This window comes from Sceloporus occidentalis, unplaced genomic scaffold (assembly GCF_023333645.1).
Source record: "Sceloporus occidentalis isolate IW3139 unplaced genomic scaffold, rSceOcc1.0.p SCAF_1, whole genome shotgun sequence".
NCBI lineage: Eukaryota > Metazoa > Chordata > Lepidosauria > Squamata > Phrynosomatidae > Sceloporus > Sceloporus occidentalis.
In genome coordinates, this window is record NW_028316981.1 from 19,154,118 (window position 1) to 19,292,571 (window position 138,454).

Below are 138,454 nucleotides of genomic sequence, written 5' to 3' on the forward strand. Positions count from 1 at the left end.
CGTCTATTTAATTACAGTTATGAAGTAGCAATGAAAATAATTTCATGGGTTTGGGTCACCACAGCATGAGGAACTATATTAAAGGGTTGCAGCATTAGGAAGGTTGGGAACCACTGTTTTAGAGGTATAATAGGGACTTGGAAGGATAACTCCCATAACTGGGATATAACAATTGAGGACTATAATCTGTTCAAAAAAGAATAGCCGGGAAAGAAAAGGAGAAGGAGTAGTATTATATGTCAAAGACTAATTCGGTTGTGCAGAAATCCACGTGAGTGACCAAACGGCCAGTGGAAAGCACTGGGGTAAAAATAAATAGAGAAATAAATAAAAACAACATTGAGATAGGAAACATCCAGGGGTAGCTGTGTTAGCCATTTAGCAAACCCAATCAAAAATCCACCAAACAGTTATAAATAATAAATAATTAAACTTTTATTTATATCCCTCTTTTCTGCGACAAGACAATCAAAGTGGCTTACAACACGTTAAAATCCACATTTACAAATTTATGTCCCAAATTCCCCCCCTTAAAACAGGATTAAACAAGTTACAATTAAAACATCTATTAAAAACCTTTATTGGCAAACCAAAATGTGCAATATACATGTGGCAATCTTTCAAAGCTTCACTGGCTTCTTCATCAGACAAGGTGCTACAAACCAAACAGGAGAAAAAAACTGAAGATGTTAGTCATAGGCCTGCATTTTGATGTTTTTGTTCTTAGTTAAGATGGTATGGAGAGGCATAACTTGCAGACTAGCCCTTCCTCCTTTTGGCCATGTGACAACAGGGAGATTTTCAAAGTGCAAGAAATTTAACGTCTATTTGCATTCTATTGCAATCCAATATGTTTCGACCTTTGTGAGGCCGCAAGCCCCTTTGTGGGCAGATGACATTGGGACAAGGAGTTTACTACAGGCCAGTAGTGTCATTAGGGCAGTGCAGAGAGTATAAGCTGCACCAGGTGACACCATCAGAGGCGGTGCCACAGGGCAGCAGTGAGGTGTTCCACAGCCTGTCCCTGAGAGATACATGGGGAACTCTTCCTGGCATGCTGTTTCCCTTTGGGGGATGAGCCCATGGACCTTTCTCTCCACTTCTTTCTTCTGCAGACTCCCCCTCCTGGTCTGTTTCACTCCTTTCCACCATTGTCCTCTGCAGGGGCTGTTTGCTGTGAGTTCCTCTTTCCTTGAGGATGGAGACCATTTGTAATTTGAAAAATGTTCCTTCTCAAGGGAGCATCCCAACTCTGCTGTTTCAGCTGGAGGAGGATGGTGGCAACAGGATGCTGAGTTCCCTGGAGTGAGATTCTCCTATCCATCTGCATCCGCATCCCAGTTTTTCCTTTCCTTTTCCCCTTCCTGCAAGGTGTCTATATTGCCTGGACCCTCTCAAATTTCACAGTTATAGTGCTATGATTCTACTTTCACTGCCATGAGGGTGACACTATGAGTTACCACTCTAGGTGACATCAAATCTTGTGAATTCAGTGCTATACACCACCGAACCAAGACAAGGTGGTGGATTATGCTTTTCTGAAACAAATCTCAGAAATCTCCAAGAAGCAAGTACTGGTAGTGATGTGGGGATCCAACAAATTCCTGATGTGCTTTGCAGATAATTTCATCTTTCAAAAGGTAGAGGAAAGAACCAGAGGATCAGCAATCCTGGACTTGATCCTAACCAATAGGGTGGAGCTGGTCACTGGAATCAAAGTAGTTGGCACTTTAGGGGGAAGTGACTGTGTAATACTAAAATTCATGACTGAGGGACAGGCCAAAGAAGTGTAAAGTCAAGCACAAACAGTGTGCAGCAAAGCAATTATTGTAAGGAAGTGGTTATTACATCCACAGTTGGTATGATAACCATGTAAATTAGGCAGGCTTAGCTGGAAACTACTTGAGGTCATTCTTCAGGGAAGAAAACTGGCTGAAGAACCAAGGAGGGGGCATTATGGGAAATGAGAAAATTTGTAACAAATGAGCAATTAGCCTGCCAATAATTATGTCTTGTTTATTTAGGCATTGCTAACGCTTGTTGTTTAGTTCTGACAATGAACGTCTCCGGTGTGGCCCTATCTCTCTCTGGCTTTGCTTCGCGAACGAACGAAGATTCAGGAAGGACTCGTTCCACGCTTTGTACAAGCGCATTGGTGACTGAAAAGTCCAATCCGGGACAAACAGGTCCGGTTGCAGAAAGCACAGTGGAAAGTCTCTTTGGGTGATGTTTCCAGGTTGCGGTTCTTTCTGCGTTGTCATTTCTCTTCGAGACTCGTTCGCTGTGAGCTTTCGAAAAAGGCTGCAGCATCGTGGATAGTGCGTCCCCATGCCTCCCGATGCAAGGCCAGGGCAGACCATTGTTGGTGATCAATTTGGCCAAGCCTGAGATGTTGTTTCAGGGAGTCCTTGTATCTCTTCTTTGGGGCGCCCCTCTTACGCTGACCCGTGGCGAGTTCACCATAGAATACTATTTTTGGGAGGTGATGGTCCTTCATCCTAGTTACTGAATAAATGTGCACTGAATTTTAATTACTGAAATCTGGATTTCTGAACTTGGGGCCTGAACAGACAGACCAAAATAAAGCTGCTTGGGGTCACTTCGGTGGTATGCTGTTTAAATGACACATGCATTTTAAGAGGCCAGAAGCTGCGCCAAAGCTGTGTTCCAGTCCTTAGGACTGGAGCGTGGCTTTGGCATGGCTTCCAGCCTCTTAGGACGCATGTATCATTTAAACAGCATACCTCCAAAGTGACCCGAAGCAGCTTTATTTTGGCCTGTCTGTTCAGGCCCTTGATTAACTACCGCACTTGACAGACTGTGACAAACTAATGTGCATTGATGGATGAGAAATCCTAGACTTCTCAACAATCTTTCACAAATGTATTTTTGATCGGGGGTGGGGGGGTAGCAGTCTAAAAGTATATTAAACTATGCAACTATGAGCACAGATTAAAAAAAATTTAAAACCACATTCCTGTGAAAAGGAAAGCCAGTGTGATGTCTGAGTGTTTGACTATGACTCTGGAAACCAGGGTTCGAATTCCCCCTCAGGCATGAGAACCCACTGGGTGACGTTGAACAAGTCATACTCTCTCAGTTTCAGATGGAGAAAAAGTCCCCCCCACCAAACAAATATTGCCAAGAAAACCCTGCGATAAATTTGCCTCAGAGTCACCGTAAGTCAGAAATGACTTGAAGGCACACAAGAAAAAGCCTGTGCAAAAACACACATCCCACTGACCAAAAGTGTATTTCCTCCTTATCAGCTTTTAGGAACATCTTTCTCATGTTGACAGTTGCTTTGCTTCTAATGTGGATGGCAAGTCTACTGGTTGTCATTCTCAACTGCTGTTCTTTTGCATGAATTTATTGCAATCTGTTTTGTTCTCACATTGTCGCTGTAAATCAGCCAGCCAGCCAGCCAGCCGGAGGCAGCTAATTAAAAAAAATCCCACTAATTCATATCTCTGACAACTGCTCTCTGCTGAAACATTTTGTCAGGTGTCAAAACCCAAGAGAGCTTGAAAATCTTACTTTCTTGGACTACAACTCCCAACAGTAGTTTGCAGTCTGGAATATTCCCCCCTTGTATGCTGTGAAAGGCAAGGCTAAATAGTCTCTTCTGGCAGGCTTATCCAGATAATTTTTAAATGGTGAATTTTAAATGATGAACTTTAGATGTGGATTGTTTTAATATGTGCACCACTTATTTGTCCTTTTAAATTGATGTGTGTTTTAACCAATGTGTCTTCACTAATGTTGTTGTTTGTAAATTGTTGATGTCCCCCGCCTGAAACCATGGGAGAGGCAGGTAACAAATTATTATTATTATTATTATTATTATTATTATTATTATTAATAGGTTTTATTTATATACCACCCAATCACTTGGAATCCGAGCGGTTTACAATAGAGGGGATAACAGACAGTTCCCTGCCCACAGGCTTACGATCTAAAAGACACGACACAAAAGGAGAAGGGAATGGTGAGGGAGGGAGGGAATCAGGTCCAGCATTCTTCTCTCCCTCTGAGGCCTGGACCAAGGCAGATGGACCGGAGGGAGGGCTCTTCTTCTTCAGGCTAGCCCCTGATGGTACTGGGCCAGCCTACTCTCTCCCTCAGAGGCCGAACGATGACAGTTGGGGAGGGAGGAGCCTCTTTCTTCAGGCTAGCCCCTGATGGTACTGGACCAGCCTTCTCTCTCCCTCAGAGGCCGAATGATGACATTATTATTATTATTATTATTATTATTATTATTATTATTAGCAGGAATGGTAGCCACCTCTCAGGCTGCCAGTTTTTCCCCCTTTCCTTTTCCCCTTCTATAGGTGTTTATATTGTCTGGATCCTCTCAAACTAAACAGTTATAATGCTATGATTTGCTTTCACTGCCATGGCCAAATTCTGTGGATTTTGGGATTTGTAGTTGGAAGGCATCTAGAACAGGCTAGCCTAGCCTTCCAGGGCACAGAGTTACATTGCCTGGGAGCAGACACCAAGAAGGCCCTCTCAGGGACTGAGGTGGGACTGAAGGTGTAGACTGTAGAAATAATGCAATATGACACCACTTTAAGTGCTGTAGCTTCATCTTATGGAATCCTGCGATCTGTAGTTTTACGTGGTTTTTAGCCTTCTCTGCCAAAGAGGGCTGGTATTTCACAAAACTAGAAATCCCAGGATTGTGTAGGATGGAGCCATGGCAGTTAAAGTGGTGTCAAACTACATTGTTTCAACAATGTAGATGCACCAACAGTGAAAGCCCTCCCCTAAGGATCTTAAAACTCATGCACGCTCCTATAGGGAGAAATAGTCTTTCAGACATTCTGGGCCTAAGTTGGATATTGGGATGATTAGCATGACTGGTATCCTATTGGAATTTACACACATGTCAGTTTCCTTGTGGATGAGTTGTATTTTGGGGCATGGCGTGATGTTTGCATTTAGCTCACAGTGGTGTAAGCAAAGTTCTGAAGGTACGCAAAGGGATGTTGTAGCACTTTGAGATTTACTGAGAGAAAGACATTATAGCATAAGCTTTTGTAGACTTTGTCTACTTTCCCACATGCACGGAGTGAACTGGTGCCCAAGAAGGACCTTTATTAACAGATTGTATGAATAGCAACAGACTTGCAAAACTTGTGGGTATGGAGATCTTCCCTCCTACCTTTGTCCCTTACTTACCATACTTAAAACTGAACTTGTCATCTCATCACTATACCCACAATTTTTGCATTCTTATGGCTATTCACACAGTCTGATTATAAAGGTCCTTCCTGGGCACCAGCTTACTCCATTCATCTGAGAAAGCAGACCAAGTCTACAAAGGCTTATGTATCACTAGGAGGTATGGGGCATCACTGGGAGGTGCGAGGAGTTCAGACCACACTGGGTGACGCTTCAGAGGGGGGTGTACACCCAGTGAGGTGGTACACCCAGTGGGAGTGGTGGGGCTGCTGGATGAGTGAGAAAAGTCAAGACCAGAGGCCACAGTACTGCTCACCCCAAACAGCAAGCGGGCATTGTTTTTTATTTGGGGTCTGGCATGGATGCTCCCCATAGCAAACATGCTGGACCCCAAACAGCTCCTCAGAAACTGCAACACCACTACCACCCCTCATCAGAGGTTTTGCCAGGCACCAGCAAGCTAGCTGGGGGGCGGGGGGGGGGGGCGGGGCAGGCAAGCAAGGAATCAGGAGGGAAGGAAGGTGGAAGGATAGTCTGCACCCCACTGCATCCCTGGTCTTCCTCCCACACCAGGGATGCTACTGAGCTTATGCTTCAACAGCCTTTGCTCATCAGTTAGTCTCAAAGGTGCTATAAGATCCCTTTGCATTGAATATTCCAGATCAACATGGCAAAATGTGCATGCAGTTGCTCCTTCTTGAATGGTGCATTCAAGTACGCTGGGGCTGCCGAAACATCAATCACATTCACAGCTCTGCAATTGGTTGCATATCGATATTCAGCAGAAGACCAGTGTAGCACAATGACGTCTTAACTGCGTGAGTGTAGATCTCCACTATACAAGAATTATGTAGGATTTTAACATACATTTGACACATTGTTAGTATATCGAGTGGCATATTGGTGGACCTAACAATGTGCCATTCATTGTGGGAAAATTAAAATTGTGGCTCATAGGGATTGTTCCCATTATTGCCAATGTGGCAGAGGGCCTTGCCAATGAAGGACTATACGTTTAATGTTCAGTCTTCTTTCCTCTTCTCTTTTCAGGCTGTCACAACAATCTCAATGTCTCTGCCAAGTGGAAGGGTTCATCCTCATTGCAGCTCAGCTGCCATCACTGTAATTCTCTGGGTGTAAAAGATTCTTTTCAATGGATGCTGAATTCAAAGCCACTCGGTAACCCCTTTTGGGCTAAAAAGAGCAACCATGGGTCTACCATAACAATACATACCATCCGGCAGGCAATTTGGGGACGCTGGGAGTGTCATTCCCATGTTAATCATTCTTGGATCTCTGAAATTTGCTTGAGTCCACTTACAGAAGAAGACACAGGTAAATTTAAATTGCACTGTAGATTCCTGGAGTGTGGGAGTGGGAATCAAGTGGTCCTTTGGACATTTTGGCCTGCAGCTCCCAGAAGCCATAGCCAACAAAGCCCATGGTGAGGAATGCTCGAAGCTGCAGTCCAACAACATCTGGGAAATGACTCTTAATTCCCACCCCAACTTAGCAATAGAGCTAAAACCTTTTTTTAAAAAATATATTTTCCTCATCCCCCCCTTTTTTTTTTCTAAAGCAAGTCTCTGTGACACTTTCAAGGGAAAATGTTATTTCCTTGTTTTAAAGTTTGCCTTAATTAATTTAGCTTGGGTCTAAAGTGCCTGAAAGACTATAGCACCATCTGCACTGCAGAATTAATGTAATTTAATTTGACTTTAACTGCAATGGCTCCATACTAAGGAATTCTGGGATTAGTAGTTTTGTGAGATATTTAGCCTTCTCTGTCAGAGAGCTCTGGTGACACAACAAACTATACCTCCCAGGATTACAAAGGATGGAGCCATGACAGTTAAAGTGATCTCAAACTACTTTAATTCTGCAGTGTGAATACATTCTAAAACAGTTGCTTTAGCAAAAACAAATCTTTGCAGGAGGCAAGCCTTTATACTCCCCTGACTCCTGTGCCTTTGACAGCAGCCTGCCTAATTTGCAGAAAGTAGAATTCAGAAACATAACCATGTTAGTCTGAAGGTATCACTGTGCAAATGGATCTTGTACTTCTTGGAGACTAACTGTGCAAAAGAAGTTGTCGCATAGGTTTCTGTAGATTGAGTCTACTTCCTCAGATGCAGAAGTATCTGATTACAGAAAGTAAAGACTGCTTGTGACTTACCTCTACATCCCAGGAGAAGCTCAAGCTGCCAACTTTCTAATCTGTCAAATTTCTGTTAAGGCAAGGGCAGCTGCTAGCTTCTATGGCTGTATCTGCACAGGATAATCAATTCAGTTTAACACCGCTTTAACTGCCATGGCTTAATGCTAGGGAATTCTGGGATATGTAGTTTTTGTAGATATTTACTCTTCTCTATCAGAGAGCTCTGGTGTCACAAGAAACCACAAATCCCGGGATTCTGTAGCATGAAGCCATGGAAGTTAAAGCAGTGTCACACTGCTTTATTTCTGCAGTGCAGATGCAACCTGTGTCAGTGGAGCAGTAATTCCACTCTTGATTCTAGTCCAAACTTTAAACAATCCATCCAAGGTGCTGAATCCTATCCTGAAAACAAGTTCACTACCTTGGATAGTTCCTTTAAAGTGCATTGATACCCAGAATGGATTCACTGTCTCAGTGACATGGAATCCATGTGTCACTATTGGTCAAAGACATTCAACCAACTTCAGATGGGAAAAGATGACGACAGCTCTCAAGAGAACATGTATAGCAGTAAGTGAATACCATGTGTCTTTTTTCAGAGAGAGAGAAAAACCCTGTAGACTATGGTGAGATTCATATTTATTTTTTACTACCACTATCCAGATATGGGGAACCCAAAGTCCTGTCAAGATTCACAGGTGAGAAATGAAAGGCAAGATACCCAGGGCCATGCTGGTTCTACCAACACCACCTCCACTTAGAATCATAGAATCATAGAGTTGGAAGAGACCACAAGGGCCATCCAGTCCAACCCCCCCCCCGCCATGCAGGAACTCCCAATCAAAGCATCCCAGAAAGATGGCCATCCAGCCTCTGTTTAAAGACCTCCAAGGAAGGAGACTCCACTACACTCCAAGGGAGTGTGTTGCACTGTCAAACAGCCCTTACTGTCAGGAAGTTCTTCCTAATGTTGGCCATGAAAGCCTTCAACTTCACAAACTGCTTTTTCTTTCTGATTGCAAAGGCACCGTCCGAATCACCCCTGAGAATTGTCCTTCTGCAAAACCCACCTCTTTGGCAGCATCCCACTGGTCACATCCTCCTGTCACTAAGACTACAGAAGCTACACTGATAGAGCCCACTATAAAGGGGACTCCGGTCTGGGTTTGGGCAGTGGCAGTGCTTTTGGTTGTACTGGCGATCATACCCGCTGCTCTTGGAACAACTGTATGGCTGTGGAAGAGAAAGCAGTCAGACAGGTGAGTCAAGGCCTTGCAAACTGAGGGGCAAGATGGCTGAAGTTAGAAATTCCTCATGCCAGGAAACATGAATGAAAGATGTCTCAAGGTCTGACCCAAGATATCTTGCTACCTAAGGTAGTATAGCAAACTGCACAACTGTCCCCATCACCACCACCCAAAGGCAGCCAAGGAAACAGAAAATGCTACAAACATCTCTTCCCAATCCTATAAGGTTATAAGGATGCCTAAAACCTAGAGAGGGCTCCTGCACTTTTAAAGTGTAGAAGAGGGAATCTCAGTAGCTGTTGCTTGTTGTGCATCTAGTTTAACAAGTGACACCTGTTGACATTCCCTCTTCTACACAATTGCTGAAGGTACTGGAACTCTCTCCAGTTTTCACTCTGGCAACTCAAGGCAGAATAATAAATAACTTTATTGTTAACAAAGAAAAAGAAATACATGCTCCAAAGCTCCTTTTTCTTATAATGATTTCATATCACATTGAAATAGAGCCAGTGTGGAGCAGTGGTTTGAGTGTTGTACTGTGACTCTGGAGGTCAGTGTTTGATTTACTGTTTAGTTATGGAAACCCAATAGGTGACCTTGGGCAAGCCACACACTCTTGGCCCCAGAAACCTATGTGATAGGTTTGCCTTAGGGTCACCATTAGTCTGAAATGCAACAAACCACAATGGTCAGGGCCTTGGCACTGGAGCCTGGTTTTAAAAATCGGTGAGACAGAACATATGGACTAACCTCCTTTTAATAACTTACACAAGCACAAGTCTAGCTTATGCCAGTGTAACTAAGGACCTTTCCACACAGGGCACAGAAGTAGGGTCAGTTCGCATTGGCTGATGTGTATTCGCGTTATATTGCATTGGTGTTCCACACCTGTGAGCTCAGAATACGTATTGACCAATGCGATATAACGTGAATACACTTTGGCCAATGCGTATTCACAGCTGGGTTCCAAACTGAAGGCAGCCGGCTCTTCCGTTTTGCGAGTGCGCAAAATTAGTGGATCGGCGGGATCCGTATTGATGGACAGTGCGAAACCTCTGATGCTTTGGCTGGTGTGTACATCCAATGCACTGGTTCTCCTGAAGACCACCGGTTACAAATTTCCCATGATGCTGCGCTGGAATTTCCCCCATCTCCTTCCGTTGGCCCTTTCCCCTTTCAGGACAACCGCCGGGGCTGGGGAGCGATTTTTCCACTGAACGAGATAAAGCAGAAACCTTTCATGTCAGGGGGGGGGGATGTATATGTATATGGATGTATATATGTATATGTATGTGTGTATATATATATATATATATACACACACACACACACAAAGATGTGTGTGTAAGCATATACATGCAGCATTACACTTTCGTCTGCTCCACAGTGTGTGTGTGTGTGTGTGTGTGTGTGTGTATGCGTGTGTGTGTATATGTATGTATACACACACACAGAGACAGACAGGTGTGTGTATACACATATAAATACAGCTTCACACTTTTGGCAGTACCACTACGTGTATATGTGTGTATATGTGTGTGTGTGTGTGTGTGTGTGCGCGCGCACGCACACACACACACACACATATATAAACACTCAAGCAGACAGATGTGTGTGTACACATATAAATACGGCATCACAATTTTGGCTGCGGCACAGGGTGTTTTTGTATATATATGTGTGTGTTTGTGTGTGTATATATGTATATGTGTGTGTGTATAAACACTCATACAGACAAATGTGTGTGTACACATAAAAAAGGCATCACAGTTTTGGCTGTACCACTATGTGTATATGTGTGTATATCTATATCTGTGTGTGTGTGTGTGTGTGTGTGTGTATACACACACTCATACAGACAAATGTGTGTGTACACATAAAAAAAGGCATCTCACTTTTGGCTGTACCACTATGTGTATATGTGTGTATATCTATATATATATGTATGTGTGTGTGTATTTATGTGTGTGCATATATATACACACACACACACACACACACACTTATACAGATAGGGCAGACCCCTTTCGTAAGTGGCTAAAGGCAGCAATTCTCACGATATTACGCGCTAAACAGTGACCTCATTCTTCACCCCAGAAGTTAAAAATGTTGCCCCCGTTCAGAGCCCCACAGAGCATGCGCAAAGCTGCCAGTGCGCATCGGCCAATACACATTGTATTGGGCTGGTGTGGTTATCCAATCTGCACTTGCCTCACTTTGCCTGAATACGCATAGGCCGATTCGCAAAACCACGATTCGGAAGGCTGCCCAGGTGTGAATGAACGATGCGATATGACGCGAATACGAATTGGCAAAGTGTGTTCAGAGAGCGCGAGTGTGAATGAACGATACGATATGATGTGAATACGCATCGGCCAATGCGAACTGACCCTACTTCTGTGCCCTGTGTGGTAAGGTCCACAGTCATTGTTTTGGTCATTGTGGAGGTCAGAATTCTCTACTGCCATCAGACAGTGACCAAGCTCCTTCTCAAAACCCACCTTTTAGCTTCTGCACCACCTTCTGAGCATATAACACAACCATTTACTGACAAGTGAAGGGGGGCTGTGATGGAGAAGTATCCAGCTATGGTCTATAGCTCAAGAGGGGGTAATTTTTGCCCCTAACTCACCAAAAACAAACAAACAAACAAAAAAAACACCTGCCAACCCATGTGTAAAAGCATGAATGACCTTACCTCAGAGCCACATACTACAGTATAGTGGGCTATCCATATTCACTGAAGTTAGGGGGACAAGACCCCCATGAAAGTGGAAAAACTGCAAAATTAAAAAAACACACTATATTTTTATCTAAGAGAACAGCTTTCTAGTAATCTCTAGGTCCTCCAGTGCAACTCCATGGTCAATATTTGCCAGACTTTGACCATAGAATTGTGCTGGAGTACCTCCAAATGCCTAGCGAAGTGTTCTTTCTAGGAATCTTTAGGTGCTCTTCTTTAGGTGCTCTTGTATGACTTCTGGACGACGTTGTCCATAGAATCATGCTGGAGACACTACAGATTTCTAGATTGAACACATTAATAAAATCTGTGAATAATCCAACCCTCAAAAGTCAAAACTGCAAATGTGGAGGGCTGACTGTACTTCCAAATATCTCCATTCTTCTCCAGCAGGATCCCACAGATCCTGGGATTTGCCCTCCAAGGAGGCACTAGAGCACTTTGGTTGAGAATTCTAAATACCGGTTCCTAAACTGAAAATTCCAGGATGCCATAGAACTTTGCTATGGCAGTTTAGGTGGAATTGCAGTGGGGTGGTAGATGCTGGGGGGGGGCAGTGACAGACACCCCCCCACCCCAGCTGTACCACTCAAGCCTCCCCAACGCTTTCCTTCTTTCAACCGATAGAGCTGTGGTTGCCACATGGTTTCCCCTGAACATCTTAAGCCAGTGCTTCTTAAGATATCTGATGTGCAGGACCAAAAGAGGTTTTTCCCCCCAATGTTCCAGAGATGGGTTCCATATTTGTGCCCAATGACTGCATCTTCAACTGTCTCTTTCTTTCCTGAAAATTTCAGACCACAGTCGCCAGTAGCTCAGGTCTCATCCCTAGTTCTCAAACTTTTGAGTAGCACTACCCTAAACTAAGAGAGCCAGCATGGTGTAGTGGTTTGAGTGCTGGACTACGACTCTGGAGACAAGGGTTTGACTCCTTACTTGGCCATGGAATGGATGACATACTCTCAGCCCTAGAAAACCCTATGATATAAGTTCACTTTGGGTTGCCATAAATCAGAAACACAGCACAACACATCTTAAACTAGCTTTCTGCCATCACATCTTATGGCAGTCTCTTTCCTATTGCCAATGCTGCAGGAACATTCAATAGACATCCAGTCTGTGTAAGGAACTCTGTATATAGAACAGAAGCAGAAATTGGATGGGCTGCCATATTGTTTTCTTTCTTTGCTTCAGGCAGTAAAATTTTTTATAACTTTGTAAGCCGCCCTGATCATTTTCTTGGAAGGGCGGGGTATAAATAAAATTTATTATTATTATTTATTATTATTATTAAAATATTCTGGCATAGACATGCATAATGGTATAATATAAGTTTCATAGTTTAAGGGGCATTTTTGTGGTGACATTTTCACAAACATTCTTGTGTCTTTCATAACATGTGGTACTACTCTAAGACTCTTGCAATTTCTTTCTAGGAAACACAGAGAAAACCAAGAGAGGACAGGTGAGGAATGAATGAAAAACCTCCCTTTTTCTTGCCTACTTATTTGAAGCTTCTACTAGACCTCCTTTTACCTACATGTATAGAATTATGGGATAACAAGCAGCATTACAATAAAATGCAATAAACCTCATGCTACAAAACTGAGACAGATTAAACAATGATTCCTCATTGGTTTCGCAACTACTTGCCTCACTTTAAAGTAGTTGAAAGACCAAGAAATCACATCTTCTATCAATTTTATTTTTTAAAAAAACATGCAGTGCTGAGAAGGGGGAAATGGTGGATCTGACACAAACACCCCTCTGCCATTTTTCCCTCCCCCCCAGAATGATGTGATTCTGACCTGTTGTTCCCACCTGTTGAACTCTCTTCAGAATTAATTCTTTTAAAAAGAACCACTTAAAAACTAGTGTGTGGAAAAATCGTTTTGGTTTTGGGGTGTGTGTGTGTGTGTGTGTGTGTATGTGTTTACCTCACTTGATCATGACAAGAATCAATCACATTGCAACAGGAACCGATTTCAAATGGGAACAATGGTATTTAAACTGATAAGCAATTCAATTTTTTTCATAGTGGGAATGTGCCTCAGGAGTGCTTTGATTGGGTTTTCCTGCATGTCAGAATGGGGTTGGACTGGATGGCCCTTGAGGTCTCTTCCATCTCTAGGATTCTGTAATCATCTCTTGCATTTCTTTGTTCCCCATTCACTTCACTTAATTTTCATTCAACATTTTCACCCTCATTCTCTTCTTCATGATGCCATGACTTGAAGATCATCCTTTCCTGAGATACACCACCAGAAAGAAGGAGGATATAATGAAAAGGGAGAGTCTGCATGAGGTAAATATTGGCTGAGCAATTTTTGATGAACAAGATGAGACCAGAGCATAAGAAAAATATATTTAGGGACTACAGCTTCCATAATCCCTAACTAGCATGGCTATTGGCCCTTCTGTGTGAGGAATTTTGGGAACTGTAATCTAACAAAGGACATTTGCAATGCAAGTCTGAAGCAGATTGCAGACTCAAGGTCCCTGTTTGTGTTAATCCTTTCTCTTGGTGGTTTCTCTTTCCAGAGATCCGCTTCTATTCATTACGCCCAGTTGCAACATCTCCAAAGGAAATCTACTACTGTTCAAACTCCAGACAGCACAACCGTGTATGCAGTAATTGTTTGAGACCATTTCTGTCATTTCTCACTGTCACATTAAGGCTTACCCACCATTTCTCGATCTGCAACCGAAGCTCTGCTCCGCTGGACAATTTCTTTGAGTGCATTCCTTGCAATGTGCTGGAAACAATTGCTTCTCTCTCCTGACTAACAACACAGTTTCTTTTCAGTGCCAGGTCAAAACATGACCTTTTTTCAACAGTTTTGTGGCCTAACTTACTTTTTCCAATATGTACAGGGTTTCTAAAATCCTTTAGCTTTTTTAATTGGCTAAGTTGTTTTATCCTGTTTAAAATATATGCTTGTTTTGATCTGTAGTTGTTTAAATTATTTAAATTATTTTATTTGTTTGCCCCCTCCCTGGGATCTCACAATAAAAAGGTGGGATAAAAATATCATAATAAATAAATAATAAAAATAAATAAATATACCCTTGAATAGACCTAGTCTTTCTTCACTGATGTTTCTTCCACTCTGTGTCACCTTTGTCTTCCATCTACCTCATATGAAGGGAAAGGCACTACATGGATTTTGGGTTCCTTTTCCATGACTTTTGAGTACCTCTCCTTTTCCTTGCTTGCAATTTGGCTAAAGGTAAAGCATGCTGCTACTTACAAGGAGCATAAGAGCTATCAAACACAATAGGTTTTACTTCTGAGTCAACAAGAATAGGACTACACCGGCAGTCATATCATGCATATGATTTTGTTTAGATAAATTCAAATGTGATGAATGTATGGAAGGATGCAGAAAACACTGCAACTTTACACATCATTTCTGTATCATGTTCAAGGGGTACATCAAATCAAAATATTTTGTCCACTCTGCTCTTTCTTACAATCCCACTAAAGAGAAATGATGACATGATATACATTTCTTGACACGCAAGCCAAAAGTTAGGATTGCTTTGACAGTCTTAATATCAGCTTTCTTACCACCTTAAGCAGTGAAAATGTTGAAATTAAAATTAAAATACACACATTCATTGGAGGAATTGATTTAATTTTTTTTCTTCTTGAGATGTACCATATATACCTGACTATAAGTCGACCTCATGTATAAATTGAGAGCAGATTTCGGGGCCAAAATTATGGATTTTGATATGACCTGTGTGTGGCTAGATTGAGGGTAGAACGCATGTAACAAAAGATTAAAGGGAAAGGAAAACAAATGCCAAAGAATTTGCATAATTGCCACAAGCATAACTGTTTGTGCTCACCCTAAGGCAAATAAAATGGCAATTATTTTAGCAGTTACTACAGCTTTTAACTTCAGTGTGAAAACTTTGCTTAATTTTAATCCAGAAAAGCTGAGGGAGCCTGCAGCAACCAAACCTGAAAGCAGGTTCTTTTTGAGGTGCGTGGCCACCACATGAGTTCATCATTGGTGCACTGTGGCATGTCAATGATGCAAGCGTGGTGCCACAACGTGCAGACGCTGCGCTGCGCTTGTGTCATCATGGCAGCCCCCATATGGATGGGAGGCCACTATGACAGTGCCGGCACCGCACCCTAGGGTTCAGGAGTGTGCAGACATTGCATGCTCCCGAAGCCTAATTTTGGCTCAAGATCAGTGCTTTGCACCCATCCGTCTCAGGCCAAACATACACAAATGTATTATTCAAATCCTTCAAAGTCTGATTCCTCTCATCATTCCGTTGAGGGGAAGCACCAAAAAACTGCCACCAATGACATTTTCCAACTGAGGCATTCAAAAAGGTCAGAATTGGAAATGCAGTAGAGAAAGTAGAGAGGGTTGGTGTTTCTTATTGGTGCTCTCAGGATGGACTAAGCTCTCACCTTTCGCCACTCTACTCAAAGAAGGGGATGGTTCATTTTTTTATAAGAGTTCAAGTACAGCATTGACCCATGGATAAGTAAAGCAAGTTTTTTTTGTGTCAATTTATTGACTAAAATTTCTAGAGTTATACATGAGTATTTACAATCTCTACATCACTATCCTGATCAAAACAAGGGAGCAAGCTTTCTTAGATCAACAGCTGGTGGGCATTTGGGCATATATGACAGAAGATGCCTCACTGTCTGTCTTCATTTGGTGCTGTCCAGTCTCCTTGAACTCTAGAGTTGAGTACTGGATACCTTCCCCTGCTCCCTAGATGGCATGAAAGAAAGAACAGTCATAAGCATGGAGTGGAGCAAAATGAAAGAATTTTGGGCTCTGAACTAGAACTTGGAAACATTAGCCCAGCTTCTAATGTGCTGTCCTTAAATCAGTAAAATGAGTTTGTTGATTACATCAATATAAATCTACACGATTATGTAAAGAATTAACACATGGGCCTAAAGCAAAATGTTTGTTCCAAACAGACTATACCCATAGAATATTTAGAATTTACATAAGTATTGACCTGCTACATGCCCATTGATTCAATGGGTTTACTTTAACTGGGGCTAATAATCAATTTGAACCCATCAGTTTTACACTTTCAGAAAAGTAATTAGTTATATTAACACGAACTATCATCCATTACTCCAGAAATGTAATACTCTAGGCATTTAACAACTAAAATAACACCATGTTTCAGCATATTTATATATATATATGAATCCTGTTGCAACTTTGTGACAGAAAAAGAAATTTCTACCTTATGCTACAATCCATGAAAGTTTATTCCAGAAATTTCTTTTTCACAGATAGGGGCTATGCAGACTGCCCCTAAGGGGCGGCCTGCAGATGCCTTCAGATGCTCCAGATCGGGGCAATGGCAACTGCACACTGTGGCCCTGATCTGGCCTTTCCAGGGAGCAAAAAGGAGCCACAAAAACCAGCTCTTTTTCGTGCCCCTTTCTCCCTGGCTTCATTCGCATGGCAATCTAGTTGCCACAGGAATGAAGCATGCACCCAAAAGGAGCTCCATTTCAGAGCTTCTTTCTGCACCGCAGATAGGGCACCATAAGCACCCTCAAGTGGCACAGTGATGTCACTCATGTGCCGTTCCGTGTGGAGGTGGCACATGCGTGACACCATTGTCACGCGCTGGGTATGGATGGCGTGCCTTCAAAATGGTGCTGTCCATACGAGCTAGGGCTCGGGAGTGTGCGGTTGCTGTGTGCTCCCCAGCCCTAGTTTTAGGCCTTAGGATGGCGCTTCCATGCCGTCTGTATCGGGCCATTGTTGTGTTTCCTTGGTTGAAATGTTCAGTAGAGGCAGAGTTAAGTCTGGAGCTGGTCTACATGGCATGGCAACCTGTCTACACAAGGCAGAGCCAAATCCCCAATTCAAGTGTTGACTGACTCCCTCTGACGTTACAACATGGGGCCCAGTCATTGGCAATGAGCGCCTTGTTGTGACTTCAGAGGGAATGAATTGCATCAGTAATGGCAACACCAAGCAATACAGCAGGACACATGCATAGACAACCCTGGCATTATTACGGAGTGCAGAGGTAATGGGAATCCGTGGCCAAAATATTCCGGGAGCAGCTCAGAGTATTCTGGCTAGTGTAGATGTCAGGGTAGTCAGCCCCAGGTTTATTCCAGAGTATGGAAACGTTACTTTTTTGAACTTAAACTGCAATCTCTCAAATACCATGCTGCCTGGGGGCAATTCTGGGGAATTTGGGAGATTCAAGAACTTAATTAAAAAGGGAAAGGAATGTTTCCAAGTTTTGGGTCCTCTTCATCAGAGATAGTAAAAATGTTACAATGAGAAGTTACCTCTGTGAAGGTATGGTCTTCAGTTCTGGGCTCCTCCCTATCTCTCCTCTGTGGAGATCCTTCTGAACCTAAAATAAAAAAGGCATAAGAAATCTAGTAGGACACACTACATGTAGTGATGTGTAGGGTCATTTTTAATAGCACCTGCTACAGGCCTGGTCAGCAACTACTTTTCCTGGCAGGACACTATTAGGGCATAGTAGCTAGAATCCCCCCAAAACTCCAAAGTTAACTGCAGACATAATTCTAGCCTTTTGGGTTAAAAAAACCCTTTTTAAAACAATAAGCACATTGAACAAAACAAAAAGGGTGTTCTTTTCATTTACAGGTCTCTTATTCTTCTGAGTTCACAACTAGGAAACAAAATGGTACACTTCATTGAGCTGGACGTAACTCTTGGGCTACCATTTGCTGATTCCAACCCTACAACTAACAGCCAGAACCCTGTAAATCTCAACTGGAACAGACCCATTAAACGGTTAAATGGTGAGTCAGTAAATCCCTTTGATTCAATGGGTCTACTCTATTTGAGATTAACAATAAGTCGAAAGTGGCCGTACATTCTTTCTTGAAACTGGGAGAAGCTACATTAATCTAAAATATACTTGAAACTGTCTTACTCTAAAACAGTTTGAAACAGGAATAGACAACATGTGCCCTGCATGGTGTATAAAGCCCTCCAGGCTATTCTTGTTGGCGCCAAAGCACACTAGTAATAGTGCCCCCCCAAAAAAAAATAAATGAGGAACTTATCAACACCATGTAAAATAAGCAAAATAATGGCTTTAAGTACAATTTTCCTGATTTGTCACTGAAATTTAGTGACAGGGTTTACTGCTGAATTTTGGCAGCAGTAGGCAGAATGCTTTCACTGTGGGCAAAGTGGGTTCCCTGTGTCTCCAAAGCTGTTTACCCCCGGTTTAAAAGCTGATCTCCTGTCTCTCTTCTTTCACATCAGTTTTTTACTGAGGAGATTAGTGCACAGGCTTTTATTCCCACGCTAGGCACAGGATGTAAACTCACAGGGACAGACTGTATCACACAGCTCCATTCCCGAAGCTCAGATCGGGCATGGGATGAGTACTGCCCAGGGATGGAGCTGTGCGATACAATCCGTCCCTATGAGTTTACATCCCACACCTAGTGTGGGAATAAAGACCAGTATGCTAATCTCCTTTGTCATGTATACTCAATTTCACATTAACTGTTGTTTCCTGAACAACAGTTGTTTCCAATTGCGAGTTACAACAAATATCTGTCCATAATTTGATCAAAGCAAACCCTTTGCAAGCCAGTCCCTATCACCATCCCAGTCTTGCAGAACCTGAAGTATTCAGTCAAATTGCGAAAATGGAGGGCCAACTGTATACACATATTCGCATTGTGCTGGTTTTCTATTTTGTTGTATTTATGGACAAGATACCAAACGAAAGGACTGAAAATATCACAGTGGCTGGATTTTCTGAATGCACACTATTTTTGGATGCCACAAGCATTATCATGGGGGAGTGTGGGAGATGTAAATACTTACCAGCAAGTTCCTTGCTTTCCTGTGTCTCTGGCTCTCTTGTTCCACTGGGGCTTAAAAGGTTGACAGAGAAATGTCTTCTGTAAATCTGCTTTTTGCAAGGTTCATTCAAATAAAAACATCTTGCATTTCTGCACTTAAAGACTCCAGAAAAGGATTAGCGCTTGCAAAAGCTACTTCTTTTTTAAAGCCAGATAGAATCACAGAATTTTAGAGTGGGAAGGAACCACTTTTTATTTTTTAACAACAAGCCTGGCAAACTACAGGATGAAAGAATGACCAGGCCATGGTTATTCACTGAGTGCTTCCTTCTTGAATTATTCCATGCTTTATGTCGCCTAGGCCATAAGATGGGGCATCCTTCCAAAGGCAAATTACCTGACATCATGTGAATGACGCCTTCTGCAAATGATGAAAAGGATAACACACACCAAAAGGAGGATGAGGAGTCCAGCAATACTACCACCAATCACATGGGGGTTGGTCCTCGCTGTCACATCTTGAGAATGGGAGAGAAGGGGTTTTTTAATGGGTGACTGCAGAGAACACAACCACTCTATCGGGCAAGAGACAGAGATGTGGACAGATTTGTTCTGGGGATGCAGAATTGCTCTGTACTAAGAAAAGAGAAATACCTATCTTGACCTATAACAGTTCCAATCCTTGCAAAAAGAAAGAAGGAAAGAAAAAAGCATTTCCCCCCTACCTAGTGCTGGGTCAAAAACAGTGACCACTTTGTGCTACTTAAATTCTTTAACAGGAGGCCAGACATCATTTTTGCTGTTGTTTTTATTGTTATTGTTATGTGCCTTGTAGTCATTTCTGACTCATGATGGCCCCAAGGCAAATCTATCATGGGGTTTTCTTGGCAAGATTTGTTCAGAGGAAGTCTGCCATTGCTTTCCCTTGTAACTGAGTGACTTGCCCACAGTCACCTAGAGGGTTTCATGCCCAATCAGGGAATTGAACCCTGGTCTCCAGAGTCATCCAACATTCAAACCATTATGCCAAACTGGCTCCCATCATTTATGCTATTTGTTGCCAGTTGCCTTCAAGTCATCTTCAATTTATGGTTTCCCTATGAATGAGAGACCTCCAGGTCACCCTCTCATCAACAGCCCTGCGCAACTCTTGCAAACTCAGGGCTGTGGGTTCTATTCACCCATTCTGCTGTTTCTTCTTTTCTTACTGCCTTCCACTTTGCCAAACATTATCATCTTTTCTAATGAGTTGATTCTACATATAGTTTAACACTATTAACATTGGGTACATTTTTAGCTACATATGCTTCTGCCTATAATTCTTTCTATTTTGTGAGCCACCTTAGGTCCCTGCCTTGAAAAAAAAGGTCTGAGTACAAACAGACTGACAAATTAGAATAGAATAGCATGCAACATCCAGTGGCAACCTGTGCATGTAAATGAAACCTTGCTTGTCAAATTTGCCCAACAGACAAAACTTTTTTAGTGCAGCTAGTTTGCTCGGTACCAGTCACAGAGGACTCAGTGATAAGTATTAAGATAGAGTTGACCCTTTGTATCCACTGGATATTTATCCATGGATTCAAGCATTCACGACTTGAAAATACTATAAAAAATGTAAAAATTCCAAAAAGGAAACCTTGATTTTGCCATTTTATATAAGAGTAAGCATTTTACTATTCAGTGTATTTAACAGTACTTGAACATCCAAGGATTTTGGAATCTACAGGGAGTCCTGAAACCAAACTACAGTGGATACCAAGGGCCTACTGTATTATGAGATGTGCATGACATATCATTAAAACACCAAAGTCATAATCATCCCAGGTCATATACTACCCATTTCTATGTATGGTTGTGAAAACTGGGCAGTGAAGAAAGCTGACAGGAAGAAAACTGATTCTTTTGAAATGTGGTACTGAATGAGAGTTTGTGTCAAAAGACAGCAGATCAAGCCTGAATTCTATCTAGGAGCAAAGATTGCTAGATTGAGGATTTCTAGTCTGAGGCATATCATAAAACAATGTGACCCACTGGAAAAGACGATAATGCTGGGTAAAGTGGAAGGTAGTAGGAAAAGAGGGAGAATGCACTACTGAAGGACTGATTCAATAAGGAAGCCACAGAAACTCTGAGTTTGCAGGTCCTGAGCAGGGCTGTGATGATTGGGGATCTTATCTCATTCATAGGGTTGTCATAAGTCAAAGCCATCTTGATAGCAAAATATGTGACTAGGAGCATGTCTAAATTCCTACAATGTCATTGTATACCATTGTCAACCCATCCCCACCCCACCCGTTTTCTTTTTACCAAGTTTCACAGTGACTGAGATCTTTGGGAGAAATTTGTATTTTCTATAACCACATTCTGAAAAATAGCACGTAAGTGGACAAATAAATAAACCAACAATTCAGTCAGACCTATTTTCTTGATACCCAGCCCTAACTATTTTGATCTCCACCAAGAATAGGTAAAGCTAATGTCCTTTAACCACCTGTTCCAGACCAAGCTACCACAAAACAGGGTGTACTCAAATATTGGCCAGTTACGATGCACAGAAGGCTCTGTGACACACACTCACCTGTTGTAGATACCGTAGTTGTTTCCACGTCAGCATCACTCCTTGAAGTTTCTGAATCATTTTCCAAACAGTAGCCATCAAACTGAGTAAGGCAAGAAGGACGGATGCATTTCCAGAGACCAAAATATTGCCTGTTATGTCTTTTGATTATTATGGTGTCTCTTAATTCCTTCTCAGTGAGTCCTTGAGGAACAGAATTGCCATTTAGTGTCCAGCTGATGATGGTATCATCTCTACTGATATTGGCACTGGTCTTGTTTATACACATGTTGCAGGTCATTTTTATTCTCTGAGGCCGTTTTTTCGATTTCCTTTGGTAGTCAACAAGGTAAATCCCATTTTGATACCCTGTCAGAAACATATATATGCTTGCTTATTTTTATTTATTTATTTATTTATTTAATATCTCCTTTCCAGTTGTGCTAAAATTCCCCCCACACACATTTTCTCCCCATGAATGCCAGATTACCCCACATCTTTTTGGCTAGGTTGTGCTCATGTCTGTATTGTGTGTGGATTCCCTTGGGCAGTTAAGAGGATGTGTTCTTACAATAGTGGTCCTCAAACTATGAAATGAAATCTTCACTAGGCAGGGTTAATCACCACTGTCCCAAAATTTATGAAAGGATCTCTTTTAATGCTGCTTCCTGAATTCTAGCTAGGGGATTTTGGGAGCTATAGTACAAAAAGAGTATCTTTTAGTTCTGCACTGCCCTAGCCATACAAGAAGTTCTGGACATCTTGCCACCTGCTAGTTTTGGTTGGTATTGTCCCAGTCATCACAGTAAAAGAAGACCATGTCACCTTCCTATCTTGGAGAGTATTCAAAGTTACAGAACTGCATATCTACTATTCCCATTCAACCTTGAACTATACATTTATTATACTACAATTCCACCTTAACTGACATGGCAGCATCCTATGGAATCCTAAAGTTTGAAGTTTAGAGATGGATTAGAGAGCTTCCTGGCTAAGAATTGCAAATACACCCCCTCGCTGAAACTCCAAATCCCAGTATCCCAATTAAAATGGAATCATAGTGCTGCTATAATATGAATAGACCCTGTGTCAGTCCTTATTTGAATGTCACCACCTCTTCTTCCTCGTTTTCGTGTTAAGACTCAGACCATCATCAAAAGTCAGTCTTTCTCTTTATTCTCCAATTCTCCAAACATGCATTTTATAACACGTTGTGCAATAAAATGTATTTCCTTAACCTGCATCTACATACCTAGACATGCCAGATTGATACTACTTTAACTACTGTAGCTTCATTATGAGGAATCCTGTGATCTAGTTTGGCCAGGGACTTAGAAATTTCTGCTAGAGAGCTCTAGTTCTGTCCTTCATGAGAGTGGAAGACCTCTCTAAAGGTGCATTCTGAGTACTTTTTGTGTCTATGTGCCTTCAAATCACCTGTCGACTTATGGCAACCCGATGATTTTCATAGGGTTTTCTTAGGCAAGGAATACTTGACCAACCATGAATTCCAGGACTCCATAGGGTAGAGCTAATACACTTGAAGTATTATGAAACTGATATATCTGCGCAGTGTAGATACATCTCTGGAGATCTTGAGAGTTTTCATGATTTTTTGTGACATCTGATTTGGCCTAATAAAAGTATTATTCTAATATGGATTTAGAAATATTTCTGATTGTAAACATAGCTATCTCCACTTTCTGTATGACTTTGAACTGACTCTAGGTCCCAATCACATCTTTTGGAAAAAAAATTCACTGGCGCTGAGAATTTTTATTTCAAAGAAGAGCCCCCAAATGCAACCTCAACTGTGTTAATCCATTCCAGCAAACCAAAGCTAGTTATTTTCCATACCTATCGGGAACAGGCCTTTATAAAGCTAATTGGTCTTAATCTCTTCTTCAAGGCAAACCACCCCCGAATATGTTGTATTTTAATAAATGGTTTGCTCCCAACAATTTATTGCTTCTCAACAAATTTTCCCACTCGCACACACACAAAGATTGCACTTAAACTGCGAGGGAACAGGGAAGCTTGACTGGATGGGAAGTTGTGCTAAGGTATATGATGGCATATTTAAATTAAGCAAAAGGTTCTGGCTCTCTGATCCTTTGAGCCCTGGTTTCATCACACCACTGTGGGCTTCTGCCTTTCTGCCTCCAGGAACCACATGCTGTGCTCTGCATCCTTCCTTGCAATTCTGTGCATCAAGGAGACCTACAATGAGTGTGCCTAAATCCCAGTCCCACCAATATAGGTGGGGTGTTGTTTTGATTTTATTTTACCTGGATTCACAGTGACTTGGGTCTGTGGTGATTTTTCCTTGCCCGCAGAACAGTAGAAAACACCTGAGTCGTTCATGTAGAGGAATCTGAGGGTGATGATGGAGATGTTGTCTGGGTTTTGGTTCTCCACTGTCAAACGATTTTGAAATCTCTCACTCCTTCTTTTTATGCCTGAAGAAATCACTGTGAAAATGGCCTTCTCCTCCTTATCACCCTTTAAGCCAGCACAGATGGGATAACGTGGAATCCAGAACCATGTCACTTTGGGTCCTTTTAGGCTGCAAGGAATTTGGGCATCTGATCCAGCATCTACCTTCATTTCTGAAACCAATATGATGAAATTATTATTGATTTGTTTTAACCACACAACAACACAGGATGCTAATACACACCGTTATTTTGTGAAAATCTGAGATGGCTACATTTCTTGGACAGGAATCAGTACTTGGAATTGGATGTTTTTTAAACAAATAATTCTGCAGAATTATTTAATTGAAATGTGAAATGCAAATGATTGGACTTTGGATCTTTGAGAAGGCATCACATATGAACTCCTACAAACTCATATCCATCAAATATTCTTTAATATTCTTGCACATTATTCATGATTAATCACACAAGCTAAGAGAGGCTGCAGCAGTTTGCATTTGCCTGAGCCTACTGGGAAGGACATGTTTCTGCCCCTTCTCACCTCTCCCCCTTGCTGAGTTAACTGAGTGCAAACTGCTACATTTGCATTTTAAATTCAGCTTGTAGTCAGTAAAGTAAGCTAGGGACAAAGGGGGAAGGGGGAGGGAGAATCAGGGACCCTTCAAAATCAGTGGATAAAGTGGGATGACAGAGGATTAATTAGGATTTTTAAAACAAAGGCACGTTACAAATGCGCGCATAGTACGCACTCCACGTGTATTAGGGTTAGGAAGAGCCATCTCTTCCTCACGGCCCCCAACCCTAGTACGTGCGGAGCACATAAGCGATGGTGCTTACATGTCCACATGGGGGCCGCCATCTTTACATAGCGGACACACTGCGTCCACACGTTGCGCCCCCGATATGATGCCGAGAAGCGCAATTTTTGCGCTTCTTCTTTGCTGCGTCCAGGAACCGGGCGGTTTGGCTGCTGCGGTTCCCGGACGCAGCAACCGGCGCCAGCAGCAGACCGCCGCTTTTCGGCGGTCTGTAACCCAGCATACTCACTAACTTGTTAGAGATACCACAAAATGAGTTGTTTAAGATAGCAGCTCTAAATTATGATAACATTGTCAGCACAACTGCTGGGGTCCAACAACCACTGTCAGTAACTCAAACGAGCCCTGTGGTTAAATCAGACCTTTGAGCAGAGCTAGCAATTTTCAGAAGCAGAAACGTGGTTCCAAAGGCAGTTGAGATAACAGCAGCTGGATGTCTTCCAGGAACTGAAGCAATGCAGGAACCTCCGGGGTCACACAGCAAACCGATGCCAGACTTCTTCTGATAAACTACCAGAGAAGCCAAGTCTTCCAAAGTGCTCTTTATTCACAGTGCTATATACAGATACAGATCTCCAAAACTCCAAATTATACCAAACCAACTCCAACTACAATCTACTCGCTGTCCATCATAAAAGAAGATATGCCACTTACCTTCTTCAAAGTCTATTTTTACAGCAGCCAAGGCAGCCAAGGCCCCATACAAGAAAAACAATGATTTCATTGTGGGTGGCACAGCAGTCTTTGGGAACAGGAGACAGTTACCTCTCTGCCATGCCTATTTCACTCAGAGAAAACAACTATCTTCTAAGAGGAAGTGTGATGAAGCCACACAAGAGGAAAACCACAGCATTCTGCAGCTGGTGAAAGAGGAAGGGCAAGATGGATTTCTGAAAGAAGCACACAATAGGTCACGGTCCTGGGATGACAGCACAGAGTGTCACCCTTTTTAAAAATTCACTAACATAGCAGCCAAGATTTCACACTGGGGCTGCATAGCATCCGTCTCCACAGGCTATGCAACCTTTGTGCTGAGTGGCAGTGCTGCACAACTGAATGCACAAACCAGTTTGCAGCTCGCTGTACAACCTAATGTGCATCTCCATGCACAAGGGAACCCCGTGTGCAAATCTGCTTCCACAGCCTTCGACTAAGTGTGGATGTTCCGCATCAAAGATATCCAGCTACTTCCACAGGGGAACATTTGGATCTGTAAGACACCCATAAGATTCTGGCCAAGAAATAAATAAGAACCCTTATATCTATATAATGATACAAAGTAAGACGATGGCTGAAATTCTACATATGCTACATAACTATGTAATGACCCTAGTGCTGGGTCCAGCCCTCCACTCCATTCTGCCTTACTGGACAGCAGCCACTGCAAACAACTGGGGTCCACCAAACACAGTGTCTAAACATGAATCAAGGAACATGAGAGACAGTACAGACTGGGCCAGCCAGAAAATTCAGCAGTTGCAGAACACGTTATAAACCAACCTGGGTATAAAATGGTATTTAAAAACTTCAGTTCTGGACCATGCTAATAACTATCAGGTCAGAATGCACAGGGGGGGGGGCACTGAAATCCACAACACCTGGACAACTTAAACAGGAAAGAAGAAACCCTGAAAGTAAACACTTTGGCTACCAGTTCTGAAAAACACCAAAATCAAGACCCAGCAAGTGCAAATGAACACCACCCAGGATCAGAGGGCATCTCAGCAGATAATGGATTACTGATTAAATAGACACAAATCCGCCTCACATATCTTTGCACCTTGAGGCCTTGCCATTCAATAACAGATAAACACACAGATTAACATGTAAATCACTTTCCCGCATCCAATGCAGCAGCATCCCCACCCATGCTGTCACCTGGTGAAGGGGTCTGATGTGGGGACAACAGAAGCCAAAGGGGTGATCTTGGCCCTCTCCCCTGCTGCCACACCAAAGTTGGAGGGAATGTTTTCAACCCTTCTCACCTGCTAGTGGGAGAAGTGCCCGACCAGCTGTCACCTCTCTCTTGAGGTGTCACCCAGTCCAATCCACAGCCCCTGCACCCTGCTAATGATGCCACTGCTGCTATGGTATAAACTGTATTGGTGATAAATGATGCAGCAGATGGTATATAGCAGGGAAGCATTCCAGCCCTTTCACTAATAGAGTTCAGCATCCCCTCACTGCCAATGGCAGAACTGGGTACCTAAACAAATTCTACCCAGAATGTCCCTCAGCTGACCGTTAACATCAAATCCCCATCACTAATAATAATAATAATAATAATAATAATAATAATAATAAATGTTTTATTTGTATACCGCCCTTCCGTAAGATCAGGGCGGTTTACAGCATTTAAAAATACATAAAAATTACAAAACCATATTAAAAATTACAAAACAGAAACAGAAATAAAAACAACAACAAATGCCCCCGGGTTAGCCAACCATTGCCTGTGCGGCCTTTGCGGCGGGGGGGCCTATAAGGACTTAGTCGGGGAATGCGATTTTGAACAGGTAAGTCTTCAACTCCCGTCTGAATTGGGCTAGGGAGGTAACTGAGCAGAGCTCTATGGGCAGCGTGTTCCAAAGGGCCGGGGCGGCGATGGAGAAAGACCTCCTAGAAGTGGAGGATAACCTCGCCCCAGGAACCCTAAGGAGTTGCTGCCCAGATGTTCTGAGGGTGCGAGGCGGAATGTATGGGGAGAGGCGGTCCTTCAGGTATCCTGGGCCCAAGCCATTTAGGACTTTATAGGTCATTACCAGCACCTTGTATTGCGCCCGGAAGCGAATGGGCAGCCAATGGAGGTTTTTTAAAACCGGTGTTATATGGCTGGCCCTGGACGTGCCAGTGACCAGCCTTGCAGCCATGTTCTGCACCATTTGAAGCTTCCGGGTTTGGTACAAGGGCTGTCCCATGTAGAGTCCATTGCAGAAATCCAATCTCGAGGTTACCAGGGCATGTACCACAGTTTCAAGGTCCCTCTGGGCCAGGTATGGGCGCAGCTGGCGAATAAGCCGAAGCTGATAACAGGTGCTCTTGACCGTCGCATTCACCTGAGCAGTCAGGTGAAGCGACGAGTCAAGAAGCACCCCCAGACTGCGCACGGAGTCCTTCACAGGGAGCGTGACCCCGCTCAGGACAGGTGGAACCACCGCCATTCCTGGACCAGGGGAACCTATCACAAGTACCTCCGTTTTCTCTGGATTCAGCTTGAGTCGGTTTTCCCTCATCCAGCCCATTACTGACTCCAGACAGGCCACGAGAGGAGAGACGCCATCCTCAGTCACTGCATCAGTCGGAGACATAGAGAAGATTATTTGGGTGTCATCAGCGTACTGATAACCCCGCGCCCCATGTCTCCGGATGATCTCTCCCAGCGGTTTCATGTAAATGTTAAATAGCATGGGAGACAGAATGGCTCCTTGAGGGACCCCAGTTTTAAGGGTCCTCTCATCGGAGCACACGTCTCCCAGCTGCACCATCTGAGACCTCCCGGAGAGGTAGGACCGGAACCACTGGAGCACAGTGCCCCCGATTCCCACCTCTGCCAGGCGTCCCAGAAGGATACCATGGTCTATGGTATCGAAAGCCGCTGAGATGTCCAAGAGCACCAACAGGGACACGCTTCCCCTGTCGATGCCCAGACGGAGATCATCGACCAAGGCGACCATGGCCGTCTCAACCCCGTAACCTGCCCGAAAGCCAGTTTGAAATGGGTCCAGATAATCCGTTTCATCCAAGACCCCCTGAAGCTGGATTGCAACCGCCCTCTCGATCACCTTCCCTAGAAATGGCAGCAGTGAAACAGGCCGATAATTATTATACACCAGGGGGTCGAGGGAGGGCTTTTTTAACAAAGGTTTTACCACGGCCAATTTAAGGACAGATGGAAATTGCCCTTCCCTCAGAGATGTATTAATTATCCGGCGTAACAATGCAGTTACAGCCGGTCCCCCCTGGGCTGCTAGCCACGAGGGACAGGGATCGAGAGAGCAGGTTGTCTTCCGAACACTTCCGAGGATCTTGTCCACATCCTCGGTACTAACTGACTCAAACCGATCCAGCTTAACTAAGTCCACGGAGGCCCTGGATGCCTCTACGTTAGGTTCTGCCTGAATGTCGGCGTTAAGACCATCGCTTATACGAGAAGTTTTATCCACGAAGAAGTCATTAAATAAGTCGCAGCAGGCCTTAGAAGGTTCAAGGATCTGGTTCAGGGCAGGAGGGAGCTGAGTGAGCTCCCTGACTACCCTGAACAACTCTGCTGGACGCGACTCCGCGGACGCGATACGAGCACCATAGAACGAATTCTTTGCTGCTCGTATCGCCTCTCCGTAGTCCTCTAACCGTTGGGCTAGGAGAGTCTTGTCGTGTAAGCGAAGGTGTTTCCGCCAACGGTACTCTAGCCGTCGCAGCTCCCGCTTCCTCGCCCGGAGATCTTCCGTATACCAGGGCTTACGTTTGGAAGCGGGTCTGAGAGGGCGCTTGGGAGCGATGCTGTGTATAGCCCTCGAGAGACCGGTATTCCAAATACCAGTCAGGGCGTCAACAGAGTCGCCGTCACTTCCAACCATGTATCCCTCTAGGGCTTCCTGGAACCGGCCAGGTTCCATTAGCCTTCGAGGGTGGACCATCCTAATAGGTCCACCACCCCCGGGAGGGATCTGGGTAGAGACCTTGATTTTCACCTCAACCAGGAAGTGATCCGTCCATGGCAAGGGGGAAATATCAAATATTTCCACCCACGGATTTTCCACATTCGAACAGAAGACCAAATCGAGAGTATTACCCGCACAATGCGTAGGACCCTGAATTAGCTGGGACAGGCCCATGGCAGCCATGGTGTCCATGAATTCGCGAGCCGCACTGGGTGGAACATAGCTGGCCGTGAGAGAGATGTTGAAGTCGCCCAGGACAAGTAGCCTGGGCGTCTCCAGCATCAGCTCAGCGACCAGCTGTGTCAGCTCGTTAAGGGAGTCCATTAGAGCACGGGGTGGCCGATACACCAACAGAATCCCTAGACTGTCCCTAGCTTTAAGGGTCAGGTAAATACACTCGATATAGGACGTCTGTCTTATGTGGTTCCTAGTGAGGGACACGGTGTTCCTATGTATCAAGGCCACACACACCCCCGCCCACCTAACCTGGGCTGGTCCTTCACCGAGAACCCGGCAGGCAGGGCCTGAGCCCACACAGCATCACCTTCAGGCCCAAGCCAGGTCTCGGTAATGCAAGCCAGATCACAACTTCGGTCCTCCAACAGATCGTGGAGGATGTGGGTCTTGTTGTTGATTGATCTGGCGTTGCACAGGAGCAGCGACAGGGTTTGTGGCACGGTTGGAGCGACCCTCAGGTCCCTTAGGTTGGGAGGGGGACCGGAAGGAGAGATGGATATGAGGCATCGATCTCGCCTTCCCCTGGAACGCATGTCCCTCCTCCCACCGCCATACCTCCCCCTGCCCCACACTACCTCAATAGGAGCTCCGCTCAGAGTGATGTTGTCCCCTTCCTCCCCAGCCCATGCATCCCCGCGTCCATGCCCTCCCCCCACCCACCCTACACCAACAAATAAGGGGCAGAGGTTAGCCACTGCAGGCATCCTCTGCCCAAGCTAACCGACAGCCTCCCTAGCCCCGTAAAAACTGCGCAGCTGCGCAATTGCGGAGTTCCCATGCGGTGCTCCCCAGTCCGTGGGCGGCACTCCCGGGGCGGTGCGCAGATGCGCACCTCCGACACCCCGGGAGGAGGCCGCCCGGCAGAAGCGCGGCTTGGCTGCGGAGTCCGGCGAGGAGGCAAAGGGGGCGTGGCGGGGAGGTCCGGCGTCCGGCTTATGAGCTCGCAGCTCTCACCTGGCGAGCTCCACTCCCTGCCTTCCCCCCAGAAGTCTTAAAGGGCCCTCTCCCCGGCTGCCGCCGAAGGCCAAAGCAGCCTAAAAACAAAGAGTTCCGCTGCGGTGCTCCCCAGTCCGTGGGCGGCACTCCCGGGGCGGTGCGCAGATGCGCACCTCCGACACCCCGGGAGGAGGCCGCCCGGCAGAAGCGCGGCTTGGCTGCGGAGTCCGGCGAGGAGGCAAAGGGGGCATACAAGTTTAGGGGGCACGCACCTGTCAAGGCTAAGCCAAAAGAAGGGCTACCAAGGATTATATAGTTAAGCAGCGGAAAAAATCAAAGTGTGCATGTGTGACCCATCTCCCCTCAATAGCTGTGAGAGATGTACAAGCAGGTTAGCAACAGAAGAAAATTCAGTCCCTCATCCATTCTCAGCCTTCATATCTTTTCCCAGCCCCAAACTGCAAAGGGAATCAAAACATATCCAACAAGATGACTACTACAAATTAAGTTTCTCATGCCACTGAAGAGCTGTCAATGCTTGGGGACTTTAAAGCCAATCTGCCTAGTGGCAGAGGCCCAGCTCACTTGTTGCTGTTGTGTTGTTGTTTTTTACTTTTTTATTATTGTTTACTTGTTGCTGTTGTGTGCCTGTGACCCTAAGGAGAACCTATCCTGGGGTTTTCTTGGCAAGTTTCTTCAGAGGGGGGTTTGCCACTGCTATCCTCTGAGGTTGAGAGACTGTGACTTGCCCAAGGTTGCCCAGTACAAGTCAGGATTCAAACCCAAGTCTTCATAACCATAGTCCAGCATTCAAACCACTACACCATGCTGGCTCACTACACCTTTAGTATCGTATTGTCTTTAGTATCACAGAACACATGCCTGTAAGAGTACTTTGGGAGGTAGCCATTGTGTTTATACCCTGTTTGTGCACTTCCTGTTGGGCCAATTGATGGAAACCAAAAGCTGGAACCCTTTCAACCCTACAACTATCGTGTTAGGATTCCACTTTAATTTCCATCCTGTGAACTCCTGGGATTTGTAGTTTGAGAAGGAGTGTGTAGAATTTTCTAGCAGAGAGTGCTTATGTCTCACAAAACTACAAACCCTACAGTTCCACAGGAATTAAGGTAGAATCATAGCACTCTGACTGTACAGTGTGAAAGGGCTCCTGATGATACCTGTAGATGCGCATCCTGGATCTCTCTCTTTATCATTTTCCCCCCTCTTTACCTCAGGCTTGGACTGGACAGGCCTTCAAATAATAGTCTCAAGCTGGACAGCCCTAATTTATCCTCTGCCTATCTTTAGCAGGGAGAAAAGAAAGGAGCAGGCAGAGTCTTGTCCTTCCCAGTAGGCTCAAGCAAAAGCAAAATGCTGAAACCTCTCTTAGCTTGTATGTTCTTTCTCCTTAATAACTTTAGCCATCTTGACTACACATATCCCAGTTTTACTCTGTGAAATGTTGTTGTTGTTGTTGTTGTTGTTGTTGTTGTTGTTGTTGTGTCTTCTAGTTGTTTCCAACTTATGGCAACCCTAAGGCAAACCTATCATGCAGATTTTTTAGTCAGATTGCTTTTCATCAGCAAGCCAAGACATTTTTGTTTAAGCAGGCTTTCAACATACAGTATAATCATGCCACGGTGGTTTCTCTGGATTATATGTGTTGTATTTATGCCTTTTAACTTTTGTGTATTTTAATGTAATGTTGGACTGTTTTTAGATTATTTTAATTGTTTTAAATTTTATAACAATTTTTAAATGGTTTTATCTGTGAGCTGCCTTGAATCCCTTCTGGGAGAAAGATGGCATACAAAATAAATAAATAGAGAAATAAGCTTGTTCAGAGGAGGTTTGGCAGACCAGCACTTGAATCACTATGCCATGCTGGCTCTCATATGAAATGCTGGAGGGCATGCCAACTTTCTCAGGTACCACCTACCCTAGAATGAACTCCAAGGACATTGCATTATACAACTTATACAAAGGACATCATCATTATCATTGCAGCATTGTGAGTTCCTTTTCTTTCAAAGCGCTCGAATTTCCCTGCAGCCCAAAAAGGAAAGTACTGTATGTGGTTTTTGTGTGAGCTCAGTGGCTGGAAACTTGCAGTTGGCCAGTCTGGGGAATCCCATTTCTTGATAGGAGCACATATGACACTAAAGATGGTTATGCTGGAGGATGATGCTTTTTTCAAAAGAAGTTATCACCCACAATTTCTTTTCTTGCTTCCTTTTTTGCTCTTCCTCCTACCACCTATGCTTGTTCCCCATTTCCACCTCCTTGATCTTCCATCAGTGCTTTGGCACACATATGAGATTTTTCATACTACACACTTATAGCAGTACGCTTACGCTTTAACTCGGATGGCTCCTTCTTATAGAATCCCTAATACAACAGTGTGTTATACTTAATACTGTTAAATTTGCTGCAAAGTGGCTAAATTGAGATTAGATTTCAAGGATAAGGACCTCAAATGGATTATGTACCATTGTGATGTGCTTATGAAACAGTTTTGTAATTTTCGTTTGAACATTGATTGTTTTATATGCTATAGCGCCAACTGTGATTGTAAAAAGTTTTCAACAGTTATAAGCATTTTTGTAAGATGGCAATTTGATGGCTATAACCTGTATATGGTTGTCAAGAATAAAACTATACTGTGCTGTTTCATGGAGTTCCATCCAATCCTGATTTGGCTAGGATGTTCCCAGTCAATCCTCTGCCATCCCACTTTTTCAGCCACTACAAAATGTCCTATTTTCTCTTTCCTCCATCCACTTTCCACCACATTGTCCTCTGCTTACTTCCATTGCTGCAAACTGAGTTCTTTTCCCCCCAAATAATTTTAATTGACATTGCTTCTCTCTTAAAAAAAATTGTATAACATTTTCATTTTCACTCATAACACAAAACATAACACATAGCAGAACCCAAAACAATCATTCATCTAACGTTCACCACTTCTTTGACCCCATCTTTTAGGAATTATTAACTCTACAGAGTTTTTGATAAAGGCCATCTACCATTGAAAATATTATGTATGTTCTCAGATTTACATGTAATTTTTTTTGAATAATTCTGAGTTCTAAGTGTAAAACTAATTTATACTCAGTTATCTGGGGAGGGGAGAAGCAGAATCTTGCCCTTCCCAAAAGGCTGAGGCAAAAGCAAACTGCAGCAGCCTCACCTAACATGTGCGTTCTTCCTCAGTAATAACAATCTGGTGTTGGTTGGCCACTCATGTCAATTTTCATCAGTGAAATGTTGAATGGTATGGAACCCTGGGATTTGTAGTTTGTTGAGAAATCAGAACAGAGAAATCCAAAACCTCTCCAAACTACAAATCCCAAGATTCCATATGCTGGGGTCATGGCATTTGAAGTTGTACCAAAGTGTGAAGCATCTTTAAGGTGCCATCTTTAAGATATCTTTTGCTGTTGGTGAGGGGGGACAGGACAGCACAGAACCACACTGATCCACTTCCAGGAACTTCATCTCCTGAGTGTTTTTGACATTTTCATTTCGATCCAAATTCATAGCTACCTCAGGAGATGGCCCAGAAGGGAAAATAGAGGATTCAAAAGTGAGATTGCCAAAATCATCATCATCATCATCATCATCATCATGAATTCTTTTGTGCTTTTAGAGTGTAGACATAATGCACATTTACACCTATGGAATCCTGGGACTTTGGGTTGGACTTGATGAACCTTGTGGTCTCTTCCAATTCTATGATTTTGTGATATGAAGGTCGTTAGCCATCTCTGCCAAAGAGTCCTGGTGCCTCACCAAACTACAAATCCCGGGAATCTGTAGGATGGAGCCATGGTAGTTAAAAGTGGTGTCAAACAGCATTATTTCTACAGTGTAGATGCACCATAGGTGCTCCCTCCATCTGCAGGAATCAGCTGCTGCCGGGCTCTCACAGCAAGAAGTGTTTAAAAACCACTAGTCATTGCTGCTGAAGAAAGAGCACCTGCAAGGGCTCTACTGAAAGTTGGCAACCACTAAGCAAAGGCATTTGAATGGAGGAATTCCCCTTCTACCTTCCAAATTTTGAAGTCAGAGGAACAAAGACAAAGTGGAAACTTCAGCTGGGCAGTGATAGGGGTCTGTTCTTTTTCTATCCTTATTTGATGCAAATCTGTGCTACCTCAAGTCTCTACCATATTGTATACCCAACTGTCCAAATTTGGCATGGACAGTCCTGATTAATCCTCCATTAATCCTCCATCCTCCCACTTTTTCAGATGCTTTGTCCCAGTTTCTCTCTCCTCCTCCCACTCTACCTCTTTGTCCTCAGCTTTAGTTCCATTACTACAGGCTGAGTTCAAAATACAAAAGTAGTTTACACTCCATTAGCTCAGAGGAGAGGAGAGGAGAGAAGAGAGCAGAATCATGTCCTTCTAGTAAACACTGCAACAGTTTGTTTTTGCCTGAGTTTACTGGGAAGCCCACTCCTCCTGCAGAAGTGAGTGCAAACTACGTTGTTTACTTTTAAACTCAGTTTGCACCAAGACAAACGGGGAAAGCTGGAGGAGGACAGTAAAACTGGGATATTTTAAAGCAGCTCAAAATGTGGGATGGCAGAGGTTTAACTAGGACTGTCCCTGACAAATTGGGACAGTTTCAGGACACGCAACCCCAACTACTATGTTGCCAGATCAGGATTATCCCAAATCCTGAGATTACAGGCCCAAAACCTGAGACTGAGTAAAGGCCTTTGTTGATGTGACAGATGGCAGACCCTGGTATTGTTTTAAGGAAAACTCTTGGTGATGTTTTTAAGTATGTTTTAAGCCTGATACTTTAAACATCAACCACAGTTGCATAAAGGTTACCATTCAAATAAAACAAACACATCTTAAAAAATGAGGAAAATACACACACATTTTCTTTTAAGACACCACTCTTGCCCTGAGGCTTCTTCCCTCACCCTGCTAAGCAGAGAAAAGGATCCCAGAGATCTGGGAAACCTATTTTATCCAGTTAACCTGCAGGTATTTGCCTCCATAATGCATAAATGAATCCTGCATCTGAAGCATCCTCACATGGGGATGATGCCTATATATAGCCAATATAGATCATAGCAAACCAGTCTCCGAATACTGAACCTAACAGTGACACCATACAGTCTTTGGGGAAATTATCTTTAGATAATCCAGGTTTCCCAACCTATAGCCACACTGGTGGTCAGGTTCTGGGGCTTTTAGCCTCCAATGTAAATTTTCCTGACTCTGCCAAACAGGATAGTAACCTAGAATGGAGTAGCATCCAGGATGACAAGAATCCCTAGAGACTCTGCTGCTTAATTCCAGCTAAATCATTTCCAGTTAAAAGTGTGATTTCATGGAGCAAAAGAAACTTTGCTGTCCGTATTTTGTACTTGTTGTGTGCCTTCAAGTCGTTTCTGATTTTGTTGTTGGTTTTTGTTCAAATCATTTCTGACTTATGGCAGCCCTAAGGAAAACCTATCATGTTTTTTTCTTGGCAAGTTTTGTTGGTGGAGCGTTGCCATTGCAACCTCTGAGGCTGAGAGAGTGTGACCTGTCCAGGGTCACCCACTGGGTTTACATGGCCGAGCCAGAATTCAAAACCTGGTCTCCATAGTCAAAATCCATGGCTCAAATGCTACACTTACTGCAACTCTTAAGAATTTTCTTGGCAAGAGTTGTTTAGGGGTATGCCATTACTTTCCTCTGAGGCTGAGAGAGTGTGTCTTGCCCAAGGTCACCCAGTGGGTTCCCATGGCTTAGCAGGGATTCGTACCCTGGTGTCTAGGATCCAGATGTCCAACATCTAGTCCAACATATAGATTTGAGACATGCAATTATTTCAGAATAACTCAGGTTAGAAAGTGTCACTTTGTGTATGATAGGCTATCTCAAGTGAGTGGACTCAGAGATGGCATTAATGGAAAGTTTTAAAATTATCATTATTCTTATTATTCAGTGTTGAATTTGACAACTTCATACCTTTTCATAACTTACTTCCTCCCCAGCCCTGGGATTCCCCCACCCTGAGCAACTTCTGCAGCCAGCCCACAGGCTTTCCTGCTGCCCACTTGTAAGTCAGCCTGAGTGCATCACAAGGGGAAAAAGTTACTCCTGGTTTTGAATGGAAACTCATAAAGCTTCAGAAAGAGAGACAGATGCCAAGTAGTTGGAGACTCCCAACAGACAATGAGGTACGTAGCCATTAATGGGACCAAAGGCATGTGGGGTGGGATCCTTGTTGGAAGGAGGATTGAAGAAAGGTACACAGAATGTGATCTTTTGGGAGAAAGAGATGTAAGTCTTCCTAAGCTCACTAGAGCCTTTTTAGCTTCACAACCTATTTTCAGTAAGACCCATCTGGTCTGCAGAAGGATTATGAAGTACGTGGAGGTAGCTGCACTTGGCCCTTTTCTTGATTTATTTTTCCTGACAATGGAGAGCAAGGATATTTTGAACAGAAAGCAGGTTATCAAATAGCCTAATGGAGCTTTGGCTTCGGTTCCTTCATTTTCATAGCATGGCATGGATGCAGGCAATGAATAATTTTCCTTTAAAATTGCCCATCTGAAAGGCCTTTCTCACCTTTTGATGATAGCGTTGATAGTGAGGAGAGGGGAAATGTTATTAAAGTATGAATGATTTATGTGTTTTGATTGGCTGAACAACAACGTTTATTAACTGGCCCAGCAAGACCCGCAGCAATTTTCAAACCATAAATGAAAAAATGTTTGAGATCTACTGCTGCAGATAATACCAGGCTAGACAGACTGATGACTTGATTCAGGTGCAGGGAGTTTGCTGTCTCCTGTCGTACTTCAGTACAAGGAGGGATGGACCTGACTCTGAACACAATTAAACCAGAATCCTGTCAGCACATTATGCAAATGGCAATGCTCTTTGCAGGATCATATATGGAACCAGCATGGCTTAGTGGTTTGAGTGTTGGACTGCAAATCTGAAGAGCAGGGTTTGATTCCCAGCTCAGCCATGAAACCCCCTGGGTGACCTTGGTAAGTCACACTCTCTCAGCCTCAGAGGAAGGCAATAGCAGATGCCCTCTGAACACATCTTGCCAAGAAAACCCCATGATAGGTTCGCCTTAGGGTCACCATAATTCAAAAACTAAAGGCACACAACAACAGCAGGGAGGGGGGAAATGCCAGCTGTGATGCTTCTGTTCCTCTAAGGTCTTCCTTGGTTCACACAACCACTATGCCCCCAGTCTTTTGCCTCATGCTACTTCTGGCACCACCATTACCCTCCTGTTACACCAACAGGATTCCAGCATCACAGTGAAAATACCCAAAAGCCACAATCCATCTCAGGGCCTGGGCCCAAGTCTCCAATTTTTGTGAGTCATCTCCAGGTAGGAGATGAGGGCTCAGTCAGCACCAGCCAATAGGAAAGGGCTATGTGCAAATCTCCAGCTTAGCCAGGAGACCAGCAGCTTCCAACAACTGGTAAGCTTTAATGATTTGTTGATGCAACTTGAAAAGATTCTCTAGGGGTTATATGTATGTACAGTAATTTTTTGGTAACTGCTGCAGTTTGGTTCCAGGACTCCTTGTGGATACCAAATCCATGGATGCTCAAATCCCATTAGAAACAATGGCATAATAGTAAAAAGGTGCCCCTTACATAAAGTGGCAAAATCAAGGTTTGCTTTTTAGAATTTATATTTTGGGGGAAATATTTTCAAACCGTGGAAGCCATTAAAACTCCATGGATATAGAGGGCAAACTGTATTTAGTTAACTTCTTCAGTCCCAGTCATTGTAGCATCACAGGGCTCATCGTACAGGCTCCTCTGCATCCAACGTCTGGCTGGAGGCAAATAAACTACAGTCGTCCCTCCATATTTGCGGCTTTGATATTTGCGGATTTGATTATTCATGGATTTCATTAATATGTTCTCTCTAGGACTGTCTAGGTCCTCCAGTGCAACTCTGTGGTCAACTTTAACTAAAAGTTGCACTGAAAGACCATTTGTAGCTACTCCAGTGCCATTCTATGGTCAGTGTATGTTGGACATTGATCACAGAGTTGCACTGGAGGACCTAGAGATTCCTAGAGAGGTGTCCTCTCAGGTAAAAACAGTGTTTTTGTTATTTGCGGTTTTTCCATATTCACGCGGGTCTTATTCCCCTAACCCTAGCAAATATGGAGGGACAACTGTAGTTTAAATGTTCCTTATCTCATCTTCCTTAGAAGAAAGAATCCCCTTATTAGAGAACCAGTGTGGTGTAGTGGTTTGAGCATTGAACTATGATTCTGGAGATCAGGGTTCAGTTTCTGATCTCCTTTTTTGATAAAATTACCAGCTTGGTAGACAAAGGGAATGCTGCAGATATAGCCTCAGGGGAAGGCAATGGCTAACCTCTGAACAAATCTTGCAAGGAAAAACCCATGATAGATTCATCTTAGGGTCACCATAAGTTGTAAACAACTTTAAGGCATAAACAACACAAAGAACAACACAAAGAAAGAGGGCCCCATAGACCATATGTGGGCCCCCAAGATACTAATGGCCCAAAAAATAATTTTGAAAACATTTTTTAATGTTTTTGAATGTATTTTGACCCCCACAGTTCCTCAAATGGACAATGGGAAAGCAGGGGGGGTTTCATCATGTATTTGGGCCTGCCAGCCCATATTAGGAACAGGAGAATCTTTTTTAAAACCCAGGAAATGAATGGGAATTGAACTTCCTCCCCTCCAGCATCTGCTGACTGGGGAATATACTACAGTTTCGTTAATGAAATGCAAGGAGACAAACATCTGTATGGATTGTCTGCAACTTTTTATTGGGGATTGCCCACACATTTTCATTCATTCTGAAAAATGGAAACACAAAAATGATTTCCCCTCTCTCATGGCACCCTAAAAAAACACCTGTCTAAGAACCTTTTCTAAACCTGGGATCACATTCTGCTCACCCGGTCATATCGTCATCCAATAACCAACTGTTTCCACCCTATTGAACTTCTCAGAAGTGAGGTTCCCCTGGGGATCTTTCTCTTACTACAGAAAAATTTCCCCAATTTTTTGGTGTTTTATGGTGATTTGGAATAAATTATCTGCTATGTCTGAGGAGAGGAAAAAAGTGATTTCTACTAATTACTGTTGGAAACACCAGTGGGAAACCCCATCAAAACTGGACTCTGAGTTCTCTAAAAGAAAGGGAGATCAAAGGGTGGGAATCCCATACACAACACTGGGGCATTGTGCTAGGAGCAGAGGGTGAGGAGGAGGAGGAATCACTGTGCAATTGTTTGGTAGTGGTCATTTATGGATCCTAGGCTGCATCAAGAAGAGCATAGTGTCCATACTGAGGGAAGTAATAGTATCCTTTATTCTGCTTTGGTCAGACCTCACCTATAATCATAGAATCATAGAGTTTGAAGAGACCTCAAGCACCATCCAGTCCAACCCCCTGAAATGCAGGAACTCACAGTTAAAGCACCCCTGACAGATGGCCTCTGTTTAGAGATCTCCAAAGGAGGAGACTCCACAAACATTATCGCACATCCTTTTTTGCCCGATGTGGGTGAATCTTGAATTTGTGAGAACAGCTGTTATCATACAGGAAAATGCTGCCAATGCCACCATGTTCCTCATGGGACATAGTTTCCAGACCCTTTAACATTTTGGTTGCCCTCCTCTGGACACGCTCCAACTTCTCAACATCCTTTTTCAATTGTGGTTCCCAGAACTGGGCACATTATTCCAGGTGAGGCCTGACCCAAGACGAATAGAGTGGTACTATTCCTTCCTTCTAGACACTATACTTCTATTGATGCAGCCTAGAATTACATTGGCCATTTTAGCTGCCACATCCAACTTGCGATCTACTAGGACTTCTAGATCCCTTTCACATGTATTGTTGTTAAGCCTGGTGTCCCCCATCCTGTATCTGTAAATTTTATTTAATTTTTCTCCCTAAGTACCTTACATTTCTAAGTGTTGAAATTCCTTTTGTTACTTTTTTGCCAGCTTTCTAATCTCCTTCTTTGGAAGCCTTTAAACAGAGGCTGGATGGCCATCTGTCAGGGATGCTTTGATTGTGAGTTCCTGCATGGCAGGGAGCTGGACTGGATGGCTCTTGTGGTCACTTCCAACTGTATGATTCTATAATTCTAATCTATTACGATCATAGAATTATTCTCTACTTTTGATCCTCTACTTGGGGTATTAGCTACTCCTCTTAATTTGGTGCCATGTGCAAATGTGAAAAGCATGCCCTTTCATCCCTTTCATCCAAGTCATTGATAAAGATGTCACATTGCACTTGGCCCAGGACAGAACTCTGTGGCACCCCAATGGCCACTTCTCTTCAGGATGAAGACGAATACTGTGTCCAGTTCTGGGCACCAAAGTTCAAGTGGGATGTTGAGAAGCTGGATCATATCTAGAGGAGGGTGAATAAAATGGTAAAAGGTCTGGAAACCATGCCCTAAGAGGAGAGAATATTGACTTTATCACATGGGGAAAATAGGGGGTTTAAGCAGTGAAAATTACAGGTGAAAACTGGATGAAAATTGCACAGTCACGATTAACATTTTCACACATATCGCTATTAAAGAACTATTATCTGGGAATAAACAGGTAATAAACAGCAGCAAATCATTCACAGGATTTCCCTGTGAATGACATGTTGCTGTCTATTGCCTGTTTATCCCCAGGATAGTGGCACTTTAATTGTGATGTTGTGTGAAAATGTTAATCATGATTGCATGATTTTCAAATGATTTTCACTGTTTAAACCCCTGATTTTCCCTGTGTGGTAAAGTCCTCTGGCAGCTGAGTATGCTTAGCCTGGAGAAGAGAAGATTAAGAGATGACATGCTAGCCCTCTTTAAATATTTGAAGGGGTGTCATACTGAGAACAGAACAAGCTTGTTTTCTGCTGCTCCAGAGACTGGGATTTGGGGAATGGATTCAAATTACAGGAAAGGAAATTCCACCTAAACATTAGGAAAACATTAGGAAAAAAAGATCTGTTTGACCATGGAATATGCTGCCTCAGAGAGTGGTGCAGTCTCCTTCTTTGGAGGTTTTTAAATACAGGCTGTGTGGCCATCTGTCAGGGGTGCTTTGGTTTTGTGTTCCTGCACAGCATTGGGTTGGACTGGATGGCCCTTGGGGTCTATTCCAACTCTAGGATTCTGTGAGAAAATGGCGTACATAAGCAAACTGAACAGTCTGCTGTATCTTATTTCAACACTGCCAATGGGGCAGTGTCCGGTGCAGTCCTAGAGAGCAGCCAGTGAATTTAGGGATATGGGAGAGGAAGGTGTTTATCACACAGAGGTTTTTGGAGCTTTTTGCAGCTCAGATCCGATGTGACTGTGGGGCCAATGATGCGAATTAATGTCATAACATGACACACACAGCTTCCTCTTCCATCAGGGAGCAATAACTAGAAAATCAAAGTTGGGGGAAGCTGCTACCTCCCAGCTGAACAATTCCTCTTCTCTGTTAATGGAAGGGCTGGGCTTGTCTAGTTGATGCTGTGAGAAACAACTTATTGGATTAAATGATGTGAGAGCTTCCAGCATTCACCTTAATAGTTATGTCTCCTCTGTCTTGCAACTGCAGCGAAATATCTTCCTCTGAATTCCTGATGGAGAAGGCAATTGAGCCACTCAGCCATTTTGACAAGGTGGGTTTTAAGAGAAGTTTGGATTTCCATAACCTCCCCATCATGTGTCACAGATGAAAAACAGGTCACATGTGGCCATATAAGGCCAAAATGTGGTCAAGATGGCAAAATCATTAACTGGAAGGAACACATAAGTTAGGAGGGGCTGTAGCTGTTTGGTTTTGCTTGTGAGATGAAAGATCCCAACCCCTCCTCTCCTCTCATTTGGTGAGTAAATTGAGTGAGAACTACTTCTGCACTTTGGACTTAGTTTGCAGCAGTTGAAGTAAGCTGACAACAAAGGGGGAAGGTGGGGAAAGAAGTGCAAAACTGGGACATTTTAAAAGCTGCTGAAAAAGTGAGATGACAGAGGATTAATGAGGACCGTCCCTGCCAAATTGCGACAATCGGAGGGTATGGCTTTCGCTACCTCCGTTCCTCTCTGCATGAGCACTAGAGTTTATCACACTGGGACTAATTTCAGCATTAAAGACAGATTAAAGTACATTTAAAGCATCCTGCAAATAAAGTGAAAATGGTGAGTAATTCCATTAATGATTGTCACAGGCAATTGCGCAAATAAAGTGATATCAGAAATGCATTGTCTCTGAAATCCCGAAAGTAAAAAGATGCACGTAAATGCTTCTTTGTGACCACTTTAATGGCAGACTTTGTGTGACATCATGTGAAATCATTTCGCGTTATTATTATTATTATTATTATTATTATTATATTTATTTGTATCCCGCTCTTTTCCCAGGACTGGGACTCAGAGCGGTTTCACAGCATTAAAAACAGTACAATTAAAAACATAAAAAATTAAATAATAATAATAAGTACATTAAAAAGGAATTAAATTATTACAATATTAAAACAGATAGTTATTAAAAGAATAAAACATATTTTAAAAAGATAAAACTATAAATAAGAGGGGGGAAACTGTAACAAATTTTTAAACTGGCCCAACATCCCAGCTTGTCCTTATAGCAATTCCTTAAACGCCTGTGTGAACAGGTAGGTCTTAACCTGCTGGCAGAAGGCCATCAAGGAGGGAGCTGTTCTGATCTTCCTAGGTAAAGAGTTCCAGTGTCTAGGGGCAGCCACTGAGGAGGCCCTCTCTTGCGTCCCCACCAACCGTGTTTGTGAAGGTGTTGTGATGGAGAGAAGGGCTTCTCCAGAGGATCTCAGAGTCTGGGCCAGTTCATACCAGGAGAAACGGTCTGCCAAATAGTGTGGACCTGAGCCATGTAGGGCTTTGTAGGTAATAACCAGCACCTTGAATTGTGCCCAGAAAGAAACTGGCAGCCAATGAAGCTGTTTCAACAGGGACGTTGTATGATCTCTATAATCTGCCCCTGTTAACAGCCTGGCAGCAGCTCTTTGAACCAGCTGAATTTTCCAAACACTTTTCAAAGGCAGTCCCATGTAGAGCCCATTACAGTAGTCCAAACAGGATGTAACCAAGGCATGTACCACCGTGGCCAGATCTGATTTTTCAAGGAACAAGCGCAGCTGGCGCACAAGTTTTAAATGTGCGAAAGTACTCCCGGTCACAGCAGAGACATGGGCCTCCAGGTTCAAAGATGAGTCCAAGAGTACCCCCAAACTGCAAACCTGTGTCTTCATGTGATAAAATCCATAGTGCTTGGAAAGTTACCTTTTAAAATAATTAGTTGGAATTATTGTTCAGTGCTTCACTAGTTGAAGTGATGTTTTTAAGTCACTACCCTTTCTGAAAAGTAACTATAGTTGTCCCCCTGTATCCACAGTTCCTTGGCATTGGGGCGATGGGGACATGTCTTTTCTTCTTGTATGTTTACCTCCTAAACCAGTGCTTCTCAGTCTTTGGACCTGAGGATGTTCCGCAAAGTCCCAGCCAACATGGCCAATGCTCAAAATTCTGGAAGATGAAGTCACAAACATCCGGGTGGCCAAGAATGGTCCCCAAACTTTGTTCCTCTGTTTTGGACTTCAGCTCCCAGAATTCCTGGTTGTTGACCAAACTAGCTAGGGCTTCTGGGAACTTAAGTCCAAAACACCTGGAGGACTAAAGTTTGGGAAACATCCCACTGGGCAGTCCTAGCACTTGCCTTCAGTGCAGCACTAATGCTGTTTTCATTCAAAAATGAATTCAAAACTGACACTAGATGATGCCATGCCACAGGTGAGTCTTCACTATCAGCAGATGCTGGCTGGTGAACAAGCAGAAGAAACTGGGATATCTCAGCAGCACTCCTATCTTCTTGAAGCTTTGCATCAATTAGCCAACCTGGGCTTCCCCCTTGACAAGCTGTGGGAGAGGCTCAAGACAGATCTCCCATTCAACCACAAAGTAGCAGAGTTGGAAAACCGGCAGAAAACCTTGGAGAACATTGTCTCGGTCCTGAGCCGGGAGCTGGGAAGAAGAGAGGAAGTCCCTGGAGTCGCCTTGGGAGAAGCCATGGCCCGGATCCTCTATCTAGAGGAGAAGGTAAGAGATGAGTCTCACAGCTACATAGGTCTCAGGAGAGCTGGCTGTCTTTGGATATGTCTCTCTCTCTCTCTCTCTCTCTCTCTCTCTCTCTCTGTGTGTGTGTGTGTGTGTGTGTGTGTATGTGCGCCTTCAAGTCATTTCTCGACTCATGGATCATAGGATTTTCTTAGAAAAGGAATGTTGAGAGGTGGTTTTGCAAGTTCCTTCCTCTGAAACATAGCCTATAGCCCCTGGGATTCCTTGGTGGTCTCCCGAGTGCTAACCAGGGCTGACCCTGCTTAGATTCCAAGATCAGATGCTTATGCATACTTCCAGTTGTACTCAAGCCCTGATGTCCTGGACTACAACCCCCATAGGTCCTGAGCAGGATGGTCAAGCATTATGAAAGTTGTAGCCCTAGACATTTGGAGGATGCCACATTGTGCAACATTGTACTACATGATCCAGCAGGGTAGCTTAAAAATATTTAGTAAATACTCTCTTTGGCATTTGTATGTTCTAATTTTGAACTTGATCCATTTGTATGTTTCCACATGCAGAAGGAGTGAGTCAGAACTATTTACCTTGTTTTGTTGTTTTTGCAAATAACAAAAGGCACCTTCCATTGAAAGCACAGTCCTTAAAATTTGTTTCAGATCAAGTTCCAAGCACAGCAGTTTCCGGGCCGGGGGGGGGGGGGGGAGATTGGTATCAAGCTTGCAGGGATGTCAAGAGTTCATGTTTAGTCAAAATTGATTCATAAAACTGCATTCCAAAGCAAAACAGACAGAAACCTGAAATGTTGGCTTGGGAGGTAATTTAGTTATTTGTTGTCCAGTTGACTTTGACTTAAGTTGACCCTATGAGTGATAGACTTCCCAAAGGCCTGGTCATCAACAGCTTTACTCAGATCTTTCAGACTCAGGGGCATGACTTCCTTGATTGAGTCAATATATCTGCAATGCCTTCTTCCTCTTTTTCTACTGCCCTCAACTTTCTCAAGTATCACCATCTTTTCTAATGAGCAATGTCATCTCATGATATGCCCAAACGTACAAAAAGTTGCAGATTAGTCATTTGGGCTTCTAGGGAATATTCAGGCTTCCTTTGCTCTAAGACGCATTCATTAATCTTCTTAGTAGTCCATGGTACCCTTAGAACTCTCTTCCAGCATCACATTTCAAATAAGTTATTCTTTTCCTGTCAGCTTTCTTCACTGTCCAGCTTTCACAATACGCAAATCTGAGGAAAAAATGCAAAATTTCAAACACTTCTGGTCCCCAGCATTTCAGATATAGGAGACTCAACCTGTAGTACTATTCTCCCTCTTCAAAAGCTCTCCTTCCTCTTTGCCTTTTTTTATCAATAACGTTGCAAAACCATGTATCACAGGTGCTTGTAAACAAAACCCACATGGGTCCCCAAAGCCAGATGGACTGGCAGTATGAACAAAAGCAGCCAAGTACTGTGAGGACAAGGTAGTAAAAGAGAAATGATTCAGAGAACTAAAAGCAACCACTACCAAGGGAACAAAAGGCCACAGAATAGAAAGTGTTTGGCAAGAACTCATCACTCCCACATCAAATCTGTTTGGCTGTGTCATATGTGCTGCTTTCAAAATGGATAATGGTTTCAGAGAATGCTTGGCTCAGAAATCTTCTCAATCTGTTAAGAAATCTTATTCCAGGAGACAGCAGGGAAGCAAGAGAGAAAAGACAGCATTCCAACTCTTTTTCTCCCAAGACAACTACAAAACACTGCAGTTTCTTTCCTTCCTATTTATCGTGTATTTACAAATATTTATAAATTGCTTCTCTTTGAAAATCAGTGCACAACAACACTAAAATATGCCATGTAAAGCAATAAATAAATCAGGATAAATTTAGTATTGCAACTGATTTGGCTGACTCCAGAACCATATCAGGCTCATTCCTGAACCAAACTGGGCCAATGTGGACTGATCCAAAGTCCATAGAATATACTTAGGGAAGTGTGAGATTGCCTTCACTATCAATGTATTAGTGTTTCTCATTCTATCTGATGTGGGAGCTGGCAAATTATTTTCTAAATGCACCAGATACTTGTACCTGAATTGTTACTTTCTTTCCTGGAAACTCTTCACAGACTAAAAGCCAATGGCTTGTGAATCCACAGATTCTTTGTCCTATAATATCCTGATTGACCTACATATGCTAAAGGCACCAGATGTCATCTGATCTTGGAAGCTAAGTAGGATCAGTCTTGGTTAGTACTTGGGTGGAGGAGTGTCAACGAATCCCAGGTTGTGTAGTCTATTTCAGAGGAAGGAACTGGCAAAAGCACCTCTGAGCATTCCTTGCCCAAGAAAACCCTGTGAAAATTCATAGGTTCACCATAAGTCGACAGGTAACTTGAAGGCACATATGCCCAGATTGATCACCTCTGATTCAAACCCATGCTACTCCGCACAAACCACTTCCATCTGTTTCTTTGGAGGTGGAGCAGCAAGACTCACTCCTGGCCCTGAAGGATGTGATGATCAGTAACTTGGTGTCCCGGATCCACACCCTGGAACAAACCACGTATAATGGCTGTTTCCTCTGGAAAGTCTCTGAGGTGAGACTTAGAACTCGGGAAGCACAAGATGGAAACCGCCCGGCCCTTTATTCACCCGGTGAGTGACCATAAATGTGGGTAGAAGAAAGAGATGTAGCGATGTTTTCATTTTTGTCAAAACTGCAGCTGTTGGAAACTCAGTGGTCTGCACACCAGAGGTAAATTGTCATGGTCTGCCATCATCAACAGATCTTAAACAAATCCTGTGACCAACAAAATAGAAATTTAAAGCAAACTCTCCACCAAAGGGAAATTTTTATGCCTTAAGCACATGGCATTTTAGATTGGGAGTATTTGGGTGTGGTGTGTTTTAAATAAATGAATATATAAATAAAGTAAGGGAATTACCTGGAAAAAGAGTAACTGCATAGGGTAGGCAAACAAGAATTCAGAGACTGGTCAGATTTTTTTTAATTACTACTTCCAGCATTTTCCATCCAGCATGGGTTATGGTGGCTGGGGTATTGTGGCAAGAGTACTCCCAAAACAACAGCTTTTCCAAGCTCTGCAATAATACCTCACAGAGTTCTGTTCTACAGAAGGCAAAGGGGCCTACTTCCATTTCATGTAGTATGTTCCTGAACTTACAAGAGAAGTGGTTAAGTTTAGACCAGTGCTTCTTGGGGTTTCCAATGTGGAAGACTGGTGTTTTGTTCCTAATCTACCAGGGCAGGGACTAAGATGCACAAATCTGTCATTTTCAGTTTTTTATTTTTCATGGTTTTAAATTCAGTTCCTGCCACTATAGTATCAGTTTTCAATTTAAAACAAACACGTACACACAGAGAGATGCACCAGTGTGCATGAATTTGTGGTTGTATTTGCCCATTTTAAGTGTTTTTGCAAGGATGTTGCCTCACATATTTGCAGTCAGTGTTTGACAATATAATAGGCATCTGTTCATCCGTTATACTCTGCTCTACTGGAAACTGCTTGCAAGCAATGATAAATATATGCCATGGGATCATTGTTCTTGGAACCTTCTTCTGTTTAACTATTACTAGTTAACTATTACTAGTGGACTGCCAGGAGAAGAATGGAGGACTGAGTGAGGGAGGGCTCTTTAACATCTTGCCCCCTCCTCCAGCCCCGGACTAACTCTGCTTGGGCGTTGGCCTATAAAGCCTCGGGCAATACTAAGAAGAACATTATCTTGTTGCTAATTTTTAGTCTCCCCCTTTTTCAGGTTGTTAGATTGTAATTCTTTTATTGTAATTTCCTTGACGGTAATGTTGTAACTTGTGCTGTATTTCCTTTATTATTTCATTGTTTATTGGCATCTGCTTGTTATTTTTTCCAATGAGGGGTTGGAAATAGGGAATTCTTTTTGATAATTATTGATTTGAATGTAATAATCAGTGTTAGGCTATTGTCATTATTGAATTGCTACAATATTATTGTTGTTGTTTATGTTTTTTGCTATGTATTGCTATGTTATATTTCTTTATTATCTTATGTGTATTGTTATTGTTTATTGCTATTGCTCTGTATTTCCCTACTGTTGTAAGCCGCCCAGATTCCTAGTGATTGGGCGGGGTATAAATAAATTATATTATTATTATTATTATTATTATTATTATTATTACTAGAGAAATGTAGCAAGATGTGGAGTAAGCAGCAGCCATGCATCCATCCCATCATGTCCAATTTGGGTCTTATTCTGCAAATTCCCTGGTTCACTTGGGACAGTTTTGCCCCCCTTTAGCAGGAACTTGACGACAGATGCTGGCCTGGTAAATGGGAGAAACCATAACAAAGTGCACTCAGTGAAAGATTTTCCAGCATTCTTACCCTACTTATTCTTCTCCTCTTCCTCTCCAAAGCATTTTACACCAGCCGGTATGGTTACAAAGTCTGCCTCAAGCTGTTCCTGAATGGAGATGGGACAGGAACCGGAACCCACATCTCTCTCTTCCTGGTTCTAATGAAAGGGGAATATGATTTCCTGCTGAAATGGCCTTTCCGGCACAAGGTAGGAGCTTTTGCACTTATAGAACAGTACTGGGCTTATATGAGAACCTTTCCCCCATCTCTCCGAGGCATGTTGGTTTTTATTCCAAGACCAATCATGCAGGAGAAATAAGGGTGGTTCTCAAATGACGAGTGGGACCCCCATGGGGTACAAGACTTGCTCAAGAAGGGCACGAGACTTAGAGGCCCTGGTCACTCCTCCTCTTCCTCTTTCCATATTTTTAATGTGTAAAAAACTGAGTTAAATATTGAATCTATTGAAACATGTTCTAATTTGGCCAATATTATTTTCTTATAAAATGTTAGAATATGAATGGGTGAATGAAAATATGCAGACTAAAGAAAATAATTTATTCATAAACTACGGCAAGTGGGGTGGCACAATGTCCTCATGTAGATTTAAAGAGGGGTTTCAAGGGTAAAAATGTTTGAGTACCACATTGCTCTAAAGCCTGATCTTGGAAGTTAAGCAGGGTCAGCCATGGTTAGTATTTGGACAAGAGACCAACAACAAATCTCAGGTGCTGTAGGCTATATTTCAGAGGAAAAAGATACTGGCAAACCGCCTCTGAATATTCCTTGCCTAAGAAAACCCTATGAAATTCATGGGGTCACCCTAAGGCAAGAGGCAACTTGAAAGAACATATACACACACAGTTCTTAACTACACTTGGAAGGGAAGAACTTGGAAGGAAAGAATGAACAGTGATCTACAGGTTTGCTGGTGGACTGCTCTATCTCCAGACATCCACCTTGGATGAGCTCCTCGCAAAGAATGCCACATTAGAAGGACTTTAGTCTGTTCCAGCCGTACATAGTCATACATAGCCATACATACTCAGGGTGACGTAACACAGATCAGAGATGCCTTAATGCAGGCCTGGAGGACATGTGGCCCTCCAGTTTTGCTTGTATTTCAACTCCCATAATCCTTCACCATCAGCTGTTAGTTTTAGTGGGGGTTAAAATCCAGCCACATCTGGAGGGCTACATAGTCTCCATTTGGCTTGACCATTAATATTTTCTGGATATGCAGTCTCTCTGTGTAAATTTAACATTCACCTACATATAAGTGGGGCACATGGAGTCTTGTAAAAAAGAGACCATGAAGGACTGAAGTTCATTCACTCCTGATTTAGAGTGGGCCAAAGAGAGTTACAGTGGGCTCTTGGTATCTGCTGGGGTTTGGTTCTAGGACTCCCTGTGGATACTAAAATCCATGGAGATCCAAATACCATTAAATACAATGGATTGTAAAACGGTGTACCTTATATAAAATGGCAAAATCAGTGTGTGTGTGTGTGTGTGTGTGTGTGTGTGTGTGTGTGTGTATATATAGAGAGAGAATATATTTTCAAGTCATGGTGGAATCTGTGGAGAAAGAATCTGTGGATATGAAGGGATAAGACTGTTCTGATGGTGAACCTGTGACCATTCAGAAGTTGTTGGACTCCAACTACAGCTTGGATGCCCAGGGGTCAGCGGTATTGGGAGCTGTAGTCTAACAAGATATGGAGCACATATGGTTTTCCATCCCTGCTCTAGTTAAAGGCTTTCTGAAAGTAAGGCTAGGAAAGACCTGCCAAGATCCTAAAGAACCTTTGATCTTCCAGATGTTGTTGGTCATCAACTCCCATGCTCCCCACACAGGATGGCCAGCACTGAGGATTATATCTGGTGGGCTACAGATTCTCCACCCCTGCATAAGAGAGCTGTGTTGGTCAGTGTATATGCAGCTTGATCAGGGATGGAGAACCTTCAGCTCTTCAGATGTGGATGAATTTCAGCTCCCATCATTCCACATTTGCCATGCTAACTACTGCTGATGGGTACTGGAGTTCAACAACATCTTGAAGACCACAGGTTCCCTAGACTGGAGTTGCATGGACCAATGGTAAGTAGGCATCCTATTATATCTATTTTAAACAGGGCGACTGAAGCTATGCAATAAATGATTCATCTAACACCATGAAATGATTCCCATGACAACAGTTGGTAGTGAAGCCAGGTCTCCCATAATCTAAACCAAAAGTCCAATTCACACACCATGCCAACACTCCCACTCATATACTGGAGAAATAAGCACCCAGCACTCCTCTGCTCATATAACATGGGAGGCAGGCCTGAGCACTGCAAGATCCAAGTCCCATCAGCATCTTTTGGAGATGAAAGAATTATACAGAGCAGACTTCCATGATCACAGGTTTGGGAACTGTGCCTCAGGCAGCATGTTTTGCCCTCTTCTCCAGCACATTATTACAGCGATTGATCCTGTAGATGGGTGATCCAACCCAAACACTCCTCCCACTGGAACACATGGCTTCACCTCCCAGGATTCCTTAGCGTTTCTACTATATTAAGATATTTGTAGCATAGACACACCCTTATGGCTGTTCTCTTTTTATCAGGTCACACTCACTCTCCTGGATCAAGAAAACAAGCACCACATTTCCACATCATTTCGACCCCTGGAGTCCTCATCCTCGTTCCAGCGCCCCATGAGTGAAACCAATGTGGCCAGTGGTCTCCCCGAATTCTGCCCCCTGAACTTACTCCGTTGCTCCAGGACTTCATATATCCATAATGACACTTTAGCCATTCAAGCTGTGATTGACACAGAAACATAGACTGAATTTAAGCCCACTGGACTGGAGACCAGCTAGTGATAACTGTTGCTCATGGACACAGAGAGAGCTTGGTATGGTGGTTTCAGAACGGTTACCTAAAGAGACACAGCTGCATTGTTCACAATCTCTTCCCTTGATGGGCCTATCAGAAAAACAGAAACTTGGAAACTGTCCTACCTTTCCAGAGATAGGTAGGCACATCAGGGTGATTGGAGGTGGGGTGGGAATTGAATCTGGACTTTGTAAAGTCTGTTCTTACCATGTTTATTGTGACTACAATGTATCCAGTTTAGGACAGATCCAGGCTTTATAGGGTCTGTTACACCCATCACTATCATGTATATAGTGGCTCCAGTCTTAAACGGGATCCCGATTTTGTGAATTCTGTTCATGACTATCATGACTACAGTGATAATGGATAGATCCCACTGACAGTGAGGCAGTGAACAGTCCTTTTAGACCAGGGGTAGGCAACCTGCGGCCCGCGGGCCGGATGCGGCCCGGCAAGGCCTTGGGACCGGCCCCAGCCCGGTCCTGCCACCGGAGCCTTTGGCCTGTTGCGTGAGGGCGTGGGACCTTTGGCCTATCAGGAGGAGGCGGGCAAGGGGGAGCAAGCGGCAGGCAAGGGGGGCAAGCGGCGGGCAAGGTGGGGAATTGTCTATAGAAGCCTCCGAAACATGCATTTATATTAACATTTTTTTAAAAATCAGCAAATTTTTAGCGTGCCCTCCATTTTTTATAAAGTGCCCTCCATTTGAAATTTTTGTCCTACATTTGTCCCGGTTTATTTATTTATTTTAAAAAAAAATATTTAATTATTTATTTTTTGGCTTCGGCCCCCCAGTTGTCTGAGGGACAGCAACCCGGCCCCCGGCTCAAAAAGGTTGCCTATCCCTGTTTTAGACCAAACTTTAAAGGAATTAGGGGATAGCTCCTTTAAGGGTATGAAAAACACGGGACAGGTTCACTACCCCACTAACATGACAACTACCAGCCCTAACAACCTGACTGATGTTGGGGGCTCAACACTGGCAGGCAGGCTGTTAATTTTTAGTACTTGCAGGTGTGCTTTTACAAATCAATGAAACCATCATCATCTTTATCTTCATCCAACTAAAGTTGATAACAGTCTGATTACCATGAAAGCAACAGCAAAATATTGATCATTTATTGTATTTCTGGATTGATAAGTCCAGAGCAGGCTCAACTACATAGGAGTCTCAGTGGTCCAATATTACTGATAATTTCAAGGGGGTTCAACCCTCCTCCAACTGGGCTTCGTCAGCCAAATCCATGCTTTGAATTCACTGGGCTTGTTATAAGTGTGGAATAGATGGGAAAAATAAAGTGGCTTTCAGATGCTTGAAAGGTGGAGCATTCAAAAGCAGGTGGAAACCAAAATGAAGATGTATTCCAGGGCTGAAAACCAGCAAAAAGAAGCCGGGATACTCCAGCTTAGCTCAGAAAATGCACATCTTTGTGCCTGCATATTAACAGCCCATTGCCCATGTGAGGCTGCACCAAAGCAAAAAAGTGAGAGTGACAACTCCAATGGATGTAATTACAACATACACAAACCAAACAGGACAACAGGAGGTGAAGGGGGCATGTATGGGGGGGGGGGGCTCCATGATTATGCTTTGCACCAGTGCATTGATGCACTGTACCGATGGAACGTAGCACATGTGACTGTGTGGATGATCAAAGGGGTGGCCATCCAGTGGAATGGCATCTGGGTGGGACATGGCTGGGAGGCACTTGGACATCACAGGCAGTGCATTCGTGCAACGGTGCACATGCATGGTGGGGAGGCAACAACAAAAAACCCAGCAGTGCGGCTGGATGCCACACCATTCAGTCTGACAGTTTGGCCCACCTTGGGAGGTTCTGTGCAGACAGTGGGAGTTTGACCCTCTTTCAGAAAAAGCAGGATAAAGCCACTTTTTCCTACCCATCTGCTTTGGTCCCAAGTCTCAGTCCAACTGCTCAAATATGACATGTTTGTATTAAGCTTACTCCTCTATTTGAGTGGCTGCATACAGGCATAGTGTTTGGGAATGTAGTTCAGAATATTTTGTTATTTCCTTGGCACTTGAAGAGGCGCACCTGTTGATTTTCTGCCTGTCATTCAGGGGTGAGGTTGGGAGTCTTAACAAGAAAAGTTGGCAAGCCTGATAAACTGGCAACAGGATGTTGAGGGAAGAGGAATGTGGAAGGCATGTTCCTGATCTGATGCCAAGGGCACAAATGGCTATTAGGTGTTTTTTTAAGTCAGACCAATCAACCTTGTAGCCATAGGTGACCCAGCCGTCTTCAGCCTTGGCTAGGGATGGTGGGAAATGTAGTTCCAAGACATCTGAAAGGCACCAGGTCAAGGAAAGCTGGTCTGCAGAAACTGATCTGGCTCTCATTTTGAAAACTTCAGAACTACCTGAATAGTCTCCATCTGTCATGAAGATTGACATGAATCAATGTGGGCTGAACCACTCTACCCACCTGGACTTCATGGAACAGTAGCCCCCAAACAGTACTTTCAATCCTAAAGTTGTAAGAGATCCCATATAAAACCTTCGATTTCTAAATCTGAGAAGGTTCTATTAAACTAAAAGTGCTTTCACCTTGTTCTTACCCTTTTTATGGTGCAGAGAATAACATTGCAGAAAATCAGGTTCCAAATTACATTTTGACCACACATACCATTACTACAGCACTTGCCCAAACAGCATAACTCTGCCTACAGCCTTTTTATATCACTAATCCCCTCTGTCATTCTCTATCATGCTCACACTCCCCTCCCAACTTTATTTTTTCCCCCCAAACAGAAGCTATTGGGATGAAGTCTCAGAAACCATCCTACAAACAGGCCTAAATCCAATTGCTTTTCCCAACAAGAGTAAGCCTACAAAATCAATTGGGTAAAGTTGATTCCCACTGCTTCAGTGGGCCTCTTCTAGTTTGGAATTAGCAGCAGGCCCAAGTCTTTTGAAATGACCTCTAGGTTCCTTACTTTCTTTTCAAAGAAAAAAAAATTACAACTTTTGCACTGGACAAATCTGTATAACCAGTGATTACTAAACCAAATGAAGCTTCCTCATCATACACTGTGGTCTGCTAAGAGTTGAAGAGACCTAATGGGTTGTTCTTCATCTGCATGGACCTACAAGAACAGAGAAGCCATAAAAAACCAGGTAGACCATGTTCGGTTTGGCAAATCACAAGCACTGTAATCCTAATATACGGCTGGTCCAAAACATTTTGCTGCCCAAGGCAAAGAATAAAATGAGGAACCTCCTCTTCCATTCTGCATATAAAATATGACAGCACTAGCAAAGTCATCTTTAATAATGATGGCCTGACAGCATTTTCCACTGAAAAGAACAGCTGCAGAGCAGGCTGCATGACACACAACTCTCTGTGCTTACAGCTCTGCGACTGCCTCACTGTGCCTAATGGTAGGGCTGACTGAAGAGGGCCGCTACATTTCTGTGGCAACACAATTTCTTGGTCATTTTTCTAAGCCTCACCCATGATAGTTACCCTGGATGTCACCTCTTTGACAGACATCTTTGAACTGAGTATGCAAAGGGATCTTCTAGCACCTTTGAGACTAACTGATCTATTCACTCCATGCATCTAAGGAAGTAGACCAAGTTTACAAAAGTTTATACTACAACTTCTTTTGCTCCATTAGTCTCAAAGGTGCTACAAGATCTCTTTGCATACTGATATGCCAGGCTAACATGGATGTATCTCTGAATTTTACATCTTTGAAATGAGTATTTGAGATGGCTTCCAACAAAAATCTCTTGTCATTTTCACTAGCATACACTTCAGGTGGACGGGCTTCCAGTCCACTCAATATAGGCATGTATTTTAAAGATCATCACTTCCTTCTATTTGTTGTTATGTATGTGCCTTCAAGTTGGCTGCTGACATATGGCAACCCCTTGAACTTCATAGATAGGGTCCATAATTCAACACTTTGGTTTTACAATTTCACCTAGAATTAGACAAATTATTGTTGACTCCCAAAGCAATAGTAATCACAAAATAATTTTGTCCCCCAATAATAATAATAATAATAATGGCCTTGGAACCCACACATTTAGAATCCCAGAAACCAAACACATACACAAAAGAAAGATTAGTCAAAGTCATGAGTTTGGTTCAGTCTTTTTATTTTATTTTATTTTTAATTTTTGTCAGATTTCACAAAGAGGTTAATTAAAGAGGCAGTGAGTCAATCTACAGTCCTACACCTGTCATTATGCCTACTCCCCAACAGAGGGCGCTCCCTCTACACCTTTCAAGAACACTCCTACAAACGCCCTCAAACTACAGTTACACAAACACATACACACTATAGTGCCTTGGAGGGGAAGCAGCATCCTTCACAGATACATTATTTTTTCCAAAGCTGCTCCTCCATGGCTGCTTCGACCCTGAAGATATGCAGAGAGGTCACCTGTTGAGGTGGCAGTGGGGAAGCCATTGTTTGAGTTTGGGTTGAGGAGAGAGGGGTCAATCTACCTGAACTCCCCCCTCTTTCCAAACTGCAGCACCACAGAGACGAATGTAGCAGTCCAAAGGGTCAAACAAGATAGGCTGTTGAAGCTGGGAGAGAAGGGAAATACGTGGGTCACAGGACTGTTTTGGACTGTAGTTCCTATCATCCCTCACCACTAGCCACACTGGCTAAAGCTGATGGGAGCTGCAACCCAACAATCACTGGAGAGCCACACATTCTCCTACTATGCTTTAAGCGTTTCTGCTAGACCCAAGTTACCGAGGGAGCAGAAAGGTCTCAGGGTAAGGGATACACAATGCACTAGTGAAGTCTTGGTCTATCTGGCAAGAATCATCAGACCTTAGGGCCTGTAACTGCAAAAATTAAGGAGTCTCCAGGTAATCCCACATCCATAGTACTGGGATTGTCCCATTGGGGAATATCACAGTGTCGGCCTGCCCACCAAAACAGTTGGAAACCATTTGCAATAGCGGTGGTCTCCAATAGAACCTTGTCTGCTCTCCTGTTTAAATGTGGGCTTTGAAAGAGGGAGGAACAGACCTATTTTGGTCAGTATTTTGGATACAGAATTGCATGGTGGATATCCCTTCTGGATCTTCCAAAACGATCCCCCAAAATATAATCAGAAAGAAAGGGGGGAAAGCAATGCTACTCTTAAAGGTCCAAAACAAGTTAAACACTTGAGCAAACATTGCCAAGAGCAGAGATGGCTGAATGACAAGCGATGACCTCTGGTTTCACACTATGATTTTTCTTCCAACGTAAGAGCAACCTGTCTACTATGGGGCAAAGTCTTTCTAAAGGATACACAGTAGCAGCCAGAGAGACAGGAAATAAAGAGACCAGCGTGGCTCCATGGAAGATCCAATGTAAATACAAAGAGAAACATCTGCAAAATTGAAGACCGACCAAATTAGCATATTTGGAAGGGAGGGTGGTATTCTTGCCTCACAAAGAAGCTAAGAAAAACTGGAATGTCACTCTGGATATAGGAACCGAGGGAAGGGGTTGCCCATCAGGGATGGTGAGAACCTGTATGTCTGTGGGGTTCAATAGGCACTAGATTTCCAGCTTCTTGTTGATGAGAAGAGAGCAGGAGCTGAGAGTCCCACCATGTTTGGCTACCTCAGTGCAAGCAGCAGGAATGAGGGTGTAGTCTGGAAGTTTCTGGAAAGGCTAAGAGAAGGAACAAACAGAAACCTGTTAGTTGTCTTCCCATATATGAATCCCATTAATTCTGCCCCTGCAGAGTACAACCAAACGCTGCCAACACAGATAACAATGTTTGACCCTTGTGAGATACCGCATATATTGTGAGACACCACATTGTAGCTGCAACAGGGGAACCATGAAGAGTAGTCTGTGGACTGAAACTTCAACCAAGGTAAAACATTTTTTAATTCTTAAATTTGGACTAAATTTGCATTCTTTATCTCTCCATCACCAAAGGAACATGGAGACTTCTTGAGGAATCCATTGTTCTCTGCCTACAAAAAGGCCTGTGACCTCACTGGAATGGAGACATATTGGATTGCCAAAGAGGGGTCCCTGTTGAGATGCATCCAAGACATTTAGATTTTGAAAATCTCCCTATTGCCACATGGCGACGAGGAGCCTGCCTGCAAAATATATCCTTCATCATAACATCTTTACTAAGGACTGAAACAACATGCAGGCATCTGATTAACATCACCAATTTTTTTTTCTCCTGCTTGGTTTGTAACATCTTGCCTGATGAAGACACCTATGGCGCTTCAAAAGCTTGCAACAAGTATATTGTGCATTTCAGTTGGCCAATAAAGGTATCACTGATGGATTTTTGTTTGGTAATGTTTGACCCTTGTGTAAGGTATCTGCCTCACCCTGCCAAGTCAGACCCAAATTTCATAAAAAGTCAAGGTTTCCCATGACTGGCCTTTTGATGCAGTGAGGCAGCGGGCTTATCACAAGTGTGACCATTTCATTTACAAAGCAGTTCAGCAGGTCAGGATTTCTTCCCTTTGTTACCTGTAGTGGAGCAAGGGAGTGAATGGACTTTAAAGAAAGAAGCCCCAAGAAACCATAATAATATGGGCAAAGCTTTCCCATCCTCCATTATACAGAACTGAGTAGCAGGAAGGGAGAGCAGTATTGCTTTTGTGGAGCAGCAATCTGTTAGTACATACAAGCATGTAAGTCTTGCTTAAACACAAAATGCTCTTTTCGGACAAGCAGCAGGGGGGGTTATTCTCCAGTCATTTGAACCCCCTTCAAAATCTTTTCTACAGCAATTGTTAAGTCCTGGGAGAGGCAGTGTAAGTGATAGCAGCAGCTACTGCTGGTGGTGGCAGTTACCAATGGAGCAGGGAGGCAATTCAGACAATAAAGATGAGACTGGTTTGGAGCCTGAGGGGGAGAGGAAGAGGAAGAGGAGAATGCACTCTAGCTGTGAGCACACCATAATTTCTTCCCCCAACCCCACCCCAGTCAAGACCAGCTGCTTCTTCATTGTCTGAATTACTATGCTTGCCAGCTGCCCAGGAAGGAGAAAATGGAACTGTACAGGCAAGCATTACACTCCATCTACTTGATGCAGGATCTCAGCCATGGAAGCAAATCCTGCCCCTACAATAATTCATCGGTTCGAAACCCTTCCAATATCCCAAATCTTGCCACTTATTTGTCCCACCTAGGTGACAATTCAAAATGAGGAGACTTTTGAATGTGCCTAGAGGCAATTTTATTGGCTGAGTATGCTTCTGAACAAACACACAAATGTGAGAAAGGGCTATGAGACCTGAACATGTGTTGTGGCAAACCGTTGTCTTCTGTGCCCTTTTGAAGCATTATCGGTTCATTACTCTCACCTTCTCAAAGACTCTTGAGGATTAACAATCACTACTACACATAACAGCAGGTCTTGCACAGAAATAAAGCATATAGAATTCTGCCCTGGTTCTTAAGGGTATGCTACAGGTCAACACATAAGCTGTCGCATTTTCACAACAGCCTCTGCTAGCAGTAGCATTTGACTTGGTTTAAGTTACCACAAAATGTGCACAAACAGAACACACATATACAGTGGGCCCTCTCCATATGTGGGGATCCATTCCAGATCCCTCCGCGTATGGGGAAAAACGCATAAGCTCAAACTCCATTGGCCGCAATGGGGGTGTACTTCCACATTTGGTGTGGTGCACAACACAAGCACGTGAGCCATTCATCACCCGCCGGCTTAACCTTCCTCGTAAGGTTAAAGCCGCATATGGCACATCTGCGTATGGTACGGAGGTGCTGTATTCCCTGAAGCCACAGCAATCTCTTCCACTCTTCTGCAATGAACCCCAACCCTCTCCCCCATCTCACAGACACCCATTGATCTTACTTGCACACTGTTGGGGTACTCCTCTGCACTGCGATGCAGAAGGACACTGCTCTTCTGGCCAAGCCGAGCATAGATGCAATTAGCAGCTGGATCATCAGGCACCGTGAGTGTTTCATAGTGGTGATCTGTTAATTGTTCCATGGTCTTTGAGAAAGAAATTGGAGAAGTCAAAAGAGAAGTGAAGTCATTGGAAGATTCATATTCTTGTATGAAATGCAAGGCCAACCTAAATCAAAGCCTACTTCTCCTGTCAAAATTGTGAAATGAAATAACTCATTTTTGTCCTCCCCCTTGATTCCCCTTCTTTGGCTGGTTAATTTTTGGCCTTCCTCTTTCATGGGTGGCTTTACATTCTATACCTATCTGCTCTGCAGCCAACTTAAGAACTGCCTTGCTAGATCACACTTTGATGCTGTTCAAAGAAACTGATGAGCATTAAGTACAGGGTGACCAAAATAAGGTACCTCTATACATAATGCTTTATTAACATGCAGAATTGATTAAATATATGACCTGCAGCTTGGATGGCTTTCATGAAACATAATAGGAATTCAAGGTCTACCAATATAGTTAGCCCTCTGTATCCACAGATACTGCATCCATGGATCCAACCATTCAAAGCTTGAAAGTATTTCTGAAACATATAAATTCCAAAAAGCAAACCTTGATTTTGCCATTTTAAATAAAGGACATAATTTTACTTTGTCATTGTACTTGAGCATCCATGGATTTGGGTATCCACAGGGGGTCCTGGAACCAAACCCCAGCAGATACCAAGGACCCACTGTACTTCCTAGCCATCATGGCTAAAATAACGGCCACATTCAGAAACTGTATACTTCAAGAGAAAATTTGAGATCATTGTCATCTTCTCTCCTACTGCAACTCTCCAGTGGTAACTGGCTGGCTGCTTTTTAGGGAAAAGAATGTTGGAGTGGATGGGTATTTCATTTGAGATCTAGCAAGGGACTTCTTATGTTTATTTTGTTTAAACTTTTGACACACCTCAGTATGAAACAGCTTCTAATATTCCTATACAGATTATGTTTTAGCTGCCTTCAAGATGACCCTGACTTACAAAGACCTAGAGTTTTCTTGGCAAGATTTATTCAAAGGTTTGTCACTGCTTTCCTCGAAAGCTAAAGGAGTGTGATATCCCAAGGTCACCCAGTTGGTTTCCACGGCTGAGCAGGGATTTGAATTCTGGTGTGCTGGAGCTCGAGTCCAACACTCAAATCATTACATATGGCTCCCTATGTAGATATAGCCAGCCTTTAAGGTGAACTGGCTCTGTTACCGTAACTTTGACAGTTAGCCTGTAAAATGAACAGACTGCTTTCTTCCCCTTGGCTTACCAAGGGCTGGCAGAGAAACAAAGAAGTCTCTTCTTCCTGCAGTAGCCTGTTGCATTTTTGATGGGTGTAAAGGAAGGACCTTCTGTCATCTGGCAGGTTTACCCAGTGCCCTTGTTGGGCTTATCCAAAGGACCTCCGTCTTGTTCCACAAGTGTGCTCACTTGCTTACATGGATTTCCTTGTACCAAGCTAGTGCTTTAATGCAAGCCTGGTCTAGAAAGTCTGGGATGATTAAACTATGGTGGAAAAGAGATGAACTTAAGGACTATATAGCTCCTGACAAACATCCACCCTCCAAGCCCTAGTGAGTTTAGGTGTTACCTTCATGGCTTTCTTGGCCACATCACTGCTGCCAATAACAACCGTGTCAGACCCAGCCATGCTGCAGAAGCTGCGGAGATGCAACGTGCCTGAGACAGGAACGGTAGACACAGCAAAATCCTGCACAGAAAAATTTTTGCTTGGACTTCTGCAGAAGCCACTCAGTTACGGTCATGAGCATCCCCTCCTCCCCATCTCCAGTACAGATTGTTCAACAGATCTAGTAGGTGCCGGTGCACTGCAATCCATTTTTGTCCAACAGATCTGGTAGGTACCAAGTTGAAGAAGAGTATTTTATATCAACATAGAGCCAAAGAAGAATTACAGCTGGGTTAGAGAACCTGTGACTGTTACCTGTGACTGTTGTTGGACTGCAATTCTCATCAGTCTTAGTCACGAAGGCCAATAATCAGGAATTTTGGGAGTTGCCGCTGACCAACATATAGTGGGCCACACATTCCTACCAATTTGCCATTTCTGAACTCACATGTGGCTACATGTTAAGTGTCCATCCAGGTCAAGAGTCATCTTCTTTTCAGTACAGTTTCTGCTAGTACATTAAGGCAGAGTATGGGGTGAAAATAACAAATATAGACAGGTATGTGGGGGCTTTTAAACCAGAAATTCAGAGGCCTGTGGAAGTGTGACCTAATGTGATACAGTGGCAGGTGACACTGGGGAACACAGATGAGTGAACCATGGAAAAGCCAGGAGAGATGCAGGCTGCATCTACATTGCAGAATTAATGCAGTTTGACATCACTTTAACTACCATGGTTCAATGCTATGGAGTTCTGTGATTTTTAGTTTTATGAGATATTTCACCTTCTCTGTCAGAAAAAACTGGTGCCACAACAAACTACAGGATTGCACAGGATGGAGCCATGACAGTTAAAGCAGTTTTTAAATATTTTAATTCAGCAGTGTGGTTACACCCACAGTAATCTATTAAGTGGTTTTCAAAATGTGTTCAAAGCAAGCATCACAGTTCATAAGCAAAATTAATAGAGGCAGACATATGTTCTTGAAAGATAAATCAAATAACATTATCAACCTTCTGCTTGCAGTATGTAGAGCAGGGGACTCACACTCATGTTCTTGGGTGCACTGTTCATTCACACAGAACCACAGACCAGGCTGTTCCCCCACATGAACTAAACATACATGCTCAGACAACCATCCCTAATCTGGTGCCCTCTAGATGTTCTGGACTGCAAGATCCATGAGAGTGATAGTCCAAAATATCTAGAAAGCACTGAAATGGCACAGGCTGCCCTAAAACATTCCCCAGACTCTTCCTTTGTGGCGCATAAGGGCTCCTTAGTGGATGAATGAAGAACTACTACAAGGCAGAAATAACTGTCATAGGAAATTATCACAAGGGGGTAAGAAACAGGTGAGAAACAGAATGTTCCCATCATTATTGAGCAATTCATCCCTTATTTCTCCCGTGAATAAACAGTAATGATCCTGGAACTTCTTATTAATGGGGAAACCCCATGAATGGTTTACCAATAGCACGAATGAAATGCTATCATGAAGGTGTGGAAGCCAATAACATTTAATTCACACTATTCACACTATTGCAGAGCAAATACGGGACCTTTTCCAGACTGCATTTCAGTACAGGCAATTCGTTCCCATTGCTACAATTGTTTTTGGAGTGGATTTTTCTCCTATTTTCAGGTGTAGGGCACAATTTTGTTTCAACTTGCTAAAAATAATAATGTAAAATAATGTTGTGAAATATATCATTTATTTTGTTGTGTATAGGGTGGAACCATGATTTTCAGACATGCGCTGTAGTGCCAAAATGGCGATGTGTGAAACATTCAATAACAATATATTAACAATACAAATGGATGTATGCGGAATGCACCTGCATTTCTCTGCTGCTTTTGGAATGTCATTATCACGCAACTGTGTGAAAATATCTGGCGCTGTAGCACTATTGTTCCATTATCTTTCAATAGCACAATTGTAATGGAATTGGTCCTTGTGTAATAATCTCCTTAGTCTGTATCAGAGTAAGAACAAGCAGCAGTGGCTGACTCCCGTTTTCAGTGAGGTGGTAAATCCATTCTGAGTTTCAATTTAAAGTTAAAAGAAACACTTCGAAGCACTGACTCTATTTTGGGGTTGATTCACTGCCCACTGCAATGGAGGCCTCTAGTTGCCACTAGTAAGAGTAATCTGAACCACTGGCCCAGTTCATTGTAAAGAGGGTGAAGTAAAAGGAAGAAGAAAAGGGACAACTGGTGACAGCAGAGAGAGAGAGAGAGAGAGAGAGAGGTGTTTAAAGTTTCAAGCTCACCCTGAAAGCGTCTGCAACCATCTCTGCTCCTCTGTGATTAGTCCACTTGGATATGCCCACAAAGAACTCTCTACCTGTAAAAGGCGTTAATGATAGATGATAGAGTGCATCAGAGCCATCCTTTTTAAACACAGCAGCAAATAAGGTCTCCTTAAGCATGGCTCACAAGCCTACATAACTAAGTTGCTTGATCTCTTAACTTATATCTGACTAGAACCAATGGTGTTTCCTTGCAAGCCATTAGATTTTGGAGCATAGGCCCTCCCCAGGGTAGTCTCTATAGCAAAACATTTTTTAAAAAATCTAGTAGTTTCCATCTTTAGCAGGAGCAGGCCATTTGTAAAGCTAATGGGTCTTGCCAGCTCAATATCAAGCTATTCTCAAATAATTCAGATTACAACAGTTCTTGGTCACAACATGCTGCTGAAGAAATCTCATTTCCTTTCCGACTACTGTGGATATAAAACTGAGAGGAACAGAGCAGTCTGCCAGGGGGCGGGGGTCATGATGTCAGAATTAGAGTCAACCAAAACCAAAGTCTTCAGGCTTCAACCCTGAGACTCCTGGCTCTACTACATCACTGTCTACAACTGAACATAAGGATCCCTTCTAGGATGTCCAAGAGCATATTGAGCAGGGAGCAAGCTTGTTTTCTGTTGCTCCAGAGCAGGGGTAGGCAATCTTTTTGAGCCGGGGGCCGGGTTGCTGTCCCTCAGACAACTGGGGGGCCGAAGCCAAAAAATAATTAATTAATTTTTTTTTAAAAAAAATTAAATATATAAATAAACCAGGACAAATGTAGGACAAAATTTTCAAATGGAAGACACTTTTTTTAAAAAAATGGAGGACACACGAAAAAATTTGCTGATTTTTTAAAAAATGTTAATATAAATGCATGTTTCCGAGGCTTCTATAGACAATTGCCCCCCAAAGGCCCCAGCGGCAATCGGCGGCAGGACCGGGCTGGGGCCAGTCCCAAGGCCTCGCCGGGCCGCATCCGGCCCGCGGGCCGCAGGTTGCCTACCCCTGCTCCAGAGGGATGATGTCAGGGATGATGGGAGTTGTTGCTCTTCACCTCTGGCTCGAACTCACCACCTTGTTACGCACCGGCGCTGACCAGTTTTGGCCAGTGGTTAAAGCTTTGCTCTAAAGCAGCAGAGTTACAGAGAATAGGCTGAAGACCCTGACAAACTCTCCAAGCCTTCTCACTCTTGCGTCCACAGAAGTCTTCCCACTTCTTCAGGATCCAGCTGGCTCTTGTATCTTCACCCAAGACACCAGACAACTCAGTAGTCTTATATAAAAGATCTACTTTATTCTACTATATACAGCTCCAAAACTATCCAATACAACTCCCCACTACTACCCACAAAATACATTGGGATTCATAGCCATTATTATAGTCATTGGATAATACCACCCACTCTTGTCAGTTTCCACCCAGTGGGCGTGTACATCCACTCTCATTGGTTCTCTTGGTTCAACCCATAATTAATGATTTAATCATTTCACCTTGTCCACTTTAACAATTCTCAGGTGTGTTCAATTATCCACTTTACATTTCTGTCCTTGGCATTTAGGACTTGCTAATTACATTACTTTTTACACCTGTGTGGCTTCTATTTGCTTCTGCTGAGTCACCCTGACTCTCACATACATGTTTTATTTCTTTCACTGTATATCCCATGTTGCTTTTTCCTTAACAACTATGACATGGAACAATGGATTCAAACTACAGGAAAAGAGATTCCACCTTTAGGAACATTAGGAAGAACCTCCTGATGGTAAGAGCTGTTCAACAGTGGAACATGCTGCCTTGGAGTGTAGTTTAAACAGAAGGTGTTTGGCAATCAGTTGGGAGTACTTTGATTGTGTCTTTTTGCATGGCAGGGGGTTGGACTGGATAGTCCTTGGGATCTCTTCCAACTCTATGATTCTATGATTAACTATGATAGTGGCATTTGTGGTTTGGTTCACCCTAAGATATGTTTTTAGATGGAAAGGCTCAGCTCTAAAATATACAAATTAATCATGAAAAGTATCTCTGAGCATGCTCAAAGCATGCTCAATACTGACCTTCATGTCATCTGGAATTAGAGGAGAACAGTTTTCAGTTTTAAAACCCTGACTTCAAGGCAGCCTTGACCCTCCTTTATTTTTCGAAGCAATTCACCACCCGCTGCTGGGGGTGGGGAAGCACATGCTCTCAAAATCCTGTCAACCACTCTATTATCTACTATGTTATAATTATCCTCATTAATCATTTATACAGCATTTTCAATAAGAAAAGTGATTTATAAGGCTCTCTCTTCACACACAATCTCCATGAGGTACTTAATGCCTTCATTTTATCAGCTCTAAGCATAACCCCTTCATTTCCTGACCTCTCCTTAGAACAAAGATTGCTTGTTTTTATTATTTTTTAAATTTTATTATTATTTGTTTTTATTATTGTAACAGGGTCAATTACCTGTGAAAAGAACATCACTTCCGTCCAAAGTGGCTCCCTCATCTGTAACCTCAACCACCCGCAGCTTCAGCTCCTCCAAGACCTTCTTGACACTGCTGATCTGGAACAACAGAGGGGAGGAACATGATGACAAAGAGCTTACAAAATTCAGCAGGCATAACTGTTTGCACTCACCCTAAAGGCTGGATGGACAAGGAGGGAACTACAGAAAATGATGGCTGTGTGATGTATGGGGGATGCAACCAGGTACAGGTGGGGTTAAGAAAATGCACACAGAGCAAAGGAAATGGCCACTACATTAGCATTAATGTGATAACTGTGCATGATTTTAAACCTGACAAACATACAAATATGTCCAATTCAGTTCCTTCAAAGATAGGTTCATACTCTACTCTCTTGGTGCTCCTCTGAGGGGGAAGCACAAAACAGCCACTACCACCGCCATTTTCTGGTATTCAAAAAAGCCAGACGTGGTGCAGTGGCAGAGAAAGAAGAGAGGACCGATGGTTCTTTTAGGTGTTCAAGGAATGGACTAAGCTCTTGTCTTTCACTACTCTATTCAGAGAATGAGATTGGTTTCCTTTTTGATAGAGTTAAGGTACAGCACTTACACTGACCCATGGATAAGTGGGGTCAATTTTTTGACTAAAATTTCTTGACTTGTACATGTGTACATACAGAAATCCATCTTCAGGTAGCAAATGGCTTGCCAGGAAAGTCCCAATCCTATCAATGCTAAACAGGCTTCACAGGCCTATACTTGGGGGAATGCAAAAAACAGGAACCACATTGAAGGCACCAAAATTTCCTCCCTACAATGGGTATCGCATGGGGCAAGCTACTCAGTGGCTCTTGCCAATGGATTTACTCCATAGCCATTGGAATTATCAAAATGAAAACTAGAGACAACTCCTATACCTTTCATGATTGTGCAAAAGATGTAATTTCAGCAGGTTTTGCTTGTCATGCAACCAGGTAACCAACAACACCTGCTGGGATTCCTTCTTCTACACAAGGCTCAAGAGCCCTCTCCACTTTTCACTTTGGCAATTTTAATACTGTAGTCATATAATCACAAACTACGAACAAGCATGCCATATGGAAGCAATCACCTCTTGGAGTGAATTGAAGTGGACTCCACTTAGCAAACTTTACACAAACATCACCATACAGCATACAGATTCAAAACCATATAATCTTAGCGAATTGCTTATTTGAAGATTAAACTGTGTTACTTTTTTGTTGTTGTTTTAATTTGTTTGTTGTTGGTGCCTTCAACTTGTTTCCAACTTATGGCAACCCAAAGACAACCTATCATGGGGGTTCTCTTGGCAAGATTTGTTCAGAGGGGGTTTACCATTGCCTTCCTCTGAGACAGAGAAAGTGTGACTTGTCCAAGGTCATGCAGGGAGTTTCCCTGGCCGGCCGGGGATTCAAACCCTGGTCTCCAGAGTCTTAGTCCAATGTTCAAATAATAATAATAATAATAATAATAATAATAATAATAACTTTTATTTTTATACCACTTTTCCAAAAGATCAAAGCTGTGTACACAAAATTTAAAATCAGTTGCAAGCACATCATAAAATAGATAAAACCAATAACACAATACAATATACAAATCTAAAACAGGCATTCGAAAGGGTGAGCCAGGAAGTTGATGGGATCAAAGTACATTAGTTCATTTTCCAGAGGGGAAGGCTTGACAGAAGAGGAAAGTTTTTAGCCTCTTTTTGAATATTTCTAGAGGGGTGATCAGGCAGAGTTCCTTGGGAAGACTGTTCCAGATTTTTGGGGCCGCTACTGAGAAGGCCCTCTGGGATGTAGTAGTGTATTTAGATGATGGAATTTCTAGCAAGTTCTTCCCGGTTGTTCTGAGTGTGCGGGGCGGATTATATGGGGGAATGCAGTCCCTCAAGTAACTCGGGCCCAAGCCATGTAGGGCTTTATAGGTAATAACCAACACCTTGTATTGTGCTCGGAAGCGAATAGGCAGCCAGTGCAGATCTTTCAGAATAGGTGTTATGTGGTCAAACCTGGAAACACCAGTGATCAATCTGGCTGCCATGTTTTGTACTAGCTGAAGCTTCCCTTTGGCCCAGGTAGGGTCACAGCTGGTGTATCAACCGAAGTTGATAGCAAGCACCTCTGACCGCAGCATCTACTTGAGATGACAACTGCAGAGACGAGTCCAGAAGTACTCCTAGACTGCGAACTTCGTCCTTCAGAGGAAGTGTGACCCCATTCAGGACAGGTGGATAAACTTCCTTCCCCAGGCCTGGGGAACCTATCACCAGTACTTTTGTTTTCTCTGGATTCAAACTGAGTTTGTTTTCCCTCATCCAACCCATTACCGACTCCAGGCAGGCGTTCAGAGAAGAGACGCCATCCTTAGTCACTGAATCAGTCGGGGGCACAGAGAAGCATATTTGGGTGTCATCAGCATACTGATAACACCGTGCCCCGTGTCTCCGGATGATTTCTCACAGAGGTTTCATGTAAATGTTAAACAAAGTGGGGGACAGAATAGCTCCCTGAGGGACACCAGATGTGAGTTCCCTCTTAGAGGAGCAAGTGTCCCCCAACTGCACCATCTGGAATCTGCCCGAGAGGTAGGATTGGAACCACTGGAGCTCAGTGCCTCCAATGCCCAGCTCCCTCAGGCGTTCCAGAAGGATTCCATGGTCAATGGTATCGAAAGCCGCTGAGATGTCCAAGACCACCAAAAAGGTCACACTTCCCCTGTCGATGCCCAGACGGAAATCATCAACTAAGGCGACCATGGCAGTCTCAACTCCGTATCCCGCTCTGAAGCCAGTTTGAAATGGGTCCAGATAATCAGTTTCATCCAAAACTGCTTGGAGTTGGAAGGTAGCCGCTCTCTCGATCACCTTACCTAAAAATGGCAATAATGAGACCGGTCTGTAGTTATTTCTTATCGGGGGTCTAGGGAGGATTTTTTAAGCAACAGTTTAACTATTGCTAATTTTAAACTAGATGAAAATTTTCCCTCCCTGAATGATGCATTAATTATACGTTGTAATAATGATGTCACAGCATCACCACCCTGGGTGGTCAGCCAAGAAGGACAGGGATCGAGAGAGCACGTCGTCTTCCTAACATTTCCAAGAAGCTTGTCCACTTCATCGGTATGAACAAACTCAAAGTGATCCAGTTTAATGGAGTCCACGGAAGCTCTGGATACCTCTTCTATTGTTTCTGTTGAAATGCCAGCGTCGAGATCAGCCCTTATCCGAGAGATTTTATCTGCGAAGAAGTTGTTAAAATCGTCACAGCAGGCCTTAGTTGGTTCTAAAATAGGGTTCAGAGTGGGAGGAAGCTGAGTCAGCTCCCTCACAACCCTGAACAGCTCTGCTGGACATGACTCTGCAGACGCAATACGTGCAGCATAGAAAGAATTCTTTGCTGCACCTATTGCCACTCCATAGGACTTCAAAAGAGCCTGATGGAGTGTCTTGTCAGATAAGTGCTGGTGTCTCTGCCAGCTGCGCTCTAGTCGTTGCACAGCCTGCTTCATTTCCCAGAGATCTTCCGTATACCAGGGTTTCTTATTGGAAGCGGGCCAGAAAGGACGCTTAGGAGCGGTACTGTGTATAGCCCTGGAGAGGTCGTTATCCCAGATGTTGGTCTGGGTATCAACAGAATAGCCATCAGATCCAACCATAAACCCCTCTAAGGCTTCTTGGAACCTTTTGGGTTCTATCAGCCTTTGAGGGTGGACCATCCTAATAGGTCCTCCACCCCCGGGGGGGATTAGGGTAGTGGCCTTAAATCGCACCTCGACCAGGAAATGGTCCGTCCATGATAGAGCAGAGGTACTACATGCCTTTGCCCATGGACTATCCCAATCCGTACTAAAGACCACATCGAGCATATTACCTGCGCAATGCGTTGGACCCGTGACTAACTGGGACAGGCCTATGGCTATCATGGAAGCCATGAACTCCCGAGCTGCACCTGTCAGATCTTGTGAGCCAGCCTCGAAAGGGATGTTGAGGTCCCGCAGAACAAGAAGTCTGGGAGACTCCAGCACCAGTTCCGAGACAAGCTGTGTCAGCTCGGCTAGGGAGTCTATTAGCCCACAGAGTGGACGACAGACCAACAAATCACTATTCTATGCTGGTTCTCTCAGTTTCTGCATTTCTAAATTGGTTTTTCTTCTGTCACTGTTTTCCACTATTTAAGGTTATGTCTTATTGTGCTTTTGCATCATGATAAACTTTGTTTGGGGAGACACCCAAAGAACCTAGGCTGTTGAGCTGTATAGAAATATCGTAAGTGAAATAACAAAATGCCAAGTACCCAAATGGGCCTGTTCTTGTGACTCATGACTACAAAGAAATCACCACTTGCTTGCTGTATTGCATATACTATGTCTTAAGTCTAGATGTGGGGAAGAGAAGGAAAAGTGTTACATCAAGACTAAATAAGGTGGAAATGTGAAGAAAATTAAAGAGAGTGGCCACTCAAGAGAGTCTGATGCCTGAGGCAATAGAGCAAATGGTGTTCTCCACTCACCTAAATCATGGTGCGCAGTATCCCAAACCGACTGAGTTATTATTATCATGGGGTTTTCTTGGCAAATATTTTCAGAGGGGTTTGCCATTGCCTCCGTCTGAGATTGAGAGGGTGCAAACCCTCAAAATCCCATCAACCATTCCTTTGCTTATGTTATAATTATCTTAATTAATCATTACTAAGCCTAATCACTATTAATCCTCATTAAGCCCAAGGTCAGTGGGTTTCATGATCAAGCTAGGAAGGCATCTGAGGAAGCAGACTTAAGTCTATGAAAGCTCATGCTGCAAACTTCTTTCTTTCAGTTAGTCTCAAAGGTGCTGTAAGATTTCTCTACATACCTGGCCTCCAGAGTCCTAGTCCAACACTCAAACCACTATGCCATGCTGGCTCCTACACTCTGGCAACACTATAAATAATTGACAATTTGGGCATCTGAGCCACCCAAAACAGGTCTGGGTCAGCCACCTCACTATGCCTGATCATTGGCCCATTCTTGTTACCACCTCATCAGTTTCAGCAGTTGGTCTTCTCTTTATAAAAGCCATGGTTAGCTAGCAACAGTTGATGTTACCAGAGTACGCCAAAGTAGTCATACAAGCCAGAGCAAATGCCAAACTACATCTCTATTTAAGAAGGAGAACCTTCTGCAGAAAAAGAGCTGTGTAAGGAAGAGGGAAAGAAAAAGGAGGCAGTTTCTACTTCTCCTTTCTCTTTCAGGGGCAGTAACTCAGTCAGCACCCAAAGCCCCCTTCTACCCAACTGTTTGGAAAAAATAAATGAATAGATGGCAAGCTTTTCCCTCACTAGAGACACACAGACGAGGAATTCCAAACAGGCTGAGATTCTCGTCTGTGGGTTGGGTAAGAATGCCAGAGCCCTAGCTGAGATGTATGACCTTTAACTCGATCTATTCTTTTATTTCATGTTCATTCCACAGAGGCTCCTAAGCTGTTCTCATTTTACGGATGACTCAGAGACCTCTGTCCCTGCACACACACCATTTTAAATTTAATTTCTACAGATTTGCTGTTCTGTTGACAATGTCAAAGCTTGCTTTTGCATGAAATTCAGGGTCCTGATTTTCACTGTTATACTTTTAGCTTTTGCTCTTGTACTCAGACCTGGGAAGCAACTATTTCCTTGCAATGTATTCCTTTTTTCCAATAGCAAAGTTAGAGTTACACTATATAAAAGTGTATAACGATGAGGGATAGCCACCCTTTTTGTGGTCTAACCATAACTGGTGTGGCTTCACTGATAGTGGAGGAGAAATTTCACACATTTCAAGTGCTGGATCATTCTCTTGTGAGTGTTGAGGCAACAACAAGGTAGATAAGAAGAAATTATATTTGTGCCACAGGCCAGTATCTTGTAGGATTTAGCCTTGTTCTTAATATAAATAAAAAGTACCTAGTTACTGTAATTTTGATAAATGGGAAGGTAAAAATAATTGCACTGATTGGGGGCTTTGGAGCTATAACTGCAATGAATTCCTTTAAAAGTAATTTTCCAAGCTCTGGTGTTACTTCTGTGATTCAGATTAGTGCTTGGTAATGGACTGCATTTTTGCATCCCATAAATTTACATGATACTTTAAAGTACATATAAGATAGATATAAACTTGTTCTTATTCTTGTGTGCCTTGAAGTCATTTTTGTCTTATGGCAACCATGACACAAAACTTTGAAAAGGTTTCTTCGTAAGATTTGTTTGGGGAGGGGTGCTTTGCCTCCTCATGAGGCTGAGAGAGTGTGACTTGCCTAAAGTCACCCTTAGGTTTTCATAGCTGAGTGGGGATTTGATTCCTTATCTCCAGAGTCCTAATCCAGTGCTCAAACTACTACACCACACTGGCTCTCAGAAATAAGAAATGCTAAGGTAAATATATAGTATATGGAATATATGGAAACCCACTCAGTGACCTTGGTCAAGTAGCACTCTCTCAGCCTCAGAAGAAGGCAAAGGCAAACCCCCTCTGAACAAATCTTGTCTAGAAAACCTAGTGATAGCATAGGTTCACCAAACAACAAATAAAATACTTACACACACACACTTGCTACACACAAGTCAAAATATTTCACTTTTCTGTAAGGCGTTTCTTATGTTCTTGAGTCTATACAGTCACAGTTATGCCACACAAGGAAAAATGGCAGTTAAAGTGCAATAACAGTGTTATAATTCTGCAGTATTAATGGGCTGCACACATTACATTGATATGCGCTGCTTTATCCTCTAAACACATGGCTTTAAAAGAGAAAGAAATGAACAAGTGGCATGCTCTAGTTTTGTATTATAAAAGCTGCTTATCCAACCACCACCCTATATTTCCCTCTAGGATCTTCCAATAAGTAAAGAAAATCTTTCCTACTCCTAAACATCAATTTCACTTTTCTGATGACACCATCATATGGGACACAAGGGACATGTAATAAAACTTTTGCCTATAAAGGACAGGACCGTGTTCAATTCCTATTAAATATATTTCAGCTTCATTGATCAATAAAAGCATAGCTATATTAAATTCAGGAGAGCCAGCATGGTGTAGTAGTTTGAGCACTGGTCTAAGACTCTGGAGATCGAGGTTCAATTCCCGATTTGGGCAAAAAAGCTCACTGAATGACCATAGGCAAGTCATACCCTCTCAGCCTCAGAGGATGGTAATGGCAAATCCCCTCTGAAGAAACTTGCCAAGAAAACCCTAAGATAGGTTCACCTTAGGGTTGCCATAAGTCCAAAATGAATTGCAGGCACACGACAACAACATATTAAATTCATGGCTATGGCAAATGAATAAATGTAAGTCTAATCTTGCATTATATTGACTCCATGCATCTGATGAAGTAGACTTAGGTCTAAAACACGCTGCAGAAATAATCCAGTTCGAGAACGCTTTAACTGCCCTGGCTCAGTCCTAGGAAATCTTGGGAAGTGTAATTTATTGTGGCACCAGAGCTCTCTGACAGAGAGGCTAAATGTCTCACAAAAATACAGTTTCCAGAATTCCCTAGCATTGAGCCAGGGCAGTTACTGTGGTCTCAAATTGGATTATTTCTGCAGTGTGTTTTGGACATTAGCCTATGAAAGTTTAAGATACTAACTGCTTTCTTTCAGTTAGTCTCAAAGGTGCGACAAGAGCCCCTTTGCATACAATGAGTAAATGTGTGTCTCTTTTGCCAAATGTACACACCTCAATGGTCCAATGCCAATAGGGATTTCCCCTGTATGTACAGAAAAGTAAAATGGAGAAAAATAAAATGTACATGCATAACAGGATTGAACCAAGACATTTTGCTGTCTGAGGTGACAGACAAAATCTTTTCACTCTAACTAGAACGGCAGTTCTCACTTGACTACTGGTGATGGGATAGGGTCCTGTATCACATCTGAAAGAGGAGGCACATTCAAGGGGTCCTGCACAGATTGTGTGGCATACACAACTCTAGTCTTCCAACACAATGAAACAGCTGGGAGTTCAGAAGGAAGAGCCAAAAAACTGCCATCATCTGAGAGCTGTGGGCCAAAAGGGTAACTTTTCCAAGCTCTGCCTTGCAAGCACACCATTTCTTGCATGGGAATAACATCTGCATGGAGCAGCCCCCTAAAGTAGAGGAAAGCATGTTGTTTTTCAAAAGTTATTAACTAACCATTGCCTCTCCCTGTTGAGTTTCAACCAAAGCTGTTTTTTATTCAAACCAGGGTTTTTGGGAACTGATCCACTGCTGGGAAAGGAGCTTTTCTTAGAGGAGGCGGAATTAGCTTGTTCTTTTGTGTTTCCATATTATGATTCATTGTGTTATAGCTGTATCTTTTTTACAAAATTATGTTGTGGGCCACCATGAGCCCATGTTAAGAAAAAGGCAGGAAATCACATAAGGAGAAACACATGACAGAATTCTTTCTTCTTCACTCAGAACCAACTTCCTCTGGTACTTTGATTAACTTCAGACGGCAAGAAAACATGGGACCAATTATTCACCAAGGCTGAGGACAAATGTGTATGGATACACTCTTGAATCCAGTAAGCAAAAATGGAGCGGGGAAACAGGCCACGAGGGATGGATGAAGCGTGATTTAATTGCTGAAACAACCAGTCAGAAAACAAGGGTGGGATTAATCTCAGAGGTTCCTATCAATGAACAGATGGGACCTACTATTGGGAGGGTTTAACAGACAACTAGACACTGCTGCCAGCCTTTTTCTGAGAACAGAGATCTGTTAAGATAGGGCCAGAGACTTAACAGAATGCTTCAAAGCATGTTTACTCTTACACAAGTCGCACTGTATCCAATAAGATTTACTCCCCAGTAAATACATTCAGGGTTGCAGTCTCAGACAATTCAGTTTATGATCTTAGGAAAGCATGCCATGACGAATTCTGAGAGTCCCCTTAATCCATGACTCTATTTCATTTTTTTTAAAGCAGTTCAGCACAATTCAGCACAATTAGGCAGAACTAATTAGAGGATTATACTCCCTGCCAGAGCTGTACACAGCCACTTTTCTGTTCACCTATGGTGCTCTGGAGTTGCCTCCAGGGGACTTGACAAGCCTATTTTGGACAGCTGGAGAGAAACTGCTTCTCGCTAATGCATTCAACAAGGTAGCTATTAATTTCTGCCAACTTGTTTACAAGGCTGTTCAAGACAGTTTAGCACAGATCTCTTAGCTACAAACACAAGTTACCTCATCTCGTCGTGAGGGCATCCATGGCCGCGTGAGCAGCGCAGTGTCTCCTTGTATCACTGCCAGATCCCCCACCAACGTGGAATAGGAGAGGCCCTCATCTGCAGCCAACTCAATGACTTGCAGCCCTAGCTTCTGACGCAGGATCCCAGTGTAGACACCATATTGCCGGTGAGCCTTGGCCAGATCCACTGGCTCAGCCCCACTGTCAGCCCCATCTGCTGTAGTGTCTGCTGTACCAAATGAGGAGGGGATGCAGCGGACAATGGCATGAGTGTACTTGCCAAAAGAGGAGATGCTGGCCATGGTCTAGAAGGAGAAATAAAAGAACATACTATTTAGGATAACAAATGAGCCACTTTTTAAAATCAAATCTGAAAAACACATTAACATGCAGCCTTAGCCCTCTATTCTGCATCCTAGAAACTGGAAAGAAACATTTGTGGCCCAAAGAAATATAATTCACAATGAAGCATGCAATATGCTGTTGAATAAGGATCACTGAGTTCACATTTAGCTATGATGCTCATCATAGTCCAGATAGAAGGAAGTAGTGGTGCCATTCTATTCTTTTTTGGTCAGATCTGGAATCCTATGTCCACTTTGAAGCACCACAAAAAAGACATTGACAAGCTGGAATGTATCCAGAGGACAGGGACCAAGATGGTCAAAGGCCTGGAAACCAAGCCTTATGAGAAATGATGTAAGGATCTGGGTATGTTTAGCTTGTACAAGAGAAGACTGAGAGGTGACATGATAGCTATCTTTAAATTTCTGGAGGGATGTGATGTAGTAAATGGAGCAAGCCTGTTTTCTTGGATTCAATAGACTCCCATTTATAGGAAAAGAAATTCCACCTCTGAATTAGGAAAGATTTCTTTACTAAAAGTGCTGTTTACTTAGTGGAATGTGCTGCCTCCATGGTGGACTCTGCTTCTTTGCCAGTCTTTAAAAAGAGGTTAGATGGGCATCTTTCAGGAGTGCTTCAATTGTGTATTCCTGCATGGGAGAGAGTTGGACTGGATGGCCCTTGTGGCCTCTTCCAACTCTAAGATTTAGTGATTCTAAGAGATTACAAACTATTTACACACCCACTAATCTACCCTAGCTGGTTGTTTTAAGATTAAAGGGAAATAGCTCTTTTTCCTGAGCTCCTGTAAAGGAAAGGTAAAATATAAATGCAAAGCAAAACGGATGACTCATCCCAACAGAGAACAGAAATAAAGGAAGCAGCCAAGCCCAAACATCAGTTTTGTACATCCCACTCTTACCTACTCTGACCAGCAACAGCATGCCTGCATTTCAGCTAGGTACTTTCCCTGCCCAGCTACTCTTGAGATGCCCGGCGCCCAAAATGAATCATCATCATCATCATCTCTTTCCTGCCTCTCTCCTTAACTAATTGTTAATTAATTAACTAATTGTTAACAACAATTAACAGACAAACAACATCAGTTAAAAAGACCTCAGTTAAAACACATCAGTTTTAAAAGGACAAATAAAATGGACACATATTAAAACAATAGAGACTGGTTTTTAATGTTCTTTTAAATTTGGACAGCGTATTCAGCTGTTGAGTCTCTTCCGGCAGGTCATTCCAAAGTCTAGACTCTAGAGGCAGCTGAAGAAACAGTCCTCTGGCTGACTGGAGTAAATGTCTGCCAGAGGACCTGTGTATATGGCACAGATTATATGGGAGGATGCAGTCCTGTAAGTAACCTGGACCCAAACCATGTAGGGCGTTAAAGGTAATCACCAACACTTTGTACCTTGTCCAGAAACTAATTGGCAATCAATGGCATGATTTTAATGTTTGTGTTGTATGATCGCTCCTGGATGTCCCAGTAAACAATCTGGCTGCCGGGTTTTGAACTAACGGAAGTTTCCAAATTTGGTGCAGAATTAGCCCAGTGTACAGTACACTGCAAAAGTTCAGCCTTGAGATTACCAGTGTGTGCACTACCATCTTTAGGTCCTCCAGCTCTAGGAAGGGGCATAGTTTGCGTTTCAGCCAAAGCTGATAGCAAGCACTCCTAGCCGTCACATTTATCTGAGCTGTCATGTAGAGCAACAGATGCAGAAGCACCCCAAACAGTGAACACAGTCTTTCAGAGGGAGTGTGACCCCATCCAGAACTGGTTGACACACCCTCAAAGCACAGTATGGACTCTTGAGAGTAAGCACCTCTATCTTTGTCTGGATTCAGCTTCAGTTTGTTTTTCCTCATCCAGCCCACTACCTCCTCCAGGCATTAATTCAGTGTGTGTCAAACAGTTAATGTAAACTTAAGCATGCCAAACACTGTGCTCTAAGCCCTTCCTGCTTAGGTTGCGGTTTTAATTAAACCTTCAGCCATCCAGTATACAACTATCAACTTTTCTTATCTTACCCTTATGGGTGAAAGTGATAATTTGCAGGAAGGGGATGGAGGAAATATCTTCCTATGGCTCAGGAATCACTTGAGAAAGCTATATCCATTCCCCTCCAGACTATGTGGGTCAGCTTCTCTCATGTAGACGCTTTCCCAATGTGTTGGACTACAAATGTCCATCTCCAGCCAGCTGGTTGAAAATCATGGCAATTGTTGTGCAAGACACGAGAAACATTCTACTTTGGGCTGATGTGTACAGAACTAAACTTGGGGGAACTAGGCACACATCACTTTCACCATCACTGTTTCCATCTGTGTCTGGAACATAGGTAGGGGAGCATTAAAATTACATATCTCCTGGACTCAACCCTGTAGCCTGTGATCAAAGGGCCAAAGGTTCCACCAAATCCTAGGTTCCTGAGAGGCTACAGTCTTCTAAAGGCCAGCCAATGGTGCCAGAGGGCAATAATAGATTTCAACTTAGTATCAAGCTGATTAGATAATTGCTTCCAAAGGGAGGCCAATTGAGGGATCAATGCCCTGCACAGGGAATAAGACTGCTTGGTTATATACATTCTGCAATCATTCAAAGCTCAAAAAGTTAGTACAAGACACTGAATATCCAGCTATTTGGGAATCCTTTTTTCGAGGTTCATGCACAGCTGTGTGCCTACAGAGAGAGAGAGACCACATACATTTTTTAAAAAAAATGTCTGTGAAAGCAACATTATTTGAAGCATTTCTAAAACAATGGCCATGAAGAAAATAAAACTTTCAAAGTATAGCATGACAGCTAACTTTTCTCAAGAGGCAAGAGAAGCAGCTGAGCAAAAATATCTACGGGTCAAGGAGCATGACTACAGTGGGTTGCAGAGCTCTCTCCCATTCTCCATGGCCAGTAGAAAAAGAATAATGTCTGCAAACTATTCAAATCTGCTGCAGTTGCATCTTTTACATTTCAGTGGATGCTTTAAAAAAAAAGTCCAGCTATCCTCAGTGCAGAGGTTATACATGTCTGCTGCACATCATGGTACAAAATGCTGATGTGGCCTGTTGCAGTGCCTTTTATAAAATCATGCAGAGCATTGAATTAACAGTTTAAAAACTCAGAGGCACCAGATCCTGTCTGCACTTGGAAGCTAAGCAGGATCAGCCCTGGTTAGTACTTGGATAGGAGATTACCAACGAATACCAGGTGTTGTAGGCTATATTTTAGAGGAAGAAATTGGCAAACCACATCTGAATATTCCTTGCCTAGGAAAGCCCTACAAAATTAATGGGACTGACATCAGTCGACAATTGACTTAAAGGCACATATCCAAGCATGCACGCATGCGCGCGCGCGCGCGCGCACACACACACACACACTCTTCCAGGTCAACATTCTCTGAAAATGCCAGCCACAGATCCTGGTGAAACATCAGGAATAAACTCTTCTAGAACATGGCCTCATAGCCCAAAAAACTATGGATGCTGGCCATGAAAGCCTTCAACTTCAAATTAAGGAACAGCTACACTTATGAGAGCCAATGATAAAAGCCTGGGGAGGATGCCACAGCCTTTTTCAGAGGCTATCTGATTTCCTTGGCGAAAGCAACTTGTTTCTAGATGCTCTGTTTGACTTCTCAACTTGGATTTTTCAACTTCAGACTGACCATTCTGCTTTGCTGGAACCCTTGACCTTCTTGGACGACTCAACTACATTCTTGGTTTGATCCTCTGGCTTGCACCTGGACTGACCACGGAGCTTGTTTTTGGACTCTGCCTTTGGCTTGTAAGTCTGCCATTCAAGATTTGCCTTAACTCCACAAACTCTGTGTGGAGTTCTCATTTTTATTCGTTATCAGTAGTTGTCTGATTTCCCGGACAACATCAGAAAGTGTGTGCACTAATAGAACACTGCTGCCATTTTTGGGGAAGGTGATCGAGAGGGCGGTTGCAATCCAGCTTCAGGGGGTCTTGGATGAAACGGATTATCTGGACCCATTTCAAACTGGTTTTCGGGCAGGTTATGGGGTTGAGACAGCCATGGTCGCCTTGGTCGATGATCTCCGTCTGGGCATCGACAGGGGAAGCGTGTCCCTGTGGTGCTTTTGGACATCTCAGCGGCTTTCGATACCATAGACCATGGTATCCTTCTGGGACGCCTGGCAGAGGTGGGAATCAGGGGCACTGCGCTTCAGTGGTTCCAGTGCTACCTCTCCGGGAGGTCCCAGATGGTGCAGCTGGGAGACGTGTGCTCCGACGAGAGGGCCCTTAAAACTGGGGTCCCTCAAGGAGCCATTCTGTCTCCCATGCTATTTAACATTTACATGAAACCGCTGGGAGAGATCATCCGGAGACATGGGGCGCGGGGTTATCAGTACGCTGATGACACCCAAATAATCTTCTCTATGTCTCCGACTGATGCAGTGACTGAGGATGGCGTCTCTCCTCTCGTGGCCTGTCTGGAGTCAGTAATGGGCTGGATGAGGGAAAACCGACTCAAGCTGAATCCAGAGAAAACGGAGGTACTCGTGATAGGTTCCCCTGGTCCAGGAATGGCGGTGGTTCCACCTGTCCTGAACGGGGTCACGCTCTCTGTGAAGGACTCCGTGCGCAGTCTGGGGGTGCTCCTTGACTCGTCCCTTCACCTGACTGCTCAGGTGAATGCAACGGTCAAGAGCACCTGTCATCAGCTTCGGCTTATTCGCCAGCTGCGCCCATACCTGGCCCAGAGGGACCTTGAAACTGTGGTACATGTCCTGGTAACCTCGAGACTGGATTTCTGCAATGGACTCTACATGGGACAGCCCTTGTACCAAACCCGGAAGCTTCAAATGGTGCAGAACATGGCTGCTAGGCTGGTCACTGGCACGTCCAGGGCCAGCCATATAACACCGGTTTTAAAAAACCTCCATTGGCTGCCCATTCGCTTCCGGGCGCAATACAAGGTGCTGGTAATGACCTATAAAGTCCTAAATGGCTTGGGCCCAGGATACCTGAAGGACCGCCTCTCCCCGTACATTCCGCCTCGCACCCTCAGAACATCTGGGCAGCAACTCCTTAGGGTCCCCGGGGCGAGGTTATCCTCCACCTCTAGGAGGTCTTTCTCCATCGCCGCCCCGGCCCTTTGGAATACGCTGCCCATAGAGCTCCGCTCAGTTACCTCCCTGGCCCAATTCAAACGGGAGTTGAAGACCTACCTGTTTCAAATTGCATTCCCCGATTAAGTCCCTATAGGCCCCCCCGCCGCAAAGGCCGCACAGGCAATGGTTGGCTAACCCGGGGGCATTTGTTGTTGCTTTTTCTTTGTTTTTGCTCTGTGTTGTAGTGTATTGATGTAATTTTTGATATGGTTTTTATTGGAATTTTTGTGTATTTTAAATGCTGTAAACCGCCCTGATCTTATGGAAGGGCGGTATACAAATAAAACGTTTATTATTATTATTATTTTATTAACATATCAGAAAAGCAAACAGGATGAAGCCATAGCAGTGAAAATGGTATACAATTGCTATACCTGTATAGTGCAGACATACCATATTTTCTGGTGTCTAAGACGACTTTTTAACCCTTTTAAATCTTGTCAAAAGTCGGGGGTCATCTTATATGCCGGGTTAAGCTCAGCCTGCTCAGACCACATGAGAGCTGCACAGCCTGGTGCGTGCACCCAACCTCCTCCTGCCTTCCAGGCCTTCAGAGGTCCGCTGAAGCTGGCGCGCACCTGGCCTGCTCCTGCCTTCCCAGGCCTCCGAGGAGACCCAGGCCTCCACAAAGGCCGGAAGAGAGCAGTATGGCCCAGTGGGGCGCACCCGGCCTGCTCCGCGGCCTGGCACGATCGCCACCTGCCTTCCAGGGGTAGTCTTATATGGCGAGCATATACCAAAGTCTATATTTTAACTTGAAAAGTTGGGGGGTCATCTTATACGCCCAGTCGTCTTATACGACGGAAAATACGGTACTCTTAGAAGAGGGAGAAGGATATAAATGAGCAGAATGAAACCTCCAACAAGCTATACCTGCTCCATCAGTTGGGGTGGGGTGGAACAGGGATATAGCTATAGGAAAGCAAAGCAGGGAAATTGCTTATTCAAATAATAATTTTTCTCCTTCCGAGTCCTACCATGAAATCTTCCTTCATGTCCCAAATTTTTGGAACTGCAGAGAGTGAGGCACTAAAAATCACTCACTCTTAGAACTCTTTCATTTGCTATGTTAACATCCCCTTGGTAACTTTGCCTTCCCCTTTTCTTTAGATGCCTAAACTGTATTTCTCAAGGTTCAACTAAAGTTTTAAATTACTGCAATCTAGAAATTTGACAGTTGAAGGAAACATTCATTGGGTGATCAGAAATCATAGGGGTGGAGGGGGACAATGTTCCTTTTGGTCTTGGGCTAGAGTGAAAGAGAAATTTCTTTGCTTTTCACAGAAGCTGCTCATTCTCTGGTGGCAGAGTGAGCATCACAGGCACCTCCTGGGAAGGTGAATGGCTTCAACGCAACCTGCGTCATAAACTCCCTTCTTCATCCACCCACACACGATCAAGGTTTCTTTCCCTCCCAAAGATAAGTTATCTAATCATCTTCTTTTAGCACTCTGATATACACCTCTGACAATGATTTTCCCTCTAGAAAAATTAAAGTATTATCCACCCACAGGAATCCTAACCTAACCCTTTTCCAGTTTTGGAAGGAATGCAGACATCTGTAAAGAAAACCTGCAGAAACAAGTAGCAAAATTACACACACACACACACACGGACAAGCACTGTCATATGGCAAGACTTTAAGTGGTTCATTCCAGGATGAGCCTTCCTAGGTGCACCTGACAAGCTTAGCCACAATAAATCAATTAGTCAAGGAAGGTGTTCTGACCCCTTACTCAGAGAAGACAAAAAACCCAAAAAAGCCTAGAGAGACATGCTATCAATTTCTTTTTGCTACAAATACAGATTGAATCTCCCTTCTCCAAATTGCTTGGGACCAGAATTGTTTCAGATGTCTGAGTTTTTCGGATTTTGGAGTACAGTGCGGCCGCGCCATACGCGGCCTTGAGCATACGCGCTCAAGCCGTGGCGCGCGCACGGGACAGAAGGGGCGGCGCATCCCATTCAATTGAATGGGCGCGCGCACCTGTTGCTCCCCGCACGTGCCTGCGCCGCTGCACACGAGCCCCATTGTTTCCAATGGGGCTCGAGCATAGGCGGAATTCGCCTTACGCAGAGGGATCCGGAACGGATCCCCCGCGTAAGGCGAGGACAGACTGTACTTGCATATACATAATGAGGTAACTTGGAAATGGCACTCCAGTCTCAACATGAAATTCATTTATTTTTCTTATACACCTTGTACAGTCATCCCTCTATATCCACAGATTCTTTATCCACGGATTCGATCATCCATGGCTTAAAAATATTTCAAAAATATATAAATTCCAAACAGCAAACCCTGATTTTTGCCATTTGATATAAGGGACACCATTTTACTATGCCACTGTATTTAATGGGGCTTGAGCACCCACTGATTTTGGTATCAACAGTGGTCCAAACCAAGGGTCCACTGTACACATAGCCTGAAGATAATTTTGTGCATGATATTTTTAATAAATGTGTGCATAAGACAATGTTTGTGTACAATGAACCATCAGAAAGCAAACATGTCACTATCTTATCTACTCATGTGGACGACTTTGGTATATTTCAGATTTTGGAATTCCAAATAAGGGAGACTCACTTGTAGCAAGGATGGACAAGCTCTGCCAAGTGGCCACCATTTTGGGGAGGCCATGAAACTAAGGTGCATTACAGACCACCCATTTGAGGCTGCCTGTTAACTGGCCCTTTCCCCGCCAGATCGGGGCCTCAGTAGCCACAACGGCAGCCTCCGAGGCCCCGATCCACCGCTTTCCAAGCCGTGGGGAAGCTGCAAAAGGCCGCTTCCCCGTGGCCTGGAAAGGGGTGTCCTTGGGGTTTCCCCCGGCAGCGGCGGGGAGGAGGAGAAAGGGGCCGCTTGGCCCCTTTCTCCTTTGTGTTGCTGGCGCAGCCATGTAAAGGCTGCGCCCAGCGACGCAAAGCTGGAAGGAGCTCTGAAACGGAGCTCCTTCCGGGGCCGCAGAAAGGGCACCCTAGGTGCCCTCGTGCGGCCCCACTACGTCACAACCACGCTGCCCCGTTTAGAGGTGTTGTGACCTAGTCATGGCGGCGCCCATGTGCATAGGGTGCCACCATTTTGTACGAACTCAGTCTGTACTAGGGTTAGGGGCGTCAAGAAGTGACGCCCCTTCCTAACCCTAGTACGGACCCAGTCCGTACTTTTATGCCCGTTTGTAACGGGCCTAAGAGAATGTTCTTGATGTACTGTACAACCTACACTACAGTCAGAAGTTTAAAAGAATTTCTATAAACTACCATGACGTTGTAGAGCTCCAAAGCAACATACAAAGTGTATAGTAAATGTTTAGTTAAAAACTTATTTTACAAAAGTTTTTTTTAAAAAAACAACAACAAAATGCACTCCTGTTTAAAAGATGCATGATTAAAACAGTTTAAAACAGATTTAATATGTAAGTGAAGGATACAAGGTGAAAACTGAGCACACCACTTTCAAACACCCTGCTGCCATAAGATTAATTCAAAGGCTCATGTAAATAGAGTGGTCTTAGATTGCTGGTGAAAAGAGAGGTGGCTAACATGACCCTCCATAAGAGAGAGTTCCACAGCCTGGAGCAGCCACCAAGAAGGCTCTCCTTAAGTTTGTGATAATGGCTGCACCCAGAGAAAGCTCTCCCCCAAAGATCTTTAAACTCAGAGAGAGATGAAGATATAATCTCTAAGTGGCAACATGGTAAATCCGTTATGCTTTGCCAATAGTAATAACAATAATCAATAGAAGTACAGTGTCTACATCAAGGGAAGTAATAGTGCTACTCTATTCTGCTTTGGTTGGACCCCACCTGGAATACTGTGTCCAGTTCTGGGCACCACAATTCAAAAAGGACATTGAGAAACTGGAGCATGTCCAAAGGAGGGCGACTAAAATGGTGAAGGGTCTGGAAACCATGCCCTATGAGGAACGCCCTAGGGAACTGGGGATGTTTAGACTGGAGAAGAGAAGGTTAAGAGGTGATATGATAGCCCTGTTTAAATATTTGAAGGGAAGTCATATTGAGGTGGGAGCAAGCTTGTTTTCTGCTGCTCCAGAGAACAGGACCCAGAATAAGCGATGCAAGCTCCAGCAGGGACATAGCCAGGATTTTGGGAAAGGGGGGGGGGGGGGTCCAGACTAAGTGCCACTATTATACTGGAGCTTGGGTGAGGCGGTGCAGCGGCACGCACCATTATTGTATCTAACAGAAGGGGGGGTTCGGACCCCACGGACCCCCCCCCCTTGGCTACGTCCCTGGCTCCAGGAAAAGCGATTCCACCTCAACATTAGGAGAAACTTCTTGACAGTAAGAGCTGTTTGACAGTGGAACACACTCTTTCCTTGGAGAGTGGTGGAGTCTTGCTCTTTGGAGGTTTTTAAACAGAGGCTGGATGGCCATTTGTCAGGGGTGATTTAATTGTCAGTTCCTGCATGGCAGGGATTGGACTGGATGGCCCTTGTGGTCTCTTCCATCTCTATGATTCTATTATAATGTACCTACTGCATTTTGTGGACTATATTTTTTGATATATAAAGTTCAAAAAGATTTCTGTGTGAAAGATAAGCACAGGGAACCAATGACTGTTTCACTGGTCCACAATATTGAGCTTCATTGACCCAAGTCTCAATCAGAATAAAGTGGCTTTCTTTCCTGGCTCCCCCCTCCCCTGACACTCACACAAAAGGTAACACATTTGGTAATACTCTTTCCCAGATCTCTGAACCACTTTTCTTCCAAGAACTCAATCAATTTCTTCAGCAAACTCGGAAAGGATCAAGCTCATCAATTGAATACACTTCTCCAGTTAGTTAAACTCCTTCCTGGTCCCTGTATGTTAATCAGTGATCAAGTTAATTGCTTGGCAGTGTCAGCTGTTCAATTGATGGATCTGTTCTCCTGCAGGCACTTGTTGTAGGCTTAAATTTCACAGCCATCAGGAAGTTAATGAAAAAGCCTTTTTGAACAGGATATGAACTGAGAGGAAATGTATATCAAATTGATACATGGATCCACACATATAGCTGACTTCAAATCTTTGTCTTCTCCCCAAAAGAAAAGGAAATATTTCCTTATGTTATGACATCTTACATCTCAGATTTTCTGAGAATACTCATCAATATTTTTCATTCAGAGAAATGTCCAGTCTAAACCAAAGGACCAATTTTTAAAGTGGATTTTTAAAGCCTTTGGAACTATCTGAAAAACACTGGCAGCATGAGTTTTCATAGACTTAAGTCTACAAAAGCTCATGCTACCAACTTATTTCTTTCAGTTAGTTCCAAAGGTGCTACAAGATCTCTCTGCATTCTGATTCCACCAACTAACATGGCTATATCTTTGAATTCTACTCTATACCTATATTTGCACAGAGTAATAACCCAGCCATCTTCCACTGTATTTGGACTCCCATTGGACTACAACTCCTAATGGCCATTCTGTCTCAGCATGAGAGAGACATCTGTATAACACATCTGCAGCATACTGCACTGGGGACAACTTCACAAAACAGATTTAGTCTGTCTTGACAGGCTGCATATGGTTTATAAACACAGGAACACATATCATAAACCATGGTTTATGAAGTCCGGAGGGGAAAATATCAAGACTGAAGACATTCCTGTTTCAATGCATCATTCCTGGTTTGTACTCAGCCAGAATTTCCAACTCAGCCCTAGAATTGAGGAACCCTTCTCAGTGTCAACTGGCATGTCTAGGAAGAATAGTTTAGGGAGCTGGTTTGTTTAGCCAGGAGAAGAGAAGGTTAAGATGCTACATGATAACTTTGTTTAAATATCCAAAGGGATGCCATATTGAGAATGGAGCAAGCTTGTTTTCTGCTGCTCCAGAAACTAGGACACAGAGCAATGGATTCAATCTACAGAAAAAGAGATTCTTCCTTTAGGAACATTAGAAAGAATGTCCTGACAGTGGTAGCTGTTCAACAGTGGAATATGCTGCCTCAGAGTCGTGGAGTCTCCTCCTTTGGAGGTTTTTAAACAGAGGCTGGATAGCCATCTGTTGGGGGTGCTTTGTATTCCTGCATGTCAGGAGTTGGACTGGATGGCCCTTGGGGATCTCTTCCAACTCTTTGATTCTATTATTCTAACTGAGCCTTAAATCCATGAATAGGAGAACAGTCAACAGGAATTCAATTCACAATACTTATTCCCCACTTCTCAGAACCCTGGTAAAAGCTGGTAAAGCTAAGCCATTAACTATCCAAGCATAGACAAATCACAATTAATGTATTAACTATGGTTTTGGGGAGGGGTTGGTGAAGTGCATTCCTGGAGCAGCATGTGCCTTGAAAGGGTATTTTATTATCTCTCACCCCTCCACAGTCCTTTTTCTAGCAAAAACACAACAAATTGCCTCTCTTGGAAGATTCCAGAACAGTCATTTTGTTATTGTATATCCTGAAGTCATTTCTGACTTACAATAACCCTAAGGCAACCCTATTCCAGGCTTTTATTGGCAAGGTTTGCTCTCCTATGTGGCTGAGGGAGGTGGTTGTGCCCAAAATCACCCAGTGGGTTTCCATGGCCAAGCAGGGACTTGAATTCTGGTCTCCCAGAGTCCTTTTGCTGCTAATTGCCATCAAGCTGACTTCAACTTAAGGTGACCCTATGAATGAGAGACCTCCAAGTAGTGGGGTCCCACACCAGGTTGTCACCCGGTGTGGGAGCAGGGCTCTGAGATGGGGCTTCAGGGGACAGGGCCAAAAGGGCCCTCATCTCCCTGCCCAGTGCAGCTTTACACAAGGGAAGAAAAGACGGGGTGCCCTGGGCCTCTCCCTCCCTGCCATGCACCTTGGCGCATGGCAGGGAGGTCTGGGGGTCGCTCAGTTGGGTGTCACCCCTTTTTTGGGGTGTCACCCAGTGTGGTCTGCACCCCTCGCACTCGCCTAATGATGCCACAGCTTCCAAGTAACCTTATCCTCAGCTACCCTGCTCAGGTCTAACATTTGTACCACTGCACCACACTGGCTAACTGCAAGATCAGTTAGTTACTCTGTAAATAGGTCTCAGTGGCCACCATCCCCAACCCATTTGAATATAAAATAATTTATAAAATAGTTTTTTAAAAAATAGTTTTTTAAAAAAAAAAACCAGAAGTGATGTTTCTGGACACTTGGTTGTTGTTTTCTTCCATTATTTTGCTATTTTTGGAATTCCATATGACATGCATACACCTGCTGAAGATCACTGGTGTAAAACAAAATAAAACTTGCTGAAGTTTCCCTAAGCCAAGGCCAGCACACATAGTAGTACAAAGATCCTGGCATGTTTCCATATTCCAGCCTTGCCCAAAATGACCCCCTCCTGATGGATTGGAATATTCTCTTAAGAAAGGGCCTATGTCCTACCCTTCCAAAACATATCCACAAAATATTTGGAAACCAGGGAAGCCAAAAACTAGTGACAAATATCTTATTTGCCTTTGTAAGGTCAGGTCAAGAAGATCTTCACTGCTATTAATTCTACTGAAATATCCATGCCAAGGTGACAACAAGTTTTCTGGCCTTTTCTTGGACAAGCTCCCTTTTGTTCCATCACCCAGAAATGAGAATGCTTTGCTAGCTGGCAAAATATGCGGCCAGATCCCCAGAGACATGGCGTCTCTGGGCTGAACAGCTAGCAAAATGAGGGAGAGCTATTACAATTAGGTCTTGAATACAGCAGCCGACGTTCTTACTGCAAAATGTTAGGTGTTTTGGTTTGTTTTTTCTTAATTAGGACTGTGAACGTTAAGTGAGTTACTCAGGACAGTTAGTTCACCAAAACCTTTGGAACTTCCAAAAAATAATGCTAATTAAATAGCACAACAAATTTTCCCCCTTTAAAAATCCTGTTCAAAATCCATGTATGTACAAAACTGGTATATGACAAGTGTCATCTTAGAGGGATGTCTCCTCCCATGGAAGTGACAGGACAACATGTTACTTCCAAGATAAGGATAGAGGACACACAGCACAGACTAGATGCAGCCTTCTGAGGTTCCCCATCTGCCTGCAACCCTCTTCTGCTGTTGTCTCCATTAGATGATAAGAGAAAAAAGCTATTTAAAACCAAGAAAGCAATTGCATAAAACTGAGCACTGGTCTGCAGCTCAGAAAGCGGTTATACCTATGCTTACTCTGATATGCACAAAACTGTACAATAACCCCTTGGTATCCATTCTGTACCCCTCCCCCCACTGATAACAAAAAATGTGGGACTTCAAGTCCTGTTGTTTACTATGGTGGTGCAACATATGCACAGTCACTGCCATGGCCGCATGCATGCATCCCCATTAAAAACAATGGTGCTTGCCATCCCCAGAAGCTCAAATCTGCAGATGGCAAACCTGAGGATAACAAAAGCCTACTGTTCTGTTAGCTGTACAGTACTTTTTGATAAAATGTTCTAACTGGTAAAATAAAATCTGGCCTGGCCTCTTTTGCTTTAGCCCACCTAAAGCAAGGCAAGCCAAACAAGTGGCTGCAACCATTTGCTGGAGTGCAGGCCAAGACTCTTTCCCAATCAAAGTTTGCTGCCCCGAGGCAACAAGTCCTCTCCACTGTCTTCTAAAATGTTAATGCATCATCTAAAAACAAATGTGTTGTTCATATGAATATTTATGCAAAGGGACCGGTTAATACAAACAATTAACATCCATATGATTAAACTAGGTTTTGTTTTTCCATTTTTAAATCAGATAATACCATACATATATTATACAAATGACAAATAGGATTAAGTGGGAAAACACTCCTCTCCCTCACCAAAGAAATCAAGTGTGTTAATCTACATATAAAATTATGATTCTAATTCCTTGTCTCTGACTCTGAAAACAGCTGAATTTGATCAGCTCTGAAGCACCCTTTTGGAATGGTCTGACCTAAAATTCAGGGTATATGACATACACGAAATGTACTTGGACAGTTCCTGAGAGACTGCCCCATTATTTGGTTCATTCATATGGAATTGTTTGGTCCATCATTTGAAAGACAGATAAGTTCCCAAAAAGAATCCTGCTGGGGACTTAAGTCTTCGTAAATAGATTTATGCCTATGGGACCTAGAATTGAGCAGTATTGTAACATCTGCATCCTGCTGTAAACATCTGCATCCTGCTGCTGCTGCTATGTTACTATATAGAGGAGCCAACAAAGTGATTAACACACAACAGATGACACATAACCTGATCGCTGCACATCAGAACACTGGCAAGGGAGTGCCAATATGCATTCGGTCACTATTGCTGGTTCTCTGCTGTATATTTTCACAACACACTAAAAGGCCTTTTAGCACCTCTGCTATGTAGCTAAGCACAGTGGGCCCTTGGTATCCACTAGGGTTTGGTTCCAGGACCTCCTGTGCATACCAAAATGTGTGGATTCTCAAGTCCCATTAAATACAATGGCATAGTAAAATGGTGTCCCTTATATGAAATGGCAACATCAATGTTTGTTAACTGGAATTTATACTTTTAAAAAGTATTTTCAAGCCCTGGATGCCTGAGTGTGTGGATAAAGAATCCATGGATACAGAGAGCTGACTGTACAGTATATGTAAAGTTGTGTAACATACACCATGATAGAGGATTCTGGCCTCCTTTTTAAAATGGTTTGGCATAACTATAAATAAAATTAGAGTCCTGGATGCCACTTCATAATTCATAAAACAGATGGAGGGAATTTCACCAAATCTGGAAAGAACTGTTTGGGCTAACATAGGCTACATGATGTACAGAGAGATGTGAAGGCCCAGAGGAGAAATCATGGGGGGAAAAAATAAAAAACATTTTCCCATATTTTCCAGAATAGTTTTTCCCTGGAAAAAAATGAAAACTGAATGGTATTTTCTTTTAGAATTGTAAATAAAACGTTTAATACAAAATATTCATATATTTACTCCCAGAAATTATTTCTCAACACTGTAGCAGGAAAATGTTTATGTAAGACAAAGTACAGTATCTGATCACTGATTACTTTTTCACTAATTTTATTATGGGAATGAGTGCTTTAATATTAGTACGGTATTATGGAGAATTAGCATACTTTCTCAAGGGCAAACATGATCTTTGGAGAGGTGAGATCCTTGCCAACCCTGGCTTATTAAAAAGGCCTGAGGATTGGCCTCTCACCCTGCTCATTCCAGATAAAACAAGTCTTGACAAAACAAAGGCCCTTCCATTCTTAGAGAACATACAATATAATTTAATAATAATTTGTTTTATTTATATACCGCTATTCCAAAGATCATAGCGGTGAACAGCAAGTAAGCTAATTAGCAAGTAAGCTAATTTGCCCCCAACAGTCTGGGTACTCATTTTAGCGACCTCGGAAGGATGCAAGCCTGAGTCAAGCTTGGGCCCTTTTGCTGGTCTTGAACTCGCAACCTTGTGGTTTCGAGTGAATGGCTGCAGTACAGGCATTTAACCACTGCGCCACCAGGGCTCCCAGAAGGCTGGTAAGGTCTACATCATATGCTTATCTCATACCCGTCTAAACAATTCCTCCACTTTCTGAGAAGTGGTATATGTGATCGCTGGAATAGCGGTATAGAAATAATTATTATTATTATTATTATTATTATTATTATTATTATTATTATTTGTGTGTGTGTGTGTGTAATTTGTTGTTGTTACCTGCCCTTGAGTTGGTCTTCATCCATAGTGACCCTGCTGATGAGACACCTCCAAGACTCCCTGTCCTCCACTGCTCTGCCCAACTCCTGCAAACTCATACTCATGATCTCTTTAATAGAGTCCATCCATCTTGCATGCAGCTCTCCCCTCTGTCTACTCCCCTCCACCTTTCCTAGCATTATTTTTCCCCCAAATGATTCACATCTTCTCATGACGTGTCCAAAGTACTCCAGCCTCAGTTTTGTCATCTTGGCTTCAAGGGAGATTTCTGGCTTGATCTGCTTTAGGACCCATTTGTTTGTCTTTTTGGCTGTCCACAGAATCCTTAGCACTCTTCTCCAGCACATTTCAAATGAACTGATTTTCTTCCTATCCTATTTCTTAACTGTCCAGCTCGCACATCCATACATACAATGGCTTGTACGATCCCAACTTTTGTGCTCAGTTGTGTATCTTTGCATTTTAGGATCTTTTCTAGTTCTTTCATAGCTGTCCTTCCCATTCTTAATCTTCTTTTGATTTCCTGACTGCAATCCCCATTTCTATCAATGTTTGATCCCAGCTATGAGAACTCTTTTACCACTTCACTGTCTTGGTTGAATTTAGTTAGAATCTCCATCATCATTATTTTTGTTTTCTTTATTTTCAGCAGCCCTCCTGCCTTTGCACTTTCTTCTTTGATCCTCTTTAGTCGTTCCATGTCTGGAAGGGTTTCTGCTAGTATTATGGTATTGTCAGCATATCTCAGATTGTTGATATTCCTCCCTCCAATTTTCATTCTTCCTTCTTCTGTATCCAAGCCTGCTTTTCTTACAATATTTTCTGCATATAAGTTAAACAGGTAGTGTGATAAGATGCAGCCTTGCCTGACCCCTTTGCCAATTGGGAATCATGCTGGTGAAACGTCAGGAATAAACTCTTCTAGAACATGGCCACATAGCCCAAAAAACCAACAAAAAACTATGAAAGCCTTCAACTTCACACAAGGAACCATTCTTCCTCAGTGTACTGTTCTGACAGTAGCCTCTTATCCTGAGTACAGATTCCTCATCAGGACTATCAGATGTGTTGGCACTCCCATGTCTTTCAGGACGTTCCATAGCCTTTCATGATCTATAAAGCACACACTATAAAGCACAAAATGGTCCCCCCTTAAAATATGGATTATGGCTGACCTTTCTTTTGCTTCTGAAATCACAGAAGACTGGATGAATTCAGGGAAATATGGTGTTCAACAGTACTGGTCCTGTTGTCCATGGCCTCCCACAAGGTCCACCAATGTGCTAGGAAGGGCTGGGAGACAGGGATTCACTAGTGGATAGCTCCTTCAGCTCTACACGAGCAAGAAATTTCCTTGAAAGACAAAACTGACCTGGGCTGCAAAACTATGCATTCAATATTAAATGTTATACTTCCACATGATGATGTCCAATTTCATATCACACTGCCTGGGGTTAAAGAAAGCTCTTCTCTCCTATAGTGTAACTGTGTAGCATTCCACAGCACAGTTTGATTCTCCAAGTTTTCTGTTCCTTCTTAATCCTGCCCAGTTCATCTCAGACATGGGCTCGGTGCACAGATGGTTATGGTCAAGAGGCCGCTCCCAGTTAATCTTAAGAGGCTGGGTTGGAACACAGAGAAGGAAGCTGCATCTGAGATGGCCTCGCAACAGGGGCCCTTATCTCCGTCCGGAGGTAAGCTCGTTCCAGACAAAATACAGCAACCAAAAGCACTTCCTTTCTAAGTAGGATTGTTTTGGCAAAGAAATGGTTTATACCTGAAGGGGAAACTCATTTGCTCAGAAATCCTGAAATACACACAGAGAGCGCACTATTTCTAGGTCATGTAAGCCACCAAATGAGGTCAACAAAGGTCACTAATGGAATGGGGGTTTTTGGAGCTGGGGGCATTTAGCAAAAGGAAACCAGGATCCACAAAGGAAGGAATTCCAGCCAAGGGGAGAAGCCAGGATGTGCTAATGTGGAAAAAATGTAACACATGTTTCCGTTTAATTTTATGTTTGGAGGGAGGCAAAGAGGGGGGAAAAGACAGGCAGACACAGATCTTTAATTTTTTTAAAAAAAACTTGTTGGATATCTAACAACAGGCACACAGAAAGTCACCTCATTCTCAGATTCTTCTACATGGATTCTTATTCTGTTCCAACTGCTATCCCTATCCTTCCCACCCCAAATCACAACAATGTGTACACAAGTAAAGGAAGATTTCAAGGGCAACTTGTGAGATGAGAAACTGGAAAATAACATAAGATTCACTCCAACTAGAACAATTATACAACTATGCCTTCACTTTAATTGCTATGGTTCCAACCTATGTGATTCTGGGATCTGCAGTTTAGAGAGGGGCCTTTATCATTCTCAGCCCGAAGGCTATAGCCCTTCATCAAACTACAGATCCCAAGATTCCACAAGAGAATGACTAAGAAGCAGGAATATATATTTATATTAGTGTTTTTAGCTTTTACTGTGGAATGTCCTACTATTTTGCTTGAATGTCCTACATTTTACGGTGCCTTGTCCTCCTTTGCAGTTAGGACATCTGATCATCCTGCCTTTACACAATCATAATACTATGAGTCTACTTGATCTGCCATGGCAGCTTCCTATGGAATCCTGGGATTTGCAGTTCAGGGAAGAATATTTCAAATTTGCAGCCAGAAAGCTCCACTACCTCACCAAACTACAAACCACAATAGCGACTGAAGTGGAATCACGGTGCTGTAACTTTGCAGTGTTGCAGGGCCCCAGATCTTAGTAGGCCACTGTTTCCATCATTTCTGAACAATCCGCCTTGTTGCTGGAAGTAAAAACCTGAAAGAATTAAGTCCCAGTTCATTCATTCCTCTTATTAAAGTTTCTCCTGCTGCAGCAAAATTACCTCCAACAAAGGTATATCTCTTTCATTTGGACCACAATTGGCAAGTTTTAGCTATACAGCACGTGAATGTTTTTTTCAGATTTAACAGGCACTTGAAAAATTTGGTGTTCTCTGCCTAAGATATGGGCAGTTAATTTTGTATAGGACAAGGGCAGCCTTGATCTCAAGAGAAGTTACTTTTCTGTTGCTAATGGAGTTGAAATTTCATTACTTGTCTTTCACTGCCCTTTTTCCCTGGTGCCCACATAGCCAAGAAGGGGAATGGCCTCTGCCTGCATTGATATCCCTCTAGATTATCAATGTATTTTAAGTATCAACAGAAATAACATCTGAGACAAAATGTAGACCTGTGACTCTATCATCATCACTTTTCTTCTCCTGTATGATTTTTAACATCTTTGCCTGATGAAAAAGCCTGGGGAGCTTTGAAAATCTACATGATGTATTTTCTGCCATTTCAAAAGGTAACACTCTTTTGCAGATTTTGGATTTTGTTGTATTTTGTTGCATGGCCAAATTGTATCATAGGTTTCTAGACATCATCAGCATATCTGGAATTTGGGGAAACATGGTTGTTACTTTAAATCTGGATTATTCAACTGCAGTAAGAGACACCCCACCAATCGCCATTGCTAAAGAGAAGCATTACCCAACAGAAAAGCAACAGACCTACTGTTATACACACCTTGATTTTACAACCTTTCAAGCTATTGTTTACTAACCTCTGGCCTCCATACTGGTACAAATACCTGGTAATAGCAGATTTCACATTAAGGCAGCAGACAAAGTGGGCTCTCATCCTCAAAAGTCGATGCCACAATAAATCTGCCTGTCTTCATGGTGCTACAGGGCTCTCTCGTGTGATTTAGGTGACAAGGGCAATTTATCACACTGAAAGACTGAGGATTTAAAGCTCTCATCATGAGAGGACTTGCTATGAGACTATAGAAGGAAATGACCCATAACTCAGGGGTAAGGGCACACATTTTGCACAGAAAAAGCACCAGGTTCTGTCCTTGGCATCTCCAAATAGGATTTAATATCACAGCCAGTCAGGACACACCCAGCCAGCCCTTGCCCTGAGATCTTGTAGCCTGTGGCCCAGTTTCAAAATCCTTGTGCAAGGGATCCACTCAGATTTTTGCAAGAGTGACGTGTCACTTCCCAAGCAGCCCAATAAGTGGAAAGAGAGAGTACATGTAACATAGAAGATTATTAATACTATCTTCATCTTCATCCCCAGTACCAAAACCTAAAGTGACGTGTAAATCTTCAAACTAATATAATTAAAAACAGTTCCAAAAAGAGAGATAAACACATAATAAAAATTATTATTAAAGTACAATTAAAAATGATACATAGAATTAAAACCCTCTAAAACAAATCCACCAAAAGAGAAAAAATACAAATCAGCACAGTAAGACTGCATGAAGCAGCACCCCATTAAAGTGATCAATGGTCAATTCCTAAAAAGCCTGCTTGAACAGAAAAGTTTTCACTTGCCACCAGAATGATATGATGGAAGGATGGAGGGAGAAGGAGAGGGGAAGGAAGGGAAGGGGAGAGAGAGAGAGAACAGGATGGCAGAATGAAAGACTAAAAGGTGACTGTCTCACCTATTTCTGGTTCTGCCCGGTCACCACCACTTTCTTCAGTCTCCACTACTTTCTTCATGGGTACAAAAAAGCTGCCATGCAACAGTACTGACATTGTGTTTTCACACTTACCACAGTGTCCCAATTCAGTCCTAGAGCTGTTCACCTTCAAATCTGCTCAGAAAGTTGTTCTTACATCACTAGCTTATCAAGTCAAATGGTCACCCTACCAAACCCCAGTGGGCTGCAGCCACCTCCAAACACCTTTCCAATTCAGGACTGTAATTTGTTTTTCATAGGAAGAAAGAATGGACAGTTGCAAAAAGAATGGAAAGTCAAAGAAGGCAGTAAAAACAAAACAGTACAAGAAGAGAAACAGAACGGTGTAGTAGTTTGACTAGGAGGTTTGAATCCCCACTCATGGAAAGCCATGGGTGAGCTTGGGCAAGGTCACAATCTCTCTGGCTCAGGGGAAAGCAATGGCAAATCCTCTCTGAACAAAGCTTGCCAAGAACATAGGATTGCCATAAGTGAAAGTCCAACCTGAAGGTGAGAGAATCTGTGAATTTTAAAATGTCAGAACTTCTACAAGTAACCACAAAAAGCAGACAAGGGTTTAAATGAGAACATATTGTGTTTCTCATTTGTATGTTTTTATTAACAGATAACCATTTGTGTTCACACAATTGTATCCTTATTGACAATGTTTCTTTCTTTATAGATCTCCCCCCCCCCCCAGAATTTGTTGGTAAAGTTTAATAAGTACAGGCACTGAGATGCCAGATTGTTTTCAGAATCATTCAACGACTAAAGAGGCCAGATCTTCTGTGCCTTGAAGAACAGTGTAAGAGACAGATTTGTTTGATGTACAGCTTATCTCCTCCCACTCTGTCACCCTACATAACAATCTGCATCTGTCAAAGCTACCTTTCCACTAGAAGTATTACAGGAGCACAGCAGCCTTGGCTTGCTCAAAGCAGCAAAATTGACACACACACACACACACACACACACACACACACACACACACACACACAGCTATATTAAAAAGTGGATTTCAAATTGCAGACTGCGGCTCTAAAAATGAGACAATACAAAAGAAAACAAGAGAATGTCAAGCTAAGTCTGGAAAGACAAATGACCAAATCATCCCTCAAGTTCAAAGTAAGCATTAAGAGGAATGTAATTCCCTATTATTAACCCCACATTTCCCCCTTCCACAATGAGACAATATATCCAGCTTGCAAATTATGTCTATACAACTTCCAGTGACTAACCACAAGACAAGGTATGCTAAATGTGAAATATAGTGTATTGGTGAGAAAAATCACATGTTGAGACAAACAAACATTTTGACCACATAAGTGAGCACCTCTACAAAAAGAAAATGTGGTAAGCAGCTCCACCACTTCTCTGGCAGTTCTTTCAACTATGTGAAGATACCTATCCTATCACTACTTAAGTGTTCCTTTTGCAATTTAAAGTTACTTAACTCTTTCAATTTGCCCTTAGAAGATGTGTCCCTGAGCCCCTTCACTGTCTTGACCATCATCCTCTTGGACACTTTCTACTTGGTCAAATAAGACTAATCCCCATTTACCCATAGATAAGAACTAAAGCTCAAGTTTGTTTGCAAGAGGTAATGGACAGCCAACTCCCTGTGGAAAGACACGGGCAATGTTATTATTTTATTTTATATAAACAGTTCATACTTTCAAAGTGGTTCACAACAAAAGCAAAACATACCATATAAAACAAGTAAAAACAACAACAAGATGAAACTTTTATATTATCATAAAATAAATGGTAAGGCTGATCCACTCCAGGAAGGCATATAAAAATAGGCTTCAACATGCATTTTAAAATAAGAGTTACTCAAGTATATATAAGAGGAAAAGGTAGAATGGGGTGCCAACACTTCAAAAGCCCTACTCCCATTGACTGTAGAGAAGACACCATGGATATGTGGCATTTCTGCATCTGTCTCTAAAGGACCTCAAGAATCCATCTACAATGAAGAAGGCAGTCAATAAACCAACAGCAACACAGACCACTCAGTCACTTCTCTCTCTTGACAGGAGAAGGCAAGATGGAGTGATGATAACTAAAATCCCAGCAAGAAAAGTAAGTGTGTACGAAAGGAAAGTTGCACTTAAATAGCAGTAACAGCAGCAGCAGCAGCTTCTTATGCACCTCTCCCCATGGATTGAGGTGGGGAACAACAATTAACAAGTACACAACATCAGTTAAAAACAAACCAGTTAAAGCACGCATCAATTTAAAAGGTATGTGTCCCATAGAGGTGAATGGCAGTCACCCCTCTGCGTATTTTCAAGTCCATGTATTTCAAGTCCGCGGACATGGAGGAGTGACTGTATTTTATTAAATAAACTAATAAATATTTCAGATCACTAGGTGTTCCTTCAAGTCACATGCTTCTGTGAGGCATGGGGTGGACCTATTTACTCCTGATGTCAAACCCGGATTCTCCATTACAGAGTGTGAACATCCACACAAGACTATCAAAGAACTAGTTCTGCTGATCAACCATAAGGTGAGTTAAAGCCACCCACCCTGGAAACACAAATCAACACACGCTTGCCCTGACAGGATTCATAAAATGCGGGAGAAATCATGAACAATGAATAGAAACAGAAAGAAAATGAAGAAAAGGCCTCTGGGCAAATAAAAGACATGTTAAGAACACACCTACTGTATATACTCATGTATAAGTCTAGAAATTTAGGTCAAAAAATTGACCCCAAAAACCTGAGTCGACTTATCCATGGGTCAGTGTGAGTACTGTACTTTAACTCTTATTTAAAAGAAGGAACCATCTCTTGATGAAAAGCAAAATTATAATATGTGAAGCACAGACCCCCCTCTACTCTCTCATCCACCCAGTCTGAAGAACAAGCACATAGAGTTATGTCTGCTAGAATTTTATAAGTTCTTTGACATTATTTTGCTTTGCTTCATCCTTTAGAACCTTTGTTATATGCCCCTAAATTTTACCCTCGACTTATCCACGGGTCATAGCAAAAGCCATAATTTTGGCCCCAAATCTTGACCTCGACTTATACATGAGGTCGACTTATAGTTGAGTATATACGGTATGTGCCACTTGCTTAATCGAAGATTTCAGCAGCAATTCCTTCTGAACACCCATTTTTCCTCCTGACCAATTAATTGGTTATTTTACTTCCAGCCACCCAAGGCCAGGAAGGTCCAATTCATTCCTCTCCTCTCCCCCACCCTACCTCACCCCCAAAAGCAACCTGATCAGTTAACTGGTTGAGGTTTTTAAAATTTGATTTGGATAGGTTGGGGTCATGGGAAGGAAAGGGAATGAATCATATGAGCTCAGACAGTTTAACAAATACACTCTAAGTCACAGATCTGTCCCAGCATCTTGGAACTGCAAGTCCTGTCACCCATCCAGCTGGCCTTGGAGAACTATTCCACACAATGCCAAGAAACTGTTTAAGACCGCAGAGGCTTGTTGTGAAGCTTATGGGGAATGTATCAAGAGACAAGTTGATAGGCTTAAACACACACACACACACACACACAGAAAGAGAGTGTGTGTATATCTAGCTGGAAGCGCTCTTTGCCCTAAACAAACATCCAGGGCTTCAGCTGAACTCCTGCTTAATTCTGGGAGCCAATTTCAAAGACACAAGTGAGCCCAAATGAAGTCAGTTCTTAATTATATGTCTTATGCTGCCCTTTCTTCCAAGAGTTCAAGGTTCTCTCAGTCTTGCTTCTCAAATTCACAATGATCCACACAGGCTGGCTAGGCTGGGAGAGAATGACTTAGTCTAAAGGTCACCTAATAAGTTTCTTGAATGAATAAGGATTTCAACCTGTGACTCCCTGATTTTAATCTAACATCCAAACCTCTCCATTCACTTGGACATGAGAAGCAAGAATTCCCAACTAGCGTATGTCCAGTTTGTTTTTCCATTTGTGTTTGTATTTGCACTTTACCCCTCTCCGCTCAAGGAGCATCCAAACAGCAAATATCAAAGAACCACCAAGATAATATGATGAAAGCTTAGTGTATCTGACCATTTTTAAATGCTACAAGTAACCTACCAGTAGCATTCAAAGACCTAATAATAACATACCCCATCAATGAGAATATCATAAACATATGAAAGTGAAGATCATGTATTATAAAAATTCAATTTGCCATGGTACAAAATTTTAAAAAATCAATAAATTTATAAGAGACAAATATTTCAGCAAATGTTGTTGTGTGCCTTCAAGTCATTTCCAACTTATGGCAACCCTAAGGCAAACCTAACATGGGGTTTCTTGGCACGTTTCTTCAGAAGGGGTTTGCCACTGCCATCCCCTGAGACTGAGAGAGAGTGATTTACCCAAGGTCACCCAATCGGTTTACATGGCCAAACCGGGTCTCCAGAGTCCTAGTCCAATGCTCAAATCACTACATGACACTGCCTCTTGCATTTCAGCAAATAGTACATAGAAAATATAGTATGTGACTAATATTTTGATTTTTTTAAAGCTTCCCCATCGTTCCTGAAGATCACCTCTATGCCCAGTTTAGGGGAACCTTTACCCCCCCCCCTCTGTTTTCGATTACAATATTCCTAATTCTTTACCACTGACCAGCCTAGCTTATCCTTCTTATATTAAAAGTCAGACCATGCTCGCCACATGCTCTGTGCAGCGTTGGGGCACTCCACTAGAGAATACCAGTGCCCCAAAGTGCCAACATAAACCAAAAGTATATTATATCTGGGAGCCTGTGTGGTGTAGTAGTCTGAATGTTGGACTGCAACTCTGGAGACCAGGGTTCAAATCCCCACTAAGGTATGGAAATTCACAGGGCAAGTCACACTCTTTCAGCGCCAGGGAGACAAAAACAAAAGCTTTAAAAACAAATCTTGCCAAGAAAACCCCATGATAGGTTCACATTAGGGTCATTATAAGTCAGAAATGACTTGCGGTCACACAGCAACAACAATAACAACAAATGGAAGACCTCCAAGAGATTCTGTAGTACTGTTCAGTCAGGTCTTGCAAACTCAGGGCTGTGGCTTCCTTAACTAAGCCAATCTAACTGTAATGTAGTCTTCCTCCTTTCCTACTGTCTTCAACTTTACCAAATATTATCATCTTTTCTAATGAATAATGTAATCTCATGAGATGCCCAAAGTATGGCCTGTTACAGACTGCCAAAATAAACCTGCTTCGGGTCTCTTTGGAGGTATGCTATTTAAATGATGCATGGGTCCTAAGAGTCTGGAGGTCGCTCCAAAGCCACACTCCATTCCTAAGCACTGGAGTGCAGCTTCCGGATTCTTAGGGTGCATGCATCATTTAAACAGCATACCTCCAAAGAGATCCGAAGCAGCTTTATTTTGGCAGTCTGTAACAGGCCTATGAGTATTGTTATTTTGACTTCAACTACCTATTTTGGGGGGAATAAGCTACCAGTCATCAACACCATCCTCCTTAAACACTAGGTATCCTGGTATTAATCCACACCCACTTTGTCCTCTTCTTCCACTGTCCCATCACAGAGGAAAGTTAAATTTCAACACTTGGAGTAGCTTTCTAAAAGGCCTCCCTCTTTCTACCTTGTGCAGGCATGTGCCTTCAAGTCGCTTGTTGACTCATGGTGACTTTGTGCATTTTAAAGGGTTTTCTTAGGCAAGGAATATTTAGAGGTGGGCTTGCCAGTTCCTTTCCATGTAATAAAGCCTACAGCACCTGGTATTCATTGCTGGCCTTCCAAGAACAAACCAGGGCTAACCTTTCTTTGCTTTCAAGATCAGTACCTTCAGGGAATTTATGCTCCTTGTATTTTATCCCACAAGATTTCACACACACCCCATAAGCAAACTGACCTCCTGTGAGCAAATTCTGTCAAGAAAAACCCATGATATGGTTGCCCTAGGGTCGCCATAAGTCGGAAATGACTTGAAGCCACATAAGAATAACAACAACAAAAGGACCTTTCAAGTGTCAAATGACATTTGAAAACTGTCACTTTGTATATACCATTTCAATCTGATTTCAGGTCCACCACAACATACCTGTGTGTATATATGTGTACACCTATGACTTAGGGCTATCAGAGTGAAAACTGGTGAGGGTTCCTGTACCTTTTATGGTTGTGTAGAAGAGGGAATTTAAGAAGATTTTCCTTGTCACTATTGTTTTTAAGTATGTTTTAATCGTAATTGGTTTAATTGTATTTTAAGGGGGGGACTAGGGGTTATGTTATGGAATAGCTATTTTAATATTCTAAGCCGCCCTAATTGCGATGTACAGAGGGGCGGGATAAAAATAAATTTCATTATTATTAAGGTAACCAGCAACCCCGGTTGATATTCCCTCTTCTAGACAGCCATGAAAGGTACAGGAGCCCACTCCAGAGTGAGAATTGAGTACTATACCCAAGCAGCAGTGTATCTGAGAAACTCAGCTTGTCTTAAAACAGAGCTGTAGCTCCACAGAGGGCAAAATGAGAACACTGAACCCCAAATATGAATTCTGCTCCCTAATGACATTTTTCTTCAGTCACCAAATCTGAAGCATTGCAGTGACTTAACAGTTCAGTTTGACATTTAGAAATACAATGTAAGACACCCAAAGAAAAGTGGCCAATAATGATAGCAAAGGAATGAGATATAAGAATTCTCAATGTGAGCGATTTTCAGCTATTCACTCTCTATGATACTAGAAATTTGGGGACACATGGAAAATTTCACTGGGGTGAACAAAATTCTTATGGGGGGAGGCAATGTTCTCATATTGTTCCCTTATAGAGGAAAGTGCAAAGGCAGGTTTGCTGCTGAACATAAAGAAAACAAAAATAATGACCCCAGAGGATCTACATACATGAAAATGAGATAATGAAGAAATGGAAATAGTTGAAGATTTCCCATACCTAGGAGAAAACACTGATCAGAATGGGGACTGCAGTCAAGAAATCAGAAGACTAGGAATGGGAATGGCAGCCATTAAAAAACTAGCTAAGATCCTGGAGTGCAAAGATACATAACTGAGCACCAAAGTTAGAATCATCTAAGCCATTGTATTCTCCATCACCATCTACAGATGTGAGAGCTGGACAGTGAAAAAAGAAGGTAAGAAGAAAATCAACTCATTTGAGATGAGGTGCTGAAGAAGAGTGCTGAGGATATAATGGACTGCCAAAAAAGACAAAGAAATACACCCTAGCCTGAATCTCCTTGGAAGCCATGATGATCAAATTGAGGCTGTCGTACTTGGCCACATCATGAGAAGGCAGGATTCATTAGAGAAGCCAATAATATTAGGAAAGGGAAGTAGAATGAGAGGAAGTCCACACCTAAATGTCTAAACTCAGGGAAGGGACAGGCCTGAGTCTGCAAAACCTGAGCAAAGCAGTGCAATATTTGGGGGGGGGGATCTTGGGGATGTCTCATCCACAGAGTTGTCATGAGTCAAAGTCCACTCAAAGGCAGCTAACAACAAAGCTACACCTTGGCCTAATGGTGCCACAACTCATCTCCTTCCATTTTCCCTCCTGATGCTCCACTCATGGAGCTTTTGCCCTATAAACCAGTGTTTGTCAAAAGGTGGAGCAAGGAGGAAGGGTTCATGGAAACTGCTCAAGGGAGGGGGGGACGCAAGACCTGGAGGCTCTGATCCTTCCTCCTCCTCTTCCCAAACTTTTTTTATGTGTAAAATTTATTTATTGAGCTGAATATTGGATTTACTTCATTAAAACTGTTCTAATTTGAATGATGTTATTACATTGTAAAGTGTTAAAATATGAATATGCATGCATGTGCCAGTAAAAATATGCATGCTAAATAAACAAAATATTTTTATTCCTATACTGTGCAAGGGGTATGTGGATGTAAAATCCCCAATACACCCCCCCCCCCCCGCTCCAGACTTCATCCTGGAAAAGCCACCCTTCCCAAGAGCCTTGCCATCCAGAAGAAACACCACCAGAATCTTCCTCACTTCCCTTGCTCTCATGACAAACTACCCACCCATTGACCACTATGAAGAAAAGAGATCTCTTGCATGCCACACACCAACCCTCTCCTTGAACCCAGGGTATTATGGGGGGGGGGGGGGTTCTTCCCCCTGGTTTTAATGATGTGTTTTTAATTTATGTTTAATATTAACAATATTTAATACTTTTTTAAAACTCTAGTAATCAATGTGTTTACTTCTGCCTTCATTGTAACTCAAGGCAGGATAAAAAAGCCTTGAAATAAATAAATATAAACAAATAAAAGTATCCTGTATATACTCAACTATAAGTCAACCTCATGTATAAGTCAAGGGCAGGTTTTGGGGCCAAAAGTATGGATTTTGGTATGACCCATGGATAAGTCGAGAGTAAAACTTAGGGGCATGTGACAAAGGATCTAAAGGATAAAGCAAAGGAAAATGGTGCCAAGGAATTGAGAAAAGGTCCAGCAGGTACAATTGTTTGTGTTCACACTAAAGACTGGGTGGATGGGAAAGTAAAGGTGGATCAGTGCTCCCAGGACAAATTACACTCTTGCCTTTCACCAGGAGACGGTTCCCTTTTTAAAACAAGAGTTGAAGTACAGCACTTAGATTGACCCAGAGAGAAGTTGGCTCTTTTGGGGGATCAGTTTTTAGGCTCAAATTTCTAGCCTTCTAGGTGAATCTATAGAGTAATCCCTCCGCATCTCCGAGCGAAGCCCCCTCCTTCCCATCCCAGCATGGAACTCCCCTCCCAGAGGACCCTCTCTTCCCAGACGCCCCAAAGATCTCGCTTTTCCCCAAAGTGGGGAAAAGAAAGCCCCTCTTTTCCCACCAATGACTTCCCCCCTTAATAATAAATGAGACACCCCAACACACACACACACCCCACAAAAAAGGAGGCACCCCAGGACTCCCCTCACAAAAAGGCAGACTCCCCAAGAGTCCCCTCTCAAAAAATAAAGACACCCCAAGACTCCACACACAAAAAGGGAGGCACCCCAAGACTCTCCTCAGCAGCAAGAGAGACACCCCAAGACCCCTTCACCAAAAATGGAGGCACCCCAAGACTCCCCTCACAAAAAGAAGCCCCCCAAGACCCACAACATCAGATTCCCCAAGACTCCCCTCACCAAAGCATGCCCCCCAAGCTCTCCTCACAAGAAGGGAGACATCTTAACACACCCCTCTCACCAAAAAGGAAACACCCGGAGGTTCCCCTCACCTAAAAAGGGAGGCACTCCAAGACACCCCCCCCAAAAGAAGAAACAAAGCACCCCAAGACCCTCGTCACAAAAAAGGGAGCCACCTCACAAAAGGGGAGACACCCCAAGAGTCCCCAGGCAGAAAGGCAGACCCCCCCAAGGCACTCCAAGAGCCCCCTCACAGAAAAGGAAGCCCCCCCCCACGAAATGGAAGCAGCCCAAGAGCCCCTCCATCAAAAGGGAGAGACCCATAAAAGGAAGCAGGAAGAGGAAGCCCCCCAAGAGTCTCGCCACCAAAAACAAAAGACTCTCACAAAAGAGAGGCTCCAAGAACCAAGACCCCCCTCTGCCCCACCCAAAAGGAAGCCCCCCAAGAATGCCTCCCCCACAAATAAAGGGGAACCCCCCCAGTCCCCTCCCTTGCAAAAGCCCCCTTCCCTGGCTTACCCCTCCCAGGGCGAGTCCATCCACCAGCCCTGGCTGCCCGAGAAGCCGAGAAAGAAAGAAGGGGAGACAGACTTTGGGGAGGGGGCGCCCAAGGCTCTCCTTTTCCCGAGCCCAAGATGGAGAAGGAGAGCTCCCCTCTTCTCTTTGGGGAGGGAAAGGGCGGCCAAGAGCCCCTGACTCACTCAGCAGGGCAGGTGGGCGGGGGTGGCGCCTTGGCCAGGGCAAGCCCAGCCCTGGGCTGGGAGCAGCAGCGCATTGTCTCTCTGGCTGGGAGGGGAGGGGAGGGGAGGGGAGGGGCTCCCGCAGGCCACGCCCCTCTTCCCAGGGATGGTCCTCCCCCCAGACAGCATCTCCCCCCTCCCTCCCTCCCCTCCCTTGGAGCAGCTCCTGGGACTCAGGGATGAGAGCAGCCAAGAGAGCCACCTCCAGGGAGGATGGCCTGGAGGAGAGCCAGCACTGCAGGGCCAATAGCCAGGTGGCCAGCTGGGAATATTTGCATAGATACACACACACACACACACATATAATGGGATATCTTGGAGGTAGTACCCTGGTCTAAACATGAGATTCATTTTTGTTTTCCCTATACATACCCATATATACTCGACTATACGTCAACCTCAGGTATAAACCAAGAGCAAGTTTTGGGGCAAAGAGGATGGATTTCAATATGACCCACATGGACAAGTCAAGAGTAAAACTTAGGGGCTATAGCAGAGGATCCAAAACAATGTCAAAAGAACCCACACAATCCCAGCCATGATGTTTGTGCACACATTTATCACTGGATGGATAAGAGAATACAGAGGGTTGGTGCTTCCAGGACAGATTATACTCTTGCTTTTCACCAGGGGATGATTCCTCCTTTTCAGTAAGAGTTCAGATGAAGTACTAACATGGATAAGTTGACTCAAATTTTATGGATCATTTTTTTGACCTAAATACCAGACTTATATATGAATATATACAGTAGTTTCCAATACGCATGGCCTGGAAACGTATCGACTGGGGGCCATGCTGGCCATCCAGCAAATTTCCAGAACATCCAAAGTCAACAAAACAGTGCTACAACTTGTCCTTCCACGTTTGCAGCTTTGGCGTTTGGAGATTTGATTATTCACAGACTGTATTAATACATTCTCTCTAGAAACATCTAGAGGTCCTCCAGAACAACTCTGTGGTCAACTTGAACCAAAAGTTGCACTGGAGGACCTAGAGATTCCTATAAAGTACACTCAACTAGCTCCTCCCAAGTACTTCCATGGTCAATCTCTGGCAAATGTTGACCACAGAGTTGTACTGAAGGACCTAGAGATTCCTAGAAAGGTGTTTTTGTTGTTTGCAGTTTTTCCACATTCACCAGGGTCCTGTGCCCCTAACCCTATTGAATGTGGAGGGACAAGTGTACTTTTATTCATAGAATTATTGAATCATAGAGTTAGAAGAGACCACAAGGGCCATCCAGTCCAACTTCATTCTGCCATGCAGAAACTCAGAATCAAAGCACCCCTGACAGATGACCATCCAGCCTCTGTTTAAAGACCTCCAAAGAAGGAGACTCCACTATACTCAGGGAGTGCATTCCACTGTTGAACAGCCCTTACTGTCAGGAAGTTCCTCCTAATGGTGAGGTGGAATCTCTTTTCCTGTAACTTGCATCGATTGCTCCGTGTCTTGTTCTCTGGAGCAGCAGAAAACAAACTTGCTCCCTCCTCAATGTGACACCCCTTCAAATACTTAAACAAGGCTATCATATCACCTCTTAACCTTCTCTTCTCCAGACTAAACAGATCCAGCTCCCTAAGTCTCTCCTCATGTGGCCCTCCTCTGGACACATTCCAGCTTCTCAACATCCCTTTTGAATTGTAGTGCCCAGAACTGGACATAGTATTCCAGGCAAGGCCTAACCAAAGCAGAATAGAGTTAAATCATAGAGTTTGAAGAGACCACAAGGGATGTCCAGTTCAATCCCCTGCCATGCAACCTAAAATGCACAAAATGCATGTTGCCAAGCTGGGAATACTTGCATTTATAAAATGAGATATCTTGGAGGTAGGACCCAAGTCTACACAGGAAATTCATATTTTGTTCCTATACACATATGTTTCTTATACACAAAGCCTGAAAACATATCCAGGGTAGCCATGTTGGCTATATAGCCAAGTACAATATGATCCCAAATCCACAAAACAATGAGACCGTTATGGGAATAACCAAAATGCACAATATACGTGTTGCAAGCTTCGAAGCTCCACTGGCTTCTTCTTCTTCAGGCAAAAGTGTTAAAAATCATAAAGGAAGGAAGAAAAAAGTGATAAACCGAGTTTATCAGACAAGGGAAATTGAAAGTATAATCCAATGGCAATCTGAATGCAATCATGTGGTTTCACGTTATTGCGTGATAGACTGCCACTCGCAAATTTGGGCAATGGCATGCTATTTTTGGGCAATGGGGAGCCTGTTCGAACACAATGCACAGTCACATAATTGCACTAAACTAGTGACTTTAAGTGAATGCGTTCTGGCCCCACTTTCTTTTCATTCGAATTTAAGAGAAATTCCTCCCATTTGATAAACTCCTTAGTGACAGGCCTGAATTTATATCTAACATTGACTCCTCTTTCTTTCTTTCTTTCTTTCTTTCTTTCTTTCTTTCTTTCTCCTATATGATGTTTTAACATTGTCTTGTGGATTTGGGATGATATTGTACCTTGGATATATTTTCAGGCTATGTATATAGGAAACTATGTTTATAGGAAACAAACAGGAGTTTCCTGTTGAAGACTTTGGGTCCCATCTCCAAGATATCTCACATATATTCAGATATTACAGGCTTGCAACATATATTTTGTTCATTTTGGTTGTCCTACCAGCCTCCACTAGGATTGCCAGATGAAATAAGAGACAGGGCTCCTATCCCTTTAATGGTTGTGTGACCAGCAACACCAGCTCACATTCTTTATACTACACACCCTTCGAAGAGACAAGAGCACAATTTCATTTATTTCATTTGCAACTTTGGCCTCCACAGCCATGTAGCTTTGGGGATTAAATGTATCTCATTTTGTTTTGATCCCACTCCTACAACTTTATGATTTGTCTTTTTGCACCTGCAGAATATTTTACTCCAGCAGTGCTTCTGCAGAGGTTCTGCAGAGATTGCAATCCACAAAGGCTTGTGCTAAAATAAATCAATTTTTAAATACTGTATGCCCCAAGACTCCTTTTTCTTTTCTTCATCTCCTGCTTTTCATTTCTGCAAACTCCTTAGTTAAAAGCCACACCCTATTTCTCCTGGAAGATTTTATAACCATGTTTTTGGTGGAGAAATGCCATTTGAGATGATCTGTATAATCCTCTTCCTTTGAGTGAGACGAAATTGGGGGTGGTGGGTGCAAAGCAACAAACAAGTTTTCAGGTTTCCCAGAACTCTTCTTCAGATTGGATTTTTAAAAGGAAAAGAATAATAGTTGGGAACAAAGATATTGATGGCAGAGAATGCATAACAAGCCCAGCCTGAACTACTCATCCTTTTTACTTATACAGAACTAGCTGTGGTTTGCAAGTAAGATGGGAAAATGCACTCTGGACATGGTTAGGGAGTGCAGTTTCAATATATCCTATATTTTGGAACATGGTATAAAGCTATGCTTGGAAAAGTTCTTACTTGTTTTATCGTATTGGTTAGAATAAAGATCTTCCTTTTTAGGTTGCCAGAGTGAAAACTGGCAAGGGCTCCTGTACATTTAATGGTTGTGTTGCTTGCTACCTTGGAGGAGTGTAGCTAACAACATTTGCTGAAACCCCCCTTCTGCACAATCATGAAAGGTACAGGAGTGTCAGTTTTTACTCTGGCAACTCTACTCTCTTTTCAGGATGGAACCACTGTTCCTTTACTAGGAGACTGAGGCCTTAATCCTATTATTAATATCAACTAAAACAGACCCATTGAATCAATAGAATTTACCTATGTATTGTTTCACCACAATTGATTCAATGTGTCTACTCTAGGTGGGACAAACCTATTTATTTATTTCAAGGATTTATATCCCACCTTTCTCCCACAATTACAGTCAGGGCGGGTTACAATAATTTAAAAAAACAGAAGTAAAAGCATTAATCACAGAAGTTAAAACATAATTAAAGCTTATTAGTATTTGTATTAAATTAAAAACACATAGTTAAAACCACTACAAAACAATAGAACTGTGACCTGAGAATGCCCAGAGCAGTGAGGAAGATACTTTGCTTAACATAGCAAATGTGTTCCTGGGTAGGTTGAGTTTCCCTTATCTGAAATACTTGGGACGAGAAGTGTTTTGGAGTTTGGATATTTTTAGATTTTGCATATGCTTAATGATATATCTTGGAGATGGGACCCACGCCTGAAAATGTAAATTCATTTACATTTCATATACGTCTTATACACATAGCCTGAAGGTAATTTTATGCACAGTGTTTTTAATAACTGTGTACATGAATAAAGTTTGTGGACACTGACCCATCAGAAGGCAAAGGTGTCACTATCTCAGTCCTCCATGTGGACAATTTTTGAGTATATTTAATTATGGATTTCTGGATAAGGAATACTCAACCTGTATTTCTTTATCACATAATTTGGCACCAGAGGCAGAAATAACATGGAAGGAATAAGGATAGATTCCTATACCACAAAAAAAAACCAGCTCAACCTTTTCAGCAATCTGTTTATTCAACAGTAGCAACAAGTATATGCGAAGTGAAAGGTCAGGTAAGCCTTACACAAGTAACAAAAACTTTTTGAACCTTCTGGAGTCTTCACTCTGGGTTGGAGTCTCCACTCAGCCTTGAAACCCATTGAGTGACTTTGGGCAAGTCACACACTCTCATCCTCACCCTCAAGGCAAACCTTCTCTGAACAAATCTTCCCAAGAAAACCCCATGGCAGGTTTGCATTAGGGTCCCCATGTCAGAAACAATTTGAAGGCACACCACAACAAGAGAACACTTAAAAGCTTATTCCAAAATACATCCGGGGATGATTTTGTTGTTCTTGTTGTTTAACCAGTTTTCTTATAATTTCTATTTTCATGGTCAAACTCATGGATCTAAGCTTCTTTTTTTATATAACATGCTGAGTTAGCAGTTGAGGTTGGCTTATCTTGTGTTCCCCTTTTCTCTGTGTTTTGCTGTTCATTTATGCTCAGTAAGGATTCTGGAGAAAGCTGCTGTTTGCCTTGTCTGTTGTAGGTGGGCATACTTTACTATGGCAAAGCAAAATCCCATTCTTTCCCAACTCTAACCTTATTCCATTGTTTACTGTGAGCATGCTGCTACAACCAGACACTGCAACTCTATGCCACTAGCCCTCCTTCACCAACATCTGATGCTGCTAAAAACATGCTGATGCTGCTAAAAAACTTTCCACCTAGACAGAAGACATGGAGGAAAAGGGAGGGCTGGAAGTCTAAAACAACTTTGTAAAGAAGAGTTCTTTGTCAGAGGCTTTGTTAACTGAGACATACCTGCACTTTTTTACAGGGGAACTAAAGGATCTAGAGCTTTAGGGAAGTCAAAGTTGCATCAAGATCCCTTTACATACGAATATTCCAGACAAACATGACTACGTCTCTGAATTTTTAAAAAAATCCTTTTAACCAGCCTCTGAGACAGAATACATTCTAAAAGGGAGAGAAAAATGGGCTGTTGCCAGCTACTCACCCTGGCAAGTCTTCTGTGCATAGGGCAACAGTTAGGGTTACCAGATTAAAAAATCAGGACAAAACAATTCTGCACCTTTAATATTTGTGCAGCAGACGAAATTTCAGCAGATGTTGCTTGAATATTGCTTGTCACACCAGCAACACTTGTTGATATTCCCTCTTGTGTACAGACCATTAAAGGTACAGGAGTCCTGACCTGTTTTTCACCTGTACAATGATACCTTTATTGGACCAACCAAAATGTGACTTCAAAAGTTTGCAACATGTAATTGTGCATTTTGGTTGTTCCAATAAAGGTATCATTGTTTGGATGTTATTGAATTTGCTATATGGCCAACATGGCTACCCTAGATGTTTTTCACCTGGTAATCCTAGCAGCACCTGTACAAAGAAGAACACCGCAGGTCTTCCAGGCTGTTGTGATGTGTCTTCAAGTCATTTCTGACTTATGGTAACACTAAGGCCACCCTAACATTGGGGTTTTCTTAGCAAGATTTATTATGAGATGGTTTGTCATCTATGGCTGTGGGAAAGTGACCTGCCCAAGACATGCAATGGGTTTCCATGACTCAGTGGGGATTCAAACCCTGGTCTCCCAGAGCCCCAATCCAACACTTAAACCACTATCACATGAGCTCTCTAAAATTCGAGCACTATGTTATTGTTACAGTTTTATTTTATTTTATTAATATCCCACCTTTTCTGCTGTTCTGGGACTCAAGGATGCTTGCAAAAGGTAAAACAAATTTTGGGCTGTTGCAGAGCTGTTTTCACAGAGCCTGCAAGGGTACATTTGATGAAAATATACTTTTTTTCTTCTTCAAAGAAAGATGATGCTTTCAAGGGAGGGGGGGATTGCATAGAAGCTGCATATATTGCTTTACTATTTGGAGGGTAATTCGCAGCCTTGCAGACTTATGTATTAGTTTACAGATGTCAGTTTGTTAATGCTAATGTACCCTTTAAAGGTTTATGGCCCATTTTAATTAGACAATTGTCATTTTTTATTTTTGCATCCCATTTCATTCTAATTAACTGCATACCTGTGCATGTATCATTGAGTACATCAGTATATGAGAGAAAGAAGGCTATAATCCCTAGATGCTTAAACTAAAATAAATCTTTTTATCTTCAAGCAACCACACGATTAATCTTAAAAGTGCTCTATGAGGAGATTTTTGGATTTATAATTTATAATTTAAAAAAATCTTTTTCAAACTCTGGATTTCTCTAGTATCCAAATCGAAGGAAGATGTGATGTATTCCAATGCATGTCTACCCAAAAGTAAGCCCTATCGAGTGCCGGGGCCTTAACATGTAGAGAGATGATGGCAACAGCCTTAGGACTTTATCACATGGGGGGGTGGTGACAGGGGTTTAAACAGGCATTTTCCAGTGACAGTCACAGCTAAGATTTTCACACACCACGATTAGAGAGGAATAAACAGGAATGCTTCATCTGGATTCCCCGTGAATGATTTGTTGCTGAAGCACTGCTTGTTATTCCCAGTAAAAGTCCTCTTTAATCGCGAAGTCATGTGAAAATCTTAGGCACAAACTGGAAAATGCATGTTTAAACCCCCAATTTTCCCTATGTGATAAAGTCATAGAATCATAGAATCATAAAGTTGGAAGAGACCCCAAGGGCCATCCAGTCCAACCCCCCGCCCTGCCATACAGGAAATCTCAGTCAAAGCATCCCTAACAGATGGCCATCCAGCCTCTGCTTAAAGACCTCCAAGGAAGGAGACTCCACTCCACTCCAAGGGAGTGTGTTCCATTGTTGAACAGCCCTTACTGTCAGGATGTTCCTCCTAATGTTGAGGTGGAATCTCTTTACCTGGAGCTTGCATCCATTGTTCCGGGTCCTGTTCTCTGGAGCAGCAGAAAACAAGCTTGTTCCCTCCTCAATATGACATCCCTTCAAATATTTAAACAGGGCTATCATATCACCTCTTAACCTTCTCTTCTCCAGGTTAAACATCCCCAGCTCCCTAAGGCGTTCCTCATAGGGCATGGTTTCCAGACCCTTCACCATTTTAGTTGCCCTCCTTTGGACACTCTCCAATTTCTCAATGTCCTTTTTGAATTGTGGTGTCCAGAACTGAACACAATATTCCAGGTGGAGCCTGACCAGAGCAGAATACAATGGCACAATTACTTCTCTTGATCTAGACACTATACTTTTTATTGATGCAGCCTAAAATTGCATTGGCCTTTTTAGCTGCCGCATCACACTGTTGACTCATGTTCAACTTGTGGTCTACTTGGATTCCTTTATCTGGATCCAGTTGCTTGTAAATATGTTTCACTAACCATATGTAACACTCCTAATTTTTGCTCTCAGTGGCAATTATGGCCGCTCCAGATATTGTTGAACTTCAGCTCCATGGACTGTACGCACAGATTTGGTGCATGTATTGGCTATGCTAACTAGGGTTGCTGGGAGGTGCAGTCCAACAGTACTGAGTGGACCCCATAATTCCTATCCATAATTTAGATTAGGATGGGCAAAGTATGAGGCTTCAGGGTAGGCACATGCAGCCCCCTAGGGCTGTGTTGTGGCCCTCTGCCCCATCCCAATGTTCCCCAAAAAGTGGTGCCCCCACCCCAAAAAAAGGAAGGAAACAAGAAGTGACTTCTGGGTTACTGCCTGTCATTTAAAAAAGAGGCTTCCCCGACCCCAACCCAAAACAGAAAATGATCCAGAAGTCATTACAGCTTTACAAGGGAAGGAAAATATGGCAGATATGCTTCTGCACATCCGCTAGGTGGCATTTAGAGGCATTGGGGGGTTGTGGGGGTCAATAGGTGGAGTTTCACCCACCAAGCTCTCCTTAGGAGCCCTGGATCTGTGTGTTGTGTACCTTCAAGTCATTTCTGATCGATGACGACCCTAAAGTGAACCTACCATGGGGTTTTCTTGGCAAGAACTTTTTCAGGAGGGGAGGTACCTTTCCCTTCCTCTCAGGCTGAAAGAGTGTGACTTGCCCAAGGTTGCCAACTGGGGTTTCCATGGCTTAACGGGGATTCAAACACTGGTCTCCAGAGCCCTAGTCCAATGTTCAAACCACTGAACTGCACTGGATCTCTATAGCCCCCTGTGTGTGTATGCCATGTGCCTTCAAATTGTTTCTGACTTATGGTAACCCTAAGGCAAACCTATAATGGGGGTTTCTTGGCAATACTTGTCCGAGGAGGTTTGTCTTTGTCTTCCCCGGAGGCTGAGGGCATATGACTTGCCCAAGGCCACCCAGTGGGTTTCATAGGCGAGCTGGGTTTCAAACCCTGGTCTCCAGAGTCCTAGTCCAATGCTCAAACCACTATACCACACTGGCTCTCTGGAGCCCCCTAACCCCCAACAACTGCTTACTCCAAGTTTAGACCAGTGCCATAGCCTTCAGCTGTCCTGATTTGGCCTGATTAATCCTCTGCTGTCCCAATTTTTCAACTGCTTTTAAACTATCCAAGCTTGTCTCTCTTCCTCCCACTTTCCCCCTTTGTCCTCAGCATACTTCAGTTGCTGCAAACTGAGCTGAAAGGGCAGATGTTGTACTCCATTAACTCAGCAGGGTGGAGAGGAAAGGGTACACAGATTCATGCCCTTCCCAGTAGGCTCAGGCAAAAGTAAACTGCTGCATCCTTTCCTAGCATGTGTATTCTTTCTCATTAATAACTTTTGCCACTATGATGTTGCTGGGCTAAAGATGTCCCAGTCATGGTCAGGATTGTTCCAGTCAATGATGATGAAATGCTAGAGCTCTCTGGCTGAGAATTATAAAAGACCCTCCTTAAACTGCAGATCTCAGGATTTGACAAGATTTTACTACAATTGTGTAGTGTGAAATGGCTCTAGGTAGAGAAATCATGGTGTAGTGGCTTGAACGTTGGCATATGACTCTGGAGACTAGGGTTCAAATCCCTGCTCAGTCATGGAAACCCACTGGGTAATCTTGGGCAAGTCACACTCTCTCAGCCTCAAAGGATGGTCATGGCAACCACCCTCTGAAGAAACTTGCCAAGAAAACCCTGTGATAGGTTCGCCTTAGGGTCAGAAGTGACATGAAGGCACGCAATAACAACAAATGGTCTGCTATGCTTTGCCAGATCCATCTCTGTGGAAACCAAACCAATGTACAAAGTTACGTTTACACCACACCTCCTTGTGAGGCTCTTAAAGATCTCTGGATCTAAATACATGTGGGATTAGCTCATAAAGAGATGCAGAAAGGAGGGAATGTATTTATCAGCCAGCTTGTGTTTGAATGTTTATATTGTCAAAGTGTCTGTTTAAACCATCTGTGTGTCTTTAATTGCTTTCCCTTTCCGGGATGTAATGTGTCTTCTTCAAGCCTACGTGTTGCCTTCAGACTCAGCACTTTTCTGAAACGTGGGCTTGTGTCTAAGTCTTGTGTACCCACTACTAGCTATTGGTGTCCTACGGTTTACATTTTGTGTAGCCGATTGTCTTCAGGGTAGCATGCACTGAAATATTCAGCTCCATCTGATTCATCACGCCTGTGTTTCCCACACTCGGGAAGCTTGTGCGTATCCAGACAAGATACTGTGTTTGTGAAGTTGGCTGTTTAACTGCTTGCCCACAAGTTTGCAGCTGGAATCCAAAGCATGGAAAAATGTGGGTAGCGAAAACTATGCCTTTTGCTTGCTGGGTTTGCCACCTCGTTTTCAAAGAGGCTTCCCTTTTCAAGCAAAGGGAACTCTGATGGCAAAGTTTGCAAGCTGAGTACTGCTGAGTACATGATTCAGAATGAGAATGTGCATTTTTTTTTTCTTTTGTGTCTCAACCTATTCATTTATTTCCTCATAGTATTTTGTACCACTTAGCATGATGGAGGAATCTGGAGAACTCAAACACAGAGGCAAAATGCCTTCTATATATAAATGCAAAGTTGCCGGATTTAAAAGAATACAGCAATCTGCTTTTCTTGGTGCAGAATTTTCTAAAGTTGCTTTGCTTTGTTTTTGTGTTGTGATGAGTCCTGAAGGCCCCACAGGGCTTTTATACTGTGTGATATAGATATTGTTCCCTGCTTGGGGGAAGCTGTTTCCATTTGCAGGTTGGCCAGCATTCAAGACAAACGCTAGCTGCATTTAAAGCCACTGAAATAATTGAAATCACTTTTGGATTGCGGCCACTGCGTTTGCTGATTTGGGGCTTGGCTGCAGGGTCCATGCAAAGTACTCCACAACTGTCAGTCTGCTGTACATCTTCTCTGTGTGAACAATTTAGGTTTTCCTAAAGCTCAGCTTAGCTTCTTTTTCATGTTGTTGCTCCATCTTATTTTTTCACTCAAGACCTCTGCGTTAGTCTTATTAACAAATCCACATGTTTCATGCCTCTAATTTGTAACATGTGTTTCCTTCCCTAGTTCCTCCCCACATACCGTATTTTGCTCCCCTAATGTTGGCCAAGAAATATACATTACCACAACAAATATGTGTTACTAACACAAACGGGCCAGAATTTGCAGTGGGTGAATCAATGGGTGGAGGCTTTCCCTTTTCCCAAAGAGTGGGGAAACTCCCTCAGTCCCAAGGGTCAAATTCAGTTTCAGAGACGTTCTTGGAGGCACCATTCAAGTGATAGACAGGGCCTAAAGTGAATGGATGGCACAAAAAAATAGCAATTATCTTAGCTTATAGCTCTTACTACCAGTCAGTAGAATCAGAGATGATGATGATGGTGATGATGGTGATGATCCTGCTTTTTCACCAAAATTAAGACACAAAGCAGTTTACAAATTAAAAGAACAATAAAAATATACAAAAATGTCCATTAAAATAGAATTAAACTAGTATTATATTAAAATACATACAGTCAGCCCTCTACATCCATGGATTCTTAACTCACAGATTCAACCACCTATGGCTTGAAAATATTCCAGAAAGATATAAATCCCAAAAAGCATTGTATTTAATGAGACGAGCATCCACAGATCTGATTATCCCGGGGGGGGGGGGGGTGGTGAGTGGGTCCTGAAACCAGACCCCAGCAGATACCAAGGAGCCACTATATTAGAGTTGGAAGGGACTTTAGGATTACACCACCATTCCCAACCAAAGCACTTCAGCTTTTTAGGATGGAGCAGGGAAAAGATCTACAAAACCTGGGAAACCACCAAAGAGGCCATTTGAGAAACCCAGGACCATATTAGATCCTGTGCTATCCATATAGGCAACAGGGATCCAAAGAGACAGATTATCCGAAGAGGAGCAACTACAGGGAAGTCAGTTCAGTCCAGGTCATGTACAGGTAATCCCAAAAGATGAAGGCAGGCATAGAGGCCACCAGTCCAGTAGTCATTACATAGCCAGTAGTCTAGATTACCAAAACCAAAAGAGGTCAGAAAATAAGTTGTTAAATACAGCTGATCCAAAAGTCAAGAATCTCAGGAAACACACAAACACCAAAGGAACAGACAGTTGTGACCAACAAGGACTCCTAGCAGCTGATGGGAGATTTATAGATGACTGCCTCTGGACATCAGGTGCCTGGTGAGTCACCGTCTCCTATTGCAAAGACACTGATTTCACCAAGTTTTCTCTGTCTCTCCAAAGCTTCTCTTTCTCTCTTCACTAGACCTCAAAGATGGAAGTGTCTCTTCAGCATCTATCACATCCTTCTGAGGGGAGAAACCCTCAATTACTCAGATTGGTAGGAAGGAGCCATAATCTGGAGCCAGAAACTCCTCACAACTCTTTTGCACCAGATTGCTCAGATTCCCTCTTGTCTTGATTTGACAGGGACAGGCCCAATTAATCCTTAGTTGTCCCACTTTTTCAGCTGCTCTCAAAATCTCCCCAATTTTTCTCTCCTCTTATCACCCTCTGTCTTTATTCTCAGCTTACTTCAGTGGCTACAAATGGAGTTCAAAATGCTAAATTAGGCGTGTTACAGACCGCCCAAAACGGGTGGTCTGCCTGTGCCTTCATTTGCTGTGTGGAGGAGCCTCAGTGGCCAAACCGCGAGGCTCCTCCATGCTGCAAAAAAGAAGCCCCAAAATGGCGCTTCTTGTTGCGGCACGCTAATGATGCCACAAGGCGCCAATGGCGCACTCACGACGTCATTAGTGCTGCATGATGTGCAGACTCTAGGCGTCCACGATGTCAAGATGGCGGCACCCGTGTAGAACGGGCGCCGCCATTTTGTACGTCCCCAGGACGTACTAGGGCTAGGGGTATGTGTAAAGCACGCCCTTTTCTAACCCTAGTACGTCCTGGGGACGTACTTTATGCCCGTGAGGAACAGGTCTTAGTTTTCACCATTAACTCAGCAGAAGAAAGGAGATAGGAGAAGGCAAAATCTTACCCTTCCCAGTAGACTTAGACAAAAGCAGACTGCTGCACCTTGTGTGTTCTTCATCATTATTAACTTTTTCCATCTTGACCACATTCTGATGTTGCTTGGCCACATGTTTCCTAGTTCTTATCTGTGAAATATTGTAGGATAGGGAATTATGACAGGTCAAGATTCAGCCTGAGACTGACGTTTCTCACCCCTGCAACCTCCCCCTCTCCATATCCCAGAATCTTTCCCCCTGTTTTTTGTTTGTTTGTTTGTTTTTGCTTTACAAGCTTATTTGGATTAATTTGAGATTAATGTGACTTGAAAGAGGGATGGGAATCATGGAGCTGCTTTGTGTCCGATATTGGGAGAAAGGCAAGCTGTGCATTCCTGCATGGCAGAAGTGGGTTGGACTGGATGGCCCTTGAGGTCTCTTCCAGCTCTATGATTCTATGATTAATGCAATGGATCTACTCTAGTTGGGACTCACAATTTGGATTTAGGCTAGACCAGGGAATTAGATGGTCTTACAAATATATTTGAACTGTAGCACCCAACAGTCCTAGTGAGCACATCCAATAGTGAGGGATATTGGGAGCTGCAGTTCAATGACATTTGGAGAGTGCGTGATTCCCACTTCTCCTCCTGGGCAGAGAATCTTACTCTGTTTGACGGTGTCCTGAAAGGCTCTTTCATCTAAGCCTTAATTCAAAATGAAGAACCATAAGGAGAGAGAGGAGCAGGGGCCTTGGAGCAGCTATCCATCAATTGCAGTGACTGGATAGATGCACCTGTCACCTACTCACAGCCTTCTCCATTATGCACCATTAAACAGAAACACTCAGTATTATGTTTCTATTTAAATTATAGTAATTATTTCCACATTTGCATCTATACTTATTAATTAAAATATGCAGATTCTATGCAAATCAATGTTGGCTCTCATCCTCTTTTTTGTGTGTGATGTTGTTGCTCCTTTTTTGATTATGTACAACTGGCCAAATATCTAAATAACCTTAGGCATCAGATCCCATTAGATCTTGGAAGAAGCAGGGCCATCCCTGGTTATTAGATAGAAAACTACCAACAAATACCAGATGCTGTGTAGGCTATACTTCAGAGGATGGAACTGGCAAAACCACCTCTGTGTATTTCTTGTCTAAAGAAAATCTTATGAAATTCATGGGGTTGCCATAAGTCAACAGGCGACTTGAAGGCACATACCCACAAGGCAGGCAGTGTGATGTAGTGATTTGAATGTTGAGGACACTGGGAGATGAGAGTTCTAATCCTCACTTAGCTTTAGTGACCTTGGGCAAATCATGCTCTCTCAGCCTAAGAGAAAGACAAAGGCAAGGCTCCTCTGCACAAATTTTACCAAGAAAATTCAGTCTTACCTTTGCCCTAGCTTTGCCATAAGTCAGAAATAACTTTTAAGACAGACAGCAGCAGCAGCAACAACAACAACAACTTCTCTCCTGGGGGGACAAGTTCTCAGAGGCCAGAGCAACATCATGATGAGTCCTGATCTCATCCTATTTTCTCATATCCCTTCAACAACTGTTGGGGTTTGTTTTTAGAAGGTTGGTGGGGTTATGATTTAGTTAAAATTGGGATAAGCTTCTACATTTACCTGGGCTTGTTCCTCACTTCAAGCCCATAATGAGGGCAAGGGAAAATATGGAACTAGCTGGGAGTAGGAAGGACATTTGGTGAACATGGGAAGGGTTACACACCGTTTTTCCTCCATTTTGCCCTGTACTGGTAGGTTTTCCCCTGAAAATCTCTCCACACTTTTTGTATATTATGGCATGCAAAGTCCCTAAGAAAAGTGCATTTGGAAAATACATATTTAAATATCATCATCATCATCATCATCATCATCATCATCATCATCATCATCCATTAGCAGTCTAGAACTCAACTTTCCCGAATCTACTACCCCTGTAAGAATTCATAAACAGTCAATTAACAGGCCTCAGATGTATTCAATCATATTGTTTACTTGGTCCATTATAAGTGTGCACCCATGTGCATGTGCACACAGTTCAGCAGACAAAAGAAGGGCTTGTTCTTTGAGCTAAAGGGAGAAAGGCACCTTGTGAGCCACAGAGACAGAAGATTCCATTGAGAAGGCAGAGGAATAAAACAATACGCTTTGCTTCTGTTCTGCAAGATGGTTCTCCTGTTGGGGATCCACTGTTGCAGGGATCCACACAGAAACTTATAAAGGACACAAAACAAAGACTTTCAGTTCTCATGTGAAAATATACAGCCAGAGTTAGGGCAGAGCTTGCATTAGTCACAGTGGGTTAGTGTCTCCCACTGTGTCTCACCTTTCCCTTTCTCCCCTCTTGTTCCTGGTCTCCTTTTAACCAACTTTCTTCTCCAGTGGGCTCTTGCTATCCGCTGGAGTTTGGTTCCAAGACCTCCCATCAATACCAAAATCTGTGGTATTGCTTAAGTCCCATTATATACAGTGGCATTGTGAAATGATGTCCCATATATAAAATGTCAAAATCAAGGTTTACATTTTAGAATTTATATTTTTTTGGAATATTTTCAAGCTGCAGATGTTTGAATGCATGGATAAAAAAAATCTGTGGATATGGAGAGCCAACTGTACTAACTTTCTTTCTTTGGGTAGCAGGAGAAGGCATCCTACTAAAAAAATTTTCTCTATGTCTCCGACTGATGCAGTGACCGGGGATGGCGTCTCTCCTCTCGTGGCCTGTCTGGAGTCAGTAATGGACTGGATGAGGAAAAACCGACTCAAACTAAATCCAGAGAAAACGGAGGTACTAGTGATAGGTTCCCCCGGTCCGGGAATGGCGGTGGTTCCACCTGTCCTGAACGGGGTCACGCTCCCTGTGAAGGACTCCGTGCGCAGTCTGGGAGTGCTTCTTGATTCGTCGCTTCATCTAACTGCTCAGGTGAATGCGACGGTCAAGAGCACCTGTTATCAGCTTCGGCTGATCCGCCAGCTGCGCCCATACCTGGACCGGAGGGACCTAGAAACTGTTGTACACGCTCTGGTAACTTCGAGATTGGACTTCTGCAACGTACTCTACATGGGGCAACCCTTATACCAAACTCGGAAGCTTCAATTGGTACAGAATATGGCAGCCCGGCTGGTCACTGGTGCTACCAGGACCAGCCATATAACACCTATACTTAAAGATCTTCACTGGCTGCCTATTCGCTTCCGAGCTCAATATAAGGCGTTGGTTATTACCTATAAAGCCCTAAATGGCTTGGGCCCAGGATTTCTGAAGGACCGCCTCTCCCCGTACAATCCGCCTCGCACCCTCAGAACATCTGGGCAGCAACTGCTGAAGGTGCCAGGGGCTAGGCTAGCTTCTACCTCCAGAAGAGCCTTTTCTACAGCTGCCCCTGCCCTCTGGAACACGCTGCCCATCGAGCTCCGCTCATCTACTACCCTGGCCCAATTTAGGAAGGATCTTAAGACCTTCCTATTTAAGCAGGCATTCCCCGACTAAACATCCTGTGGGCCTCCCTCCTCTTCCGTGGCCATGAGGATGGGCTAATGGGGCTTTTATTTTTTATTTTTGTATTGGTACTGATGTTTGCTGTGTTTTTAACCTGTATTGTTGCATTGTTGCATTTGTAAGCCGCCCTGATCTTTTTGGAAGGGCGGGATATAAATAAAGATTTTATTTATTTATTTAAAATGTGTACATGGCTCTTGGCTTTCCCATCAGTTGGTGGGAGATGGGGGTGAATCTTTTCCAGGTTTTAATCTGAACTGTAAAGGGGCTGCCCAATGTTTCAATGCCCAATGGATTGATGATGATGATGATCATGACCATGTCACCTTTCATTTTTATGTCACCCTTTTCTTAGACTGTGAGCCAAAGTGGCAAATTGAAGTGCTCCTTAAATATCAGGTCAAAAAAACTGGGGCATATTAACCCCAGCACTGACATGGAAGCAACCAGCTGCCACTGAACTTTCTTTCCAAACTAGATAAAGAATTTGTCTGATAATCTTGGGGCATCACTAGGGAGATGTGAGCAGTACCAGGTGACACCCTAAGTGGGATGACACAACTGCTCCCCAAACTTTACTTTCTCTTTTGGCTGAAATGAGCAGTGGCATTTGTTCTCTTGCCTCTCTTAAAAAAACTGGAGCTCATGCTCAGTAGAAGAGAAGGTGTGGGCTGAGAAAACAACATCTCTCCTTTCTCTGTCCATGAGGATCAGCAGATGGAGAAAGTGGAGGCCTTGGTCACCCCATGAGTGAAAAGCATCTCTCCTTTCTCTGCCCATGAAGCTCAACACGCAGAGAAAGCAGGTGCCCTGCTTGCAGTGCGAGTGAGCAGCACGTCCTCGTTCTTCACCCATGGGGCTCAGGAGGTGGAGAAAACAGAGGCCCTGCTTGCACTGTGTGTAAGTGGCACCTCTCCCTTCTCCATCACCAACCATAGTGATGCCACTGTAGCGATCAGTTCAAAGTAGATTTAACACACTGAAAGCATTTTCACAGTTCAAACTAAAACCTGGAGATAGTGGGACAGTGTTTCGCCAAAACTGTTCCTTTTCTCTTGGTTTCATACTTGAAATCTAAGCATAGAGATAAACAGATAAGAGTCACACAGAGTTGGAATGACCAATATTCAACAGTTATCCTGCATTGGGTGACAGGTGCCACGATTCCCTACCTACAGACTCTAGGATGTGGTGTGATTCTGTCTTCTAATTCTACAGTTAAGAATTGTGTTCCTTCCTCTGGAAATTAGGGTGACAAAATCAGTTCACTGCAATAACTTAAGCACCAGTTGGTGTTGGATGTTTTATTGTCTGAGGCAGAGCATCAAATGGCGCTCCCCCCATCAACTCTATCCAAGTCAATGTGTTTTCTAAGGCTGCCAAGTTTTTTAGATGTGTGAGGCAGAAAATCTCATAAGCACCTGCCTCTCTCCATGGTAGTCAACAACATCAGCAACAACACATTAAATAACACTGCAGACCTGCTGCCTAAAGCATCCACCTCACACTATAGGGTCAACCTTGTTCCATTTTCATCGTTTGGAAAATGTACCCTTGTAAACTGCAACTCTCAGGAGATTATCATACTGCTTTTTTCCCGATCTGGGCATGGGCTGAGGCCAGGTTGGCTCAGTGCCCAGACCGTTATCATCCCGTCCCTTATCAGAATATCTCTCATTACAGAAAAGAAGCATTTTTACCTAAGGACTGGAGAAGTATGGAATGGTAACAGTCTGGGCATGGAGCTGTGTGATAAGACATGGTCCCAGCCCGGTTTCAGCCCTTGCTCAGATCGGAAAAAGATGGCCAGTGTGATAATTCAGTGACTCTGATCTGTCCATCCAGATAATCCACTGGGGGGTGCAGGTGGTGTGGACCACACCAGGTGACACCCTAAGGGGGGGGGGTGACACCACTGCTCCTGAAACGTGTGTTTTGACAGAAACAGGCTGTGGCATTAGCCTGTATCTATATAAAATGCTGAAAAGATGGTGTGAGTGGGGTGAAGGGCAATGGGAGGAGAAAGGAGAAGCCTCAGGTTTTTTAAATTACAATTTCAAATTTCAAAATTTAATTTTGAATTTAAAAATAAATTTTTTATTTTTTAAAAAAAATCTTTAAAAACATCACATTTTTACCCAATTTTCACTTTAAGTACCTGGCACTTTGAATATGTAAACCCATTTATTCTGTATATATGATATTGTAATATAAAGATCATTTTAATTTTGCCAGCTGTTTATGTTACAACTATTACTAGATTCAGTGATATATGGGAATTAGGATTTATGAATAAATTAGTAGAAAAAACATTACTAAGGATTCTGTAGGGGCCTAGTATGGGAGGATATCAATGGGAGGGGGATGACACCATGAGTTACTGCACTGGGTGACACCAACCCTAGTGATGCCACTGCGATAATATCCTCAGAATAGACAAGAGGATTGTGTGAGTTGCAATCAAAGGAATATATATATATATAGTGGGCCCTCCACATTATCTGGAGTTAGAGGCACAAGACCCTGATTAAAGTGAGGGGGGGGGGGAGAAAATAACCACTTTTTTTTCTGGAGGATGTACAAATGCCTAGAAAAGTATTTCCTCTAGGAATCTCTAAGTCCATCAGAATGACTCTATGATCAGCTTCCAGGAGGACCGAGAGATTCCTAGAGAGAACATATTAATCAAATTTGTGAATAATCAGATCCACAATGTCAAATCTGCAAATGTGGAGGGCCAACTGTAAAAGCAATTTTTTTAAAGTAACTTTTTCAGGCTCTGCCCATATTTGTGCCCAGCCTTTCTCCTGACATGTTTCTTTTCTATGTGCCATGAAAGTTTCTTCTAAGGCTGTCACATGCAAGTGTTCAAAATTGCCACACTTGAAAGAGCAACTGAAGCCAATGCTATCATTTGATCAGAATTTGGTAAAATGCTTTTTGGACTACCAACCCCAGAATTCCTTAGTATCTGAACGATTCTGGGAACTGAGGTCCAAAATAGGATTTTTTCCATGCTTTGCATTTGACTCTGTCAACGATATAAATTGGCTCTTGCTCTTTGACTACAGTTCAGGCAGCCGTTCATTCCCCAGGATCAGAATGATACACTAATCCCATAGAAGCTTTCCCCCCTCACTCCAGATGTTCACATGTTGACTTGGTTCCCTTGCCTGAAAACCTGCGCTCGGAAACCCAGAATGTCTTAAGTTGGCCCTGATTCTGGCAACTGAGCAGGGAACTGGATGAGATGACTGTTTTGGTTCCTCTTCTCTACTCAGAATGCCAGCTGGGTTCAAAATATGAATGCCAGCTGGATAGGGGAAAAAAGAAGCAATCTGTTTGCCTATATCTGCCATCTATTCTGAGAGATGCCATTTACAGAAAGGCTTTCTGAAGCAATAGGACATCAGGCATCCTTCCCAGACCACACACCAACCTTGTCTTAGACTGCCATCTGATTATTTTCTATCCTCGGAAATTCTTTATACAGAATGCTGCTTTTCATAAAACAATTAAATGTGCCTCTTGAGTTGTTATGCATGCCAAGGCATACATCCCTCATTGAAAGTGTGTAAGTATGTGTGTGTGAGAGAGGGGGGGAATGACTATGCGATCTGCAAAGATCGCATTGCTGGGGTTGTTATGAGCTTCAAGAAAAGTAACCACAACAAACAGCTATATTAGAAAGAGGCTACAATTCAGTCATAAAGGCCTCCCTTTGCATGCAGATTGCTCTCCCAAATTCCATCCAGTGCACTGCTTGTTCACAAGATTTGTGGACACTGGCAAGACTGGAAAAGTCTCCCATGGCTTCTGTATGGGTGGCTTTAAACCCTAATAAATCAATGCCTCTCCATTATAAGATAAAGGGGAATTGCAGTTTAGTTACTCCCACACCCCCCCCCCCAAAATAGCACACATATAATAAAACTAAATGACTTCCTATCCTCTGGTTGTTGGCCATTTTCTAATATTCATAGTGCTTTTACTAATTAATAAGTAAAATAAGATAATATTATTCCACTGCATGTAAACTTATTTATGTTATGGAGATAATAAAAAATAAACTTTTTAACTATTCACTTGTATCTATTTTCATACATATACATGTATACGTATCTATATGCTTTTATTAATGAATTTTTAACATTATCTTACTCCTACTTTACCACTCGTTCATTTATTTATTTTTTACTCCAATATGATCTTAAATGTTTTATTATCAGTAGATGACCTTTTTAAAATTTATCTACAGAACCAGGTCTGATCAGTTTGGTCAATTTGTCATTTTCCATAAGGTCATACATGTTCCATATCCATATATTCAGTGTATCTTCATATCTCCTTTTTTTTTGCATAGACAATAATAATAATAATAATAATAATAATAATAATAATAATAATAATAATAATATTTTTATTTCTATACCGCTTTTCCTCGAGATCAAAGCGGTTCACATACGGTAAAATTATATGACATATTTCATATTACAGTAAAAACAGTTACAACATCTAATAAAACATATTTAAAAACTACATATTAAAACAGTCAAGACTGTAAAATTTAAAAACATCTTAATCTGATTGGGGAATACTTTTTTAGAGAGAATCAGGAGGATAAGCTTGCCGGAAGAGGTGGGTTTTTACTGCCTTTTTAAAGGCTTCCAGTGTACCACTGAGACGAATCTCTTCCGGGAGTGTGTTCCACAGAGTTGGAGCTATTACTGAATAAGCTCTTTGGTGAGTTGCTACCAGTCTCACCTTGGGGTGTTCAAGTAACAATTTCCCTGTTGTTCTGAGAGTGCGGGGCGGATTGTGTAGGGAGAGGCGTTCCCTCAAGTAACTCGGGCCTAAGCGCCAATAATCACATAAAACAAAAATGCCCCATGTCTTCTTTTCTATATCATCCTTTAATATTCCTAACAGATATGTTTTGAGTTTTTTAATCATTTTAATTCAGAGTATCTCAGAGGTTAATTTATGGATTTTGGTCCAATACTGGGTGACATTTTGCTATGCCATTGTATTTAATAGGACTTGAGCATCCACGGATTTTGGTATAAATGGGTAGTCCTGGAACCAAACCCCAGCAGATACCAAGGGCTTGGACAATTCTAACTTTAGTGCTCAGTTATCTATCTGTACGCTTTATGATCTTTTCCTGTTCTTTCATAGCTGACCTCCCCATTCCTAGTCTTTTTCTTTCTTGACTGCAATCTCCTTCCTGATTGACGTTTGCTCCAAGGTATGAGAAAACTTTCACTGCAACTTGTAACCCTCTCAGTCCCATAGCTCCGATCAATCATTGATCAGAATGGAGACTGCTATCTAGAAATCAGAAGAAGACTAGTACTGGGGAAAGAACTAGCATGGGCTGAAACTGCACTGCAGAAATAACCAAACCCCTGGAACCAAACCCCAGCAAATACCAAGAGCCCACTGTAGTTCTCTGATATGAATGTCCTGCCACATTTATGCTGTGAACCACATTTATCTCCTTATGGATCGCCTGCTATAAAATCATCTGTGTGCCTACTTTTAGGCCCAGGTGCTGTTGATGCTGGAGGTTGTTGATGTCTTGTCTGTGGCCTGCCCTCTCCTGCCTACCCCACCCTAACGGCTCTGAGCCAACTCAATTAGACCTGTTAATCCCAAATCCCTCGAGCTCTGAATCATGAGTACAGCCAGCCATTAAAGCTGGCACACAAAACACTCTGTGCCTGAGATAAGGACCCTCAATTCCAACCAGCAGGAGCCTAGCTTTTTCTCCTAGGTGTTACTTCACCCCAGTTGAGGGTAAAACTAGATTAAAGGAGATATATCTAGCTGTCATGAGAGCCAGCATGGTGTAATGGTTGGAGAACTGGATTGGACACTGGGAGACCAGAGTTCGAATCCCTGTCAACCATGGAAGCCCGCTGGAAGATGCTGGACAAGCACACTCTCTCAGCCTCAAAGAAAGGCAATCTCCCTCTGAACAAATTCTGCCTTTAAAAAAGACTGTGATAGGTCTGCCTTAAGTTTGCCACAAGTTAGAAAAGACCTGAAGGTATACAAAAACAACTATCCATTACCCTATCTTCTTTTTTATACTAATTTTTCTGGAGCTAAAAGGGGGCTTTTTTCTTTCACAAATGTAACCCCCTATCCATCCATGTTTTTTTAGAAACAGAAATTAATTAGCTAACAACTATAATCAGTTACTCATCATTAAAACCCAATATTGTTCCAGATAATCAAAGCTTGTTAAAAGGGGCTTCATCATCAAATCAGATAACATGGTGGACAACTGCCCTGTTGTTGCTCTGTGCCTTCAAGTTGTAGCCCAAAGCTCAAACCACTGCACCACACTGGCTCTTTGACTTATTTGGCTCTAATACTTTTTTACTATTTACTAAAATATTCATATGCCACCTGATAGCAAAAATTTTCAGGCTGGCATCCAGTTAAAGGAAAAAAGAAAAAGTTGGATCCCCGAGGATTCATTGGGACAGTCCCTAACAAACTAGGACAGTTGTAGAGTAAGAAAGTCTAACAAATGAGGAATACAGACACTCATACTTGTCAAGGTAGTGCTCTCACCCTTCACTCTAAGGACTGGAGAAGAGGAGCCACAGTGTAATACTGAGGATGAGCTCCAAGAAGACAGATCCCCCAGAATTTCCCAGATGAAAGCCAGGACATATGTGGTCAAGCAACATCAGAGTAGGGACAAAATAGCAAGAGTTATTAATGGGGAATAACACAGTGGCTAGGAGAGGCTGCAGCAGTTACTTTTGCTTGAGCCTTTTGGGAAGGGAATGATTCATCCCATCCTCTCCTCTCCCTCTTGCTGAGTTAGAGTGAAAACTGCTTTTCTAGTTTGAAAGTCAGTTTGCAGTAACTGAAGTAAGCTGAAAACAAAGGGGGAAAGGAGGAGGAGATGGAAACTGAGACATTTTAAATGTAGCTGAAAAAGTGGATGACAGAGAAATAATTAGGACTTTCCCTGCCAAATTGGAGAGCATGATATCTGGGAACCCTAGACACTAAAGAACATATTTTAAGGAGCTGGCTCAAGATGGAGGAAGGAGCCCTATTGTGATAGTAGAATACAGTTCAGTTGTCCCTCTGTATCCACAGATTCAACCATCCACAGATTGAAAATATCCCCCCTCCCCCCAAAAAAAACCCCAAAATTTCAAAAAGCAAACTTTGATTTTGCCATTTTATATAAAGGACATTATTTTACTACACCACTGTATAAAATGGGATTTCAGCATCCATGGATTTTGGTATCAACAGTGGGTCCGGGAACTAAACCCTAGCAGATACCAAGGGCCCTTTGTACACCCAAAATATCTCACCTCTCCACTTCAAATGACTCCCCAGAGATGAAGAAAGATCTCTCCTGAGATTTGGAAGAGCTCCTGCTACTCAGAGCAGATCATACTGGGCTTGGTGGCCCAGAATATGGCAGATTTGTTGTTGTATGCCATCAAGTCGTTTCTGACTTATGCTGACCCTACGGTGAAACTTATAATGGGGGTTTCTTGGCAAGATTTGTTCAGAGGAGGTTTGCCATCGCATTCCTCTGAGGCTGAGAGAATGTGACTTGGCCAAAGTCATCCAGTGGGTTTCATGGTTGAGTTGGGACTCAAACCCTGGTCTCCAGAGCCATAGTCCCAACACTCAAACCACTATGCCACACTGATTTAAATGTTCATAAATGGGCCCCACAACAAAATGTTGCAACATGGGATGGAGCAGTTCAGAATTCCAATCATCTGCCATTTCTGGAGTGATTCTCCAGACAGCAGTGAGGGTAGGAACAGGATGGGCAATTTTCTGCCTCTCCTATCCCACCTCATGAGACAACCACCTCCGCTTGTCTAAGGATTCGGCCAGCCCTGATAAGAAAGGACAGCAGAGTGTGTTGGAGTTCAGTTTTAAAATATTAATAAAACCACATTTTTTTTAAAAAAAGCAGGCAAGTTATTTTTCAGGCTGTGTCCCCACCATTACAGATGAGCTTCTGGTGGGTTCTTAGGAATTCCGTTTCACAATTTTGATCTAGTAGTCTGTTTCTTTGCTTCCCTTGTCTTTTTAAAATCCGGATATTAAATTAAACTTAATCAGAGGAAGAAGGTTGCTAATTAGTTTGGTAGGGAACTTTTTGAGAAAGACTTTTCTGCCTAGTCCAGACAAGAATTGCAAAGATCAGGAAAGGAAGAAACATGAAGATTGTCCTTCTAGTCAGCTCTGCAGCAGCCCTTCTCCTCTTTGTCCCACCAGGTAAGTGGAAGTAGGTGATTGAATTGTTACTTTGGATATCTAGCATCTAGCTACCTTGGTGAGAGCCAGTGTGACATGGTGGTTTGAGTACTGAGCTGAGTTGAGTACTCTGAAGAACAGAGTTTGATTCCCCCCTTGGCCATGAAGCCCACTGGGTGACCTTGGGCAAGTCACATACTCTCAGCCTCAGAGGAAGGCAATGGCAAACCTCCTCTGACAAGATCTTACCAGGAAAACCCCATGATAGGTTCACCTTTGGGTCGCCATAAGTTGGAAATGACTTGAAGACAAACATCAACAACAGCTACCTTGGTTCCTTTTGCTTTCTCTGAGCAGATTGGGACCTACAGTAGAGTGAAAGGAAAATAGTAGAGTGCATGATTTGCTTGTCTTCTTGGTAGCTGCCCCTGGATTCTGGAACTCCTATCCCCAGTAGACTGGAAATGGATCCCCTCCTTGCTTGCCTTCTATTGTGCTGCATCTACAAGACAAGATTACTGCATTTTGATGCTGCTTTAACTCACATAGCTCAATGCTATGGAATTTTGGATTTTGTAGTGTTGTGAGACATTTAGCCTACTCTGTCAGAGAAGTCTGGTGCCAGAACAAACTATGAATCCCAGGATTTCATAGGGATGTAGCCATGGCAATTAAAGCAGGGTCAAACAGCATTAATTCTGCAGTGTGGCAGCTGCCTAAGAAGGCAAAGAGGTATGGTGCTGGTTATGATTGTGACTGTGATTATCACTACTATTATTGTTATTATTCTGACAGGCTTTTAGAAATGGAATTGTTTCAAGGTAGAGGTTTTAAGAGAGCGCTGTAGTGTTTTAACTTTCCTGTTTTTAAACTGCTTTTTATCATTTGCAAAGGTGTCCTTTAATGGAGTCACCCTGCCATTTTTGTGGGGGATCAGTTCAGGAACCCCACTGCGAAAATGGAAAATTTCCAATATTGGAGTCCCAATTGACCCCAATGGTAGTGTGCTCCTGCATGCGCCACTGCGCACACACCTTGGGGGGCACCCCATTGTGTTGCCTTCTATTTGCCCCTCGCGTATTTCTGAGGGACGAGGACTCCAAGTCGGAGGCATGACTGTACTTTAAAATTGTTAATTTTTAATTCTGTTTTAATGTTGATCTTGTATTATACTGTCCTCATTTTAATTGGTACCTGAGCCACAATTTAGGGGGAAAGGTTGGGGATAAAAAATTAAGAGGATGACCAAGGCAATGATAGCAAACAAACCAGTTCAAACAGTTTTCAGCTCCACTAGGCCATGAGCAGGTTTTTTGCAAAGCTAACAGGTCTTGATGTGCTCATTCAAGGCCAAGACAGTCATCAGACACTTTGGAGGATCAAAAGACTTGCTCATAATAATACATTCCTGCTGTGAAAATTCCATTTCTCCCTCAGCTGCTGTGAGGATTGCAGCTAAGCACAAAGCAAACAGGGAAATGTGTGTGCATATGTGTGTTTGTAAGATTGTTGAAGATGGCTGTCTTGGATCTGGCCACTCTCCAAATGCAAAATGAAGTCACATGCAGAATTAGCCACATGATGTGGTTCAGGGTGGCTGTGGCTTCTGCCAGGAGTTACAGCTCCACTTGAAATGCTCAGACTTTGGCTGCGATGACTCTGAAAGCCAGCATGGCATCATGGTTTGAGTGCTGGACTATGACTCCGGAGGCCAGGGTTCCATTCTCAGCTTGGCCATGAAACCCACTGGGTGACTTTGGGCAAGTCACACTCTCTCAGCCTCAGGGGAAGGCAATGGTCAACCCCTTCTGAACAAATCTTGGCCAGAAACCCCACAATAGGATTGCTTTAGGATTGCCATAAGTCAGAAAAGACTTGAAGGTACACAACAACACCTCTGAAAGGAGTGATGCTCTCTGTATGGAATTGTCATGCATGGTAGTGGTTTAAAATATTAAGGGAGAGGACACTCTAACATGTGGAACATCTGGCAAGAGAGAGGTCTCTCTAGTCATGAGGAAAAGATCATCCTAGTCCATAACTCCCCCAAGATAAATGGGATTTGGAGGAGAACGTTTCCCCCTTGTGGGAGTAAGTATTAACAACAGGCATCCAGCAACTGATGTTTTTTGGTTGTGATCACTTTTGTCTTATGATGTTCTCTGTGCTTAATTTTGAACACATGGCCAGCTTTAATGGTGTTGCCAAAGCCAGAGCTTTTTTGCATTTTACTTTCATCTAGCCACTCGACATTTCCATATTTCCTCTTGCTTTGCGTTGGCCTTCTCCGCCTTGTGCCCTCCAAATGTGCTAGATCTGTTAGAGGTGCTTTGCTTCAGTGTTCCTGCATGGCAGGATGGGGTTGGACTGGATGACCCTTGAGGTCTCTTCCAAATCTGTGATTCGATGATTCCATGACAAATTCCATAATTACCCAGCTGGAAGCATGTACCTGGACGGAACCTGGCTGAAGAAGGCTGCCCCACACTGAGAAGATGTCTTTTAAACAGACAAAAGTGTATGTATGTTGTGTGCCTTCAAGTCATTTCCGACATATGGCAACCCTAAGGTGAATCTATCATGGGGTTTTCTTGGTAGGATTCGTTCTGCAGAGGTTTCCTTTTGCCTTTCTGTGAGGCTGGGAGAGTGTGACTTGTCCAAGTGAGTTTCAGGGCTGAGCTGGGAATAAACTGATCCCCAGAGTCCAACGCTCAAACCACTATGCCACACTAGCTAGAAATTACTCTTTAACACCATATATACCTTCTGACATTTCACAGATGAAAACTGGGGCACATGTGGCCAAGCATCAGAGTGTGGTCAAGATTGGGGGGGGGGAATTATTAATCAGAAATGAAAGACAAAGTAGGCAAGACTCCACAGTTTGCTTTTGCCTGAGCCTTCTGGGAAGGGCAAGAGTCTACCACTCCCTTTCCTCTCTCCTCTGCTAAGTAAAGTACAAACTACTTTTGCATTTTGAATTCAGAGCCTCGACAGACCAGCCATAAAGGCCAGCATCAGGGTGGAATGGGGGTGTGCCGACAGCACAACGTATGCCCCGACTTCACCCCCATGCCACCATGATGCCACGTGCCCACCACATGGTGGACAGCATCATGGCACTCCTCTGATGCTGTGTCCAAATGACGCAGCACCAAAGGAGTGCCAAAAAGCCATGGCGCTGGCAGCTATGGCGCCCTTTCTATGGCACAAAAAGGAGCCGCTTTTTGTGTCTCCTTTTTGTGCCACGGAAAAGCCATATCAGCACTGTGGCATGTAGCTGCTGCAGCCTTGATCTTGCAGAGACAAGGGCGGTCTGTTCAGCCCCTAAGTTTGCAGCAATTGAAGGAGGCCGAGGACAAAGAGGGAAAGTGGGAAGACAAAAAAGAAACTGGAATATTTTAAAGGCAGCTGAAATAGTGGATTGACAGAGGACTGTCCCTGACACATTGGGACAATTGGAAGGTATGCTGTTGTAGCATTCTAATACCACTTCATTCGCCATGGATTTTTAGTTCCATTAACTGTTTGAATTCTGTGCCAAAGAGCTTTAGCACGGCAACACTAGAACATTCTAAGTATTTCACCAACTTACAAATCTTAGGGTTCCTTATAAGGAACTGACTGGGGTCCATGTCATTTATTGTGGGTACTGAGCTGCTATAACAGTGTGGCAGGAAAGAGACAAAGCACATCCCAAAATTACTATAGGAAGTTAGAATGACATTTTTCTTTTTTCTTTTTTAGTGTAACAAGTAACTTTAAAAAAAAAAACAAGGGAAAGGAATATGCAACAAAATTGCTAAAAAACAAACAAACCAAAATAACACAAGGAGTTATCTGGGCTCCATGCAACCATATGTAACATATCTGTTACAAATGGTTACAAACTTTTTGTACTTTTTTGCCAAGTTACAAATTCCTTTTCCCTAGTAATGTTCCAAGCTGTGCTCTTTCTCTTTATGCTTTCAATCTGCCTCAGTGCACATTTGCTCTCCAAAATCCTACACTGGTTTATTCTTTACTTATTCTCCCTAACAACCTGCCTTTCCCTTCCCCAGGATGTTCTCTTTTTGCTGCATCCACACTGCAGAATTAATACAGTTTGACACTGTCAGGGCTCAATGCTGTGGAATTCTGGGGTTTGTAGTTTAGGGGGATATTTGGCCTCCTCTATCAGAGCGCTCTGGTGCCACAACAAACTACAGATCTCAAGATTTCATAGGATGGGGCCACGACAATCGACGTGGTGTCAATCGGCACTAATTCTGCAGTGCAGATGCAGCCTTATTCTGACACTTCCCCTCCACTCTCTGCTAACGCTCTGCTCTCTGCCAGGTAGCATTCAACCAGCTTCTCTAAGACTAAACAAGATTGTATCTTACATTCACAGCCCTTCCTCTATGGAGGTCAGAGCGTTGCATGTGGGGTTTCGTGAATCCTATCCTCACCCAGTGAAATACATTTGAGACTGAGAAAGAAAGTAATGCTGTATCACCCACAGTGGGTGCATCTACACCATAGAAATAACGCAGTTTGACACTACTTTAACTGCCAAGGCTCCATCCTACAGAATCCTGGGATTTGTCATTTCGTGTGGCACCAGTGCTGTTTGGCAGAGAATGCTAAAGATCTTATAAAATTACAAATCACAGGATTCCATATGATGGAGTTACAGCACTTAAAGTGGAATCAAACTTCATTATTTCTACAGTGTAGATGCACCCCAACTTTAGTTGGCTTACTTATTTATTAAGGCAGTGGGAGAACTGGTCTGAAACTTAGTTCTCTCCTTAATGCTATTTCTTTTATGCTGCTGTCCTTTCACACTATTCTGTTATAGCACATTGATTCTGCTTTAACTGCCACAGTTACATCCTATGGAATCCTGCTTTTAGTCAATCAGTTAGTTTATCATGCTAACTAGAGGGCATGGAAAATAAATTAGAAAAATATAATAGACAAAGTATGCAAGATATAAAAAATACAAATGGTACCAAATTCTCTTACAAACCAGAACCGTTGCTATTTAAAAAGCTAGTCTGAAAGAACATGAGCAATTCAAAACCATCGGTAAATTTCTAAGTTACTAACAAGAAAATCAAATGAATACTTTAATTAGTCAATTGGTTTTTAAGTGGTAAGCCGCCTTGAGTCTCAGTTTACCTCAATTGAGTCTCCATTCTAGGATGAAGGTGGGATGCAAATAGATATGATTAATTAGTATTGTTGTAATTAATTGACAATTTTATCTCTCTTTCTATTTTCATCTTATTTTATGAAAACCAGCTTGAGTTCCAGCCTGGGAGAAAGGTGGCATATAAATAAAATAAAATAATTGTTTTTATTTTGTTTTATTTTATATTTGCAGTCAAAGCAGAAAGAATTACTTTATGAGCTATGTATCTATTGCTATCTCTCTGAAGAAACTTAAATTTCTCCAAGACTGTTCCCAACCAAGGGCTTACATTTTGTAAGGTATTTAGAACTCACTCTTTGCCAAGAGAGCTCTAGTGCTTATCAAACTACAGATCCTGGGATCCCACCTTAACAGCTATGATGCCATCCCATGGAATCCTAGGATTTATAATTTGGTGAGCTCTCTGGCAGGGGATTTTAAGTACCTCAGAAAGTTGGAATCCCATAAGCAGTTAAAGTAGAATCAAAGTGCTATAAATAATAATAATAATAATAATAATAATAATAATAATAATAATTTATTTGTATCCTGCCCAATCACAGGATAAAGGTGTAATGGGAAAGGTTTCTGGGTCTGGGCTGTGGTTTTTAAATGCTTTTATCTTTAGGCGGTCTTTCTTTTCCTTCAGGGTCTCCCTTGAGATGTTATACCTGCCTGTTTCCCACCATCTCCCCATTGGACTGTTTGAAGTTCATCACGCCATGTGGCCCATCGCAGAAATGTCTCCAGTCCGTGACCATAGGGCACAGAGGTTGTGTTGCAAAATTTCTGTCCGTCTTCCCAAATGGTTTAATGTGTTTTCATCCTGTTTTCTGAAGGCCTGGGAAAGGAAATTGGGGCAGGGGGAGACATAAAATATTTCGAAGATGGGCACTAACCAGGGAAGGGGGGATTAGCATTTGATGGATACCATGAACCTCCAGTAAATTTATCCAAATTGAGCATGAGCTCTCTCCTCAGAAACCAAAATGACTAAAGGTAGGCTACTAAACTTTGGACAGATCAAGAGAAAGTGGGCTCAATGGAAAAGCTAGTAATGCTGGGGAAAGACGGAGGCAAGAGGATAAAGAGGAAGGCTGTTGTATGCATCCTAAGAGGCCGGAAGCTGCACCAAAGCCATGCTCCAGTCCCAAGCACTGGAGTGCAGCTTTGGTGCAGCTTCTGGCCTCTTAAGATGCATGTGTCATTTAAACAGCATACCTCCAAAGTGACCCAAAGCAGCTTTATTTTGGCCTGTCTGTTTGGGCCCCAAGTGCAAAACTTGTGCGAAAGTTGTAGCATGAGTTTTCATAGACTTAGCCTACTGCAGTGAAGTGGTGCACCTGAGGAAGTAGACCAAAGTCAGTGAAAGCTGATGCTACAACTTCTTTCACTCAGTCTCATAGGTGCTACAAAATCTCTTTGCATACTGATATTCCAGAGTAATACAGCTAGGTCTCTGGATAACAGACAGATTGACTCAGGTGTTGTTTTTTAATTCTCTGAGTTTGTACAACTCGAGCAGGCCTGTTAATAACAGGATCTTGACACTCATTCATAGGGCCCCCAAAGTCTCTCATTCATAGGGTCCCCATAGTTCAGAGCCAACTCAATAACATATAATGATGTTACATAAATACTAGATTTAGGAACACAAAAGTAAAAATACAGAACAAGAGAGTTCCAGTTGCAGGCATTCCATGGATTTAATCCCCAATTGCAAGAGAAAGAGAGGAATGGACACATCAAGAATACACATTGATCATTGGACTACCCTCTCCCCCATTTCTCTTCCTGGATCAGGTGCTCTTGAGCTAGTAATCCATGAGATGAGCTGTGGGGATCCTTCCATGTGTGGCCTCCGTGGCACCCGCTCCATGTTGGGAACCAATTTCACCTACTACACCACCTGCTGCTCCACCGATCTATGCAACAAGGCTGCTGGGGAGGAGCTCCACACTTTCTGGGGGCTGCTGCTTGCTCCGCTGTCACTCATCCTGGTAAACGTCTCCTGAGATGGTCATCCCAAAAGCCACTCACAACATATTGCAACTTTCCGACAGCTCTGCAATAGAGCTGTCAGCACCACAATTGCTATAGAGGAAAGTCTCTGTCCTATTTTCTCCTTTCCTGTCCCTTTTTATTCCACTTTCTTACTTTCTCAGTTGGAATCTGTGGATGCAGCAAACAGTAATGATAATTAAAAAAACCTGCACTGTGAATCATGCCTCATTTGACTTTGTCTCAAAAATGGAAAGTGATAAAATTGCTAAAATGGGAGGCGGACAGAAAGAGGCCCTTCCTCATGTATTATACTTTGTTGTCTTTATCTCCCTCTGCTATCGAAATGTGAACTGTAAACTATTCAGGGCAGGGACCTCAAAGCAGTATGATAACACTGTCATGTCTCCATCTCTCAGGATCCTATGATTAGTAGTTTGATGAGATACAGAGAATTTCCTGCTAAAGTGCTCTAATCCCCTTCCCTTTGTTACAGTGCTATAACTCTCTATCAAGGAATTCTAAGCACCACATCAAACTACAAATCCCAAGATGCCATAGGATG

General features: G+C 42.9%; 4 protein-coding genes across 7 annotated transcripts in view; 2 read left to right on the forward strand and 2 right to left on the reverse strand.

Annotated features, from left to right (window-relative positions):
- Positions 1-14,329, forward strand: part of LOC149321038 (uncharacterized) — a 22,310-nt gene extending 7,981 nt beyond the window's left edge. Inside the window, exons 2-6 of the mRNA XM_089514921.1 lie at positions 6,238-6,522; positions 8,370-8,604; positions 12,772-12,800; positions 13,573-13,640; positions 13,877-14,329. Of these exons, the coding sequence (XP_089371047.1) occupies positions 6,238-6,522; positions 8,370-8,604; positions 12,772-12,800; positions 13,573-13,640; positions 13,877-13,978 (719 nt within the window). The 3' untranslated portion in view covers positions 13,979-14,329. The remainder of the gene's footprint in view (positions 1-6,237; positions 6,523-8,369; positions 8,605-12,771; positions 12,801-13,572; positions 13,641-13,876) is intronic.
- Positions 14,330-15,929: 1,600 nt separating this feature from the next.
- Positions 15,930-25,717, reverse strand: LOC149321039 (uncharacterized). 2 transcript variants are annotated; one of them, XM_089514897.1, is made up of 7 exons: positions 25,628-25,717; positions 24,006-24,326; positions 21,739-22,086; positions 19,555-19,675; positions 19,180-19,229; positions 17,649-17,716; positions 15,930-16,083 (listed from the first exon to the last, which is right to left on the reverse strand). In XM_089514897.1, the coding sequence occupies exons 1-7, from the start codon at positions 25,695-25,697 to the stop codon at positions 15,964-15,966; spliced, it is 1,098 nt and encodes a 365-aa protein (XP_089371023.1). In that variant the 5' UTR covers positions 25,698-25,717; the 3' UTR covers positions 15,930-15,963. The 2 variants fall into 2 exon arrangements, with proteins under 2 accessions (XP_089371023.1, XP_089371032.1); XM_089514906.1 differs by lacking the exon at positions 19,555-19,675 and having other exon boundaries at positions 15,953-16,083.
- Positions 25,718-44,619: 18,902 nt separating this feature from the next.
- Positions 44,620-52,553, forward strand: LOC149321040 (TNF receptor-associated factor 1-like). The gene is made up of 4 exons (XM_089514882.1): positions 44,620-44,919; positions 47,377-47,554; positions 49,320-49,468; positions 51,876-52,553. The coding sequence occupies exons 1-4, from the start codon at positions 44,635-44,637 to the stop codon at positions 52,092-52,094; spliced, it is 831 nt and encodes a 276-aa protein (XP_089371008.1). The 5' UTR covers positions 44,620-44,634; the 3' UTR covers positions 52,095-52,553.
- A 3,702-nt stretch (positions 52,554-56,255) lies between these two features.
- LOC149321041 (N(G),N(G)-dimethylarginine dimethylaminohydrolase 1-like) lies at positions 56,256-106,194 on the reverse strand. 3 transcript variants are annotated; one of them, XM_089514870.1, is made up of 7 exons: positions 105,937-106,194; positions 75,671-75,979; positions 66,446-66,545; positions 63,976-64,049; positions 61,663-61,782; positions 59,987-60,130; positions 56,256-57,798 (listed from the first exon to the last, which is right to left on the reverse strand). In XM_089514870.1, exons 2-7 carry the CDS (start codon positions 75,974-75,976, stop codon positions 57,682-57,684), a joined length of 861 nt encoding a protein of 286 aa, XP_089370996.1. In that variant the 5' UTR covers positions 75,977-75,979; positions 105,937-106,194; the 3' UTR covers positions 56,256-57,681. The 3 variants fall into 3 exon arrangements, with proteins under 3 accessions (XP_089370996.1, XP_089370978.1, XP_089370988.1); XM_089514852.1 differs by having other exon boundaries at positions 106,119-106,137; XM_089514862.1 differs by lacking the exon at positions 61,663-61,782 and having other exon boundaries at positions 105,937-106,019.
- Between the last annotated feature and the right edge of the window lie 32,260 nt (positions 106,195-138,454).

Coding starts and splice junctions, on each gene's coding strand:
- LOC149321040 (XM_089514882.1), top strand. CDS start 44,635: ATGCTGGCTGGTGAACAAGCAGAAGAAACTGGGATATCTCAGCAGCAC. Junction 47,555..49,319: donor CCCGGCCCTTTATTCACCCG/GTGAGTGACCAT, acceptor TCCTCTCCAAAG/CATTTTACACCAGCCGGTAT. Junction 49,469..51,875: donor AATGGCCTTTCCGGCACAAG/GTAGGAGCTTTT, acceptor TCTTTTTATCAG/GTCACACTCACTCTCCTGGA.
- LOC149321041 (XM_089514870.1), bottom strand. CDS start 75,976: ATGGCCAGCATCTCCTCTTTTGGCAAGTACACTCATGCCATTGTCCGC. Junction 60,131..61,662: donor TGGCCAAGAAAGCCATGAAG/GTAACACCTAAA, acceptor TCTTTCTCAAAG/ACCATGGAACAATTAACAGA. Junction 57,799..59,986: donor AGTACCCCAACAGTGTGCAA/GTAAGATCAATG, acceptor TCCTTCTCTTAG/CCTTTCCAGAAACTTCCAGA.
- LOC149321039 (XM_089514897.1), bottom strand. CDS start 25,697: ATGAAATCATTGTTTTTCTTGTATGGGGCCTTGGCTGCCTTGGCTGCT. Junction 22,087..24,005: donor CCAAGTCACTGTGAATCCAG/GTAAAATAAAAT, acceptor TGTTTCTGACAG/GGTATCAAAATGGGATTTAC. Junction 17,717..19,179: donor GGAAAGCAAGGAACTTGCTG/GTAAGTATTTAC, acceptor TTTTTATTTTAG/GTTCAGAAGGATCTCCACAG.